Source organism: Quercus robur, chromosome 2, assembly GCF_932294415.1.
Source record: "Quercus robur chromosome 2, dhQueRobu3.1, whole genome shotgun sequence".
Lineage (NCBI taxonomy): Eukaryota > Viridiplantae > Streptophyta > Magnoliopsida > Fagales > Fagaceae > Quercus > Quercus robur.
In genome coordinates, this window is record NC_065535.1 from 91452092 (window position 1) to 91596270 (window position 144179).

Consider the following 144179-nt stretch of genomic DNA (forward strand, 5'->3'; position numbering starts at 1 on the left):
GGGAGAGAGAGGAGTCATGACACCAAATTTCGTATTCAGTTTTTCAAAGTTGGTGTTGATTTTCCCTCTCCTTTGCTCAGCCCAAACCTGACTGTTCTTCCTACTTGAGTGGAGGGAAAAGATTGACCGAATTTGGTTGAATTAAAATCGATTTAGAAGATGGAAAATGAGAGAAGAAAGTTGGCAGATAAATGCCAAATTTGGATAGAGAGTGTCATGTGGAGAGAGAAAATAGATTGAGAGAGAGAGAGACCGAATTTTGAGATTTTCATACACGAGACTTTTTGACGTGACAAGGATATAATCCTACGTAGTTTCATTATAATTAATAAATTCAAGCCAAGAGTTTTTTTTTTGGCTCAATTATCATTAAAAAAAAAATCAAATCAAATCAGATGCTAATCTCTTTTGCAATAAAAAATATGATATATGACTCGTTAGATAATTGTGGCTATATAGATGTTTAAATATACTTGTTTTATAGGCAATATTGGGATGTGAAAGTAGGTGATATATATCAAAGAATAAAAGAATTTGATTGTATAAATGGCGTCTTTCTAAAACTAAAGTAAAAGCTATGCTTTTTCTCTAGGACACGGTGCATTCTAGAGGGAAGCTTTGGGGTCTCTTTGAGTCTGCAGTAATTGTATTTCATGTAGTTCTTCTGAGTTCTGAACCCATTTCAACCTCTCTTGACTAGTTGAGTCCAACTCTTGTGAGGGCCACGCATTGCTAGTGGAGGTAGAAGAGGGAGAGTTTGAACTGCAAGATGTTGCACCAGAGGACCAAACACATTCATTGGCAGTGAAAGGAGCTTGTGTCCAATCTGTCTTGACTAGCCCACCCCTTGTGGCTCAGTCATTAGCATTCCACAGGCTAGAGTTGATCCTCTTTGGTTGAAGATTTATGCAAATAATGAAAAACAGCAAGGTTGTGTTTGGATGGCAACATTTGGATTTGAATTTGAATTTGAAATCCATTAATTTGAAATTCCTTGATTTTGAAATTCTTTGTTTGGATCTTTTTAAACAATGAAGGATTTGAATTCATCATTTGAAATTTCATTGTTTGGATACATAAATTTGTATTTGGATTTGGATTTAAGATCAATAAAATATATTTTTTAATTATTATTTTTCTTAATCATTCTACATTTTAATTTTAAATACATGAGGTAATATTGATAATCCAATTAACTGAGATAGCAAAGAAATAGGTGCAGAAAAGACAAAAGAACATGCATGCTAAACAAGAGTCATAAATTGAGTTGGCATGAAAACTTAGGACTTGTTTGGTAAAAGATTTTTAGTAACGTTTTTGTTTGTTTTGTGGAAAAATGTATAGGTGAAAAAATGTGTAGAAATACATGTAATGTTGTTTAAACACTGAAAATTGTTGTTTAAACAATAGTACCAAACACCTCCTTAAACACCATAAGAGAAAGATTACATGTGTTCTGGCTCTAATCTGACATACAAGTGAATGAATAACTCATGAAATCATTGACTAGTATGAGGTCATCTTCAATCCAATTTAATGATCACTAGAAATAAATATCACCAATACCATAATTGAGTAATTAATATAACATAATTGAGCACATATCCATTGGGGCTTAGGCCTTTTGGGTTAAAATGTGTCTCTATATGTTATATTAATTATTCAAGAAAGCTCCTCAAGGTATTTATCTCCCCAACACTCTGTTGAACAGCCTCATTGAAAAAAATTCAACAAATAGCCGACAAGAACTGTTTATGCACACACAATGAGTCTTGAAAAAACATGAACCAAAAGCTTTTGTCTCACAAACACAATGAATCTTGAAAAAAAAAAAAAAGAACCAAAAGCTTATATCTCACAAGAAACAAAGGCAATTCTATTTTAGTTAAACCATGATTTTGTCCTCAATTTAAATTATTCCAAGCTTTTTGGTTCTCAAATAATAAAGAAAAATTCTTAGTTGAACAGGCTCATTGAAAATACTGGACAACTAATCCAAAAGAAACAATGGCAATTCTATTAAAAAATAATTATAACAAGAACCACTGTGCTAATCACGTTATGATTCTGTCCTTGGTGAAAATTATTTCAAGATGATCACTGATTTATTTGGATAACATAAAATATATTGTAGTATAGTCATATAACAATTCACATGCTCTATCTACAGTTCATAGAAGCATTTAATCAAACACATAATTTGCATTACAAACCCACAAACGAAAATAGAAATAGAAAATAAAGATAAACTCAAAATAAATCATTAAAATTACTATGAAATAAAACGCACAAACAAATCAAATGAAACCCAAACAAAACCCACACACAAATTAAAAACTAGAGTTGCTCTTAATTTTGAAATTCGCTATCATTTAATATTGTTAATTACCAAATAGGTGATGAAGGTGCTATAGCAAATATATTATCGCTCTAGAAGTCGATCGAATACACATCCAATGATATATGCATGCCTAAAGAAAATAATTACGAAAAATTTTATTTAAAAAACATCCAAATTTCACTGTGCTTGACAGATCGCAAAGAGATAGAGATGTAGTCTTCAGCCTTATATATTTCCATTCCATCAATTGTTGTTAAGCATGCAAGTAGGTCAAAATTGCTTCTAGTTTATTATAAGACTGGGTGAGGAAGAGAGAGCGTGACGGAGTTGAGAGAGACAAACTTTGCTGTGAGAAAGAGAGAAAGAAGAAAAGCTTGGACAAGGAAGAGAGAGTGTGACTGAGTTTCTAGAGACGATGAAGTATTGATAAGAGAGAGCTAGAGTGAGGGCGAGGGATTTCTAAATTCTTGGGTTTGTGAGAGGATTTCAAACCCATGGATTTGGACTCCTGAAATCCAAGATGGATTTGGGCTAAATCCAAATCCATTTCTTTTAACTTACCCAAACAAAGGATTTGAATTTGGAGCCCCTTAAATCCAAATTCAAATTCAAATTCAAATCCAAATCCATGCCGTCCAAACAGACCACAAGAGAACTTACATAGTAGGCAGTGACTATGCCAGCAGAATTTCCAGGGACAAGCTCCAATTAAATATTCATTCTTGAATTGGAATCCAGAGCCAGAGGCATTGTTAAGGGAGAGAGTAAGAAGTTCACCATTGTTGAGTATCTTAGCATGGCCATCACCCCATGTAATATCAAAATCTTCATTGGTACAAGTTACTAGCAGAGGCAGAGAATCTCAAGCATGAGAGTACTGATCAACAGCATCACGGGAAATGTTGAAGGAAAGAAGCCTTGGAAATTTGATAGCGGATAATTGAAATTATAAGTAAGAAGCTTATAAAATGGATGGGTGTTCTCGAGAAATTGGGTTGGAATTTACAGTGTAGGAGGAAATGCCATATATAGGAACTAGAAGGTCCATTATTCAAGTCAATTGTGGACAGTTGTTGGGTTTAAGAAATGCAAAATATATATTAGCTGCCAAAATGAAAACCGCACTTCCCAGACCTAGCATGGCACCAACAACTGTTAAAATGATAATTAGGGAAAATACATTTGTCTATCATGTCGCTCATCATAATCTTTTTTTTTTTTTTTTTTGATGACTTATGTGTGAGATGATAGGCAATAGTTTTTCTTCCAATTTTGTTTTCTTTCACTCGAGAGTCTAGAGCAATCTGGTTATGAAAATGGATTAGGTATCATTTTCTGTATGCACGCTACATATACTTTAGTCTTATACTTTAAAAAAAAGTTATTATAAAATAAAAATCAATATGTATTGTTCGTCCTTAAAATTAGTTAATGGGTGGTTTTGGTCTATAACATTTAAAATGATAACTTTTAATTCTTTCGAGGCCAAACTAAAAACAATCACCCCTTAAAACCTTTCATTTCACAAGGACTTAAATGATCACTTTAAGTTTGTTAAAAACTAAAATCGATCATTTAAAAAATTTTTGGAACTAAAAATAGAATACAATCCTCTGTACTACATTTTGTGTTTTACCAATCACAACTTTGTATATGTTTTTTTTTTTTTTTTTTTTTTTTTTTTTTTTTCATTTTAAATTTTGACTATTTTATAAAAAAAAAAGTTAAACAAATACATGATAAGTTGTGATTGGTGGAACATAAAGTGGAATACAAATAATGGTAGATGATTTGTATTCTTAAAAAACAATCATTTTAGACTTCAATACTAAAATTCAGATGATTTGTATTCCTAAAAACAATCATTTTACACTTCAATACTAAAATTGCTTATGGGATAAGCTTTTGGTTGTGCCTGAGTGTGTATGTTTTAATCAGAAAGGGTTTGCTGCTTTGAACAAAGTCAATTAATATACAATACCATGATACGAAAATAAGTGACAACTGGCAGAGAATAAAATTTTTTTTTGGTAGAAAGAATAAAAGAATTTGATTATATAAATGGCATACAAATTAATTAATCAAATGGGAATGTCGAAAAAATAAAAGAATTGATCTACGAGACTACAAACTATATATTATGTTCATTTCTTTAGGACATGGTGCATTCTGGTGGGAGGCCTTGTGGGAATCTCTTTGAGTCTGTGCAGTAATTGTATATCATGTAGTTCTTCTGAACCCATTTCAACCTGTCTTGACTAGTTGAGTCCAATTCTTGTGATAGCCATGCATTGCTAGTGGATGGAGACGATGGGGAGCTTGAACTGCAAGATGATATTCCAGAGGACCAAACACATGCATTGGCATTGAAGTTCCTATAGGAGGCAGTGAAAGGAGCTTGTGTCCAGTCTGTTTTAACTAGGCCGCCCCTTGTGGCCCAATCATCAGCATTCCACAGGCTAGAGTAGATCCTCATTGCCTGGTTCTTTGGGAATGGTACACCAATTGACTCAAGGTTCTTGAACTCTCTTAACGGAGTGCCATCCACAGAGAAACTGAAACAGAGAACATACAATTTCATTAGTTTTTACAACCTATCAAAATTAAATAAATAAATGATGGAAGACAATTTTGAAACAAGGAGTCTATGGATACAGTAGTTTTCACAACTGTTAATATGAACTGTTGTGATTGGTGTGCTACAGAAGTAATATTCATGTCAAAGTGACATTGCTCCGATCACAAAAAATCATGTTCCATTGTGAAAAATATTGTGTCCTTAGTATTAACATTTTGGAAAGGTGGATTTGTAGGTACTTACATGATGCGCTGGGGGTTCCAAAGGATAGAATAGGTGTGGAAATCTGCAGTTGGGTCAAACCAGAGATAGAATTGCTGCTCTCTGTTGCCCTTGCCTTGGCTGAACACATTGGTGTGAATGATGTAAGGATCACCACTCAAATTGCCCAGGAACTCAAAGTCTATCTCATCCCATGTCGACCCTTTTGAGGATAACTGCACACATGAAAGGATGATATATATATATTAGCATACCTTTAAGCATGGAATTTATAAATAAAATCGTATTATAGAAGATTGAGACAAATAGTGATATGGCAAGAGAGCTCACATAGTAGGCAGTGACTGTGCCAGCAGAGTTTCCAGGGACAAGCTTGAGTTGCATATCAATCTTTCCGAATAAATATTCATTCTTGGATTGGAATCCAGAGCCAGAGGCCTTGTCAAGGGAGAGAGTAAGAAGCTCTCCACTGTTTAGTATCTTAGCACGGCCATCACCCCATGTGATATCAAAATCTTGGTTCAAGTTACTCGCAGAGGCAAGCGATATTAAAGTGCCAAGCATGAGAGTAATGATCATCAGCATCACTGGAAATGTTGAAGGAAAAGAATCCATGGAAATATGAAAGAGGGTAATTGAAACTATGAGTAAGAAGCTTATGAAATGAAGGGACCGATGAGTATGGTTGAGAACTTGGATTGGTATTTATAGTGATACGTTTCGTTAGGCCAAAGTAGGAGAGGAAGTAGCATAGGAAGGTCCATTAGTCAAGTCAGCTATGGACAGTTGTTGGGCGAGTTAAAAGATATTGGCTGTCAAATTGAACTCAAAATTCCGCCTTAATTTCCTAGTCCTAGCGAGTGATGGGACGCGGTTTTGCATTACGCGATAATTTGATACTAACGAGACGAGTTGGGTGTTGCATCACTAGCAGATATATGCTTGTTGCTTGTTGAAAAATAAAAGTCAAGAGAAGAAGATATGTGCATTCGTTTGCACCGACTGCTGCAGTCAACACCGGCTAAGACATTAAAAAACAGATGATCTTATCTCATTGCCAAAAAGTTTTTATTTTTTATTACTTTTTTCTTTTTGGTTGAGGGTTGGGGCGTTTCAAAATCAAAATTTTATTTGGTATAAAATTCAATTTTTAATCTTCTCACTTTACTTCCGTTCAAATCAATAATTTAACTTTGTTAAATACAAAACAATGTCATTTAATGGCTCTTTGACCACTCAATTTGGACATAGACTAACTGAAAGACTTAATTGAACAAAGTTAACAGTTAGATAATTGAATTGAATAAAAGTAAAGTTAAAAAACTGTATTTATGCAATTTCAAATTGTATAATTTGTAAGTAAGTTTTTTATTTAATATGATGTATACTTCGTATATATCAAAATCTAGTTTTGATCATGGTTATTTCCCATGATAAACACCAAGTTTATTTAAAGAAGAAGGATACATATAAAGCAGACTCTATCTCTAGCTAGGTCCCTAATTACATTAATAGAAGACGAAATTGAGATTGCAACTAGCCAAAAACTTGTCTCAAAAGCTTAAACTAATGAATTTAGACCCAATTATGTATCCAAAGAAGAAATAAACTAATCACACCTCTCATACATGAATTTTACAGCAATATTAATATAATATAAGCAACTTAACAGTTTCAAATAGAGATTAGTTGATTACAGAAAACATCACATCACTACCGGAATTAATTATATGCCATACATAGGTTGTCCTCTCTATTTAAATTGGTAAGATGGATATTGAATATTTAACTTGAGGTAGAGGGTCAAATACTTCATTTAACTGTTCCATTGGCACGTGCTTTGATTAATAAAATGATGTGTAAGTGGCTTTGGTGTCTACGGCTGGTTTCTAGGGTCACTAGTGGGATTGTGATAGCCATTTATTTGGGTGCAAGGATTAATATTAGCAGTCACCTTAACTTGCAAGGATAAATATTAGTAGTCACCTTTACTTGAGTGACTTTGGTAGAGTTTGGATCCACGTTTGCGTTTTTTTTTTTAGATCAGCCCCTAGTGCACTGTTCATGTCAAGGCATATGAACACCAAAAAAATTAAAAAAAAAATAATAATAATAATAGTGAACAGTAATTTTTCACACATTTAAAAATTATTTTGCTACAGTATTTTCAGTTTTCAATAAAATAAGTTGTATCCAAACGGACCCTTTTTATTAATGATTGCCCTAAAAAAAAAAAAAGTTTGGGATATTAATGTATTGGGTTATTTATACATTATACTCCATACATGTGTGTTTGAAGTTTGCTAAATTCAAATAACTTATTTGCATAGTACTTATTGAAAGAAATGGTTTTTGGCCATTTTTATGTTAAATGTGTTACAAAAGCAAAAAAACTAATTTATTTAAAAAAGCTACAAGTTACATTATTTTCAAAAAGTTGATTGTCGTTCAAATCCCAAATGCAAAATGTTCAACTTCTAAACTCTTGTACTATATGAATGTTTCATAACACATCCGCAATTATGACCAGAACCTCCGACCAACTTCAAGAACCTCACTACAAAAAAAAGGTTCTATGGCCGCGCTTTTAAAACGTGGCTATATGTCAAAAAAACGTGGCTATAGCCTATAGCCGCGTTTTTTTAGGCCACGCTTTCTAGTGTGGCCTAAAACCTGTGACTATAGGACTCACGGTCCTATGGCCACACTTTTTAACCGCGGCCCAAGACCAGGTCCTACAGCCGCGTTTAAAACGCGGCCTAAGGTTGTGGTCTTGGGCCGCATTTTAAACGCGGCCTAAGGTTGCGGTCTTGGGCTGCGTTTTAAACGCGGCCCAAGGTTTAACCTTAGGCCACGTTTTAAACGCGGCTATATACCCTTAAATTTTTTTTAAAAAAAAAAAACCTTTGATTACCAAAAATTAATTTTCGGTAATCAAAAGTTTTTTTTTTAAAATTAAAATTAAAATTTTTAAAATTAATACTTTCAAACTTTAAAATTTCAATTTTAAATAAATAAAGAAATTCAAAACAAAAATACAAACCCAGCAAATTCAAAAACAAAAACAAAAACAAAAACAAAAATACAAACCCAGCAAATTCAAATTCAAAAACAAAAACAAAAATACAAACCCAGCAAATTCAAAAACAAAAACAAAAACAAAAAAAAAAATACAAACCCAGAAAATTGAAATTCAAAAACAAAAACAAAAATACAAACCCAGCGTCGCCGATGAAGCTCAACGGCGACGCCGAGAGCGTCGCGATCGGCGACGCTTGAGCGTCGCGATCGGCGACGCTTGAGCGTCGCGATCGGCGACGCTTGAGCGTCGCGGTTCGCGACGCTTGAGCGTCGCGAACCCAGCGTCGCGGGTCGCGACGCTGGAGCGTCGCGGTTCGCGACGCTGGAGCGTCGCGGTTCGCGACGCTGGAGCGTCGCGTTCGCGACGCTGGAGCGTCGCCGTTCGCGACGCTTGAGCGTCGCCGTTCGCGACGCTCTCAGCGTCGCCGTTGAGCTTCATCGGCGACGGCTGAGCTCAACGGCGACGGTGTTTGTGGTTTGTGTTTTTTTTTTTTTTTTTTTTGACTCTGGGTTGAATGGCTCTGGGTTGTGGTTTGTGTTTGTTTGTGTTTGTTGGTGTGCTATTAGTATTGAATGGCTCCAGTTAAGGAAAAGAAAAAAAAAAAAAAAAGTTTGTCAAAAAATAAAGTACGGAGGTCCTTAGGCCGCGTTTTTAGCTCAAAAAAACGCGGCCTAAGATCCCGTCTATGGCCACGCTTCTAAAACGCGGCCACAGTTAAGGAAAAGAAAAAAAAATTTGCTAAAAAATAAAACACGGAGGTCCTTAGGCCGCGTTTTTAGCTTAAATAAACGCGGCCTAAGAGCCCGTCTATGGCCACGCTTAAAAAACGCGGCCTAAGAACCTGTCTATGGCCTCATTTTTAAAACGCGGCCACAGTTAAGGAAAAGAAAAAAAAAATTTGCCGAAAAAAAAAACAAGGAGGTCCTTAGGCCGCGTTTTTAGCTCAAATAAACGCGGCCTAAGAGCCCGTCTATGGCCACGCTTAAAAAACGCGGCCTAAGATCCTGTCTATGGCCTCATTTTTAAAACGCGGCCACAGTTAAGGAAAAGAAAAAAAAAATTTGCCGAAAAAAAAAAACAAGGAGGTCCTTAGGCCGCGTTTTTAGCTCAAATAAACGCGGCCTAAGAGCCCGTCTATGGCCACGCTTAAAAAACGCGGCCTAAGATCCGGTCTATGGCCTCATTTTTAAAACGCGGCCACAGTTAAGGAAAAGAAAAAAAAATTTGCCGAAAAAAAAACACAGAGGTCCTTAGGCCGCGTTTTTAGCTCAAGAAAACGCGGCCTAAGGTCCCGTCTATGGCCACGTTTAAAAAACGCGGCCTAACAGCCCGTCTATGGCCTCATTTTTAAAATGCGGCCACAGTTAAGGAAAAGGAAAAAAAAATTTGCTGAAAAAAAAACACGGAGGTCCTTAGGCCGCGTTTTTAGCTCAAGAAAACGCGGCCTAAGGTCCCGTCTATGGCCACGTTTAAAAAACGCGGCCTAAGAGCCCGTCTATGGCCCCGTTTTTTAGAAACGCGGCTTCAGTCCATCTTAGGCCGCGTTTTTTATGGCCACAGCTTAAAAAACGCGGCCTAAGACCCCCGCGTTTTGTAGTGCCTTTTGAAGCTTCTTTTTTCACAGCAACAGGTTTGTATAATAGCAACGTGGCTTCAACGTTGATTATTATTCACCAAGAATACCATCTTCAGGTCTACTTCTTCAATATCAGTATGATAGTGAAATAGATAAAAACACAAATAGCTCTCACTCTCTCTCTCCTGTTTTAGTCGTCCCTCGAATCTGGGCTTAACTAGATCATTTGCAAGACCTTATAGGAATCTAGTTCAACAATTTTTGATAGATCGAGCAACTGTTCAACATAATAGAAACTCCTCTTTCTTTGAGTTGAACCTGGGTCTTCTTCAATGTTTAGTGTTTACTGTGTTAGTCTCTTATATAAATATTGAAACCTTGTATGCTATTGCCAAATGTAATTAACATTTTTCATGGCTAGTGATTTGCTTAAAATACAAATTTTACTATTTAGTGAATATTCCTATCTTTCCTTACAATTTCTCATTGGTTATTTTAGCTTATATATTTAAAGAAAAAAAGTGGTTTTAATTTATTTATAGAAATACTATAAATTTCTCCGATTCTGTTTATTTAGAAAGTTCCAATTTTTATTTTAAGCATGGATCAAACAAGAGTGTAAATTTATTGAAATGAATCAAAGAGTTGAATGTAATATTTGTTTGAACTCAATGAACTGTAGTATTATGATACGTGGTCTTTGATATGGACCGAAATGAATTGGATATATTTTGGAAATTAACTGTGTATATTTAACTGTGCTTTGAATGAAAGAAAAGTATTTTAATCTTTATTACTTTTTATGCCTATTGGAGATGCTCTTATGCCTAAAATGTTAACTTTATAGACTAACAACAGGCAGATTTTTTTTTTTTTTTCTTGGTTGAGGATAAACAATAGGCAGACTTGGCAAACAGGTGTTAACTCGTGTATTTGGTTTTGACCTATCAAATATGGTTTAAAGGTCAGTTACCACACGTTAGAAACCATACTGCACCATTAGGCTTGAAGCCTTGGATCAGTCGGCTAAACTATGGTTGGTTATCCCTGGGCCAGATTAACTGTTAGACTGGCCTTAAATGTGTTTTATTTTTATTTTTTAGGTTAGAATGGGTTGGGCCTAAATATGTGTGTTTTAATCAGAATGGGTTTGCAGCTTTGAACAAAGTCAAATAATAGACAATACTGTGATATGAAAATAGGCGACAAATGAAAAGAATAAAATAATTTGATTATATCATTGGCGCATACAAATTAATTAATCAAATGGGAATGTCAAAAAATAAAAGAATTAATGTACAAGCTATATATTTTCTTTTCTGTTCCCTATGACTTGGTGCATTCTAGAGGGAGGCCTTGGGGGAATCTCTTTGTATCTGTGCAGTAATTGTATATCATGTAGTTCTTTTGAACCCATTTCAGCCTGTCTTGACTAGTTGAGTCCAACTCTTGTGAGAGCCACGCATTGCTAGTGGATGCAGAAGAGGGAGAGCTTGAGCTGCAGGATGATACTCCAGAGGACCAAACACATGCATTGGCATTGAAGTTCCTATAGGAGGCAGTGAAAGGAGCTTGTGTCCAGTCTGTCTTGACTAGCCCACCCCTTGTGGCCCAGTCATCAGCATTCCACAGGCTAGAGTAGATCCTCATTGACTGGTTCTTTGGGAATGGTACACCAATTGACTCCAGGTTCTTGAACTCTCTTATGGGAGTGCCATCCACAGAGAAACTGAAACAGAGAACATAGAATTTCATTAGCTTGTACAACTTATCAAAAATAAATAAATAAAATGGCGGAAGACTACAATTTTGAAACAGTAAGTCTATGAATACAATGGTTTTTACAGCTGCTATTATGAACTGTCGTGATTGGTGCTCAACAAAAATACTATCCAGGGAAAAGTAATGTTGCTCCAATCACAACAAATCAAATCATGTTCCACTTTTTCTTGGTATTAAACATTTTAGAAAGGTGGATTTGTAGATACTTACATGATGCGCTGGGGGTTCCAAAGGATAGAATAGGTGTGGAAATCTGCAGTTGGGTCAAACCAGAGATAGAATTGCTGCTCTCTGTTGCCCTTGCCTTGGCTGAACACATTGGTGTGAATGATGTAAGGATCACCACTCAAATTGCCAAGGAACTCAAAGTCTATCTCATCCCATGTTGACCCTTTTGAGGATAACTGTAAATTCACACGTAAAAAGATGATATATATTAGTATACCTTGAAGCATGGAATATATATATAAATAAAATTGTATTATAGAAGATTGAGGCAAATGATGATATAGCAGGAGAACTCACATAGTAGGCAGTGACTGTGCCTGCAGAGTTTCCAGGGACAAGCTTGAGTTGCATATCAATCTTTCCGAATAAGAATTCATTCTTGGATTGGAATCCAGAGCCAGAGGTTTTGTCAAGGGAGAGAGTAAGAAGCTCGCCACTGTTGAGTATCTTAGCACGGCCATCACCCCATGTAATATCAAAATCTTGGTACAAGTTACTAGCAGAGGCAGACAATATTAAAGAACCAAGCATAAGAGTACTGATCATCAGCATCACTGGAAATGTTGAAGGAAAAGAAGCCATGGAAATATGAAAGAGGGTAATTGAAAATACGAGTAAGAAGAGCTTATGAAATGAAGGGATCGATGAGTATGGTTGAGAACTTGGATTGGTATATATAGTGAGAAGTGAATAGTGATACGTTTCGTAAGGCCAAAGTCGGGAGAAATTATAATTTCTCCAAAGTCGGAGAGGAAGTAGCATAGGAAGGTCCACTAGTCAAGTCAGCTATGGACAGTTGTTGGGTTTAAGAGATAGCTGTCAAAACTCAAAAGCGTTTTTCCTAGTCCTAATAGTAATAACTCAATCACAAATTTTCTACCAAAAATAAAACTCATAGAAAAAAAAATTAAGGACAAGAATTTTTTGGTTGTCAGAATCAGACTCAACCTAACCCTTTTGTTTTTTTTGGGTTATATCATTGTGGGTGATGGGACGCGGTTTTGGTTTTGGTTTTGCATTGATACTGCACAGTACGCATCACAAAGCTGCTTCTTAGCTGGGTTAGCATTAGCCCATCATCATCATTATTATTATTATTATTATTTAGTGAAGCATGTTATATATTGTTATATGTGCCTATTTTAAATTGTTCTCTTTCTGCGACATATGTGATTGTTAAAAAAATGAAAGTCAAAAGAAGAAGATATGTGCATGCGTTAGCACCGACGGCTGGAATTATCACCGACAAGGACATAAAAAAACAAATTATCTTATCCCATTGCACAAAAGTTACTCTTTACTTTTTGATTCTGTCTTTTTGGTTGAGGGTCGGGGCGTTTCAAAAGGAAAACTCAAAATATTATTTAGGAATTAGGAGAAAGTGAGGAAAAAAAAAAAAAAAAATCATTGGAATACATTAAATCCTAGACTTTTAAAGGGAAGACTTGAGAAATTTTGTTCTCACTTCATACCTCCTAAATTTTGGGAAAGTTGCACTTACATTTTTTGAACTTTTATTTTAGTCAATTTAATATATAAATTGAGTAATATTATAATTATAAACTATTTTACAACATACTTACAAAATATTGATGTGACCAATCTCTTATTGGTTTTCATTAGTCTTGTCCAACCCACCAGCTAGATTGACCCACTCGCTCAAACTGACTAGACCTACTTGAAAATTGATGAATCTGAGGGAACCCATCCAATCCGACCCGAGTCCTTCACCAGTTGGTAGTAGGTATGGAAATTGCACACCCGATTTGGTTGGGTCAGTTCCGAGTTGGATACAAACTTGACCCAGTCTGACCCATGGACACCCCTAATTTTCATTTAGCTCACCATTAATATTACTTTTTTATTTACCAATAATCACTCACCATATCAACAATTTGTTTTTTTTTTTTTTTTATAAAATAGTTTGTATTTCTTGCATTATTCATATAAATTTGGTAATGTAGTATAAATAGATCTCTTAACTTTTTCTTTTGCCAATTTAATACATAAACTTTGATACTATAGCAATAAGACACCCTTAACTTTTTTCCTATCACCAATATAAATTTTTTTGGACCAAGTAATCAACAAAAATATAATTAAAGGGATCTTACTACAAAAACATAAAAATATAGAGGGTTTATTTGTTATAGTCCTAATGTTTATGTACTAAATTGTCTAAAATAAAAATTAAGGGGTGTAAATGAAATTACCCAAATTAAGTTCAAGAGGTGTCAAGGCATTTTATCCTAGACAATTTAAACTAGACTTTCATATGCATGCATTTTATGTGTGATGGTCAGACTTGTTTGGAGTTTATTTAGGTATTTATGAAAGTCTAGGGTTTACAATGTCATATTAAAAAGTGTATGGTTTTTTTGGTTCTTTCCCCTTTTATTTAACATGATGTGTACTCCATGCCAAAATGTGGTTATAAATACGGTTTTTTTCCCTTGATAAACAACAAGTTTATTTAAAAAAGAGGGTTACATTATAAGGCATGAGCCAAAGTTCATCTCTAGCTAGGACCCTAATCACAGTAGAAGGTTTAACTGAGATGGCGACTTTGTCCCAGACCAATTACAGTTGAAGCCCCGACTTATCAAATAGTGAGTTGGCTCATTCGTGTCATGGCTATATATCAATAAATAAATGTTTGTTGGGGGGAGAGAACACATTGGAGAAATTTTAATTTAGCAGTTAAGTATAATATATAGAAACACTACTTTGCCTAAAAACTTAAACCAATGAGTATGGTCACAATTATTTTTTATTAACTACTTATTCTTCTTATTAGTATCCAATATAGGCTTTACTACTTAATTAACCACATCACTTACATGTAAATATTACAACACTATAGGAATATAGTATTAATATAAAGTATTTATCATTAAAACTATTTTATGGTATAAACAGTTTCAAACATAAGTTGATTTTATAGAAAAATAAATAGATGAATTATGTGTTAGGAGTAATACACAAAGTAATAAAGGAAGAATAAGGATAACACAAAAGTCAAACAGAAATAAACTACTTGGAGGCATAAAATTGTTATCTTTAGACAATATTTGCCCTAACACTCTTGTTATTAAAGGATTATCGCAAACTTGTACATAGGATACAACAAAATTGTTGGGCTTTACAAATAACAATTTTGGAAAATAACCACAGGATTTCTTGTGTTTCTCTCTAACTTATTATTTTTTGAACATAAGTCTTAATTTATACCCATAGGGTTATATTCCATCAAAAGGCACGTATGAAGAGTTAAAATGTTTTATAAAACCATTCACAAGGTTTGAAACCTCTTCAAATATTCAGAACAGTTACCAAAAAATTCTGCGGAAAACTCAGTTTTACGAGTTACTATCGGTCGAGAGTTCCTTTCGATCGATCGAATGCACTTTTCGATTGATCGAATAAGAATCAAATAGCGATCGAATCATCTAGTGACTCCAGGATTATTTTCTTTATCATTTCGATCGACAAGCAAAATCTTCGACTGATCGAAAATCCTTTAGTTCGAATTTCAATTAGAAAATTCCAAAACTTGAATTTTCACTTTATGAAACAATATTTTCCAAACTCAGATATCATTATTACAACTTATCCATGTATATAGCTATATATGCAACATTACGTGCCCTACATAGATTGTCCTCTCTGATTCAATTGCTAAGACGGACATTGAAGTATTTTACATGTGGTTGAGGGTTAAATGCTTCATTTAACTATCCCATTGGCATGTGCTTTGATCAATAAAAAGATGTGGAAGTGGCTTTGGTGTTTATGGGTGCAAGGGCTAATTAATATTAGTAAGTAGTCGCCTTTAGTTGCCGTGACTAAGTATGATTGCAGAAAAAAAAAAATGGTTTGGATGTGATGTATTTGCCTATTTATACTAAATATAATGTAAGGTAAAAATGTTCACACCTATTTATATTAGATGAATGTATGAGTGTGTTCATAAAAAATAAAAAATAAAATAAAAAAAGATGAATGTATGAGTGTAATGTTCAACCTGTGAAATTAATCGCATAATAATCATGCACTTGTTGTTATGACTAATGAGTGTTATGTTCAACCTATTACTGATTGCATAATAAGCATGCACAATATCCCACAATATGCCAACAATGATAAGCATGACTTCACTGTAAAAAAAACATGCCCTGTTATAGTCCAAACAAATTAAGCAAAATCAATTCAAAGTTGAAGTGTCGATCGGCCAGCTTTTGGTATTTTATATAGTCACACAACTTGTATTTGCAGGCTAGATTTCCTAGTGGTGTGCCATGTGTGAGCGAGAGATCTTTGGATGCATTTTGGGTTTGGGTGTTGTATCGGGTGTCTTTATGTCACCTTTAATATGCTTATATTGTCAATGAAACTTTTATCTTCAATGTCACCATATATTTAGCCTTAAGCTTAAGGTAAAGTCATGTAAATTTTTGTGCTAAAACTTAAAAGTGATTGGTTGTTTTATTTTTCTATTTCTATTTTGCTCACTATAATAGTATAATACCCACATTAAGCATTTTTTTTAGGAAAACATATATTATACTATGCACAAATTAAAAGATATTATATATATATATATATATATATATATAGAGTTTAGGTTTTACACTATATAACTATAAACAATATTACACCATTCAATATTTTTTAATTAAATGCGAATTTAAACAAATCTATCGTTAAATTATCTTTATATATTCTTCATATTAACAAATTTTCAAAATGATTAAAAATTAATAACCATGTTATCAATTAATTTTTTAAATTTAATTTTTTGTGTTTAAAATAATGCACAAAAGATGAGTTTATAAATTAAATAGTAAATAACATCCAATTGATATATAGAACATATAATTCAATGATGAGATTTTCAAAATATGAATTTTATAAGTTATTTGGTAATGTAACATTACTTAGAGTTATACCAGGTATAACTTGAACCCAATTCTATACATAGATTCGTACACATATAAAGAAAATCGATATTTAATAGTTTTTTAATCAGATTAAGATATATAATATATATTATACAAGCTTACAATAATATTATCTCACAAGATAATAAGAGTGGCTAATAAGAGTGCGACAAATAATCAACCCGCTAAGTGAAAACTAAGACCAATATATAAGAAAGAAAGAAAAAAAAAAAAATCCACGGCCTAGGTACTATGTTATCTTGTAGTTTCTTCCATCTCTACTATGCATTGGTAATGGCACACTCTGGAGGAAAGCCCTGTGGGAAGCGTTTGGTGTCTGTGCAGTAGTTATAAATCATGTAATTTTTCTGCACCCACTTCAGCCTGGCTTGGCTTGTGGTATCCAAATCTTCTTTCAGCCATGTATTATTGTTGGAAGTTCTTGAAGATGGAGACTTTGAACTACAAGAAGATGACCCAGAAGACCATAAACATGCTTTGGCATTGAAGTTCCTATATGATGCAGTAAAGGGAGCTTGTGTCCAATCTGTCTTCACAAGCCCTCCTCTTGTTGCCCAATCGTCTGCGTTCCAGAGGCTAGAGTATAACCTCATGGGCTGTTTCTTTGGGAATGGAATGCCAATTGACTCAGAGTTCTTGAACTTTCTAATGGGAGTACCATCCACAGAGAAGCTGAAACGTGCAGCAAAATAGCAAGTTAATGCAAAGTTGAAAAAAAAGCCATGAAATAAAATTTCATGCTCAAAGAATTTTAATACATATTAAAAAATGATAAATTTGATTAGTTAAATTTTATTTTGTCAATCCTCTTAGTCCAGACTCTGCTTTGATATCATAATATTAATCAATTTATACTGTTAGAAAACGGTTAATTTAACAATTTAACCATTATTCTAACTGATCCAGAGTGTTCTTACATGATGACTTGTGGATTCCAAAGAACAGAGTAGGTGTGGAAATTAGACGTGGGGTCAAACCAAAGGTAGAATTGTTGCTCTCTGTTTCCTTTTCCTTGGGTGAATATGTTAGTGTGAAGAATGTAAGGATCACCACTTAGATTACCCAAGAATTCAAAGTCTATCTCATCCCATGTTGACCCTTTTGAAGATAACTGCAAGTCAAGCACAGAAATATATACTTGTATTAGTCAAAAAAGTACATAATATAAGAAAAAAAAATTTTTGAGGCAGGCAAGTCCTATAGTGCAAGGGTACATACATAGTATGCAGTTACTGTGCCTGCAGAGTTTCCAGGGACAAGTTTGAGCTGCATGTCAATCTTACCAAAGAGAAATTCATTCCGGGATTGAAAGCCAGAGCCAGAGGCCCTATCAAGTGAGAGAGTAAGAAGTCCCCCATTATTGAGTATCTTACCACGACCATCACCCCAAGTGACATCAAAGTTCTGATTAAGGCTACCTGCATAGGCAACCAAAGCATAGCTAGCCAAGAAAGTTAGTAACAGCTTCAATGTTGAAGAAGAGGGAGCCATAGAGAGATTTTCTTTTGTTATTGTTATTATTATTGATGAGGATGGGACAGAAGAGGGTTGAGATAGGAGAGAAATAATGTTGGGTTGGTGAAGATTGTGGTGCATGGAATTGGCATTTTAAAGGAGGGAAAAGGTAAGTGAGAAGTGAGAACGTTATTGGAAGGGTGCCTCCCAATGTCAAGTTGTGGGGTTTCTATTTGAGCAAGAGCTGGACACAGATGGCAAAGGGTGGTAGTACTGGGTGCTATGATTTTGAAATGCAAATAGAGACAATAAATTTTGAGTAGTGATAGCTACACAAAGTTTACGTGACACACACTATCACGTCGGGTGAAATTTTCAATTAAAATGATTGTTGTCGTTTTGCAATTATAATTGATATGAGAGTGTGCAATAAAAAATGTGTAACAAGATTTAGCCATAAATTTTAGTATATTTTTTAAATTTGATGTGATTAGTACAATATTACTTTCACAGGATCATAACTAATATTAGTTTTTTTTTTTTTTTTTTTCGAGCGATAGTTTAATAGTATAATGGAGAAAGGAGCATTTGTAGGCGGGTATTTGCGTTATAAACATTAAAAAAAAAAAAAATGTTAATTGGTCTATAAGGTTGTTGACATCACTAACACTATTTTTATTAATACAAATCATAACTTATTATTTCAATAGTTGGTAAAAAAATTTGTGAAATTTATTGTATATTCACCTGTTGTTTTGCAATGTGCATGTCGCACATGTTACAAGTGACAATCCAACCTTCACTAGATAACACACAGTCGCTACTGATGAGACCTTTTAGACCAATCTTGTTGTGCCTCGTCCACTTTAAACTTGCCTTACGCAATATGGCTTACTGGATTAGACCAGTGACCAGGATAGTTGGATTTCTTTCTAGTAGAACCTCTATCTATAATCTATTATTGATAAAGATTGATTGCAAATTAACATATATCCAGCCAAATTGAAAGCTATGATTGGGTTTTATTCTGTTTTTATTTTTTATTTTTTTATAAACAACGATTGGGTTTATTCAATTTCTACTTGCGAGGAATACTTTTTGTCGGCCCACGCTCGCCCATAGTGCTCACAAGTTGCAGCAAAACCACAAGTTTAGATCAAATTATGTGTGATACTATTAATTTAAAAAGGAACTGAGATGATAATAATTGAATTAATCTGGATAACAGTGTTCTTAAAGTATTTGTTAATTAATCATTCTAAAAAATTTATAATACTATTACTTTTATAAAAAAAATATAAAAAATTGAAATAAATTTTTTTTTTCATAAAAAATTTTTAAAAATAATTTATTAACAAACATATGTTAAACCTTTTTTTAAATTAAATTATTATTTAGTTGACTAAGTCAATTTGATTAAGATATATTTGGAATTAAATATATAACTTTAGAAGCCAGCTGTAATTGGGATGTATGGATAAGCATGGGAGGGTTGGTTAGATATTTTTGTCATTAATAATTTAATAGTAGTAAGTTCAATAGTAATATCAAGAGTATTACAAAAATAGTAATATCAAGAGGACATGGAAATGAGGTAATTGGTTGATTTTGTTTAGTTTTTGACCTTAGTTCCCGTACATTTGGTGGCAGAGTAGGTGGGATGGAACATTGGAAGGAGACAAACGCTGCTTGAGTATAGTAACATTAAAGTGACCGACAGCTCATGAGGACCAGGGATATTTTAGTTTAAGTAAGATTGAAAAACATACTTTTTATAGTGAAAAAATAGTAAAACTCCAAATATATTTGGATGGGTCCCAACTCAAAAGTTTAGTCGGTTCTCATCCAAACAAGTAAAAAGTATAGTCGACTAGCCATTTTAGCTCATAAAGTTTTTTTTTTTTTTTTTTTTTTCTTATGGGAGCTCATAAAGTTTTAGTCTCTCATATGGCATGACAGCTCATAAATTTGCACGTCACTCTATACAAGCTAAAAACGATAACTTTAAGTTTGTTCTAGGAATTAAAATCGATAATTTAAGTTTTAAGATTCAAAACATTAATTTTAAGTTTGTTATTAAGGACTAATGGGGGTTATAAATAATCATTTTAAATCTGTTAAGAACTAAGAGCAAACACTTCAAATTTCAATAACTAAAGTCACTCGTAGGCTAAAATTTAGGAACCAAAAATTTTAACCCAAAAAAAAGGGAAAAAAAGTATACCCAGGAACTGTTTAATACAGATTGAGATCATTTTTAAGTGAGATTTTTCTCTCTTTTTTTAATATTGAAATATCAATTAAATAATATTTATTTAACTTTTTTTTTTTTTTTTTTTTGTGTTGGAAAACCAATGTTCTTGCTACTTAAGATATAAAATTATTAATTAAGTTCTTGTATTTAGATTTTATTAGTCTCTTTTACAATTATAAAAGCTAGTTCACTTTAATTAACAAACTCATAACTATTTTATTTTGCTGAAATAATTTAGGGGTTCAATTAAGTTAGATTTCTATTAGCCTTATATTTTGTGGGCCTACTAGGAGTTGGGAGAAATAATGCAAAATCCTTTTACATTTTATTATTTTCAAAAAAAATTAATTATAACCTACAACTTTTGAGATTTTTGTACAACTTTGGCTCCTTTTGTTTTCAAGACCTTGAAACCATTTCATAAAATTTTGGGGCATAAGGCTAGGCCTGACTCAAAGAGCCGCCTAAGCATACCCATAAAAGAAATGGTTAGGCCATTCCAAATTTGAAAAAGTCTGGAGATACACATTTTGTCAACACATATTAATATATTATCACATCTTGTGTATATATCAAGTGATGATTAGATTTTTTTTTTTTTTCAAGTGCCAATAGTGATCTCATGTATAACTGATGTCACCCAATTACAAGTCAATAAATGCGCAAGTTGTTACAAAGTGTTTCAAAATGTGTCCTTAGAAAAATTTCTCCAAATTCCATACTTAATTCATGGTTTAAAAAAACCAAAATGGTCAAAGAATTGGAAAAATGAGCAATTCCCAATATTTCCCCGTTCTTGACTGGTTTTCACTATTTTTTGCAAGATTTTTTTGGTTTTTACTGTACTAGTTCTATGTCCAATTCCTAATTAAACCAGTTGGTTTGGTTTGATTTTTAAAACAGTGCTTAAATCCTAACATGACTTCTTGGTATGTTATAAGAGTGCCTCAGGAAAATTATTTTACTAAAATCCAGATTACAACCTCTAAATATTGGCTAATTTTTTTTTTGTCTCTAAATTTTATATTTAATTAATTTTTCTTAGAGAAGAACATTTAATTTGTGTTGGCAATTCTCAAAAAAAAAAAAAAAAAAAAAAAAAAATTGTGTTGGCATGCTTTGGTTCATGACCGATTGGGCTTCTTTAGGGTGTAATAAGATGATGGATTTCAGTGGTGGCGGCGAGCCTAATGGGTCTGTGTGGGCTAACTTGGTGGGCCGGTTTTGGGCATTGAGTGTTTAAAAATGGTTCTGGTGTATCATGCATGTGGCCGTATGGGTCCGTGGCAAGTCTTGTAGCATAGGCGGTGTTGTAAAGAGTTTGTACTTTGTTGTGGTGCTGCTTGGAGATGGAGAACACGTACTTTTGGGTGTGTATGTTTTGCAAGAATTTTTTATTTTTATTTTTGTAGTTTTAATTACAATTCATGATTTATAACATAATTTTTAGTAATTAATTATTATTGTCTATTATTTTGTTAATAATGTGTGTGTCAAGTCGGTAGTCAGTTAGCTATTTTTCATCACAAAATTGACAATAAAAACCAAAGTGACAATGACTTCAAATCTCAATGATTAAAATGACCGTACTAAAATGAAGATCAAATTGAAAATTGCTCCAAAATTTAGGGACCACAAAAGTTTTTATTTTGCCTTGTATATAACATCCATCTCATATGGAGATGGACCCCATAAACATAAGAGGAATGTTATATGTAATAGTTACAAATAAATTATATCTTCTCAAACTTCTAATATTTTTTTATCTCATACATAGTTTTTGGCACTCTGCTAGTGAATTAAATTATTGTAAAAATTTAAGTTTTTGGCACTCTGTTGGTGAATTAAATTATTGTAAAAATTTTAAGTTGATAGACTTATAAGGTGAAAAAATTGGAGTGGATAGGAAAATAATATATATAGCATCCATAAAATTAACTCACACTAGAAAAGGTCAAAGTTCATTTCTTTAAGACTACTATATTTGGTAACTATTTTTAATTTTGTTTTTAAAAACTTATTTTTAAGAAACGGTTTTATTGTGTTTCCAAAATTAAAAACACGTTTGGGTAGTTCAAAATAAGCAGGAGAAAGAGTGTGGGTTTTATTTTTGTTTAAGCTAGGATTTGAAGCTTGGACCTTATTAAGTGTACTTGGTTTTTCCCTGTTTTCAAATTTGAAAACAATTCTTAAACTATTCTCAATTTCCTTTGAAAATAGAGAAGTGTAAAATAGAAAATAGTTATTGAAAACAAAAAATTGTTAAGAAAAAAAACAGTTACCAAACACATACTACTTTTTAAGTACTTTTAAGTTTTTACAGAAAAGAAAAGATAGAGCAAGAAAAAACCATCCATATATGGAAAAAGAAAATGAACATCATAAAGGATTATACAAAATTATTACATCTAGCACTTTTTTTTTTCTTTCTAATAAACTAATTAATGAGAAGAAAAAACGTAACCCAAAGAAGAAGAAAAAATTGAATCATACCCTTTTTCAGTTTTCCTCAACAAAAAAAACCCTCAACAATAACAATTTCCATATTCAAGAAAAAGAAACAATAACAACAACGGCCTTTCTAGATATGAAATGCAACTAATTAAGTAACAAACCGCGAAGAAAACCAAATGGATGAATTTTGCGGAGCCTCTCTTTGATAACCTCCTAACACTCTGTTTCATTTCTCCAAATGGATGAATTTCCTTATAAAAATAATTTCATCCTCATGATTCATGAAGGAGACAGGCTTTTGGAGCAAGGTTGAATCTGCGATTAAAGTTACCATTACCTTGTCCCAGCTCCACTATTTTGTTAAAGGTAAATGTCAAGATTCTTTTTTATTTTCTTCTCTAAAATTTGTTTATTTATTTTTCCTGCTTTTTGGTGTTTTTCTTAAAATTTTCGGTCTACTTATGCTCAAGTCATATTAATGTTAAGCCTTTTCCAAGTGCATGCTCTTCAAGGACAAAGAATCATGTTTATAGATTGCTATTAGATTGCTATTTTTTATATATATCCAACGTATATTTTGAGAAAAGCTTAACAGTTATCAAGAGTTTTATAACTCAACTGACGAGGTTTGTTTTATCTCGCTAATGGGCTTGAATTGCATGATATATGCTTTGTTATGAACTTGTCCATATTTAGAGTAAAAATTAAGAAAATGTTCCCATTAATCTCCTCTTTCATTTTAACAGTTTGTGCATAGACAACAAGCATGGTGATTTTCAAGATGAGTCCATTAATCATCATGAGCAACATTCTTGGACTCACGCTCATCATCATAGTGGCTACATTGAAACCATGCTATGGACTTTACCTTGGCAGAAGACACTTATACATTAGGAATGACTTGGAAAACCACTTGCCGCTGAAGATTCATTGCTGGTCCAAAGACAATGACTTAGGCCTTAAGACTTTGAATTTTACCCAGGAAACCAGTTGGAGCTTCAAAGACAATAACATCTGGGGTACAAAATTTGAATGCGACATGGAGTTTCAACTGGAAGGTCAAATGAAGAGGGGACAAGTCGTGGTGTATAACAATAAGAAGAAGATTAGAACACGAGAGTGCCGCAAGAGGTGTAAATGGTCAGTTCGCAAATATGGGTTATATGCATTTGATGAGAAGGATAAAAAGTGGGACTTTGAGATTCCATGGTAATTGTGCTTCTGATATTATTCTGAATGAGACTCTGTGTGAACAAATCTATGTTACGTAGCCGCATATGAACGTACCTTATATATGTAGTAAAATTCTTCCTCTAATTGATGGACTTAAACCAATAGAAGTCTATCAATTATATGATCGGTGTGATGAACTTGTGAGTCAAATCTATGTTACATGGCTGTATATGAACACAATTATAAAATATGAAATTGTTAATCTTATTTTTGCTGAATTGGGATGAGCTGAATTTTCAACTTATCTCCACTTACAGCTTAATTTTGCTACTATTCATAGGTTTCACTGCACTTTTTGATACTATTTATGAGTCTTACTGTACTATTCAGCTTATTTTTTTAACATTTTTTTTTTTACTTTTTTAGCAAAAAGTTTTCAATTTCAGCTAAATAAATTGTTTCAAACAGACACTGATTAATGGACTTAACCCATGGGTCTCCCAATGTACCATATCCACATTGCTATAATGATATCATTTGCAGGAGTGATTTGCAACAAGGTTTTTTATTTTTATTTATAATATTTGCAACAAGTTGTTAGCGTAGAGAAATGGCAAAAGTCTAAATGCTCAACTATTGAGGACAGACATTCTTTTTCTAACCTTATTTTATAATGCTTTTTATTTTTATAATGCTTACAAACCTTAGGTTATACTGTTTTTTTTTTTTTTTTTTTTTTTTTTTTTAATTATGTTTCCTTCGAGAATTACTTTTGTAATTTGTTTTACTGTAAAATCAATATAAATAAATTAGGGTTTTAATTAATGTGGAAATAATAATTGTAAGGACTCAATTTGTAACGACCCCAAATTGGTGTATTGGGTTCGAACGTTAAAGACCCAAATAATAAAATTTGTAGAGAGTGGGATAAAAGGTTAGGCCTTGGTTATTGGACAGTAGTCAGTCATGGTGTTCATGATAATCGCATAGGGGTGAACCGTGCTTGCCCAAGAAGACTTTCTCCTCGGCATGGCCTGGGAGGCTCTGGTTCTTGGCCTTGGTCCCAGTCCCCTTTTCTGGATTGCTTCTTTCTCCTTTTATACTAGCCTTTACCCTCCCTCCAACGTCCACATGTAGGTTCAGCTTTCTAGGGTTGATACTTGTCCTATCAGCCCAGACCTAAAATGGTTGGGGTTGGTTGTAAAAACTGAAAAGTATTGCTCTGTCAGGCGCAGAGTACTTAATTGTAGTAATGGCAGCCTTTCCCTTGTCATTTGTCGCCACACTGTTCAGGGGTCCTTTCCCCATCAATGCGGAGGTGTTTAGCTTTTCCTTGAATCGCTCCTATACCGTACTCGCCCTTTCTTCTAGGAGCGCTTTGGGATGCCGAGGACAGAATCGTCCTCGGTTATATCTCTAGGCCATTTGGACTTCCGTTGCATATCCTCAGCAACGCCTCTCCTCGGCGTGGGCCTTGGGCCCTAATGTAAAGTGGGTCGGGATCACAAATTCTCTGGCCCCACAATAATAATAATAATAATAATTATTATTATTATTATTAGAGATAAGCAATAACTGTAATTTCTTTTTTGAACGTGAAAAAAAAATCCTAATTCTCTTTTTAAATTCAAAATGAATTTGTTATTTGACATTTATGACTTTATTTTTAAATGAAGTTACCATTCATTAATGAGAGTATTTTTGAACCACAAAAATCTAGTTGAAAGAGGGAAATCCTCTTATATATAGTACAGATGTATAAAAGTGTAGTGTGTTCACAAAAACCTAACTTTTATTTTAATTATGCCTTTCAAATATGTTTACATGCTGAAATTCACTTGCTCATTAATGATCTAATGTTAGAAACAACCTTTATTAAAAAATCAATGAGAAATGAGATCACTTCAAGTAAATTGTGCTTCTTTTGCCACCCATAGTGGCTCGCACTTCTTTCATTAGCAACATTGATTTTAATAACGGATTAATAATGAAAAATGAAAGGTAAATTTGAGTTTGAAGGAAATGTAGGGGGATTGGAAAATCTTTTTGATGTCATTACTGTCAAAGATCTTGTCTCTTTGAGATATTTCTTGGGGCTTGAAATTGCAAGAAATGAAAGGAGCATTACTTTGAATCGAAGAAACTATGCCTTGGAAATCAAGACATTGGTTTGATAGGTTCCAAACCTGTAAGAACTCCAATGAAACAGAACCTACACCTCTCTAACATGAAGGAAAACTAATTCCAGACTCAAGTCAATATAAGAGGCTAATTGGGAGACTCTCTTACAAGACTCTAACTAGGCTAGATATCACATATGATCTCCATAGGTTGAGTCAATTTCTTGCTGAACCAAAGGAACCACACATACTGCTCATAGGGTTCTCCAATACATAAAGGGCTCTCCTAGAAGAGGTCTTTTCTTCTCCACAAAATCAGATTTGCAAGTCAAGGTTTTTTGTGATGCTGATTGGGCTAATTGTCCAGAAACTAGAAGATCTTTAACAGATTATAGTGTATTTTTGGGATAGTTTTGGTTTTGTGGAGATCAAAGAAGTAGAGCATAGTATCAGTTGAATCAAAGTATAGAAAAATGGCAACTACAAATTGTGAAGTAGTTTGGGTACTTCAATTGATTAAAGATTTAAGAATTTATCATCCAAAAGTGCAATGTTGTAATGCGATAACCAAACTGCTTTGCACACAAAGGTGGATTGTTATCTTGTTAGGGATGAAATTGCAGAAGTAATCAAGACATTTCCTATCTCAAACAACTTTCACGCATCTAGTATCTTTACTAAATTCTTGGGACTAGTAGCTTTTTCTAGATTGGTGAATAGTTTGGGACTAATTAACATCTTTACTCCTAGCCCTTCATCTTCTTGTTTGAAAGATCAAGTCTCAAAATTTCCAGTTCAATACTTGAGAGGGAGTGTTAAGCTTTAGGAAGAAAATACACAGCAGAAAGAAACGACACAAACAACAGTAGCACATGACATCATTCGAATTCAAAGAAAGAAGAAAAAATGAAAACAGTACCGTTTAGAATTTGTGAAGTGTTGTATAATTATAATATGTGTAGATATATTATTGATACTTTAGAATTTCTGTTAGTTAGTTAGATTTGGTTTTGCTTTCACACCCTATAGGATTAGTATATAAATAGAGCATTGTAATTATCTTCTTAAACTTTCTTATTTTTCTGATTTTTCTGTTTTGATTAATAAGATTTGGTTTGGTGACTCTCTCGCTACCAATACAGACTCTACTTGTACCATGGATCCATATTAGTTCTTATTATATGCTTTAGTTTCCTCCAATATTTTTAAAAATAAAAATAAATGATAGATTGGAGAGGAAAATATTGGTTCTATTTATCAAATAAATTATTTATAGATATAATTAAGTTGGATCCCAATCTTACATATTCACCTTTATAGTAATTTTTTTAAAATGCAAAAATTATGATACCTTTACAGTAGTTTTTTTAAAATGCAAAAATTATGAAATTCTGGTTTGGTAGGTTAATCACACTTCGTTGTAAAGGTGTGAAGAGTAGTATTGGTAAGATAACTTAGGCTTAGTTAAAATAATAATAAATTTTTTATAAAAAAAATGGAAAGGAAAAAAGAAAAAAAATACAAGTTCAAGCCTCTCATCAAAAGAGCAAAATAGGAGCAAATTTAGTTTAACTCATATACCACTCTACTTAAAGTAATGAGGTATTATTTAGTTCTTCTAAAAAGAATTGTTATTTAGTTACAACTTACAAGTAGTATCACATGTGATGTACATATGGATGAATTAAAAATTCCATGTAAAAATAAAAATTCTTTATAAATATAATAGAAATTATTTTAATAATTAGTGAGTCTGACTCACCTGAAAATTTAATAGGGTTTCATTTAGAATAAATTAATTTTCGTAATTCATGATACTTGGCATAAAAATTCTATGCATTGTAATTTTGACTGTTTTTAAATATAAAATTATGATAAATGTGCACAATATTTTCACAACAAATCAAAAATGGTAAGTTGTTACTTCTTCTAATTTGAACTCAACACTAAAATTACTTTTTTGCCCACTAATAATAACAAATAACAATCTACAATTTAGGATTTATTGTGAAAATATTGTAAACATAACTGTAGAGTCCCGATTTGTGGCCCAAACCCAAAGTATATGGGATCTCGGCCCAATGAACCCAATACAATAAATTTGTAGAGAGTGGGTCAAAGAACTAGGTTCTAATGAGTTTAACAACGACTAATATGGAATTAAGTGACAATCAAGCACAAATAAGAGGTATTGATGATGTCAATAGACTTTTAGTCCAAGGAGGCCACAATTACATGTATTGATCACAGTTGGATATAGAGACAATTTAGATTGCTACAGTGTTTTTTCTCTCTTTTTCTGATCTCTTCTCCATGAAGAGTCTTTCACCTTATATATTCTCCTTTGGACCATCTTTACCCTACACTTGTTGACCATCTGAACTTTTACTTGAGTATTTGTTCCATCAGACATCCCCTCTGGATTTCTATGAATTGTGGTAGCTAAGGTAGTATTGTTCAGAGGTCTTCTCCACATAAATGTGGCCAGAAAAGTAGCTGTAGTGCATTTAATGCGGTAATGATAGCTCTCCCTTAGATATTTTTAGGTTTCTTTCCTTTTTGTATGTTCATGAAGTATGTCTCTATCATTGGAGTTTCTTGGAGGATTACACTAACAGATGGAGTACATATTATGAACTACATTCATCATTTCTGAGGAGGAATTCCTCCTCGGACAACCTCTTATTTGTTCCCCATCTTTGAGACTTTAATTGGGAACGTTTAACAACTATTTGCTCCTCCTCGGACAAGGCCCAATATACTATTTTGGGCCCTTGCCCCTACAATAACATTTTGCAATTTTTTTAAAAGCTCAAATAGGACTTTGATATATTCTATTGCTTTCAAATCAGTTTGGTAGACCAAAGTTTTGCAAGAGTTTAATATGCAGGGAACAAATTCTATGCCAAAACCCAATAAAATTGGATAAAGTAGTCGTGTATCAAATTTTACCGAAGCAAGAAAATTGGAGATAAAACTTTAATTTCTCATTTATTGATAATTATACACAAACTTTAATTTCTCATTTATTAGAAAACTAACCACCAATCACATTCACCAATAGAGTGTTCAGCCAACCCACCAATCCACCAAAATCAACCCAATCTAACCTAACTTGTTTGGTTGGGTTGTGTCGATTTTTTTGGAGTTGATGGGTTGGGTTGTCAAAAGTTTTTTTTATAGCGGGTTGGGGCGGGTGTGCGCATGTCAGTAGATTCACAAATCAATTTAACATAACCCAGCCCACCTATATTTAAAATATATATTGTGTAGGTTTATTATTTACTCTTTTGGTTTGCTGTTGTTTGTATTGGTTTGATGCACTAATCAAATAGTTTGTATTGGTTTAATACTATGCTGAAGTTTAATTAATAAATATATTCTATAAAAAAATTAATAAATATATTTTATTAGTGCATTTTAAATTAAATTACGTTAAAACTTAAATTAACTAAAAATTAATAAAGAGATGAGTTATTGTGGAATTTGTTAAAGAAAAAGTTAACATGCATGTAAGTTAAATTAAATTAATTAAGAGGAGTTATCTAAACTAATAAATAACACGTAGGTTATGAGAAGAATTGAAAGACTATATATATAGCTATGCTATGGATTAAATTTAGATCAAGAGTGAATGAAGAGAAACAGTTAAAGCAAAGAGCATTAATTGTGTGAGAATGAGTGAATTCAATAATACTCCTAATTCCTAAATACTTGAGAGATTTCGGGTCAAAGATAGGTGTTTCTTTTGGTGGAGTTTTGAACTCAACCACTTATACAAAGTTAGTCCAAGTTACACAACGAACTATTGGACTGTTGTATTCTATAGAAGACAAGTCAAAAGTGAATTTCTGTTGTATTGGTTTCTAAGCTTTACTAACAGCAAAGGGTTTAAATTTTCCTAAAGAGAGCGAGATTTCTATGCCTCAATTTGACGTTGTTTGTTTATATTTTTATTTGTGTTGTACTCATCTTTAAAAATAAAAAATAAAAAGCTGCTCAACCCGTGGGTCCAACACAAGCCCATCAGTGGCAAAGTGATCACTAACAAAACTATTCCCATTTATGCTTAACAAGTAGAAACCAATACAACAACAGTACGTTTTTTAATGAGTCACGTGAGTGTCTCATGCTTACTTAAACTAAAGCTACACGACCTGCAGCACATTTGCTGATATATATTAAAATATTAAAACTACTGTCGTTTAGATAGAAAATACAAATTGTTTGCTAGTCTCCTAGGATATGCTGCAGAGTCTTCAACCTTTTTTTTTTTTTTTTTGTTTGATGGGAGAGTCTTCAACCTTTTTCATTCAATCTCTGAGACTCCTCTTCAAGATGGAGTGTGGGAGTTTGGATATTAATCACACCGATCTCGGACAATAGCACTGAAAATTGATTGAAGCGATTAGCTTTAATAAGTAAATCCGCAAATTATTGTTTTTTTAGTTACTTTAAGATATTACAAATTTTAATATAATATTTATAAATTAATTTGTTACAATTAAAAAAAATTAATTTAGGACTGAATTACTAATCACATTCATAGACACGTTAATTTTTAGAATTGTAGTAAAAATTTTATTGTCTTTGGCAGTTTTATTTATTAAAGAAAAGTTATATATATATATATATATATATATAAATATATATATATATATATATATATATATATATATTCATTTTTATCCGGGGTTTATACAAGTGTAGATTGTAGGTATATAACAGGAAGATTACAACAAAGATGATTCGAAAGTAACGCAATTTCTAAGAAACTGATGGCAATCTTCCACCCAAATTTATGAAGAGAGATGGGAAAAAGCATAATTAGCAAAAGGAGCCCGTATTTGTTGCTATGACCATAGCATAAACTGGCCGAAGCAAATAAAAAAAGTCCCCAAATACTCATTTAAATCATCTATCAATAAACAGCCCCAAGCATTCAGACATAAACCTGGGGACTGTAAATCTTAATAAGTTAATAATAATGAACTGTTCAAAATTTTCCAAAATAATGTCCCCCAACCCCAAATATAAGAGTCCGTTTAATTCTAACAATTACAGTACACAAATGAAGCTATGAAACTACTTATGTTTATTTTGTTTTTTATAATTGATGATATCAAAATGTAGAAATTTTCTGCTGTGAAAATCTTAGCAAAATAAATTGAACACTCAAAAAAAAAAAGTATTTTATCAAACAATACGTAATAAATCTCACCGCACTTAAATAGAATACATGAAAAATGAGTTATTAATAAAAAAGAAGTTTTATTGATGCTTAAAATATGACGTACACACACTTTGCAACTCACACTATTCACTATTTCACTCATTGCTTTTTTCCTTAGACTTGCTCTCACATTACTTATTCTTGGATATCTATATCACTTCTTATTGGATGCTACGCACTTCTTAGATGCTACTCACTTATTCTCGGATATTCAACACTTCTATTAGATACCTTACACGCATAACCGAAGAAGCAATATATAGAACTTACAAAGGAGACATGACAACTAAGTTGCAATTGTTGAAATCTGATTCCTACAAAGTTGCAATTGTTGAAATCATGGAGAAGAAAAATCAAGGAAAGAATCATGTATTCTTCACATTTTCTCCACACCTTGCTTGTAGTCACACTCACACATGCAAAATAATTGATTATCACCGGCCTAGTGCTAGATTCCGTGATGACTCTCACACAAAAGAGTTATCAATTCTTAGGTGAAAGAAATTTTTCAATAAAAACAAGATAAAAGAGACCCATACTTGTGTTTTGGGAAAAATAATACCCTGGATATATATTTCTTCTCTCTCCCGATAAAGTGTACCTTTTCATGTTTAGGACCTGAGAAAAAGAAAGGGAATATATATATATATATATATATATAAGGGGAAATTGTCAATTACAAATTATGTATATTTTAATAGAGACGGGTTTAAGTTGGTACATGACAACCAAAATTGTTGTCCATGGCAGGGAGGCTAACTAACACTCATCAAGTCGGTGATCTCAACTATCAAGACACATTTACCTTCTTCCTTTGGGATAAAATCGCTAGAACCAAAAAATTGAGAGAGGGGGGGGGGGGGGGGGGGGGGTGCTTTTCTGGCTAACCAGGCGTGCAGAATTTGGACATTCCTAACACATTTCTTACAATCCACAGTTTCTAATAATGGATCACATTCTTGGAGTTTTCTGCTAGGGGAGAGGGAAAAGAAAGAAAAGGGGTGCCTCATTGTTTTGGCTACATTAAAAAAGTAGTTTCTTGAGAGCAAAAATCCAAAATAAATTTGAGTTACAAGCAAGAAGGAAATGCTTGAACAGGAAAACTTCTACTACCGAAATCTCATTACAAACAGCAAGTTAATCTACCTCCAAAAACCAGCACCTTTATCATTTTTTTTTTCTACAGAAGATTTCAAAATTATTTAATATTTAACACCAAATTTTTGTCACTAGAAGAAACACAATATTTCAATTCCATGTCATACATGGAAAAAATCTTAGATGAGACAGACGCATGCACCCATTGTCTCACAAGATAACATCTCTGTACATGATACATACCCAAGAAAACAACCACATATAGAGTGCCTCTTATACTTAAATTTATAATGAATGTTACAAGGGGTTTTTAAATTCACATTTAAAAATTCATAATAACATGTCTAAGAATGAATCTTGATGACAGAGTTATAATTTTCTCATGAAAAGAAGCAAGTTTCGTGAGGGGGTCTATACCCAAATTCAAAAGAAATCACAAATTTTTTTCATTGGGACAATTTATCAAACAAATAAAATGCAAAAAGAATGAACCTAAATTGTGAACTCAGTTTGAGCATGAAACCCCTGAACTGAAGACCCAATACAAAAGTCACTTAAATCATTCCACTTCACACGGGTATCAGAGATAAGCAAGGTCAAACTCAATATTGCTTCTTAGTTCTTCCACGACTCAACGAGTTTGATTAATGCTACACGAGATGACCCGCCCTCACACACTGTAGCCTTAGCTCCTTCTTTCAAGCAATAACTCGTTCCCTAACAGTGGAGTTATTGTTTTCTGAGTCCATTAACTCTCTTACTCGCTTCTCCACCTCTGTTGCACTCACAAACCCGTCCTTTGACTCGTTCATCCACAACGCAATTTTCACATCCTCCACCAACACCACCCTGTTAAACCTTTGCTCCGCGTAAAGGGGCCACGCCACCATTGGCACTCCAGCACACACCACTTCAAGCACTGAGTTCCATCCATAATGACTCACAAACCCACCAACCGAGTTGTGATTCAACACGGCCACCTGTGGTGCCCAGGACTTCACTACCAGTCCCCTCTCTTTCGTACGACCCAAGAAACCCTCAGGAAGTAACGAATCCAAATCTGGGTCAGGCTGAGTTGACACAGCCAAGCTATGATTTTCATCACCACTAGGTGGATTACGCACCACCCATAAGAACCTGTGCCCACTATTTTCCAACCCTGAAGCTATCTCCTTCAACTGCTCTATAGAGAATAACCCCATGCTTCCAAAGCACAAAAACACAACACTTTGACTCGGTTGCGAGTCAAGCCACGTTAAGCACTCGTGTGCCAGGGCCTCATCTTCATTGTGACCACGACTTAATGGTCCTATGTAGTACACAGGGGGTGTGGGATTGTCCGGGACGCATAGCCCATCAGCTATTGCTTGAATAGCTCGTGGCTCCAATGATTCAAAGGTGTTGACAATTATTCCTGCTGAATTAGCCAATGTGATTGAGTATTCTAGAAAGCACTTGTTATTGAGTAATATTTTTGGCAAATCAGAAGATTGAAATGGTGGTACTCCAGGAACGTTAAGGATCTGGGATTTATTGAGGTCTTTGAAATTTATGGTGCTGTTTTTTTGGATGGTAGGGAGATATAGTTTATAAGTCAGAGCAGCGGCACCGGAAGTTGAAAAATGGTAGCCGGGGATGTTGAGTTTGGCTGCAATGGAAAGAGCATTAGAGCAAAAGAAATCCACGATGAGTGCTTGGGTGTTGTAGCTTTTGGAAATGGAAAGGAGAGATTGGTGGACATTGGGATTGTTAAGGTTTATGAACTCAAAGATAAGAGATTCAATGCTTGAATTAGAGGTATTGGGAGGAAGAGTAATGGTGGGGTGATTGTGAAAAGTGATGTATGGTGTGGTAGAAGACACAGCAGCTATGTTTGGAGCTGTGGAGCTAGCTCCATACGGTACCGGAGCGATAAGAATGTGGATGGTGAGTGAAGGCTGGTGGGTGTGTATTAGTTTGCCTAGCTCTACCATGGGAATCAGGTGGCCGGCGGCTGGTGTTGTGTATAGAACTATGGCCTCCATAGCTGCCGATCGAGAAACTAGTGCGGGAGTATCGGTATCGAATTCAATGGAGAAGATAAAACTTAAAAGGAAATAGACCAAATGATTGGTGGTCTTTTTTTAAAAGAAAATTATAGTACTATAGTCTCTTCGAATTTTTTTACAATATATTTTACAAAATGAGGTGACAAATTAACATATATGATTAATTCAGCCAGATCTATAGTGGCAGTTTATGGGGTTATAGCCGCTGTCTAAAAACGCTGCTATAGCCCTACTTTTTTGTAATTAAAAAAAAAAAACCATATATAATTAAAGATAAAGTTTAGTTACAAAATTAATTGTAACCTTAGGCTACATACTCACTCAATATCTTTTTATTAGAGGTGAATTTTGATAAATCCACCATTGAATTACATATTTTTCTTATATTCTCCACGTTTGCAAAATTTCTAGGAAATTAAAGATTAATAGCCATGTGGCCCATGTCATTTATAAATTTTTAAATTGCAAGTTTTTGTAATTTAAAATGTGGCCCAAACCATGGCCAAATAAAATTTAAAAAAAAAAAAGGCCTAAAGCCAGACCGTGACCCAATCAAATTTCTTTTTATGTTTGCTCATATTCAAGCTTGAATCTGGGCAAACATAATTTTTTTTTTTTTTTTTTTTTTATACTAGCAAGAGTATACTTAGGTAGAGAAAATCAATGAATGAAATTCCCATATATAAAAATTGTTGAAAAATAATAAAGATTTGAAGTTTGGTACAGAAGATCAAAGAATGAAATTGGAAAATTGAAAAATAAAAAGACCCATCAGGAAATTATGGATGAACAATGACCAAAGATTTATGATTTCCCCTTTCAAAATCACAAATTCAAACACAAATCCTAACACAAACACAAACATAGAAATCACAAACACAAAATTTTCAAATTTATGATTTTCCCTTTCAAAATCACAAACACAAACACAAATTTCAGATTTATGATTTTCCCATTCAAAATCACAAACACAAACACAAACACAAACACAAACACAAACACAAATATCACAAACACAAACATAAACTCACTTGATTGATACGAAATGAACCTAGGAAAAACGAAAAAGAAAAAGATGGAGAACGACGGTGGAGAAACATGGAGGGAGCGAGGCGGCTGGGCTGAGCCAAGGCAAGGGACCGAATGAGGGTATGGTCGGTGGCAGTGATGCAGGGATGAGAGTGAGAGTGGGCCACTCGGTAATGGTGAGAGGGTGAGGGAGGGGGGCGGCTAGGCTGAGGAGGCTGAGAGGCATTGTATGTTGAGAGAGAGTTGAAAGAAAATGATAGGTTTAGGGTTATATATATATATATGGGTATTTTTGAAATTTTAGTTTTATTCTAAATGGGTCGGGTTCGGCTTCGGCTTCGGGGCAGGTATTGCAAAACCCGGACCCGATTTGGGTTTTATTTTAAAAACCCAGACCCGACCCTATTGTTTATTGAGTTAGGTAAAACTTGAACCATTAGGGTAGGGTTGGGTCTGGTCGGGTCAGGTCGGGTAACAATTGTCATCCCTAATATCCGATTGACACAAAATTTGACATATGTATTAAGAGCATAAAAAACATGCAATTCAACGGTTAGATTTTCAAAATATGCAGTAATATTTATTTTATTGAATCAGTTTATAGCCTTACACTACAACCAATTTTATAGCTAAACTTTGTCCTATAATTAATAAGTAGATTTTAACAACTTAATAAAAAAATATTTAAATTAATATTTTATAACAGATGACAGTTTATAAGACTTATATAGTAAAATTTATATTGTTTTTAATATAATTTTCTTTGTAAATTAACTTATGCTTTTTAGTGGCCTGTTGTCTTGATTTTTAATTTTAAGTTGTTAGTGTGCATAATTAAAATAAAAAAAAAGGAAAAAAAAAATTTAAAATATAAAAACCGGAAGTGCCATACATGCTGCCATTTAATATTTCTATGGTTGAGTTACTTTAAGGCTATATAGTTAATTAAGTTAGTAGAAGAATATATCTCTCAAAACAAAGTTAGTAGAAGAATATTGTATAACTTTGGTTACTAATGATTCCTACAATATTTTCCACGACCTTTTGTTTTAGAAATAAAATAATATTTCTTACACATCATTTTGAATTTATCTGCAGATCGATTCTTTTTCAAGCCCAATCATACCTACAGTAAAAAAAAAAAAAAAAAAAAAAGTCCAATCATACCTATTAAAAAACTTGGTATGTTTCTAATTATATATTTAGGTAATAATGGTGGCCTAATATTAAATAAAGACTAGGTTAGGTCTAAACCTCTCATAATACATACAAAAATGATAATAAATAAATAGAATACAAATATCCTACATGATCAAAAACAACCAAATCTTTGTTGTATTTAAGAAAATTAAGGATCTATTTGGTAAGAGATTTCTAGTAATATTATTGTTGTTTTATGAAAATACAAGTGGATAAAAAAGCATGTAAAAATACGTGTAACGTTGTTTAAACACTAAAAATTGTTGTTTAAATGTTCCCCAATACCTTGGTGTACCGGCTCATTTCTATCATTTCAGTAGTATCTTATTTCAGATTGGCCCAATACCAAGGTTTACCGGCCCAAAAATTGAACTTGCCATCTTTGCATAGCAGTTTCTTCTTCTTGTCCGGTGCATGCCACTGTTTCTTTTAATTTCTGTGTTTTTGCTCTACACAGAAAGTAGAAACCAATGAGTTTTACCGCCAACAAACAACAATTGCTATATCTTTCTTCTTAAATATCTTTTACAGTTTTACTTTTCTCCTTTTATTTAAAATACTTACTTAATGGGCAGACAAGTCTTCGGCCTTCTCTTCATTTTTTATTCTTCTAATTCATGGGAAATTGTTTTGTTATTGGGTAAATGGCTCGGGCTTAAGATACTTTGGACATGTTTGCATAAAAAATGGTAAGAAATTAGATTATAATTAAATATAACTATATAAGTCAACATAGTATACACACAATTTTTTTAAGGATCATTGAGCCTAATTTAATTCTTTTTTGCTAGAACGTGCTCTAGATTCCGCTTGAGTAAAATCTTCAATCTTGCTCAGTCAATAGAAGTGGTTTCTAGAATTACAAAGTAAATAACACAAAATTACCACACTTTTCGTTATAGAATTAGCCAATACTAAATTTTCTAACAAAATATACAAAAAATTTACTCAGCGTTAGCCATAAATTAGACATTGAAAAGATTTATATTGAGAATTTCTCATCACGGTTGACGAGCAAAAGTATTTTCATAACTTTAGTATACAACCATATGTTCCTCATGTTACATCAATCGTCAATAGTATTTTACATCAATTATCAATCGAGTTCGTTAATGGCACTCCATTTTATGTTCCTTATATTCTTAACATGCATATTAAATTTCGTTCAAATCAAATGTTATTTACTATTCGATTAATAAACTTATTTTTTATACACAAATTTAAATTACAAAAACTTGAAATTTTAACATTTGTTTAATGATCTTTGATTTTCTTGAAATTTTACAAACATGGATGATATAATAAGAATATTTAATTAAATGGTTAAATTTTCAAAATTTTCACTCAATATAAAGATATATGAAGAGTTTCAATGATTTTTCTTTAAACTAGTTTAGAGAGAAATTATGTTCATCAATATGAATCTTTATTAAATTAAATATTATGTTAGTGAAAACTAAATTGTTATATTTATACAAGTTTCAGAAGGAATTAAAAAGTGTCATTTCATTAAACTTTTAGAAGTACGTCGTTTTGTAAAATCTTAAGAGAGATTGGTTTAATTTACCCATTTTATAATAAATGCTAGATGAACGGGTCGACCAAGTCAAAATTTGATTGATCAGATTAAAGTGGACTGTTATTCCTATTACATATAACATATTCTTTTGTTTGATCAGTTTAGGCGGGTTAATGGTTCTTGTTCAAATTTTATTAAGTCTAATCCAGAGTGAGAGAAGGAGAATAAGATGTTGATGCATGAGTGCTGACCTGCATTTCAGTTTTTATTTTACGGTTCTCTAGTTTCTTCTAAAGATCTAAGACAACCGTGGGCCAGAAAGCAGAGAAAGCAAATAAGTATAGAGTTCTTTCTAGGTTTTTTCCAGAGCAAAATACGAGATCTTTCTAGAGTGAAGATTAGAAATTGAAAGCCCATGAGTGTAAATCCAAGCCCTATTTAGTGGTTTGACCATATGGCAAGTTGAATTTGTGTGCTGTGACTGGAAGCTACGAGAGACATAGTCTTTTTGCTGATATGGCAGCACATGGTCATGGAAGAAACCACACACTTGGGGCGAGTCATAACCTGGGGAATGGGGTAGGTGGACGCAACCTAGGAAATGACTTTGTACTTCCATGTAAAACAATGCCACCCCAGAACCAGAAACAGCATCTAAATGGACCAACCATCATTATAAAAACTTAGTCCATTCTATTATGTCTCTTATTGCTGTCCAGCTATTTAGCAACTTTAGTTCCCACTCTGACTCCACCAGCCAATTTTTATATTCAAAGAAAAAAAACATTCCTCTTAGTATGATCCCCACTTGGACCAGTATATATAGCCAACATACAAAATCCATTCCAGAAACCACTTGAAGTCATAAACTAGCATCTAAAAACAGTGTATATGGCTGCTTCTTTTTCATATTATAATTCAAATGTCTTTGTAGTGGCTGTGACCACATCTCTTTTGGTTGGCTCCTTGTTGGTGGCCTCAGCTGGTAACTTCAACCAAGATGTTGATATCACATGGGGAGATGGCCGTGCTAAGATACTCAACAATGGCAAGCTTCTTACCCTCTCTCTTGACAAAACCTCTGGCTCGGGCTTCCAATCTAAGAATGAATACTTGTTTGGAAAAATTGATATGAAACTTAAGCTTGTCCCTGGCAATTCTGCTGGCACAGTCACTGCCTACTATGTAAGTTCATGTCCAAATATTTGTTGCTTAAAATCACAATAAACTTCATAGTTTTTGTCACAACTTATTGAAGCGGTAGATTGTGATTAGTGTAACATTAATTTATTATCAGATAATTATTGACATATACTAATCAAGCTTGTCAGGTTGGTAATTGTGAAATTTGTTCAATCATTATCTAACCAATTGGTCAGAGCTCATATTTATACAAATATGTAAAAATGTTTATGTTGCAGTTACGCTCACAAGGTTCATCATGGGATGAGATAGACTTTGAGTTCTTGGGGAACCTGAGTGGTGATCCTTATATTGTCCATACTAATGTTTACACCCATGGCAAGGGCGACAGAGAGCAGCAATTCTACCTCTGGTTCGACCCCACGGCTGACTTTCACACTTATTCCATACTATGGAACCCAGGAAACATTATGTAAGTAATTAAGCATAAACGTCCATGTATATGATGAGTAGTAATTGTCTCACACTTTCAATACCCATACTTTACACATATACATCATTTAAAAAGTGTGTATATTGTATTCACAATTTTTTTCAAAATGTGTACGTAGATATTGTGAATATTGGGATTGTGATACAATAATTTTCCTAAAAATATATTCCATGATAAACTCAATTGAGAACATGACATTTTAAAATTTATTTTTACATTGAAAAAGTTAACAGATGCTTTAAGATTATTGATTTAGGAAATATTTTTAGTAACTTTTTAGGTGAAAAAAAAAAAAAAAAACTTATTTTTTTGACTTTTTTTTTAAATATTTCTAATGAAAATGGTATCAAAACATTTTTTAAATGGTCTATTAACAAATACCTTAAAACCACATATTAACTTTTATATTTTACATTTTCACGGTTTGTATTTATTTTTACATTTCACATAGTACAAATTACCATGATTAGATTTATAAATTTAATTAAAAAAAAAAAAGAGAATATCACTTTTTTTTGGGTGCATGGCTTCTCGCATTGGCTTGTGCATCACTAATTTGTTTCTTTATTCAGATTCTACGTTGATGGTAGACCAATTAGAGAGTTCAAGAACTTGGAGTCTTTTGGCATTCCTTACCCGAAGAACCAGTCAATGAGGGTGTACTCTAGCTTATGGAACGCTGATGATTGGGCCACAAGAGGAGGGCTTGTGAAGACGGACTGGACTCAAGCACCTTTCACTGCTTCCTTCCGGAGCTTCAATGCCAATGCTTGTATTTGGTCTAATGGTGTGTCTTCTTGTAGCTCATCCAACTCTACCAGTAAGGCATGGCTCTCCCAAGAGCTCGATTCTAGGAGCCAAAAGAGGCTGACATGGGTGCAGAAGAATTACATGGTCTACAATTATTGCTCGGACACAAAGCGATTCCCTCAGGGCCTCCCACTGGAATGCACTGTCACCACCAAGGCATAGGATGCAAAATTTCGTAGGAAAATTTTTTACGTGCTCAAGTTATTGTTTCTATTGCACGGAATTTGTTTTCTTTGTGCCATTTTGATTATTAAAAAGACAATAACGGACCATTTCTGTAGTGGGATGTACTATAAATTGATAAAATTAAATGCTTGATAAAGTTTTCTTTTTGCTAGAGGAACATCGAAACTATGCATGAATATTTTAGCAAGGAGTAGAATGGGACCCTAAACACACTGAAAAAGAATATAATGTTCTATTTGGACTAATAAAGTTACAAATGGGACTCTAGGTTTGTTAGCTTCGGCCTAGCCTGATTAAATTTAACGTCCCTTGCAATATTTATTTAATTTTTCATTTTTACTACACGTTTTTTTAGAGAAAAATTTCTACACGTTTGTTCAAGGCTAAAGTACAATGTCATATGTTTGCTTGTGTTTTGGCAATGAACGGATAGGACCATTCATCAAAAATAGAATGGATAGGACTTAGGAGGGTACGAAGTTTTGGTGTTTAATTTGCCTCTATAAGGTGTTGTCTTTGAATGGATGAGTGTACAAATAAGCCACGTAGTGACATTTTTTTTTTTTTTTTTTTTTTTTTTGAATACGGGAGTGGCATTGCAGTTTAGGAAAAAAAAAGTTGGATAGGTAATGCATTTGTTTGTTCAACAGGCTAAAGGACAATGTCATATGTTTGCTTGTGTTTTGGCAATGAATGGTTTGCTTGTGTTTTAATTTGGCAATGAATGGATAGGACCATTCATCAAAAAAAGAATGGATGGGACTTAGGAGGTTACGAAGTTTTGGTGTTTTATTTGCCTCTGTAAGGTGTTTTCTTTGAATGGATGAATGTACAAATAAGCCAAGTAGTGACATTTTTTTTTTAATATGGGAGTGGCATTGCAGTTTAAAAAAGAAAAAAAGTTGGATAGGTAATGCATTTGTTTTATTTTTTACATCTTTTTCAACCGGTGAAAAAGCACATGCAATGCATTTGCTTGTCTTTCCACAATTCAGTGGAAGTCTATAAATTAGTACAATTTGGCAGAAAAATTATTAGGTACATTTAGGATACAAGTATATAATATCCCCATCTCGTATAAATGTTAAATTTTATTATGAATTAAATACATGAAAAATATTATTATGTGAGATGATGAATTACCATGCTATTGTATTTTTAAGAGTACTAAATAATTATTTTGTTTTGAAATGTGATGTCATCATTTCTCATATATCCTACCTTGTAATTAATGTACTCACCTTCAAATTAGGGGCATATCCTTTTTAATTCCCAGTCAATTTCTTGAGCCATTACTTCTTATTATTTTTTCCTCCAAATCTGGTAACATGCACTTTCCCTACCCAGTTGATCCAAGAGATGAGCTATGCTAGAGTCTCCAAATTAATTTAACATATTCTTGTAGCAAGAGATGAGCTATTCTAGAGTTAATGAAACTGAACTTTCATTCAGACTTCCAAATTTTATATATTTATTGTTATATAGATGTGACTGCTTAGTGCTTACAAATACAAGGTGTGTAGAACATTTGAAGCAGTCTGTGATGGATAAAGGAGAATATAGAATGGAGAAAACAGGTGAAATTTAAGTGGTTTGATGATACAACTTACATCCACTTACAAGAGCTTAACGTTACATTTTTCTTATTCAATTTTCTTGAAAGTCTGATTAAAAAAATTTTGGGAAATCAGGGAATGGGAGCAGGGTCTAACCGGTTTGATATGTATGTTTCATTCTATTTGAATCACAATAGCATATTTATTTAAGAGGAAATAGATGAAATTATTTGACTAATTTGAATCCATGGATAAATTTAATTACATGGCCTAGACTTTTAGAGTGAACCACCAGTCCCCTATATATATATCAAGCTAGCTATAGGTGCAAAGGGAGAAAAATCTCATTTGATAACATAAGTACAATATAAATTAATTTATACAGCTGTATAACAATAGCCTAGCCTATATTTTGAGCATATTTTTTATTTTTAAGCATAGCCTATTTTTTTTAATAAAAAGAAAATTGATATATTATGATTCAAACTTTAGTTCTCTTTCAAAGAGAGACCAATTACAAGGTTTGTTGGTAATTTTTAAAATTTTTATTATAAGCATAGTCAAACAAATGGAAGCCCAACAAAATAAAAGCTGAAAAATATAATATTGTAATAATAGAAAATAAGAGAAATAGAAAATGGGAAAGTTCGTAGCATAGCCAAATGGAAGAGGTTTGAACACAGTAGATGCGACAAAAATGACAAAGTTGCAATTTCATATGTTGAGGGGCCAGTTGATTCATAAACTATGTAGACGTGTTTCCATTTAAGTAATACACGGCAATGACCGAAAGCCCATACATGCAATGCTGTGATGGCGGGGTCCTATGAAACGCACTACGCTTACATCTTTGGAATTTGGTGTTTGGTTTCTGCTCAAACCGCGTGTAATGGTTGGACATTCATCACCAATATGAGGATTGAGGCGGCACCGACCCCAATTGTCTCTATCAAATATATAGCAAAATTTGTGAAAGTTTTATGAAAAGATCAAACGCTGTAGTCAATGTCTAGCTGTTACCAACTCTCTCTAATACACCAACTCTAACTATATTCTATTCGGCAAGAATTAGGAACCTTCTAATTAGACACCTCTTCACCCCTATATAAATTGTGCAAAAATATGACTTAGTTGCACATCAAAGTCTTAGTTCAAGACAAACACTAAAGTTTCACTACTGTTTATCATAAACAACCTCTCTATCTCTTTAATATTGTTGCTTTCAAAACATCAACCAATGGCTTCTTTCTCTTTAATTCGTTCATCTTGTCCGCTAGTTGTGATAATGGCTAGCTCTCTGATGTTGGCTTTTGCGGGTAATTTCTACCAAGACTTTGACCTTACATGGGGAGATGGCCGAGCTCAGATACTCAACAATGGAGAGCTTCTTACTCTCTCCCTTGACAAAGCCTCTGGCTCTGGTTTCAACTCCAAGAATGAGTATCTGTTTGGCAAGATTGATATGCAACTCAAGCTTGTTTCTGGTAACTCTGCTGGCACCGTGACTGCCTACTATGTAAGTTCTTGTTGACAATATTGTTGCTCCTAAAAATTTATCCAATGAGATATTTCAACTTGTTAGTGATTAGATATATTAAAGATACTAATTTTTTACATAGCATATGCTAATTATGACTTAAATATTGCAGCTACGCTCAGAAGAATCATTGTGGGATGAGATAGACTTTGAATTTTTGGGCAACCTAAGCGGTGATCCATACATTGTTCACACAAATATATTCAGCCAAGGCAAAGGCAACAGAGAGCAGCAATTCTACCTATGGTTTGACCCCACCGCTGATTTCCACACCTATTCCATTCTTTGGAATCCCCAACGCATCATGTAAGCACAAAATCCATTAGATAAATATCCCAGAATTGATTTTTACTATTGTGGTTCTTCCTTTCTTAAAACTACATATACTGACACCTTTTTTGTTCTTTTCTCAGCTTATCTGTAGATGGCACTCCCATTAGAGAGTTCAAGAACTTGGAGTCAATTGGCGTTCCATTTCCAAAAAACCAGTCCATGAAGATACACTCAAGCCTCTGGAATGCTGATGATTGGGCCACAAGGGGTGGACTCGTGAAGACAGATTGGACACAAGCTCCTTTCACAGCTTCCTATAGAAACTTCAGTGCAAGTGCTTGTGTTTGGTCCTCCGGGGCATCTTCTTGTAGTTCAACTTCACCTTCCACCTCGGGTAGCAATGCTTGGCTCTCCGAACAGATGGACTCAACAAGCCAAGAGAGGCTCCAGTGGGTGCAAAAGAATTACATGATATACAACTACTGCACAGACACTAAGCGATTTCCTCAAGGCCTTCCTCCAGAATGCACTGCCGCAAACACGTCCTAAATACAACACATCTTCCTCATACTTTTCCCCATTTAGTCATATACTTGTTTCTGAAAGTTGTACAATGCAATTACTTCATTCGTTATATATGTTGTAACCACAAAACTTGATACAATATTATTGATCACTTTCACGGAGTAACATGACTAATTGATACGTACAAATATATACGTGACTTATTATTATTATTATCTATATATATATATATATATATAACCGAAGCTTTTGAAGCTTTCACAATTTTCCACGTCAGCACAGTATTAAAAAAAAAAAAAAACGTAATAAAACTTTTTTTAAACCCGACTCTGCCTTTCCCTTTCACGAAGACTTTGCCTTTCCCTTTCACGATGTTATGCCTTCTCTTCCTTGCCTTCCTCTACTAGCTCCTCCTCCATTAGACCCACGACAAACCAACAACAAAGCATCTAAAGACACCTACCCACCATACCCCATAGATTCCTCAATCAAAACCCACCATACCCACTAACCAACAGACCAACTCCATCAAACCCGTTTCCCATTTTTCAACTTTCAAGCATTTGATAGAAGAAGAAGAGAAGAAACGCAGTGGATCTTATTGTGGGCAAAAGAAAATAAAAATAAAGAGAAGATGAAAGAGATGACAGAGAGATACGGAGGGCACTGTGAAAAAAATATAAGAGACTTACAGTAAAGATTTGGGGCATTCAAACGAAGAAGACGAAGACTATAAGAAGAGAAGAGTCAAAAGACAAACCAACAGTCTAGACTCTGACTCCTTCTTATAGAAGAGATGAATCTTAAAAAAAAAAAAAAAATCATAAGCTCACCAAACGTGTTTCTAAGCCTAAATAGTTTCAAGTTTCAATGTATTGGTTTCCAGCTTTTTCTAGAGTAGAAAGCTAAAGGCTGTTTTTTTATTACTTAAAAATAAATAAAAATAGTGAGTGGTTGATAAGGTGCTGGTAACTTAACAATACTTATCCAAGAGTAATATTTCTACTGTTTCTAGAATTTATATATATATATATATATATATATATATATATGAAGTAAATGATTCTTTTTGTACATACAAGACGTGCTTTGACTTTCATATTTATTGTCCATTTGTACTGTTTACAACTATCCAAAATGTGAATTTTGTTTATAGAAAAATTATAAATGAATATTTTAATAACATTGCTATAACTATAGGAGAAGTTACAGTGAAGAAAAGAAAAAAGGAGAAAAAAGAAGAAGAAAGAGATGAAAAAGAGTTATAGTGAGAGGAGATAATCATGTAGGGAGGGGTAGATTTTAGCTTCATAGAAGGTGCGTCTATATTTACTAAATTACAAAAAGACCAATTTGGTTTTTTTTTTTTTTTTTTTTTTCCTTTAAAACTTCCAATTTACATCGCTTTTAAGATTTTCTTTTACTGTGCATTAGATTATTATTATTATTATTATTATCATAATAGAAATAATTTATATATATTAGCAATAATCCAAAATAATTCAGTGCTGAAATATTCTATTATTATTATTATTATTCTAGAATTTTGCAAAAATAAATAAATTTTTGCAAAATCCTAAATTAAATTATATCTTGCAGTTCAATTTTAGAATTTTGCATGTGTTGCAAATCTATATTTAAAGTGAGAAAATTTTACATAGAAAGATTTTTAGAATGATGATTAATTTTCTATGGTTAAAATGAATCTTTGTATGTAGAAGTTTGATAAATTTTTTTTTTTTTAATGGTTGCTTAAAATGGTTTAATTGATCTATTACTTCGTTGACCATTGCTACAAAGTACAAACATATACAAAATAAACAGTTTTAGATCTAAAATTATTTGCTAACCAATAATGTTGGCCTGCTATAGCTTATTGTTTGCATATGTGTAGAATTTAAATATAATAATTGCCATTGTATATTTAAAACTTTTATGATTGACCTCTTACAGTATGGTTTTCATGTTAAATTATGTATGATCCCGGTACAAACAATCATAATGTTCATCCACATGTCTCTTATATTTTAACTTCTTTGTGCTCATGTAGAATATGAGTATCATCTAATATTCTAGATTACAGAGTATAAGAAATATATTTATTAAATATAAAATGATATATTTGCCTATCATGATTTGTATAGAGGAAGCATTCATTTATTACATCTTTTTTTCATCTACATATTTTGCAATAATTGTATACAATTGTTTAGTTTTCCTTTAATGTTTGATTATATTTCAAATATAATTATACTTTTGTGGCATGCTTAAAGTAAATATATATCATTTTTGAAAAACTATCCCGTGCATCGCACGGGTTAGCGACTAGTTATTATTACTACGCACATCGTTAAGAGATAAGCTGAGATGTGTTGATAGGTGCTCGTAGAGACACAGCCACGATTTCAAGTGAGTGGGTGCCAATATTTTATATTTGTGTGTGTATATATTGCTTAAAGTGTTCTTAAAACTTAAAGCCCAAAGGTCTAAGCGCTTCACTTAATTTAAATAAATAAAAAAATAAAAAAATAAAAAAAGAAAAGAAAAGTTTATTTAATAAAATTAAACGCACCTCATATGAGCCCTTTTGGCGCTTTTGAAGATGCACAAAGTAAACCTAGGTGTGCATTGAAATTTTTTGTTGAAAAATATATAAATCATTAAAATTAATTCTTTAATTTTAAAAGAAATGACATGAATCATTGATTTATTATGAAAACACTATACTTAAAGTACAATATTACATGCACAAAAATTGTTTAAATATCAAAAGTCAAGAACCAAAAGGATGATAAATGTTTGACTGAGTGCTGAATATTTACAAGATTGGAAATGTGACCCAACTGTTTGATCAAAATCGATTGGCCTCAAAGGAATCGATGGTCGGCAATGGGTTATCGCCCTAAAACCCAACCCCTAGAGCATCAGCAATAAAAGTGTTAAAAATTTATAAAGCTATTTTTAATTCCTCAAAACTCTAAAAAATGGCCAACATCAATGGTGCCAAAGCCAAAATTTTTTGGCAATTGCTATAGTGAACTACCAAGACTAGTAGTTCACTGTAGCAAGAAGGGATAAAAAAAAAAATACTTTATTAAATTTGTGCCTTTTGTTGGGTTTTTGTGGTAGAAAGGAAGAGGGAAGAAGTGAGAAAGAAATTAATTAAAAACGAATAGTGTCTACCTAATGAAAAAAGAAAAAGAAAAAAAAAAATTGATGCATGGTGTGCTGTGAAATTGTGTGTTAAAATAGATAAAGTAACATTTTGAAATGTTAAATACTAAAAATTTTAGCTCCACCGATGTGAATGCTCTTATTGGTCAATCCATAGGTGTGGGTGTTTGTCACTCATCTAACTTGACCCCCTGGCCTATATCTCCCACCCCTCCTTCATTAGGTCATCTCTTTCATTTCAAGTCTCCAATCTCACTTGCCTTCCTCTTGCACCGAAGACCTCATATCTAACACCAACATTCAGTCCAATCGAGTTGTCTGATTAAGTTAAATGGTGACAAGATTTGTTTCTTCTGAACACTTTGTTAATTTGGATATGGGAGAAGAGGAGGGAAGAGAAGGGATTAGAAAGGAAGTGACCTAAATTTCAAATGTTAATTTGGTTACAATTATGGAAGGGAAGAAGTGAGAAAAATGACGGATTGTATTTCTCCTAGGCCTAAAAATTTGTGCCTACCCAAAATGGATGGATAAGGAGGGAATGATGAAATTATAGTAGGCTAGTTTTAAATGAATTTACTGAAATGCCCTTTGGTTTTAAAGGTGGTAAAAAATGTCAAAGATAAATAAGGGCATAAAGGTAAAAATACACAAAATACCTTTCCTTCCCCTTTTGAAACCAAACAAAGGAAAGAATTGAAATTCTTTCATTTCTTTCCTATATCCAAACACATTTAAGGAAGCTAACTTTCCATACTTTCTTTTCTCTTTCCCTTCCCTTTCTCTTTTCTCTCTCTTCCCTCCCCCTAACTACAACCAAACAAAGTGTAAAGGAAATGGTTAGATCGAGTGGCAAGTTTACTCTCCACTGGAGCTTGAGTGACTAGTGAACAGTTGTAGTGGTTTATGCTACTTAGTGCTTATGAATGTATTTTGTTTAGATTTTTTTTTTCTATTATCATATGGAGACAAGGTTATGCATGAGATTCTTGGTTTTGTCTTTGTTCACTAAATACATAATAGGTTCACTTTCCAGCTATGGTTTTTTTTTTTTTTTTTTGAGAAACTCTAGCAATGTTTATAGAAAGTGTATATAAATTAAATGTTAATTGAAGAGTCTATAATTGTAGTCAATAATTGAATCATCTTATAACTTTTTTTTTTTTTGAGAAAGTGATAAAACATTATTGTGATTTAATTATTGTGATAATTCAAATTAAATCATCCTATAACTAATTGGATAATTTAAGGAATGCTTTATCCAACAAAAAAATATCCTAGCCAGCCTAGTATTAAAAAAGCATTATTTATTTTTATTTTTTTGTCTTTGTTGGTAAATGATTGTATCTTAATGTATTTATAAACAACAATTTTGAGTATTTATAATTTTTTAATAGTATATGGATGCCTATTTGAAGTTTTTTTTTTTTTTTTTTTCTTTATACTCCGGCCTCCACTAGCTTAAAATCTTGGATCCGTTCCTGCTTGAAAGTAAATAGTAGAGTGGAGGTGACCATCTTGACTTTGGTATAGAGTATCATGAATAGGTCAATTGGCAAAAAAATTAAGAAATAATTAGTCAGTAACATTTGCAATGCAAGAAATTTTTTTATTGTATTTTTTAAAAATATAAAATTTGATAATTATAGTAGTTATTAATAGGTCTTTGTTATGATTATGTTTGAATCTAATATATAATTTATATTTATTCTATCATTTAAACATCATGTGTCAATATTCTAATTAAAGGGAAATGCAAATATAGAAGGATTTATAAGAAATCTTTATATAATTTAAAATTCAATTAAAATAATTAGATGTATAATTGTAAAACTTTAACAATTTATGTGATGCTATATTAAGAGGCCAATCAAAAGTCAAACTTTTTTTATTATTTATATATTACTAGTTGGTAACTCGTGTAATGTACGAAAAGGAACATAATATGATTTTTTTTTTTTTTGCCTAAATAGGAAATGTGTAATAATTATGGTAATAATTATTAGGTAACCTTATGATTGTGTTTGTATATGAAACTGTACGGTATATGGCTAGAAACCATTCTTCCAGGCCCAAGGTCCATGAAAAATATTACACTTGGGCCTACCCCACAAGTTCGGCCCATAGGAGGGCCAGAAGTACCAGCCCACTAGCCCTTGTCTTGGTTTCCAAGCGTACCTTGGTGACTGAATAACTAGCACTAACACCGATATTGTTCGATAATCTTCAATGCCCCAGGAAACTACGCTGCCGCAAGTTCCAACGAGATAACTTCCATTCCCAACAACATTTATCCCCTGTCAGGAATAATTAGTTTGGGCCCCACCCGCACGAGTGGAGTCAGAACCTAATCATGGTTCCACCACTAATCTCAATCTATATATAGTGAAAAGAACGATGGAAAAAGGGCTGGAAAATTGTATGTAAGATTGTGAGAGTAATCGAGCACACCCCCAGAGAGTGTCCCTGTTGATGTCTAGTTCCAGAGCCCAAGTAGGGATTGCCCATAGTAGGATACCCAACACCCACTATACAAGTAAATTGTAAGCCCAAAACCTAGGACTAGAAGAGTTAGGGACTTCGGGCATGCACAAAAACTATATATATATAACTTTAATTTGGATTCTAATTGTGTCTTGACTTTGATATAATACCAGTTGGTAAGTGGTGCAAATGCAATGCATGAGAAATTTTAATATGATATGATTTTTATTCTCTCTTTTATTTTTTATTTTTTTTATTTTAAATATGAAATTTGACAATTATGGCACTTATTAAGAGACATTATTTTGAATCTGTTTTTATATAAAACTATATATTCTAACATTAGGTATTTATTATAATTGTGTTTTGGTATATGAAAAAATTACATTATATATTCTAATATTTAAATATTAAATAAAATACAACATATGTACCAAGATTTTAATGGAGTGTTTAATTATAGAATAAATTTTAAATTTAATTGAAAAACACACACACAGAGATATATATATATATATATATATATATTAAAATAATAAGATGTAAAATTGAGAAGTCTTAAAAACAAAAACTTATGTGACACAATATTATACCAACCAAAAGTTACACGACTTCAATCTTATGATATAATATAGATATTAGGTATATTGAACTCAATAGTTTCCATTTAATATACAAACTACTCATTGTCCCACATTGCTTAAGATAACGTGTTGTGTGTAGTATAACTTACAACATCTTTCCTAAAAAGTTACCATGACTTTTGAGTAGGTTATGGTGTATCTTTGTGTTAGAACATTTTTCCCCCTCCCTTGTGTGTGTGTTGTTTCTCAAAAAATAAAAATAAATATACAACCTGAATCACTTACTAGTTTCAAACGGAATTTAAAACATTTGTTATGACTAAATTCAAATTTAATCAGAGAAAATTCAATTAATGATTCAATATCTTACCAAACATTGCTAAATTCTCAACATAACTTCTTACAAAAAGTAACATTTTTATTCTGCTGTGAGTATAATTAATCAATAATCAAACTGCTAAATGATTTTTAGTTTTTTACCTGGAAAAAATTGCTAAAGGATTCAAATTGGATCAAATTAATTCTAATAAAAAAAAATAACCTCAACTCTCAAGGTTCATTTTCCAATATTTACAAAAGGCTTAAGAAAATTATTAATTTTTATCGAAATTTATTTAAATACAAGACTTATTATACAATACTAAATCTTAATCCTTAATTTCCCTTTAGATCAACTTTTTGCTAATTTGTTAAAAGTGGATAAAAGTATAAAAGGGTAACTAAACTAAAGCCAGTCTACACATTAAAAAAAAAAAAAAAAAAAAAAAAAAAAAAAAAAAAAAAAATTTGAAATCTAAAAGCTAAACTGCGGCCAGTTAATCTCATCGTTTAGTTTATAAGAGAACCTTCAAATAAGACCTTAAGAATTTTATAAACGTTTTACAACAAAGTCAATCAACTAGTCTGCCATAGCATATAAGTATACCAATAATATTTTTCTTCTTTTCTCACAACAACAGATGTCCAAAAAATAAATTGATTGAACCAGTCCATTTTTCTGAGATTCTTCCAAAAATCATAAACGTGTTGACAACCCAATTGGAAATGAGAGAGCAATACACGCCATAGGGCCTAACCAAGTAGCCACCGCCACAAACAAAAGTATCATATATCATTATCAAACCCAGGAAAAAAAAAGTACCAAAATTATTTGTATTTTTCGAAATATTGCTATTTTCCGTGACATACGCTCCCAGAGACAAACCTAGTATATGATAATTAATAATATGTATATATGTGAGGACCCTATCTAGCTGGATCATGGAGCCCCACTAACCCATTGTAGTTGATTACAACTATCAATTTTACAACTCACTCTTTTCTAATCAATGACAATGAACCTTCCAAGTCTTTGTAGTATATAAAATGCTACGCATTGAATCAAAATCAAATCAAATATCAAGATAGATTCCAATATCATTGTCTCTACCAATTACATTTCCAACCAGAAAACATCAAATATGGCTTTTAGTCCTTCAAATGCTTCGGCGGGGCTGCAAATATCTCTGCTGCTTAGCTTTTTCATGGCTGCATTTGCTGGTCCATTCCTCGATTCCTTTGACTATAATTGGGGACAGAGTAATTCTCAGATACTCAACAACGGAGACCTCCTTACGCTCTCCCTTACCAAGGAAAGTGGGTCAGGCTTCGTGTCCAAGAATCAGTATGTTTATGCAAAGATTGACATGAATATCAAGCTTGTTGCTGGCAATTCTGCTGGAACTGTCACTGCCTACTATGTAAGTATCATGCATATTGCCATAGAGAAATAACTCTAGCACGTATGTTAACACACAAAAACGTACACACATAAGATTTAATCTGAAGTCATGACTTCATTGGAAATCATGGCTTCATAGGTGTGTGTACATTTGTGTGCGTTTGTGTAATAAACACCCCCTTGCCAATAACTTTTAGATCAATTGATACTTTTTTTAGTCCTTCAACAAAGTCCAAATTTGAATGTATGTATGTCTATATATCATGTATATATATTGCATTTTGTGTTTTCCCCTAAACTTTCTTCGTGTATTTTCCCTTGACTTACAAGATTTCTGTGTGCTCCAGCTGTCCTCACAAGGGCAATACCATGATGAGATAGACTTTGAATTCCTGGGAAACCTAAGTGGTGATCCTTACATCCTTCACACAAATGTCTACTGCCATGGCCAGGGCGATAAAGAACAGCAATTCTACCTTTGGTTCGATCCCACTGCTGATTTCCACACCTACACCATCCTATGGAATACCCAAGCAATTTTGTAAGAACACATGCATATCTTGCACAATTGCATTATATGTTAGACTTATGATTAAATAATTAAATTTATTATTTTCTAATAATTTAAAATATTGAGATAATCTGTACATAATTTATAAAAGTATGTCATAATTTCATAAGTTAGCTTCAAAGTTTTGAAAGAATTAGTAATTTATCATTATACTTGTGAGTTTCTTGATTCCATGCATATTAACCCTATATACATTTTTTTTTCGATATTTTAGCTTCTATGTAGATGGCATCCCCATTAGAGAGTTCAAGAACCTTGAGTCAAGTGGTATTCCTTTCCCAAGTTACCAGCCAATGAAACTATACTCTAGTATTTGGGATGCTGATAACTGGGCAACAAGAGGTGGACTTGTCAAGATAGATTGGACCCAAGCACCCTTCACTGCATCCTATACGAATTTCAATGACAAAAATGCTTGTGTTTCATATTATGGTACCATAACTTCTTGCAATACTCCAAATTCTAACCTCAACAACAATGGTTGGCTCTGGCAGACGCTTGATTACAGTGACCAGGGGAAGCTGAAATGGGTTCAGGACAATTACATGATCTACAATTACTGTACAGATTCAAAGCGCTTTCCTCAAGGGTTTCCTCCAGAATGTTACGTCAACAACAAGTACTAGATGGGATGCACTCATAGTTTCTCCCTCTCTTCCATTTGATTTCCATAATTCCTTTTTGGCTTTAACTTTTCTTTTTTAAATTATATATTACATTTGTTTGTTGTCCCAAATAAACATTGAATATTTTTACTGTGTGTCATAGGTCGTGTACGATGAAAGAGCTAATGTTATCCCTATGTTATTTGGAATACAAAAATAATTTTGGTGTAATCTCATAGTGAAAGCTATTGTATTTATACATGTAATTGCATGATAAGTTAATGCATTCTTGATCTATACAACAACATAATAAATCAAATATTCAGAAGAAAAAAAATGTAATACCGATTGTGTGATATTGATTGTATGAATTCAATTTGGTTGAATTATTTAAGCGTGTACGTGTTGCATATCTGGGCATGCTAAGTCTTACATTAGATGTTTACTAGGTTGAGCTTGAGTTTATAAATATTTATACGAAGTCTCAATTGTACCTTGACTAGTCTTTTTAAGGTATAAGAGCAAATGCACTTTCTTTGAATTATTGCACAAAATTTAAAATCCTAGCTTTATTTAATATGCAAGCCCCATCAAGTTCAAATAACCCCACATTATCACACCACAGTGCCCCTACAATTTTGACGATAGAATGACGCATCATCAAGAGACTTCCTATTAAGTTTTGGAAAATTTTGTGGAAGCTAAGGAATACCAGATTTTTCGAGCAAATGAGCAAGTCAGAAATATCACCTTTGAGAGAGATGAAGTTTTTCTGATATGGAATTTAATTGAAAGTAGTCTCAATGCCAAGAAAATAATGAATAAAACCGAGATCCTTTAGTACTACGACTAATTGCTATTTACAAAAATATCGGCCACACACGCACAAGAACATATGTTCAACTGTTCAAGTATCAGTGTTTCAAAAGCGAAGCATCATATTTTGTAGCAAAAAAACCTTGGGCCATTAAGAAGGTAGACAACCAAGTGAACCATGCACATGGAGCTTTTTTGAACCTATAGAGAAAATGATATAGCTTGTAGACAAAATGAGGCCAAGAGAATCAACATGTATGAATCTTGGGGGCTGAGTCATTTTAATTTCATCTTGTTGATGAAATCCTTTGGCTATGAGACTGCCTTCGATTTGTCAATGGTGCCATCAACCTTCTGTTTGATCCAAAAAAAAAAAAAAAACCATTTAGATCCAACTACGTACACATTCAGTAAGAGAATGTGGTAGGAGAACCAAAGTGCCATTTTTAAGTAATGCATTGATCTCATCACTCATTTCTTGACACTACTGTGAATATTTTGAGGCAACTGAAAAACTCATGAGTTCATGGCACCCATTAAGGAGAAGAAAAAGTAAGAAGGGCTTAGTGTTGACAGGAACGCATGGCCCATAGCACAATGTGGTGTGTACGTTGAGGAGGTAATGTGGATTGAGTAGGATAATTAATTTGAGGAGGGTATATCGTATGAGATCAACAATAAGATGGATTCGTTTTGAATTTTGATGGCTCATAGAAGTGAGAGTGAAATTTAATTTGGAGGAGACATAAGCACCTGTAAGGCGGTAAGATATGAGAGAAATTAGGAATTTTTGAAAAGGAATGCCAAGAGTTCGAATTTTTATACACAACTTGACTCGAGAACATTGCCCCTATATATAGTAGTATCAACTATCAAATGATTGAAAAATATTGACAAGTTGACATTCCTATATTTACAGTCCTCAAAGTGTGATTGAGCTTAAATTTCAAGAAATTATACAGTCTTCTGGTGGATCATGTTACTTGTTCACCATTCTACTAAAAGATTTCCACTTGTTTAAAATTATTGAGTCAGTAATCAATTTTTGTTTTAAATTTTTTTTAACTTAGACATTTTAAACAGATGAGAGTTTTTAAGTAGAATGGTGAACTATGTCACTTATCCACCATAAAGACCTTATAATTTCTCCTAAACCCTGTTGTTGAGCTTGGATATATAGATATAAGATATGGGTGGGAAATGATGTTAATAAAATGTTCAAATATAAATTATTATTGTTAGAAAGAAATTAAAAATATGTTTATTAATTAGATAATAATAAACAACTAGTCTCTTTACACATCTTTACTCGCGCTTTGTGAGAGACTTTACTATTTTTAATAAAAATTGAACATTTTTAAATTATACCGGCAAGAATGGGAGGAATAAATTGAATAATCCTACAATTTAGAAGACTAGATTGAATTTTAGGGAAAGTTAAGTTAGATGGTGAAATTTTTAATTTATCCTAAAACTTATCATAAATTTTTTAGATTGGTTGATAGTGGAGAAGGGAAAGAGAGGGTTCCAATTACAAACATCTTTTATTTTAGTCATATATATGATATATTAAGGTGGCACTACAGGAAAATTGGTTTTTTTCAAGTGTCAAAACCCATATGTATATATAGCTAGAAATTGAGAGAAAATTTAATTAAATTCTTAATTTGACTCTAAATTTTGCTCCACATGTCCATCTAACCTTTTTTTTTTTTTTTTTTTTAAGTCAAGTGAGTTATTGGGTTCAAAATCCAAAAGATCATCCATAACTTTGCTCCACAATCCCTCGAACCGTTCAAATTCTCTCTCTCTCTCTCTCTCTCTCTCTCTCTCTCTCATACCCATTGATCTCTAAAGTAATTTTCTTTTTTTCACCTTCCTCATGGTTATCTACAAAGATTGTACCCATCTTCCCATCAAACACAAACACCTAATATTTCTCTCTCTTATCTCTTTCAAGTGCTAAAGGTTTCTAAAATACTAAATTTCTACTCCATTTAATTTAAATCATAACATGTTACTATTGCTAATAGAATAAGAAATAGTCCCCCAAAACCAAAAACTCAACTAAAATCTTTTTACAAAAAAAAAAAAAAAAAGACACAAACTAAAATAATTCAATTCAACGCACTTCATCTTTCTTTTCTTTTTTTTAGAAAAATAATATTAATGACATTTAAAAATCTCATGCATTTTTTTTTGTAGTGTGAAAGCCCAATCAATAATCCAATTGGATTCTAATTGAGCCCTAATTTTATGCCACGTGTACTTAATTTCCTTTATACTTTAGAGTTTATTTTTAAATGACATACAATCATGCATCATCTTTTTTTTTTCTTTTTTTTTCTTTTTTTTTTAGAAAAAAATTCATGAATCTAAACACAGAAACTATAAGAACACTAAGTTTGAATTTATGTAATACCATGAACATAAACAACTTGTTACTCAATCATCTATGAAATACCATGAATGAATAATCATTTTTCTACATATACGTGGTTATTCTTAATTAGCTTTAATGAGGGTGGGATTCTATTATTAAAAAAAAATAGGTTTAAATGAAGGTAGAACTTGGACAATTTTAAATTATTCAATTTATTTTTATATCCTAAATATGATACTTTTTAAAGGTATAATTTCTTTTTTTAGAAACAAACACATGCATGCACACATAGGAGAAAAGGAATGATGTTCTAACACAAAGACATATCACGAACTTCACTCACATTTTTAAGGGATATTTTGTCTTTGTTAAATTTGATTACTTTGGAAGTATAGAAAAGTGGAGAACAAGAAGTTTTATTTCTTATATATATGGGTATAGATATATATGACGTGAATTTTTTTTTATGTCAGTATAATGTGAATTCTCTTTTTTTTTTTTTTGAGAAAAAAGACTAAGTATTATTAAGAAAATGCAAAATTAAGATAATGCAGAAAGAATACTGAAGGTATTATTAAGAAAATGCAGCCAAATCTCTTAAAGTTAAATTAAGGAGAAGTAGAAAAATTTCTTGATGCTATTTGTTTTACTTATCCTTTGTGCTTTTTTTTTTCTTTTTTCTTTTTTAGTAATGTTGCAATTTGTATAATTTTAAAATTATTGAACCGATATTAATTTGTTTAGCTGAGCTCATTCTTGATGTGAGTGGAGAATTCAATATAATGCATTTTACATCAAGTAATTTGTTGCATGATTTTCTAAATGGAAAATGCATTTTTTTTTCTTATTTATAAATAATAATAAAAAAATTAAAAAAAAAAAAAAAAAAAAGACGAAAGCCCTATTTTGGTCCCCACATTTTGAGGTCACAATCAATTCGGTCCCTACATTTTAAGAATAATCAATTTGATCTCTATTATTTTCAACTTACAATCAATTTGATCCTTACTATTAAATCACTAAAGAAAAATGTCTACGTGACCATTAAAAATTTAATTGAGATACTGATGTGTCTTAATTTCAACAGCCAACTCAACACGTAGTTTAGTAGTTGGCAAACAAAAGCCACGTAAATGTCACATTCCATCTAAGCTTATCTTGTTTTTCCTTCATCTCATCTCTAAGCTTATCTCTCTCTCTCATTAATCTTTTGTTCTCTCTTATTCATGGCTGAAGAAGCCAAATCCCATGTTCACACAAAAATAACAAAACCCAAAATCCAGAACCACTAAACCCAAATTCACTGCAGATCGACCACGACTTCTCCGGCATCTCCAATCAACAATCTCGATATGGGTTTTGGAGCTTCACGCCATACAAAGGCTATTGGTTGGTGAACCATGCCGTGGTCGGATTTAAATATAGGGACCAAAATTAAAAAACATTTGCATCTCATTTAATTTTTTAAGAGAAATGATATATCTACACCATTTTTACAACAAATCCTAAGTGACAGGTTGTTACTGGTTAATATTGTTGGGACAAAAAAGTAATCTTAGTGTTAGTTTCAAATTTGAACCAATAACAACTAACCACCTATGATTTGTTGTAAAAATATTGTAGACGTAACACCTCTCATTTTTTAATATTAGGCATGCTAACTGTGCAAACCATTTACCACGTAGGCATTTTTTATTAGTGATTTAACGACAAAGACCAAATTAATTGTAAGTTGAAAATAACAAGAACCAGATTAATTGTTCTTAAAATGTAAGGACCAAATTGATTGTAACCCAAAATATAAGAACCAAAATAAAGTTTTTGCAAATATATATATATATATATATATTCGCGTACAAATTCGGTCAACCCAACCCCGACCCAATTATAACCCGCATAAACCTGATCCGCACGTTTCCTCTTCTAAGAATACACGCCACAGGACCTAACCAAGTCGCCACCGCCACAAACGAAAGTATTATATAGCATTATCAAAACTAGGTAAAATAAGTTGCAAAATTATTTTGTATTTTGCATTTTTATTTTTAAGATGGGTAAAGTCAAAGGATATATTTCTATTTTTCGTGACCTACGCTCCCAGAGACTAACCTCGTATGATAATTAATAATAAGAAAAGGGAAGGCTTTGTATATGTGAGGACCCCAGCTAGCTAGATTATGGAGCCCCACTAACCCATTGTAGTTGATTACAACTATCAATTTTACAACTCACTATTTTCAAATCAAAGACTATGAACCTTCCAAGTCTTTGTAGTATATAAAATGCTACCTATTGTACCAAAATCAAATCAAAAATCAAGGTAGACTACTCCAACATCATTGTCTCTACCAATTACATTTCCAACCAGAAAACATCAAATATGGCTTTTAGTCCTTCAAATGCTTCGGTGGGGCTGCAAATATCTCTGCTGCTTAGCTTTTTCACGGCTGCATTTGCTGGTCCATTCCTCGATTCCTTTGACTATAATTGGGGACAGAGTAATTCTCAGATACTCAACAAAGGAGACCTCCTTACGCTCTCCCTTACCAAGGAATGTGGGTCAGGCTTCGTGTCCAAGAATCAGTATGTTTATGCAAAGATTGACATGAATATCAAGCTTGTTGCTGGCAATTCTGCTGGAACTGTCACTGCCTACTATGTAAGTATCATGCATATTGCCATAGAGAAATTACTCTTACACGTATGTTAACACACAAAAACGTACACACACACAAGATTTAATCAGAAATCATGACTTCATTGGAAATCATGCCATAGTTTATATCGCGTGTGTGTGTACATTTGTGTGTTTGTGTGTAATAAACACCCCTTGCCAATAACCTTTAGGTCAACTGACACTTTTTTTAGTCCTTCAACAAAGTCCAAATTTGAATGTATGTATGTCTATACATTATTGCATTTTGTGTTTTCCCCTGAACTTTATTCGTGTATTTTCCCTTGACTTACAAGATTTCTATGTGCTCCAGCTGTCCTCACAAGGGCAATACCATGATGAGATAGACTTTGAATTCCTGGGAAACCTAAGTGGTGATCCTTACATCCTTCACACAAATGTCTTCTGCCATGGCCAGGGCAATAGAGAACAGCAATTCTACCTTTGGTTCGATCCCACTGCTGATTTCCACACCTACACCATCCTGTGGAATACCCAAGCAATTTTGTAAGAACACATGCATATCTTGCGCAATTGCATTATATGTTATGATTAAATAATTAAATTTATTATTTTCTAAAAATTTAAAATTTTGAGATAATTTGTACATAATTTATAAAAGTATGTCATAATTCCATAAGTTAGCTTCAAAGTTTTGAAAGAATTAGTAATTTATCATTATACTTGTGAGTTTCTTGATTCCATGCATATTAACCCTATATACATTTTTTTTTCGATATTTTAGCTTCTATGTAGATGGCATCCCCATTAGAGAGTTCAAGAACCTTGAGTCAAGTGGTATTCCTTTCCCAAGTTACCAGCCAATGAAACTATACTCTAGTATTTGGGATGCTGATAACTGGGCAACAAGAGGTGGACTTGTCAAGATAGATTGGACCCAAGCACCCTTCACTGCATCCTATACGAATTTCAATGACAAGAATGCTTGTGTTTCATATTATGGTACCATAACTTCTTGCAATACTCCAAATTCTAACCTCAACAACAATGGTTGGCTCTGGCAGACGCTTGATTACAGTGACCAGGGGAAGCTGAAATGGGTTCAGGACAATTACATGATCTACAATTACTGTACAGATTCAAAGCGCTTTCCTCAAGGGTTTCCTCCAGAATGTTATGTCAACAAGTACTAGATGGGATGCACTCATAGTTTCTCCCTCTCTTCCATTTGATTTCCATAATTCCTTTTTGGCTTTAACTTTTCTTTTTTAAATTATATATTACATTTGTTTGTTGTCCCAAATAAAGATTGAATATTTTTACTGTGTGTCATAGGACGTGTACAATGAAAGAGCTAATGTTATCCCTATGTGATTTGGAATAAAAAACAATTTTGGAGTAATCTCATAGTGAAAGCTATTGTATTTATACATGTAATTGCATGATAAGTTAATGCATTCTTGATCTGTACAACGACATAATAAATCAAATATTCATAATGTGATACCCTAAATTGTGAATTTAATTGGATTGGATTATTTAAGTGTGTTGAATACATGGGCATGTGCTGAGTCTTATATTAGATTTTTATTAGGTGGAGCTTGGGTTTATAAATATTTATGAAGTCTCCCAATTGTACCTTGACTAGTCTATTTAGGGTATAAAGGCAAATCTTGCTAGCACTTCCCTCGAATTGTTGCACAAAATTTAAAATCCTAGCATTATTTAATATGCAAGCACCATCAAGTTCAAATAACCCCACATTATCACACCATAGTGCCCCTACAATTTTGACAATAGAATGATGCATCATCAAGAGACTTCCCATTAAGTTTTGGAAAGTTTTGTGGAAGTTCATGTGTAGGGAATAAGCATAACTTGGTAAATTTTTCCATACCAGATTTTTCTAGCAACTAAGCAAGTCAGAAATATATCACCATTGAGAGAGATGAAGTTTAGCTGATATCAAATTTAATTGAAAGTAGCCTCAATGCCAAGAACGTAATGAATGGAACCGAGATCCGTTAGTTCTACAACTAATTGCTATTGACAATAATATCATCCACATACACAAGAACATATGTTCAACCGTTCAAATATCACAATGACAGCATGTGAAAAGCGAAGTATCATGTATTTGGTAGCAAAAAACCTTGGGCCATTAAGAAGGTAGACAACCAATAAGGTTGGGGAGGTAATGTGGATTGCCTAGGATAATTAATTTGAGGAGGGTATCGTATGAGATCAACAATAAGATTGACTTGTTCTGAATTTTGATGGCTCATAGAAATGGAATTGAAATTTGGAGGAGACCTAAGCATCGGTAAGACTTGAGAGAAATTAGGAATTTTTGAAAAAGAATGCTAAGAGTTTGAATTTTTATACACAACTTGACTCGAGATTGCCCCTATATTAGTATCACCTATCAAATGATTCAAATCATGTAAAATATTGACCAATTGACATTCCTATATTTACAGTCCTCCTAGTGTGATTGAACCTAGAAAGCACGGACGCAGCTAGGAGGGTGCCGCACCCACGTCCGACGCGGCCAGACGCGGGGCGTGGCGTCCGACGCGGTTGCCGCGCGTCGGTGCCGCGTCCGAGTTTTTTTTTTTTTTTTTTTTTTCTCAGATTCGGGCCAACTCGGCTCGATTCGCGCCAACGCCGCTCGATTCGCGCCGAATCGGCTTCGATTCGCTCCAAATCGGGCTGATTCGGCCAGAATCGGGCCGTATCGGCCATATCGATTCGTATCGGCCGGTGGCCGATACGGCCGATACATGCCGGAAAAGGCCGAAATCTGCCTTGAATCTGGCCGGAAAATCCAAAATTCTCACCTCAGAGGCATATTAATGTGTTTCTTGCCTTCTTCTTTCTTTGTTTTGTGAATCAAAGTATAGTAATGTGTTTTTAAAAAATATTTTAATAGTAAAAATATATAGAAAATATAAATAAAAATATTTTTAATAATTTTTTAATCGCCGAGTCCCACCGCACCCGCACCCGCACCCTACTTTTTCAAAAATTGCCGAGTCCCACACCCGCACCCGCACCCGAGTCCCGAAACGCACCCGTGCTACATAGGATTGAACCTAAACCCCGTTGTAGAGTTTGAACATATAGATATAAGATACATGTGGGAAATGATGTGCATAACATGTTCAAATAAAAATTATTATTGTTAGAAAGAAATTAAAAAAATATTTATTAATTTGATAATAATAAACAACTAGTCTCTTTACATGTGCTTGGTGAGAGACTTTACTATTTTTAATAAAAATAGAACATTTTTAAATTATACCCGCAATAATGGGAGGAATGAATTGAATAATCCTAAAACAGGACTGAATTGAACTTTAGAATTTAGACAAATTAGAGGGTGCAATTTGTAATATAGCTTAAAAATTATCTTAAATTTTTTAGATAGGTTTTTTTTTTATGAAACTTTTTTTTTAGATAGGTTGATGGTGAGGAAGGGAGGAGACAGGGTTCCAACTACAAACATCTTTTATTTTAGTCATATATAATATATTAAGGTGGCACTACATGGAAATTGGTTTTTTTTTTTTCAAAGGGTTAAACTGTTAAACCCTCAAAAAGGGTGAATTGAAACAAGTCCAATTTTTTTGTATTGTGGATGCTCAATCAATAATGCAATTGGATTCTAATCAGTTATACCTTATGGCCTGTTTGGATGGAGGGGAGGGAGAGTGAAGGGGAGTAGAGTATAGTTGGCTAAAAAATAAGCTAATTTTGTGTTAAATCTACTCTACTCCCCCTCCCTCCCCCTTAATCTAAACAGACCATTAGAGTTTATATTTAAATGACATACAAATTCATGCATCTAAACATAGAAACTATAACAAAAGTAAGTTTGAATTTACGTAATACCATGAATCAGGGACCGAGCTATTTTTGGACATGGGGGCAGTGCCCCCCCACCCCCCCCCCCCCCCCCCCCAAAAAAAAAAAAAAAAAAAAGATTTAGCAATTGGGTTCAATAAAATTACACTTACCCCTCGTTAATAATATCATTGATCTTTAAAATAAAATTAACAAGCCCAAATAAATTACCCCAAAAAAAAAATTACCAATAGCAAACTTAAGCCCAACTAGCAACCCAAAACAAACCCATGCAAGACTAAAAAAAAACAAAAAAGGAAAAATATAAATAAGATTCTAGCTAGGAAAGGAGAACAACCACACGGCCACACATGGACACCAAAAAAAAAAACCTAACTAAAACTAAAGACTAAAGCGAAGAGAAAAGAACACCCGACAACACGCGTAAGACCCAAAAAAAAAGGGGGAAATAGAGAGAGAAAACCTAAGCGGCTAAAGAGAAGAGAAGAGAGACTTCGGTATATTTCACATAAGCAGGGAGGAGCAGCGGCAGCACAGCACCGCCCCAGCCACCCAGATTTGGTATATTTCTCTCTCTCTCTCTCTCTCTCTCTCTCTCTCTCACACACATATTTGATGTCTAGTGCAGTGCAAAATATTGTTAACGCTTTGTTAGTTGATTTGATAATCGTTTCTCAAAAAAAAAAAAAAAGTTGATTTGATAATCTGGGTTGTAATTTCTATTTAAAACTAAACATAAATATCAAAGATTCAAAAAAAAGGGGGGGGGGGGGGGGGTGGCGCAAAGAACTCTCTAGTGTAGTCACCAAAAATAGGAGAGAGAGGGGCAGTGAGAGAGAGCATCTAAACACAAAATACTAAACCTCAAATTTAATACAAAACAGAAAACAATTGAATTTCTTCTAATAAAAGATTCCAGCAACTTAATATTATATTAATTGTTTCCATCTCTTTCTTCTTTGATTTCTTTGTTTCATTTTTTTTTATTGTTTTTTTGTTTTTTGTTTTTTCATCTCTAACCAAAGACAAATAATCAAAACACAAAACTAGTTCTCATAAAAGTAATCAAATTGTAACACCAAACTTGAATCAGAACAAGAGAAGAAGAAGATGAAGAAAAAAATAGACAGAAGCAGATCTGACCCAACCTGGTAAGCATCATGCACTTGAAGGAGGGGAGAAGGACGAGCGGCGGTGAGTGGATGATCTCCACCGGCCTTTGCAGCGGCGGCCATCTCTCCCGCTTTCACTCAGCGAGTTCCGTCTCCGCTTTCTCTATCTCTCCGAGTCTGCGAATTCTGTGTGTCTCTCTCTCTCTTCGTATGTGTGTGTGTGTGTGTGTGTGTGTGGAGATGCGAATAAAAGTGACTAGATAAAGTTGAGGTTTTGAGTAACCACTAAACAGTTGAGTCAATCCTTGGTTTTTTTGTTTTTTTTAAGAGTAACTGTGTGGACTGTGGAGTGTGGTCTTTAAAATTAGATAGGCTTTTTAAATAAAATAAAAAATTAGAAAGTTAGTAAATAATAATAATATAGAAAATAGGAAATAGGCAACAATTAATTATTTTTTATAAAAAAATTTAATGAATAAATTCATTCCAAATTACATAAATTTCATAAATGAAAACTATGATTATTGAAAAAAATGACTCTTGAAATATTTTAAAACATTAAATATATAGTAGTTGAGAAGGGATAAAGTATGAATAAAGAAATATTAAAGATATAATATTAAAATGGGATAAAGAAATAACAACCCATTATTTGAAAAAGTAAGTAAAAAGACAAATATAACTACTCATTCTCCAAACAATATAAAAATTAAGAGACCGTGGAAAATGCTCTAATGCCCATTTTTTTCACTTGTGACTAACCTCCAAGTGTTGTACATTTGATATTTTGTCTGCATTGTGCTTGCTTGTTTGGTAGTGTCTTTTTTAAAATTAAAATTGAGATTATTTGCAACTTTAAAACTAGTACAAATTCAATCAAAGATGATTTCGAAGATTTAAAAAAACATCTTGTTCTATTTTCATAAATGATTATATTATAATGTATTGAAAAATATTGATTTTATATCTTTGTTTTTGTTGACGATTTATTAATACTAGATGAATGCTTTTTGGAGTTTTAAAATGTTTTTTTTTTTTTTTTATACTCCTACCCCTCAAGCTCCAAGTCCTACTATGAATATATACAACTTGTTACTCAATCATCTATGTAATACCATGAATGAATAATAATTTTTTCTATATATACGTGGTTATTTTTAATCAGGTTTAATGAGGGTGGGATTTTTTTATTAAAAAAAAAATTTAAGAGGGTAGAACTTGGACAATTTTAAATTATTCAATGGACAAAGTTTAGCCACAAAATTGATTGTAGCTTAAGGCTACAACCTTACTCAATAAAATAAACATTACTTCATATTTTGAAAATTTAACTGTTAAATTGCATATTCTTTACGCTTTTAATACACATGTCAAATTTTGTGTCAATCAAATATTATTTACTATATAATCTATAAGCTTATATTTTATGTATAATTTTAAACTATAAAAACTTACAATTTAAACAATTTATTGATAATATAGCTATTGATATTTAATTTTTTAGAAATTTTACAAACATGGAGGATATAAAAAGAAAATGTAACCTAATGGTGGGTTTGTTGAAATTCACCTCCAATAAAAAAAATATATATTGAGTAAGGTTATGGCCTTAAGTTTCAACTAATTTTGTAACTAAATTTTGTCCTTATTCAATTTAATTTTTTATCCTAAATATGACACTTTTTAAAAGGATGATTTCTTTTTTGAGAAACAAACACATACATACACACAAGAAAGAGGGAATGAGATTCTAACACAAAATCACGACGTGAACTACACTCAAATTTTTAAGGGATATTTTTTCTTTGTTAAATTGGATTAATTTGGAAGTATAGAAAAGTGGACAGAAAAAGCTTTTTATTTTTTATATATATGGATATAGGTAATGTGATTTTTTTTTTTTAATATATCGATATAATGTGAACTTAAATGCAAATAACACCGTAAGAAATTAAAATAATAATAAAAAAGTAAGGGAAAATTACAACTTATCCATCTGTAGTTTGGTTAAAATTTAAGTTGTCTACCTGTGATTTGAAATCTGACACTTTACTCACTTAAGGTTTAACTAAAATTTAAATTGCTTATCTGCAAATGCTCCGTTGGATTCTTTTTTATCTTGTTAGATCTTATATTTTTATGTTTTTTGTGTTTTTGAAGGAGAGAAACATAAAAGTTGAGTAAAATTACATATTTAGCCATTTTTTTAACAGAGGTGAGTTATAATAATCTGATTGAGCTAACCTTAAGTGGATAAAGTTTCAATTTTCAAACACTTGATAGTTTACGGTTAGTGATATTCTTTGATCAAAATAGTATAAATAAGACACTTGACATTTAACTGTTAGTGATACTCCTTAATAGAAAGAGTATAAATGATAAAGTAACATTAAATTGAAGGTATCCGTAGTATAGTCTTTGAAAAATACATTTGTTTTTCCATTAAAGGGTTTTTTAAGATATAGGGATCATATACTAAAGAATTATTTCATAATTCACTATTGTATGGTATACTATGTGTGTTCAAAGGCTTTATATATATATTTTTTTTTTGGTTAGTTTCAATTCTTTTCATTCATCCTAGTTTAAGTTTAATGTGTTTGTTTAGTGATGTTATGCATTTGTCAATCACTGATATAGCCAAATTATGATGATATATATAACCAACAAATAAAAAAGGAACACAATCACTCATAAACATATGAGTTCAATAATATTTTTGTGTTAAATAGTAGAATGGATCCAGCCTTTGTGTACGTTAAAAGGCACTTTTATTTTTGCTAATGTCAAAAGTTTTTATTCATTTCAATTTGAGGTTAATGTGTTTTCCAATCATCGAATATTACCATGGATATCACTACATAAACACATAAATTTAAAATTAAAATGAATGTCAAATTTTGACATTAAAAGGCAAACAATAAAGATGTTATTACCTATATAAAAAATATAAAATAAATAAAATAAAACATTAAAAAGCAAACAATATTTAAAGAGAATGATAAAACCATGTAAGTGTATTTTTAGTTGCATGGTGAGTTACATGACTTGTTTAAATAACATATGTTGATGGATTTATGACTAGGTTGATGAATAAGATTCTTTCAAATTAATTTAGAAGAAAATTTTGGCATAACATTCAAGTTAATTAACTAATACTTCATTTTTTTAAAAATAAAAAACATTTGACACTTTTAGTGTTTCTAACTCATACTAGGGTTATTTTTAGAAAACCTACTTGGTGGCTAAGATAGTAATATAGATGTTTCATACCTAGTAAGATTATTCTACCTGTGTACAGATTTTAAGGAAGCGCTTATAATTGTTAAAAGTCTCGTGAAAATATTAATTGAAAAATCTTCCTCCCTTTCAATACATGATTCTTTAATTAATACTTTGAAAAAGAATATTATTGCGATCTTCTAAGATTAATGCAATCTAGGGTTTACTATACACAACACTGAGATGCTGCTCAAGGAAAACAGTCATGGAGATCAGTTTCCGGTGGGCATGCGAGTCCTTGCAATCGATGCTAACTTTGTCTGTCTCAAATATCTCGTTACAGTACTTCAACAATGTCGATATAAAGGTTTTTCTTTTTTCCTTTTTCTTTTAGTATATATATATATATATATATATATATATATATATGTGTGTATATATATTTGCATCATGTTTATTGTTTTGCCTAAGACACTACATCAAAAAAAGTCTATTACATCAAGTTTTAATACAGCAAAATATATATAATAGTATTAGACAAAATATTGCATCTAGAAGATAAAATTGTTGCAATAGTAAATTAAAAGTGTTAAATTATTGTATTAATAATAATAAGTTACAAAAACTTATAATTTTCAGTTGCAATAGAAGTTTTAATATATTAGTAAAAATTGTTGCAATAACTTAAAATGAAGAAATTGTTGCAATAAATTGATATTAATTATTTTTGCAATCTATTGCAATTAAAATATCAAACTAACAGCTTATTACAACAAATTTATTATTGCAATAATTTAATATAATTTTTTTTACAATCTATTGCAATGACAAATACAAGACTGCAATTGAGATATCATTGCAATAACCTAATATCAACTATTTATAACCTATTGGTCTATTGAATGACAACAAATGATATCTTTACAATAGTTTGATCCAAATTATTTTATTCAATTATTTGCAATCTATTATAATAAGATTCGTGAAATAATAGCTTATTACTACAAAATATTCAAAGCAGTAAATTGTTTATTGCAACTATATATACCTATCAAAAAAAAAAAAAAAAGTTTATTGCAACTATATATATATATATAACATTGAATCAAAGTTTTCATTAGAATATTTGAAGTTTATTGCAACAATTTTTTTTTTTTACCCAAATCTATTACCTCAAATTTTATTACTACACTCTACATCAACCATTGCAATGACTCTAAAGCCATTGCAACGATTTTTTTTTTTTATTTCAATAAACATTTTTTTTTCTTGTAGTGAGAACAACTTCTTCATTGATGTATATGAACTAATATTTAATCTTCATCATCATCTTCATAGGGTGTGTTTGTTCAAAAAATAATAATAATATAAAATTTTGAGAGAGGTGATTAGTAAAAAATCTTACTTTTATTCTTATACTCAAACCTTTAAAATAGTTCTTTGTCTGTCAATATCTAATTTTTCTCAGTAAAAAAATATGTTTTAAAAAATTTACACCCATGAAAAAAGAATTGACATTGCATGTTATGGTAAAAAAAGTTAAACCTAGTGCAGCAAAGAAAGGTGAAGTTCATAATTAACGCTAACCTATCTTTATTACTTACAAAATATGTGCGATTGTTCATGCCAATTGATATTTGTTTTTGATATAGTTTAATCCCTTTTTTTTTTTGGCAAATTCTTATTGTCATGATTAATTTATTAGATTGATACGTAAAACTTTAAGAACTCCATAATGCATTCATGCATGAAGAACATTTACTAATTCATGTATTAGCCGGTAAAAAATTAGGGAAAAAAAATTGTGAGTGATGTAGTAATTGTGTAGAGAACATTATATATTGAAAAAGAGATTGATCGGAGACTTGAGCATATATGAGTTAGTTATGTAAACTGTTAGTTATGGATTACAAAATGAGGACAATAGGCATGGACTTCACATTTAATCTGTCTACTATACGATCTTCATGTTCATATTGTTTCCTCAGGTTCTCTTTTTTTTTCTTTTTCTTTTTTTAATTGAGAGGTTTCAATATCATTAGAGGAACCTTGAGTCTCATATTGCCTCGATCGTGAAACTCAACTAACCTGAAAAATTAAATGAAGCACTATTTACATTTGTTCATCGATGGTACATGATATGATAATAACATAAAAGTAAATAGTGTTTTTTCTAAGAATAATTTAAGGCCATAAGATTTTTCATAATCTTTTTTGTATTATTGATAATCTACGTTTTAATTTAAACTAGCGTTATTTTCACCTTAATTCACCACAAACACTAGTTCATTATGTACCAATCATACCATGGGAGAAGTTGCTTAAAAAATTCATATCCTTTAACTTATTTCATTTTCTAGTAAAAAAATAAAGAACGTAAAAATAGTGAAGAAAGGAGTAGTGGGGGAAAAAAAATATTTTGGTTGGTCAATGAAATTTGCTTTACGGTGAAAGTTTTTTTTTTTTTTTTTTTTAGTAACAGAACTCCTATGTAATCATTGGCTTACAATTTGTTAACTCTTCTACATTTGGTATGCAGTCACTGCAACAACCGATGCAGAAGAAGCTCTTCAAATTTTAAGGAACAAAAATGAGGAATTCGATATTGTGATTACCGATGTCGTAAGGGAGGACATAGATGGCTTCAAGCTTCTGCAAATCATAAGCCTGGAAATGGATATACCAGTTGTTAGTAAGCTCTAAAACTAAAAGTCATTCTGCATATTCCTTGATTTGCTACACAAATATCCATGCACACACATTGTAGGGGTGAGTTAATCATGTGCAGGTATTGTAGGGGTAGGTTAACTATTAGGCCATTTAGGCAATGACATAAGACCCCCTAAAATATAATATATTACATCTATTTGTTTTATAGTATTGCCCAAAACTAAGTAAAGCCTCTCTTCAGCAAAAATAAATAAAAATAAAAAGTAAAGCCTCTCACTTAGAATTTTTTTAAAAAAAAAAAACATTTACTATTGTCCAGTAGATATTGCTCCTAAAATTTTTTAATTAAGTTCAAAATTTTAATAAATAAAAATTATTTTCAAAATATTACACTCTTTTCGAGTGTTATCATTTTATTAATATGTTTTATTATGTTAATTTGCGACAGTTTAAGAATGTAAAAAATTTTAATTTTTCCTCTCTATCAAAATTATAATTAGAATTAATAGTTTTCAAACTCTCAAAAAAAAAAAAAAAATAATTTATAGTTTTCAAGACAGACCAACATTACCAAGAGATATAATGAGCATAAAATGCATTTAGAATTAGAAGGTTTTTTAATACATTTTATAAACATATGAAAATAGTCCACAGGATATGTTGAGCCAACATAACCAATTGAGATTGGAATAACTTTACTCGTACCTGCATTCTCTATAACACCAATTTTTTATGGACCAATCACAAAAATTCAGTATACAAAGTCCTGAAAAATGTAGCATCCAATGACTTATTGAATTTGAAATTGTTGCAGTGGTGTCTGCTAATGATGATGTATCCAACATAATGAGAAGTATAAAGCATGGGGCTCGAGACTACTTGCTGAAACCAGTTCGACTACAGGAGATGATGAATATTTGGCAACACGTTATCAGAAAAAATCTTGATAACCCAGAGAAATCTAGCATTACCAAAGAAATAATAGATCAAAAAACATCAACTCTGAAAAGAACTAGAAACCAATCAACAAAGGAAGAGGATGAATCGACAAAGGAAGAGGGTGAGACCAACACTCACCCTGATATTGCTTCCTCTTCCCGGAAGAAGTTGAGGATGACATGGACCCAAGAACTACATGAAAGATTTCTTGATGCTATTCAGGAACTAGGCAATGAAGGTAAATCCTAGATCAGAAGAAACACACACATGAATTTCTTAATTCTTTTTCCACAACTATGCATAAGGTACAATTCCTTATAGGTGGTTCCTCGATTAAATTCATACACATTGTTACATTAAATTTAACTGTTATTAGAAAAGATACTATTATTTGTACTATATTAATTAATGCTGTTTGATCGAATTTTATTGAGTAACATAAAATACACCACCAAAGAAATTATATCTAATTTTTTCATAGTAAATACAACATATTGTACTTTGCTAATGTATGTGAAACCTATTATTAATAAATACCTAACATTTACAGAGGCAGTTCCAAATACTATACTCAAAATCATGAACGTTCCTGGACTCACACGGGAGAATGTTGCTAGCCATCTTCAGGTGCGTTAATTTTAAGTCGTATTATGTCAAAATTTGTGTAAAGATCAATGGCTTGTAGTGTGGCAATTGTATATTTTATCCAGTGAGAATCACTAATTGCCAAGGTCATGATAGTAAAACTAATTCCAGCTTGTTTCTTACTATGCGTCTTGTACTATATAGAAGTATAGAAATATCTTGAAGAAGCAAAAAGCTACAATGAATCAACAGAAAAATGGTGAGCCCAATTTGAATAGAAATTCAACGAACATGCATGGTTGTTACACTGCCTATCAAAGTACAAGTGCAGTGCCTAGTAACATTCATCCTGTAAATCTTGTTCCAAGTTCTGAAGAATTAGCTAGCTCAAAGCAGCTGTACCAGTACTACATGCAATCTCGACAGGACCCAATGGAGCAAGGGATGAATAATCATGTGTATGGAAATCCCCCTTCAACTCCATTGCCAACCGAAAACTACCTTCCTGTGCCGGACTTCAAATTGTTGAAGTTTCCAAGTGTCTTTCCAGGAATCAAGGTGGTTGATGGATGCTTGGGAATTTCTTCAGGTCCAAGTAATACACCACCTTTTAGTCCTTCCATCCCTGATGTTTGCTACATTCCATCCACTCAAATGCTTGAAGATGATGCTTCGACTCAAATAGATGCAATTCCCCAGCATGGTTTAGTTGCGTGGCCTCCTCAAGATTTTGGACCTGGTATTTCTCTCTATATTCTATCACTTGAACATTGTATCATTTCATTTTTTTTTTTTACATTATTATTATTATTGATAAGTTACATAGGCACCTAATCATGACTTCACCTCCTGCTAATTATTAGTATGAGTTGAGTGTAGCTTATTGATGTAGTTTATTGGTGTCATTTCATTTATTGTGTCAAAAACTGAATTGAACAAAACAGATGAAGAAATAAATGCCAGCTTTTTAATGGTTTGGATTTATTTGTGTCAAAAGTTGATTGTAACCTATAATATATCTTTAATTTTCCATGCTTGTCATATATTCAAAATTGTAAGAGGTATTACTTACCAAATGTAAGTATAACATATGGCTGAGAATTTAGCCATTGAGTTGAAAGGCAATTTCAATTCATTTATCTTTCATGATCGTTCTTTTGCAACAGCAATAACCTTGTTCATTTTGAAACCATTCCTTTCCAAGAGTCAGTTTTTCTTTTCTTTTTTTTCTCTGTGAAGGATAGTTTTTGGCCCAAACTATTAAGCATATTTTCTTTTATTAAAAGCTATAGTTGCATTTTGTGAGTCTTATATGCAATGTTACTCTCCATTCCAGTGTCAATTGGACTAAAACTCATTTGAACTAATATGAATCTCATCTATACAAAATTCAAGATGCTCACTATAGATGGTTCTCTGCCATCATTTTCTACTTACGCTCAATTTGTTTCATTGAATTTTTTTTTCACAGAAATCATACAAAATACTTTCCATTTAAACTTATATTTCTTTCTTGGTAATAAATTGCAATAGATACAGACAACATTTGATATCTCTTTACTTTTTTTACCAACTAATAATCCTAGAAACCTTTTCATTCTCCACCAAAAAAAGTATTTGTCAAAAAATTAAGATTAATATCATAGTAAAAGGCTTTTTTTCCTCTTTTTTTTTTTGGTTTTAAAAGACTAATTGATGAAACCAACAAAAACTAATTGAGAATGACACACAAATTATTACGATGCCCTTGACTACGATAGATCATTCCTTCATTAAATTTCGGTTTATCTTATAGATGGCATGTATAATTTTTCTTCTTGCTTTTATTTTAGGGCAACAGGCGGTGAAAAATTTTGTCAATGAACCTGGAGATACCAATTGTGAAAGAAAAAATATTGACTTGCCAGACAACATGCAAGATCCGAATTTGACAGACCTAAAAGGAAAAGGCAAGGCCAAAGCTGTGCAATATTTTCCAGAGCATCCACACATGGAAAGTGGTTTCCATCAGTACAGAAACAGTTTCACGGATGATGAACTCACCATGATGGTCAAAGAGGTAATATTATAACAATAAGGCAAAGTCTAGCTCATCATGTGTTTTTTTTTTTTTTGATAAGTTCTAGCTCATCATGTTATTGCCATGTTCAGTCTTCATGTTTAGGAAGTCATTTAGTCTTGAACTTTGAACTCATCATTTGGGAAAGAAAAAAAAAATACTAAACTAATGGAATGATTGATTTGTAATCATATTAAAGTTTTTTTTAGAAAGTAATCATATTAAAGTTAAAAGGACTAATAGGAAAAAGAATACAAAATAAAACTTAAAACACTGAATTGAAAACATGTAAAAATTAATAGGTGTAATTTGCAATTTAGTCCACCCAACGTCATATTTCTTTTTATTGCCTATTTATAATATCGATTAATTTTTTTTAGAATTTACTGTGCTCTTAATTTTGTTTCATAATGATATCCTCTTTGGACTAACTAATATATTGGCTCCACTACGAGAGAGAGAGAGAGAGAGAGAGAGAGAGAGAGAGAGAGAGAGAGAGAGAGAGAGAGAGAGAGAGAGAGAGAGAGAGAGAGAGAGAGAGAGAGAGAGAGAGAGAGAGAGAGAGAGAGAGAGAGAGAGAGAGAGATAACTTATGGCATTTGCTCATGATAATTATTATTTATTATCAAACTAAGACACCAATTAGTTTTTTTTATAAAAGCAAAGATCAAACTCCACCAATATATTGTGTGTGCTTTTATAATGACTATATTATAAATATTAATTGTCATCAAACAGTGACATCAGGGCCTTTTTTTTTAATAATTTATTGGCGCATATATAATAGTGATAATGACTATATTAATATGACAAGATTTTTTATAATTTTTATCATCGATAATTTTGCTTTGGATTAAAAGAAGCTTTAGTTACAATATATTTTACATAAAAAAATAGTTACTTTCTTTGAATTTGTTCCTTCTTTTCTGTATTGCAGTTTAACGATGAGGATCCTCCAAAATTGTGATCATGATCACGTTCTAACCGAAGCTGGTGCTCGCAATAATGATTTTTTTTGGTGATTCTTATAGCTAGGTAGGATAAGTATTTTTGTGTAAAGCTGTTAGCTGTCCACATCTCGTGGGTATTTAATTCTTATAGCTGTTAGCTAGAATATTTTCTGATTAGTTATATCCATTTTTTGGCCATTAGATGCTTTGCACAACAATTCTACACACAATTTCACATCCAATCTTACAATATATTGATGTGATGGTGTCCATAATGTAGACATGAGTGAGCAAAAAGTTTCCAACACTCATAATCTAACATGTCAACATATTATGAAATTAGTTGTGTTCCTTAAATTATTGTATTTTAAATATCCTAGAGAATTAGTTGAGAATTAATGACAGATACTTTTATGCCTTGTGTTTTTATTTTGCTTTTCATGGATTCTATATGAAATTTTTAGAGATTTTTAGCACTCTAGAATTTATGTAGAAATGGTTTTATATTGTGAGGATTCCATAATTGATATCATTTCATCTAGAGTATCGCTTGCCTCTTGCAACATAACCAAAACGTGAATTGTATAAGCCATATATATATATATATATATATATATATATATATATGTAATAATACAAGTGCTGAGTTATATACTAAATAATTTGAGTGCTGGTAATTCTTAATATTTTTAAATAGAGATATCTAAAGTTCAAATCTCACCTTCCTCGTTGTAACCATTAAATTATTAATAAATAAATGAAATCACTTCCATGTAGATCAACTAAATTTGGAAAAGGTCTGAAGCAAATTTAGCAATGAGAGGAGAAACTACCATAAGCATATTTTCTGAGATCCTTTATAGAGCTATGCATTCAAACCACTAATCCAACAAATCTTAATTGACCTAACTCAATGTTTCAGGTTGGTTTTTGATAGGATGATGAGTTGAGCTGAATTCTAAATATTTATTAAGCTTGAGACATGTAAGATTTTGATTGGCAAAATTTTCATTCTAGGACTTAGTTTAAATTTGTTAAGATAGTTTATTTTGGCATTTTGACCCTTATTTTTAATGAAATTGCAAAATAATATCCAACTGTGTAATTGAAATATTTATTAGATATATAAATTTAGATATAATTATTTAAGTGTAATACCTTAAGTTCTCCAATTAAATTTAAATACATATTCTTCTCCAAATTTTTGTCCTATCAGATAATGTATTTAAATAATTGAATGAAAACCCAATTTCTATTATTATTCCCAATTCCCATAGGTTAGGTTGGATTGGGTTGCGTTAGGTTGAAGATTTTCCTTTTTCTTTTTCTTTTTTAAATAGTGTTGTAGATTCTCAATCCAAAAATCAAGATACCACAAACTCAACCCAACCCCACTAATGCACACCTCTAATCCTTATGAACAACCTTGTCGAAAATAAAAATGTAAAACCAAGTTAGATGCTCGTTCCAAAGCCCCAAAAATATCGCACCACGCAAAATTAATGGTAGATGGAGTCAACAGTGAAGTGTGTGCAATTCTTGGAGAAGCGCTCGTAGGCAATACAGTTCAGCGGTGACCATAGTAATGGCACTATTGGGCTTTATTGTGACCATCGGATTTTTGGCCCGATAGTTCTTAGCTTTGTAAGCTATTCAGTTTTTTATTTTATTTTTAATTTTAAAAAATTAGGCTAAAATCCAAAAGTCACCTTCTATATTTCACAAAAGTTCATTTTAGTCTTCTCTCTAATTTTCAATTTATTCAATCAAGGCTTTTCCATCAACATTTGTTATATGTTATGGTTAATTTTCCAATTTTTTAAATTTATTTCAAATTTTTAAAATTAAAAAAAAAATCAACTAATGATTGAAAAGTATTTTTCAGAATTTTTTTTTAATTTTAACCGAAGTTCACAAAAAGGTCTTAATTAAATAAATATGAAATTTAGGAGAGTGAAATGAACAAAAACAAAGTTAGAGGACTGAAATAAATTCTAAAGAAACTTTTTTTTTTTTTTTTTTTTGAGGAAGAAAATTCTAAAGAAACTTAAAAGGTAAGTTTTGCATTTTAACCAAAAAAATTAATATAAACTAAGTTTGTGGCTTACTTAACATACCACCAGACCAATCTAGCCCTTCGCTACTTCTTTCACACACTGATTGAAAACAAAGTTCATTACTATATGCTAATCCTCAGAGTTGTTAGGCCGAATAACCATTTCGCATTGAGATTTTTTTCAGGGTGACATGCACAAATTAATTTTTAAGAATAACACATTCAATTGATTATATAGCTTGGTGAGATGTTCCTAGATTTTTTTTAGCCTATGTTCTTGTCGTTGATTTTTCAAATTAAACTTGTGCACTTTTTTCTAAACATATTTCCAACATACATTTTTTTTTTTTAACACACAAACTTAATTATTTTTATCATACACAAGGACATAACATACAATTGGATATATGATCATGTGATTGATTAAAATTTAATAATGGAGGCAGTTGAGCTACATGGTGACCAAACTCGGAACCAAAATATTTAATTCACTTAATGAAGCACTCCACTTGGATTTGACGGTTAAATTAAGTCACGTGTTCAGTCCCTGCAAGAAATTGATTCTAGCTGGTTAGCGGTTACGGTGGAGCTAGTATTGACTCTTGGAGACCTCACAATGAGGGTAGATAACTTTTCTTTGCATCTTTTTCGTAATAACTATAAAGTGATCATTAATTCGCTGTCAGTACTAATCTTATATTATAATTGATTTTATTACTAATAGACAAAGTCATTATATATCATTACTCTTTAGGGGTAATTACTATTTGGTCCCCAACTTTGTTCTATTTGTCCGGATAATCTCTAAGGTAGTAACATTTCAAATGTGTCCGTTTAATATATCCTTAATAGTATTGTGTCAAATTAATCCATAATATTTTCTATTATTAGCAAGCAATCTACTTAACAGTAAAAGATTAATTTGACACAATACTAGACCAAATTGATAGATTTAAAAAGTTATAAACTATTTTAATATATAAGACAAACATTAGCGATCGATTAAGGCAATAATTAATTATTCATTTTTTTTGTATTATGTTATAGAGCATGTTAACAGATACTCTTAAAACAATTGATAAATCATTTTAAGATAATTTTAACACCACTTTCATGAAAAATATAAAATACTATCAAAAAATTAATTTTCAAAAATCATTTTTTCATATACTGTTTTCAAAAATAGTTCCTAAACCAATGTGCTTAGGCCTTAGGGCATCCATTAAAATTTTACTTATATTATATACACTTTTATATAAAAGGATGGGAGAAAGTTAAAAAAAAAATATATATATATATATATATATATATATTGAAATTGTTGTCAAGAAAGTTAATAACTTTTTTATTTTTCCTATAAAAAAATTTTAAAATGGTTTACTATTGTATGTGATAAGGGCATATATTAGTAAAAGCGCACATATATATATATATATATATATATATGTATGTATGTATGTATGTATTTATGTATGTATGTATCCAGAGGTGGCAGGTACTTGTTGAATGTTCTCATATGATGATTGATGATTTTCCTTCTATTGGGGTCACTCGAGTAATATAAGAGAGTTCATCAAAAGAGTAATATAAGAGAGGGACGTGACACGACATATTTTTACCAACTAATTGAGCATTAGAGATGAGTTATTAAGGAGGGAGAGACAGTGACACCACGAAATGATAGGGAGACTCCAAATACCTGGTAAGCCGTGGACGTTTCTGCACCAATAGTTTTTTTCTTCCTCTGTGTAGTAAATTGCACTAATCCCCGACAATAAATGTACACGATGTAGTTGAAGTAGTACTTATTACAGCGAAGAGGAAACAATTGGATATTGGATTATTCAGTTTCAGAGAGAAATGGTCGGAATAGCCCAAGTTAACGTTTATCTTCGAGTTTCTGCAGTTCTATTCTATGTCTTAACAGCTTGTTTAGTAGGCTTAGATTCTCAAACCAAGATTATCTTCTTCGTTGCGAGGAAAGCTACTTACAGAGATTTGGAGGCGTTCGGGTAAGATCTCACTCTCTCACTCTCTCACTTGTGTTTGTGTATCGCGTGCAACCACTTATCTCGATATGAAATAGATCAATTTCATAGTTCATATATTAATATTACAAAGTTAAAGATATATATATATATATATATATATGTTACATTATTTAAAATTTTTAATAACATTATATTACTATTTTACATGTTAAATTCAAGAAATAACATCTAAACTATGAAATGAACTCTTTCTGATTTAAGCAAATAGATATATATATTTATATATCTTGTTTTCGTTCCAGCTTTAAACTAAACTAGATCAACATTTGTGTGGTGTGCATGTGTGTGTGTCTACTCATTGACCATGTAATTTAATTTGTTCCAGTTAAGTTGAACAAAGTTTTGGTGTTCATTTTGATAGGATTTTGGTGTATGTGGATTCTGCGGCTGTTGTTTATAATCTGCTTCAGCTATGCAAAGGTTTAATCTCAGCTAGGTTTGAAGGAAACTTGAAAGGGGCATATATATACATATCCTGGATTGGTTTCCTGTTAGATCAGGTAATTTCCTCGAATATCTCTCTGCGTTATCGTTGTTTCAGAGCCTCATGGAAGGTAAAATTTATTCAGACATCTATGTTAGAGTATGTTTGAATATTGTTTATTTTGCTGAAATTGAAAAATTATTGCTGAAAATATGGTAGATAAATATAAAAGTTAGTTGAAATAGTACAGTTGAGCCTATAAATAGTAACAAAAATAAGTTGAATAGTGAAATAATTTTCATTTTTCATCTTAACCCACACACACTTAGGGTCCGTTTGGATTGAGCTTATTGTTGCTGAAACTGAAAACTGAAAACACTGTAATAAAATAATTTTTAAATGTGTGAATAGTATCGTGAAATCCATTTTTAATATTTTTTAACCTGTGAACAGTGTTCAACAGTGTATGAATAGTGTTCTTATCCCCCAAAATCAGAAACGGTGCAGGAAAAAAAAAAAAAAAAAGTAAAACGCAAAACGCAAAACGCAGACTTGAGTTTCAGCAGGATCCAAACGCCCTCTTACTCTGCCAATTTCATGTGAAATTAGTGTGTTCAAGTAACACTTGGAAAAGCAGCTTTTGTAAACCAGTCTTTTTTGAAATTTTTTTTATAAAAATAAAATAGACAGTATATTTGGCATGATTATGTGCAAAACGTAGATAACTTGAAAATTCCTATTAAAACCATGTTGCAAGCTCCATAAAATATTTTTGTTAAAAAATATTTTCAGGAAAAGCTGCTTGTTTTTTTTTTTTTTTTTTAATTATTATAAATTCTAAGGAAGATAAATCATGGTGTTTTTAAATGTTTAATGGTGATCCCTGAAGTTTTGAGATATCACTGTGCCTTTTCTCAGTTCAGGAACAATGCACTGAATTTTAACATTAATTAATGCTTTTTTTTTTCTTTTGATAAAACATTTTTTTTTTAAATCATAAATTTTTTTTTTAGAGAGTTTCAATTTATGGTGTCCACTCTTGATGATAGATATTTATCATTAGACCAAGACACTAATAAGTTTTTAATGTAAGCAGAGATTAAATTCCAAATCTTATATAACCATCAAACTTTACTAGGTGAGTTCACTAGAAAAAAAATAATAAATAAATAAATAAATCATAGACCTAAATCACTATTTATTACCTGAAATAGCTGGCAGTGGTCCGTAGGCCCTTAAGTTATTGCCGCATTCATGATTAGGGTGACTCTTTGTAAGTGTTTTTTTTTTTTTTTTGGTTGCTACTTGCTTCTTTGTAAGGTTTCATTGAAGGCAACCAGAAGTTTATTTATTTCTTTATTATGATTTGGATTTGGATAGAGCCAGCTCTTCTAGTAGGCCAATTAGGTCATTGTCTAAGGCCTCCGAGTAGAAGGGGCCTCAAAATTTTGAAAAAGAAGGAGTAGTAGGAAAAAAAAAATTAATTTCAGAAGAAACTCCAAAAAATCTGATATATCCTTATGACCAAAGAACAAAAAATCTGGAACATTCTTGTAAACATTGGTAACCCAAAAAATTCTTTGGTCTAAAAAAAATCTAATATCCCAAAAATATCATCCTTAACCTTTAGACAAATCAAAATTCAAAGGGATAAAATGCAAATCCGGTCTAAAAAATTACCCACAAAACAATCTCAAATCCATAAAATTTACTCATACCTTTTCTCTCTCTCACTTTTGCTCTCCACCTCTCTCTCTCTCTCTCTCTCTCAGCTCTTGCTCTCTACCTCTCTCTCTCTCAACTCTTGCTCTCTGCCTCTCTCATTTTTTTCTCTCAACTAGTTATACTCTTAATTCCTTTTGTTGGTGGCTCATGCTTCCTCTGATTTGAGGAGTGATTCGTCTAAACTCTATGCTCACGATAGTTTGCAAAAATACTGTTTCAAACTTAAATCTTTTCTCAAACTTGATATTTACTATAATATTGATGGTTTAGATTTATTTTCAGAGTTAAAAGTTTTAAAGGAAATCTTACAAATAAAACGATATACTCCAACTGACATACTAAATTATATATATATATAAAAAAAAAAGGTTAGATTTATTTCCAAATACATGCATTGCTTATAGAATTTTACTAACAAAACCTGATATAGTTGCTTTTGCAGAAAAAAATTTTCAAAATTAAAATTAATTAAAAAATATCTAAGATCGAAAATGTCCAAGAAAGATTAAATGGATTAGCTATATTATCGGTTGAAAATGAGATGTTAAAAGAAATTAAATACAAAAATTTGATTAGTCAATTTGTATCTTAAAGAGCAAGAAAATAACATTTAAAATGAAATATATTATAATATAACAATATTAAATAAATATTAATTTAATTAATACATAAATATAAAAAATGCTCAATTTTAATTCTCACATGAGGCCCAAATGTCTATAGCGGGCCCTAGATTTGGATAATGAAACAACAAGATGGCAATTTCTTGGAAGCTAGCACATCACAGGAAACTTTTGTAACAGAAGTGTCAAGTCTCAGTCATACTAGTATTAGGACTATTCTTGCGTAAACCAATTGAGCAATGATAGGACCACATAATTCTTTATAATTTTGTGTCACAACTCGTCATATGACGAGTTGTAATTGACACAGGTGTGATGGTAGACTATATAAAGACACATTTTTATTAATCACAATTCGTCATATGACAAATTATGACACAAAATTATGAAAAATTATATATCTTGAGCATTACTCAAACCAATTTGGTCTCACATCTTGCCTGTCATGTATATGTCAAGTCAATGAATCAGAAAAGGATTATTAATTACTCGCGAGCTGTCAAGACTCAAGAGGCAAAAATGAATCAATATCATGGAAAATCTTTTTTTTTTCTTTCTGGTTTATGGAAAATCAAATTGAATGCGTGAGATTTTGCATTAGAATTTTTGAACTCTTTGACGGTGCATCTAATTTATCTGTCCATTTGCCAATGCCTTATAGTTGAAAGTGTTTGGAGGTATAGAAAAAAAATTTTAAATTGTAAAATTAGTAGTATATTATAATTATCTCTAAATATATATATATATATATATATATATAAATTTATATATTTGTCTGTGTGTTTTTATTTCTATCTTTTAGGGTTAAAATTATCACACTAATTATATTTTGGTGAATATTACTTAAACTATAAAAAGTCGCGTTTGGCCTTCCTTTAATTGCTACAATATTATGAAATGTCTTTTTTTTTTTATTATTATAATTTTACAAATTTATGGTAAATATGTTTGTCAAGTTATGTGTGAAAGGATGGATAACTCAAAATTTCAAGTGCGAACATGTTGATTCACTAAAGAAGTTAACACCAACAAGCCTTTTTGAGTTTTCAATGATCTAATAGGCATGCACATATCACTTTACAATAACATTCTTTTCTTCTTCTTCTCTCTCTCATTTATTTATTTATTTATTTTTTTGGTTCAAAGTCTTACAAGTTGCAACTCAACTAACATATTATAGTATTTTTAACAATAATATTCATGATTCAAATCAATCAAATCTCCCTTCTCTCATTTTTGTAACTATCAAATTAAAAAAATATTTTTATTTTTTATTTTTAGTAATCATAAAAAAAACGATTTTTTTAACAAAAGTCTCAGGAGTACAAGTTATGAATTGTTTAATATTCCATTATCTTTTTTCCCCTTTTCTTTGTACTACATAATGAATAGTATACATAGTCTTTGTGTACACAACTATTAATCATTAACAAGTATAATTTTTCTTTTAAAAAAAAATTATATTAGAGTTAATAATTTCTTAATACGTGTCATTAAATCATATCATTAAACCTTAATTCTTCCTCGAGTGATGGTGCAGGTTGTAAAGTTATTTTCCATTAATGATTAGGTAGCACCACCTTTTGGGTTAAAATATTCTTCTCATCTCAAAAATATTGAACATTTTTAAACCTAAAATGATTTATATCTGTCTCTAAAAATTTAAAATGTTTTACATTTTGTCTATCCATCCACTCTTTTCATTTTTTTTTTTTTTCTTGATGTGTTTGATAGAAGGGACAAAATAAAACCCGCATAATACTTTATAGTAAAAAATGTGGCTTATATGATTATTTCGTCCTTAAAAAATAATTTGGATTCTACTTCCATCCCTAAAAAATGGATGGAAGGATGAAACAAAAGATTTTATAATTTTTAAAGGTATAATTTTTTTTTTTGGTAAATTTAGGGACGAAAATATGCATGACATATTGACATTGGGGAAGCAAGCATATGACTAAACTATTGTGTTGTTTCCAATATTGCTAAACAGTTAGCAGCTTACATTACATTTGCTGCAAACTCAGCTGCTTTTGAGGCCTCAGTTCTTGCAGTAACGGGTGCAGAAGAATTTCAATGGATGAAGCTGTGCAATAGGTTTACCAGATTTTGCTTCCAAATGGGTGGAGCATTGCTCTGTGGCTATGTGGCATCTATCCTAATGGCACTGATATCATTCATCTCCGCCTATAATTTGTTTAGCAACTACTCATCAAAACGATTCCTGCGCTTAAAGAAAACATAATGATCCATTCTTAGGCCAACGTTTCCATTATATTTGCCTAATAGTGTGGAATTTCAAAACAGGGCTTTTTGTTTTTTTTGTTAGTCAATCATGTCATATAAATGCATAGAAGCTATTGTATAAGCAGGTAAACGGTACGGTTTAGGCCTTCCTTTCAAATAGTGGCCATATGGGATTAAACTAGGGAAAAAAAAAGTTTGGGATTAGTACTTTTGAGAATGTATAAAATAATTAAGATTGTAATGTTTGAAGGTGTTATGAAAAATTAAAATCAAGTAATGTTATGGTGTTCCAAAATGGTTTAAGAGAAAGAATCTCAAGTCATACTCATTTAATTTACTTTGAATTTATTTTTTATGGGAATATACTTATTGCTATATAAAGTTTTTGTTAGTAATCACAAGTGATTGGTTTGGTGGTTTTTAAAGCTTTATGAAATCCATGAGGAGTAGGTTCAAAACTCTTGGCCAATATCTTGGGTTACTTCCAAAGAATTATCTCTTAGTAATTGTCTAGTGTGTAGAATGGGGAGGACTATACATACTCGAGAGGATGGTCAAGAACTCAAAGAGCTCTAACTATATATGCTAGTAAAAATTGATATATAATTTTGTAATACATTTTGGGATTTTCTCTCTCCTAGTAAGGTTTTACTCTTTTGCTCTGTTTCCAACTTCGAATTGAAAAACTACAACTCTAATTTCAAATTTTATTCTCATTCTTTTCTGTTTCTTTGTTTGAAATTGAGGAATTTATTTATTTATTTTTTTTTTTTTTTTGTCATTTAGATGCTAAGATGGCATTTTTTAAATGTTTTTTATAAAATTATTTTAGTAGCTATATAAATTTCAAATATGTTAGCGGTGCACATCATGTGCCACATAAGTGTTTTCTGTAAGTGAATTAACTATAAGGATTAACTTGATGGCAAGTTAAAAATGACAATTTCACCTATTTTCAAATCATCTTGAACTAATGTGTGTTTTATTGTAAGTTTCAGTTAACTTAACTGATAAAGTTTTTTATGGTTGAATAAGAGATTTGAGATTCAATCTTTGCCTACACCAAAAACTTGTTGGTATCTTAGTCTGATGATAAAAAACTATCATAAAAAATAGACGCTATAGATTGAAACTCTCTTTAAAAAAAAAAAAAAAAAAAGTGTGCTTTATTAAATGGGATGGGCTGAATATTGCTACACACTGGCATCTACTTTAGATGAGAGCTCTATACCTTGGCCCAATGTTGGGCTTAGCTTGAGTGGACTTTTATCCTCAGGCCCGCTAATTCTAACTGAACTGTCCTTATGGCCACTTCTATTTACTCTGTTGCTTCCATGGGCCAGCTTCTTCCACCTAACTTAGGCTTATGGAAGCGTGACAGCCTGTACGGCTGAACCTTGACGAGGTGCTCGGCATGGCTTGCCTTGACATGATACCATTCTGCCTAGTTTATTTCTTCTTCTGTATGATGTACACCAATCGATCTCGTATTATAGATACAATAGAATTCAATTTATGGTGTCTACTATTGTTCTTTATCATTGGACCAAAATGTCAATTGATTTTGGGTGTAAGTAAAATTCGAACCCTAAATATCTTACTAGACGGCAAAAATTTTTACTAATTGAATTAATTGAAACCCACATAAATTATTTGTTTTCCTCTAAATATTACTCAAAGAAGGAAATTATGGTGCAATTTTAATATATTTTCATTTGGAAAATACAACAATAAAGTCTTAGTCCTAAATTTTTTAGAGTAAGCTATAGATCATAAGCAAATTTATATATAATGGGCTTTATAATTATCATCTTGTCAACATGACAAGGTACAATATAGAGATCAAATATGTACATAGTTTTTCTCCAAACCAAATTGGAAGAATCTCTTCTAACCTATTACATAATGATTTATAAAACCATTCACATGTAATAAGTATTTTTTTTAATGCAATAATTATGAAAGATGATCTATTACAAGCGAAATTCTTAAAATCCTAACTATTCATGCTTAAATGAAAATTTGATAATGTTATCAATATCTTAAATGTATCTCAAAATGGTAGTAGTTAATATGAAAAAATTTGGGGTAATTAACTAATTATGGAATACAATAAATACATACTTTTTCCTCTCATATAATAGTGGATTTCAATAGTTAAATTCATTGTATGACCCATTATTTATGTAAAAAGGGGAAGTATGCGTTTATTGTATTATAATTATATTTTATAATTTTATCAAAATTTGAACCATTTATCTAACCATGAAAATTTAGAATTTTAAGAATCCATCAGTGACTTTATATCAAGGATTTTAAGAACTTAATATAGTAGAGTTATAAAACCCCTCGAGTTCCTTAATCCAACGACTCCATTACTACAGACAGAAGGCAAAGAAAAAAAAGGTGAGAAACTCAAGCTTTCATATCATAGATCATTATGATGGGGTTGAAGACAAGTTAATTTGTAATGACTTTGATGTGCCGTGATTATGGATAACATGATGCTTTCTAGATAGTTGAAAGGATGTTGATTCATTACGTGTGAAATTGCCTAATCTTTGTGTCATTGAACTGGCTTGAGTTCTCTCAACTTTAATTTATGACATCAATTCAGGTGAAACCCATGGTATGTTTGAGAGCGAGCGCTGGGAAAGTGCAACATTATCACATGGAAGTTATGATAATGACTTGCCCAAAATTGGCAATAAAACTTTTGATTTAGTACATGATAGATTCTCATTATCTTACAAGATTTAACCCCACTACAGGTGTGTCTATTTTTATTTCTTTTCATTCACCACATGGTAGATACTACTAGATATTTCTTCCATGTTCCTCTCTCTCTCTCTCTCTCTCTCTCTCTCTCTCTCTCTCTCTCTAAGGTCGAGAGATGATGCATCTAAATTCTAATTAAAACAATTGCACAATGACACAATGTAGAATTCATTTCATCAGTAAAAAGGTATCTAAATATTGCGAAGACTTCTCAAAATGAAAAGCAAAAAGCAAGTCTTGTATGTACAAACTCAAAACTTATTTGTTATAACTTAAGTTTCACTTTGGGCATTTCAATTTTCAAGTCTTCAACTACACACTAATATGATTTATGGACTATTGTTTCCCACTGCCTAAAACCACTAGTGTTTTAAGTAGGCCCGGTCAACTCGCCTGAGAGAGCAGGCGTCTTCTCAACCCCAATAAGGCCCTTCAAACATTGGTTCCACAATGATAATAAAAAAAACAAAAAACAAAAACCTATCATAATCACGACATTGGACGCACTCCTTACCCTTTTTTATTTAGTAAAAAAAGAATCACACTATCATGCTTGGCAGTAATATATACATATAATCAAGGTGATCTATGTGGCACCTACCAAAGAATTCATTTTTTTTTTTTCAATAAGGGGACTGAGGAACAGATGTAGCTGCCAATCAGACTAAAAAGCCCGTTGGCTGAAGAGTTCAATGTTATTAATTCTATTTGTCTCCTTCAAGCATATGTAAACCCAATTCAAGGTCGTCCAATTGATAAAGAATTGCACCATGTTAATTGAACAACCAACAAAATTGCACCTTCAGAATGATTGCAACAGATCCTATGACGTGCACAACTCAATATGAGTGATCTATGATAAAATTGGGAAGCAAGAGTTTCACAAGTGATTTTATGATCTAGGTATTACTTAGTTGTACACGATTTGCATTTCTATCCAATAAAGATTTGCCATTCACAGAAGTCAAGTAATATCACTGAATTACAAGACACAAATACTCAATTTAAATAAGTTTCTTACAAATATTATTGGCCTAATTTTTTGTAAGGTTGATTTGAGCTATTATTATTTTTATTTAAAAGAAAAAAAAAATGCAAAGTTATTCCATTTTTTTCTCATTTTGTTATGTAAATTGAATTCATTTTTCCCTTCTATTCTTTTGTGGTGTGCTTGCAAGCGGCACATGTGCACATTTTTAAAGAAAAAAAAAATACAATGTTGGTCTTGTTCATGGGTGTCTAACTCCAGTGATTAAAGAAAACAAAATTAAGTCTCCTTTGTGTTGGCATAAAATTCCTACAAAAATTATTTTTAATAAAAAAATGATTTCAAGAGAAATGGTTTTTTTTTTTGGTTGCAACCCAAAAAATGATGTGCCAGTAACAATGGTAGTGGCAATGGGTGAGCCGGGTGGTGGCCACCGATATGTGGTTCCTTAAAAAAATTAAAAATACTTTTAATTGACTAGTGTGGGGCCCAATAATTTATGGCCCTGGCCCATTCATTCGTTGAGGCCCAAAGCCCGAGCCGAGGAAGGTTATAGCCCAGGCTCGGTAGAATAAGTATAAAATAGTCTTGGGACACAGCCGAGGACGATTCAGTCCTTGGCATGTCCGAGGTCTCGCTGGAAGGAATGGCAAAAATGGTACAGGAGCAGCTTGGAAAAAATCTAAAATATCTAGGTCAATAAAGAAGGATACGCTGGAAAGTGTAACGACCATGGAAAGCTACCCTTACTGCCATTCAATACTCTGCACCTAACAGAGCCATACTCCTCAGCTTTTACAACCACCCCCAACCACTCTGGGTATGGGCTGATGGGACAAATATCTGTCCAAGAAGGACGAGCCTACACATGGACGAAGGATAAGGAATACATGCTAGTATAAAAGGAAAAATAAGCGATCCAGAAGGAAGGCTGGGAAAAATGGCCAAAAACCAGAGCCTCCCAGCCCGCCTCCAGGAGAAAGACTCCTAGGGCGAACACGATTTAACTATGTATGAACACCATGGAAAACCACCTGTCTTGTGACCAAGGCCTAGCCTTTCAAATCCATGCTCTACAAATGATATTGTTTGGGCCTTTTTACGTGCGAACCCAACACTGTTACGGGTCGTTATAAATCGTGTCCTCACAACTAGCAATTTTTTTTTTTTTTTTTTGGGAGAAAAAATTGACTAGCAATTTTTAATTGTGTTAAACAGCCTAAACACTTAAATATATATATATAGAGAGAGAAAATATTTTACATGAAAATAAATGAGAAGTGAAAGATAAAAGACCTATTCAGTACTGTTGTTTTAGTAACGTTGTTTAAGTGTTGTGAAAATATGTATGAATAAAAAAATATTATGAAAATATGTTTTGTGTTATTTAGAGGGTGTTTGGTCATTGATTTCAAAACATATTTTTTAGTGTTTAAACACTGAACAATATTGTTCAAAAACAAAAAAAATACGTTTGGTAGACCATTCCGGAAAGGGGTGTTTGAAAAATATTGCTCAAAACATATGTTTAAAACAATAGTTTTTGAAATCACCTTTGGACTGATTTTGAACAACAAAATCTATTGCTGAGTGGCACTTTTGTAATTAAGTTGAACAGTATTAAGGCCCACCGGTCAGCTTTTTGAAAGAATGGTCTCACCCACACAGACACAACCCGGCAGCATTTAAAAAATATTTTATATTTATTTTGTACTTTGCTGATTTAAAAAATATTTATTTTGTACTTTGTTCAGCTTTTTTTTACCATCTAACACACACATACCAAACACATATTTTATGTTTTTGAATACTGAAACATGTTATTTAAACCATGATACCAATGCGGATCATATGGGAATTAGGCAGTTGGAAGTGGAACTAGATGCTAAGGTGATTGTGGGGCTGCTCAATTCAAACAAAAATCCTAACTCTGCCTATGCTCCTCTGCTTTCTGACTGCAGGTATTTGCTGGCCAAGCTTCCTCAAGTAAGGGTGTCCCACGTGTTTAGAGAAGCCAACAAGTGTGCGGATTGGTTGGCAAAATGGGGTAGTGTTATGAAGGAAGATTTTGTTGTTTTTGAGTTTCCTTTTACTACTGAACTGGAAACTTTAGTTGCCAAAGACATCAATGGCTTGTATTATGCTAGACTAGTTGCTGCTAGTATGGCAGCCGTTTTTGTGTAGTTGTTTTGTTGGTTTTTATATGAATAGCCTTTCAACCAAAAAAAAAAAAAAAACCATGATACCAAACACATTTTTTTGTTTTATAAACACTAAAAACATGTATTTCAATAACACTTTTTAAACTACAATTTTCACATCTTTTTAAACAATAATTTTTGAACTCTATAACCAAACGGGCCCTTAAACATCGAAAATTGTTATTTAAACAGCACCAACGAACAGACCCAAAATTGGCTCACAAAGCCGAACCGGGTCTCTAGAAGTCTTTCAAACAAGGTCACAGAAGAAAGTTGTACTATTACGTGGACCACAAACCCAATGATGGACTACAATCAAAACGTATAAATCCTGTTGCACAAAAGCATGAGATACCAGAAACCAAAAGAATTTTCAAATCGTCTTTCCAAAAGATGAGAAAATGTCTTATTACAAGGGGGCACACATCTCAAGAACCGTTCAATTTTAATTCAGTTTTGTATTTACTTTAAGGAGTTAGCATGTTTGGTCGGCTGTCCTTAATCTATCTAAATCTTACTCATAAATAATGTAAGATAATCTAAGGTAATAGTGGGAATTGTCACTTTTTAGACTCGCATAGTGATAGATCACGAGAGTTTTTTACCCACAACCTTGCTTAATTCTTAGCTCTCACTTTTTGCAATATGATCATCTATATATCCTATATTCCTATGTACAAGGATGAAAAACTTGAAACATTTTCCCTCACCAAAAAAAATGAAATAAAATTTTTTTTTTTTAAATAAGTAAATAAACTATGACGTTTGGAATGGGCCATCTTGGAGTCCCGTCAAAGAAATAAGTGATTGACAAAAGAAAGTTAATTCATGTGAATGGTTGGCCACAAAAGCAATGTCAATGGACCACAGTGTGACAACTGCCTGTTTTACATAAAAGGTTGAGATACAGCAATTGAGCTTTGTGGAGCCTAATTGTGTTTGATCCAGATGATGATCTGACTAGAAATGATGTTGTGTGGTTGTTAATAGGAGATTTTCTGAGACTTAGTCTATGGAGTGGAGGCTTGGGCTAATATGCCCAAATTTTGGCCCATTTTGTAGCCCATTGTGAATTCTGTGCATAGGATATAGAAATCATTGTTTTGGTGATTAGGGTTTCTTGATGTAGTTTTTGAGAGAGAGAAAAACTGTACTACCGCATTTTATATTTTTCCCTAATAATAATGAAATCCTTGCAACTCTATGAACGTAGGCAAATTGCCGAACCACGTAAATACTGTCTTATGCGTGTGATTATTTTTTCTTTGACGTGCGTTTTCTCTATTTTGTTTCTCATAGGTTTGAGAATTTCATGTTAATTCCCTACAACAACAATTGAAAGAACATTTCAAACTGTAACAAATATTATTCTAGTTAAAGCTCCAGATAAGGAAGGGTGGTCAGCATTAGCTAAAATGACAACACCAATTTTCACTTATTAAGGTCTCCTTTGGTGTTAATGGATGAAAGATACATGCATGAAACATCGCATTTAAGAAGTGGTACCACTCTCTACACATCTATATCAACGACTATTCAGTCTTTGTGATTATCTGAAGTTTTCAAGTCATTATTTTTTGTCAATATTTATGATATATGACATGGAAATTAGACTCCATATTCCTTGTGACAATCGAGCCTTGATATTATGCTAACACTTATATACTTGTTTATCCTTGTAATTCCTCATAAGTGTTAAATTTAGCCTTCATTATAGCTGTTTGGTTATTTTAATGCAAGTAAGTTCCCTTCTAATGCTTAATTTTTCACGCACTAAGTACTATTTAGGTCATCATAGCATCAAATTTACTTCATTTGCAATTAAATTCTTGTCAATTTTAGGGACAAAAATCAAACCTTTTGTAACAAAAACAATAATTTAGTTTTTATTTTATGCATGAGTTTGGGGCATAGATAAGATAAGATGAAGGTGATATAGTATATACACATGCTGAGCCGGGAGGTTCTGTTCTAATATCATCATACCAATTTGAAAAATTTTAAGTGATATATAGAAAATTTAATAATTGATATATCATATATTGTTCTAATAGTTTTTCCTTTGGTATCATAGATGAAGTCCACCCAAATATGTTCACTTTAGTTTGAGAAATGCTTTGGTCATGATCTCCTGCAAACTCGTAGTAAGAAAACATAATGAGATCCCCCCACCCTTTTTTTTTTCTTTCTTAAATTTACTACTCTATATGCTTTACAATTTTATTAAAAATTGTACCCATTTCAAATCAAAACCTATAAATTGGAAGGGGCTCCTTATATTAATATTTATTAATTTATGCTAGGCCATTACTCCAATAAGCATGGAAGGATATCTCAAAGACTATAGAGTATAGACCCATTCCACTGGACATTTGGTCCAAGTGGTACCTACATTGGGGTTGAAAGCAGAGAGGAGTTCATTTTTAACCGGCATTTATAGATTATAAAAAAAGTATAGACCCATGAGTAAAGAAACTCTATATACACGAAAATATGACATCAAATTTATTTTCAAGATCTTTTTTTTTTTTTTGGTCATGATAACGAGTGCTCTTAGGGTACTAGTTAAAAATTCAGTTAAAGAAAATTTTGACATCACTTTTATGGGAAATAAAAAAAGCTGTCAAAATATTAATTGCTTTTTTTTCTTTTCCCATAAAAACTTTCTTTAATTAGATTCTTAATCAGTGTCCTAAGAGCTCGTTAGCATTTCTCTTTTTTTTTTTTTTTTTTTTGGGGTAAATTTTTATTTCCAAGATCCGGCCGTATCAGAAGGGGGGGCAAAATTTAATAGATGCATGGGAGGTTGTTGGTTTGTATGTTAGATCGGTGAAGCTGACATAAATGTAGAATTAAATGAGGCCAAAAATTAAATTCTGGAGTTTATTATTGCATTTGATCTAGGTCACTAAGAGCACCAACGATAAAAGCAGTTATGACAAGATAGTGGGCCTATTTTAATTTTTATGAAATAAAAAATAAAAAATAAAAAACAACAACAACAACATACTACACAAAAAGAATTTCACAATTTTTTTCAAAGTTATTGAAGAGGAATATTGTGATTACTTTAACATCACTTTTATATGAGATAACTAGGGTTGTCCACCACCTGCCCAAACCCGAAGAACTACCCGAACCTGAAGCTCTCCACCTGAAAACCACTAGATCAAAGCACTGTTTTGGTCGGACGCGGATTGTCGACGCCTAGATTGGAGATTGTCAATTCAAGTTGCAGGTTGGCTGTTTGAGAAATCGACGAACCCGACCCACCCAATGAGTTGTTCTCTCCCCATCAAAAATCACAAGTTTCGACAAAAAACCGGTAAGTCCAAACTCTTAGTCTAACAATATAGGGAGATTTCAGCCAGATCTCGATAGATTCATCAAGATCTCGACCTGATCTCTATAGATTCGAAGGAAATATCAGCCAAATCTTGTTAGATCTAACCAAATCTAATGAGATTCGAAAAGTTTTTGACCAAAATCGGCCAAATTTCGATCCACAATAGCAATCTCGAAATCGACCGATATGCACCCAAAATCGATAAGACCCGAATCAGTCGATTCAAAACTTCATTCGAGTCGATTGCGGGTTAAGATTTTCCCCACCTGATGCATTCGGGTCAAGTCCGGGTTAGGCGTAAACCCAACCCGGACAAACTTATGGATAGCCCTAGAGATAACTATTAAGATCATTTTTATTACACGTTAACTATAAACTGTCTCTTCAATAATTATGAAATTTATGGTAAAATTTATTATGTACTTATCATTTATATTTGTTAGTTTCACTAATTAAATGGAAGAAGCATGCACGTCAAGAACCTTATAAATCAACTAACACTTCATAATAATTCCATCAAAAACGTTTAGGGTTTAAAACATTAAATCCCTCTGCCCTAACTTTCGAAATTTTAAAGAAAAGAAAATAGAAGAAACATGGATTTAAAGTGTTTAGCAAAAAGTAGGGATTTAAAGTCTTGGAATATATACTGGCACACGTCAGACTATGTCATCCAACTGATCCAAGGATGCAATTCCTTCGCTTTCTAAACTAAAAAATGTCCGTATATGTCCCACATTTGTTGGCAAGATAAAATACAAAAATAACAATCAAGCAACACAGCAATCATTCTAATTACTATTTGTCATTGAATGTTTGTCAGCTTTGCTAGCTATTATTATCATTCATTATTAATTTATTATCCACAATTGTGTTGGTGAAGTCCTAGCTAATACCCAATTATTTATAATACGTGTGATATGTCTACTCCAAAACTGAAAAAAGTAGAACAGCATCTGGACTTAAGGTCATTTTAGACATGGATCAAGGATAATATTGTTAGAATAATGCTTTAAGGATAAAGGGGGACTGTTTTAATTAGATTCATAAATTATATATTCCTTCAAAAATTATATGATACTTTTTACTTTTTAGATTCCTCTTTTAAGCGCACTTGATGTAGAGAAAAATACAAGTATAAATCCTATTGGGTTGGCTAATTAATTAGCTTGCATTGAGTGTTCCCATGAACTAGAAAAGACTAAAACCTTATCCAACAACAATGATATTAAGGATGTTAAAATTATTATATAAGGAGGTATCACAATTAAATATTAGAGTACGTATTGTCTCAAAAAAAATATTAGAGTACGTAACACTAATTACGTTCATTACTGTGTTATTGATGATAAACTTTTTGTAGTAAAATAGGTAAACCTAAAAAAATTAACTTACCACATTCATTACTTGATGGCTCATATAGATCACAAATGATGACAATACAGTAAATTTAGCCGATACCTCCCTGGGACACAAGAAAATCAGCAACTCCTACTGTGACAGAGTTCTTCTCTGCTTAAGAGCATTCTTAATTACTATGACCCTTTAGTTCTACCACTCTCCTTTCTGTGAATATTTGCAATACATCATAGTGAACCATATATAAATATATAATAATGAAAATGAGAAAGAGTACAATATTCATAGCCTCAAAGACAAATCAAGCTGGTTGAACTCTTCTTGAACATTCTCTGTAGGCCTATATCCCTTATGCCAAGAAGAACCAGCTCCTTCTCTTGAACCATACTCCATCTCTCTCATTCCATAACAAGTATGATCAGAAGCAAACCTAGCAGCATTTCCATGATGTTCAATAGGTGGTTGAATGTGATGAAACTGACTTGGACCACTAATATTATTGGGTCCTGACCGATTATGATAGGTTGGTCCTCCATGAGGTCGAATAGTTGAACTTAGCTCCCTACTTTTTTTGGCCAAAGTTCTTTCTAGCTTGTGAGCATTTTGGTGGCCCCCAAGTGCTTGTGAACTATAGAATTTCCTTTGGCAATAGTTGCAAGAGAATATTCGAGGCTCTGAATGGCTAAGATGTGATGATGATGATGAGGACAAAGAAGGTGGTGTTGGCTCTAGGACAAGATCTAGATTGGGCTGATTGTTGGATTGAAGGCTGAGATGAAGAGAAGTATTGGGTTGGAAATCCATGAGAGAGAGGTTTCTATTAGCTAATGAAAGCAGTCTATATGGGAAATGAAAGTGGGGATGAGAGTAGCATATATTAAGTAGTAGGGTGAGAGGGTTTGTCATGTGTTGCATTATATGGGCTTTTGAAAGGTAAGATTCACTGTTCCTGCAACTACAAATGGTATAAAGAGTGGAAAGATGGTGGCCTTTGAGTGAGTGTATGTAAGAGAGAGAGAGAGAGAGAGAGAGAGAGAGAGAGAGGGACAGATAGCTGCAAAATCAGTGGGGGAATCGAAGGTTTGTCTGCTCCATTCATGGCAGCATTCGAATCCTTTGTCGGACCATGAATTAATTCCATGGTATTTCATTTGCCTACTTACACAAGGAAAATATAAAGAATATATATATAGGCTTATTATATGTTATATATTATTTTTTATCTTGTTTATTTACATTATTGTGTGGACAAATGATGTAGATTTACGCATCTAATCATGCGTCCAATCATACTTTGTTTTGATCTCACTTTGCCTCTAATCAAGGAGCTAGAGATCGTGCAGTGATGTATCAAATTTCTAGTATTAGTATTGGATGTGAAACAAGATAAGCCCTATCTTGACAAGACAAAACATGCAATAAGATAAGAGAACAACTGTGTTTGCCACAAATCATACTATGGTACACTAAACCACACCTATCTTATTCTTATATTAAGATAGATTCATACATTGATATGGTTTATATTGGTAGAACTATATGACTTCTAAACAAGTTACGTACAGCACATTAGACAGACAGACCAAAGACATCCAATCTCGTAAACTGTATACAGTCATATATGTTGCTTGAGTACCTGTACTTCACTCCTACTTGATTTTAAGTTCATTCAGGTATGCACAAAAACAAGTTTGAAATACTAGTCAAAATATATAATTATAACCATCGTCTAGGATCAAACTAGTTAATGGTAGGAAATTCTTATAACTCGTCACAATTATGAGTTTGAGAGTTATAGGTTCAAGTAATAACAAAGTTCATTAATGTTTAGGTAATCTCATTCCATAACGCAATGCAAGAGTTTAATTTAAATAATACAAGGGAAATAACTACACCTGTGAACCTGGCCCTTTTATTTCATTCACCAAAATTATCAAAATAATTATAACTAGTTCTAGATGTGCAGTATTTCTTCAAAAACATAATTGCCACAAAACAAAACGGCTTGGAAGAAGGTCAGATAATAGTATCACTGGACCTCAGTGCACCTTACTATATTTTTTTGGATAAGTAGTGCACCTTACTATATACCTCATTTATCAGACTCAAGTCATGCAGGGTTCTTATATTGCCGATGTACTTTCTCTTAAACATTCCAACAATCATAGTGACATGCATAGTACTACTACAGTGAAAACAAGGAACTAGTCCTATGATCAATTGATCATGACTATCGGTCTATCACCTAGATAGTAGAGCTTTAAGGATGAAAAATCAAGAAAAATTAATGTTTGGGAAATTGTAAACAACATATGTTATTATCAAAGATAATGTGTGTAATGATTGGAGTTACATAAGAAATACACTAAATAAAATTTTTAATTACTCGCTGAATGATACGAAAAATAATAATAAATTTTATTACATATATAAGAGTTTATAAACTAATGTGTTTAACTTTTAAACACAAATAAATAAATTATAAAATGTATCTTATTGCATTGTTTATTGTTTATGTGACACCAATCATACAAATCACTATGTCAATTTATAAGGTTTTTGTAATAAAATTATATATATATAAATTAACATAGTATATATATATTATTAACATATTCATCTCAAAAAACAAATTGCCAATGTGTTATCAATTTGGGAAAAACTAAATTTTATTACATAACTTTTACAAACTGATATAGCAATGACTACAATTAGTAGATGTAAACAACATAATAAATAAATGTGATAATTATTTTTTTGTAGTTGGTTATTTTTTTTTAGATGAATATGTTAGTAATATATATATATATGTGTGTATGCGCGTGTGTGTGGCCAACTACAAAAAAATAATTATCTCATTTATTTATAATGTTGTTTACATCCACCAATCGTAGTCATTGCTATATTAGTTTGTAAAAGTTATGTAGTAAAATTTAACATTTCCCAAATTGATAGCACATTGGCAATTTGTTTTTTATTTAAGTGCTAACACATCAATTTATAAGGTTTGTAATAATTATTTTTTATAAAAAAAAAAAAATACCAGGCCTACTGTAAATTTTATTACAAAATGTTTACAAATAAATGAGACAATGAACGTTATTGAACCTCAAATACATAGTACATAAATGAATATTCAAGTTATTTTTATAATTGATGACACATAAATTTATAAGTTTATGCAGTTCGAAAATGGCCCACTACCACTATTTAGCCAAAAAAAATTAGCAATCTACTACTGTTTTGAAAATATGTAGGGATCTATCACCTTTTTGAAATTCGAGTTTGTCATGAAACTCGAGTTCCATAAAATCGAGTTCTTTGGAAAAAATATACTTCAAATTTTCCGAAATTTTTTTTATAGTACTCGGGTTCATGAAACTCGAGTACCATGAAAAATTTTCAAAATTTTTCCAAGGAACTCGAGTACTATGGAAAATTCGATTTTGCCAAACTCAAATATTCAAAAAGTGGTAAACTCGACTACTATAGAAAACTCGATTTCGCCAGACTCGAGTACCCAAAAAGTAGTACATCAATCCCTATATATTTTCAAAACATTGATAAATTACAACATAATTTACAAAAAGATGCTATGAGACTATTTCCACCGTCTATGCAGTACTTTATACTTTATGGCCCAGCAAAAGTCACAACTCAATTTGTGTTATTCATTGTATCGTTGATGGTTCATGCCTAGCTAGGACTAAGACCTACCTGCCTATCCATGTATGCCACTAGTGTCTTCTGTCATCTCTCTCTCTCTCTCTCTCTCTCGTACATATATAACATTGGTTAACTGAGCCAAGCACATGGCCACGAGATATAGAACTGTAGAATAGCAGACAAAGTAAAATCAATATGCGCCCCCAAAAGGACATCCATATCAAAGTATAAGCTTCATTAACATAATAAAAAATTGTGTTACAACTTACAACATGATTGTGAGATCATAATCTTGCAGGTCGGCTATGATTGCGCTGAGTCCTGTCTTTCATTCACAAACACTACACTAACCAGGAAACTGCCTGCTGTTGCACTTTTTGCTAGTCAATTAGTCATAATGTTCCAAGTTAGCATAAATTCTATGTATAACACACTACACCATATCAGTCAAATTAATAAATAAATTCAAATATCAGTATAATGTTATTGTATTGTTATTTTTTTTCATTCTAGCTTTTATTTTGTTTAGAGGTATATATATATATATATATATATATATATATATACCCCTTGAGAAAACAAATATTTAGAAATTCTTTGAGAAGTAATATATATGTTTTTTGAATAAGGCTTTGAGAAGTAATACTTGAATTGTATTCCAATTAACGTAGCCCCAAAAGCTTATCCCATATCACAAAATTAACAAAGAGCTCTAAGAGTATTCCTACTCCTAGTACCAATAACAATTTGAACATAACTTAATTTCACTCCTTCAATATTTAAGGTTGTCTTTGGATGAATTTTTTTTTTTTTAGTTAGCTTATTTTGTTTTAAAAATTAATTGTGTAAAATTATTACTGTGAAACTTTAAAAAATTGTACATATATAATTTAGCTGCAAAATAAATTAATATTTTCAGATACAATAAACAGATCCTAAAGATCTTTGGAGTAAATTCCACCAACCGCGGGTTTGGTTTATAGAGTTGGCTTCAATCTTTTCTACAGTTCTACTGAGTTAAGAGGATACATCCTCATCTGGACACATTCTATAAAGCATAGCAAGTGAGGTCGGCCCGCATTGCATATGCATTAGCCCAAACAAAAGTCATCTCTGTTTGCCTTATCTTTTATGTTTGATTTGAAAGGATACAATTGTTAAAGCAATAAAATAGTGATCCCTTAAAAGATCATTTACTATGTCTTGTGTTCAAACGTAAAAGATATTGGTAGATACTTTAAACTCGACAATCATAAACAAACAGATAAATATACATACATTATAACTAGTACTATGATTTGTAGTACATGTACGGTACTGAAATTTATTTTATGGAACTTTGTATGTGGTCTCTCTATTATTGGATGATAGTACGAATTGTTAAGAAGAGACAGTATAGGAGGTTTATAGGTAACAGCACTGTAAGATCTTATTCAACTACCATGTTAGCAGAATTAGGGTTTCTTAAGTATTGTACAAAGCGTCATCATATATAGCAGTTTAAAGGGTCATCAAAAACAATATATATAGCACCTTAAAGACACCCTCAAATCTTTCAATTTTAAAGTAGATTTTTTTGTAATATTTAGAGAGTTTCCTATTTTTTGATAATTCGATAGTTAGAAAAAACGGATTTCAACCTTGAACATTTACATTAAAAACACTAAGAAATTCCAATTCCTAATTGTGAATCTAAAGACTTTTTAAGGCATATGAGGATTTTGTAACTAAATGTGATTACAAACCCTTTCTCCTTCCTAATTGCATCAACTACAATAAATTTATAAGATGATCATTTTCTACCCTAAACTCCCAACCCTTAAGATCCTAAAAACAAGACAATTGTGCAAGGATTAAGAGATGCTTTTTCCCTTTTTGTTATTTTTATTAGCTACATGGAAAACACAAATGTATAGGAAAATATATAAATGAAATCCCTTTTGATAAAGATCAAGAATGGATGAGAGTTTATTTTATGATTAAGATTTTATTTATTAGATCTAACATTATATATATAAACTATCATGTCCTTTAAAATTTTAAATGATTTGCAACTGCATGCTTTTAGAGAGAGAGAGAGAAAGAGAGGAAATGCATGGTCCAATTGAGGGCAGTGATGAGATGGGGTGCCTGCTGTTTTGCGTTTAGATATGGAATATCCTAAGAAGCATGAGATAGGAATGGTAGTGGACATGTCTGTGATTTGTCGGGTTTTATAAACCAAAAACAAAGGGGTTATGCAGGGACTTCAGTTTTATATGATGACTCATGTACACTTCTCTCATTTCTTACATTTACGTGGACAGTGACTTCTCCCATGCCTTCGTTATTCACATGGTTCAATTCATCAACCACGCATGAATTGATGATCCATCTCTCTCTCTCAGTGCTTTTCTACTGGACTATTTTTAAGTTCTGCTTGTGTTTTATCATTTATGGTTGTAGTAACATGTATAATCAAGTGCTTAAATGGTTGTATCTCCACGTGTGGCCAACACTTTGATATTGAAGCTTATAGCTTTGTTTCTCTGTTTCTTTCATCTACTGTTTCATTGTCATGTGCTTTCTAGTGATGTTCCACTGCACTGAGTTTGAGATTAAATTAACTGGGATCCTGCTATACCCACTTTTCGAACCATTAACAAAGATAGTGGTATCTTTGGCTGATAGATGCTACAAGGACCTTGGAGTCGAATCGATTCCTTCTCATTACTTGCCGTAAAGAAATTTTTATTGTCTATGATACGTACATAATAGCTTGACCTAGCATAGCATGATTTATTTTCTCTATTCGGAATCAAGTCAAAGCCTATTCTACTCGATCGGCATCTAGCTTGGACTCAAGCGTATGCATAGTAGGACTCAAAATCACATGAGAATTCAAATGTGTAGACCATTAGTCACGTGGATAATGACCTAATAGATAATAATTGGTACACACACAATATTATTGCACACAAAGTACACTCTTGGAAATCGTTACTTCAATATAAGGCATACATTTATATTACACGTCAATAATTACAAATCATTAACAACTCTCATCACCGCATAAAGAATTAAACAGTCTAGATGAAGGAATGATCCTATTTTGAAAAAGAATTCAACTCAAAATAAGATAATCAATTCTTTGAGTAACATATTACTCCACTAAAAAGAGAGAAATGAACAATGTTCTACACTCGCACCCAATTATCTTCTTAAGATTTAATTTCCCAAGGGTTTGAACTTACAATCAACTGAATCATAAGTTTTCACTTCTTTAGTCTGTATGGTCGATGCAAGATTAATTATCCAATGATGTAATAGAGCCTGTATAAGATTTAGGTACAAACAATTTGCAGTTTATTTCCTTGATTCACCCTCTTATGGTGACAAGAATCTCATAGTAATAACTAATTACTCATCTAAGTCATCATGTAAAAGTAAAACTCGTCATGGTTTGAGATTATACAGTATATCATAAGCATCGTTAAACATAGCATGTAATAAAGACATTATCTAGCTTTATGCATAGATTTGTATTGTGACAGTGTTATACGTAAGCTTGTGCTTAATTCCACATCAAATTTTTGACAGATCAATTTAGATTATTAAAACTCTAATTCTAATTTGATTAGTCCTATAGGTATAAGTCAGCTGTGTCTTACCACGCTTTTCTTTTCTTTTTCTTCTTAGGTCAAAATAACAGACTTTATTTTTTTTTTTTTTTTTTTTTTTTTTTTTGCATGGACTTTAATATATAACATTCAAATTTTGCGTAAGAGTGGTGCTCTTCTCCGCTATTTCTTTATGCTCACTTAAGTGTCAAGAAAAAAAATTATCAAGGTTAACGTAAGGTTATGAAAAAGAATTATAGACCTCTTGTTCTTCCAAAATTCTACTAGTATACATCTCTATATAATTGGAATGAACATTTTAGTCTATATTGTATACTTTTTGAAAATTAAAACTTCCCAAAATGTCTAATAAACTGTTAAAGGGAAATTACATAAGAGTACCATAAAAATATAATAAAAAAGAGAGTAAATTATGATTTATGAGAGCTAAAGTAGTCAAAACAAAATTAAATTTGAAGTATTTTTTTGTTTGGAAGTTGGGGGGGGGGGGGGGGATTTAAACCTTGCCCATCCGTTGAAAACACTAAAAAGTACTTAGTTGAGTTATAAGACTCTTGCCAATTTGAATTTAAACTCTTAACCTTAAGCTTTTTTAAATAAAACAAAATTAAAAAACTTTAGGTATCATCATCCTTTTCTCATTTTAAAATTTAACTGCAGTTTCTTTTATCAAACTATAACAACTTACAAATATTTATAATTACTTTTAAAAATCTAAAGCCTTTGAACACACAGGTGATCTTCTCACAATCATCGACAATTTTATAAACAATGACTATAATCAACGACATTATTACCCCCGGCCATGCATATAAGGAAAAACATTAATCTGATTAATAATATCTATCAATTGAAACCTCTCTCTCTCTCTCTCTCTCTCAATCTAATCCAACCAGTCTCTCTAGTCAATTGCGTAGTTCTCAAAGTAATGATCGATTATCTTACGTCTTTCTAGCATATCTACTACAACTTAGAACGTTAATCAAGCCCATGTCTCTCTCTAATCTCTATTGGGTGCTTATCAGAACTCTTTTCAACAATTATCCAATCTTTTTCTAGCATTAGGTCCTGTCATCAAATATCCCTATCTAATGTCAATTGAGTAATTCCCAATTCTCTCTCTCTCCCCCTCATACCACAAATTTTGTGTTCAAACAAACTAGCTAGTGTTCATGCATTTTGAATAAGGGAACAGAAAAAAGATAAGTGAACAAAAAGTATATTACAATGTGTGGACCTTGTTTTTCTTTTACGTTATGGACATGTTAATTATGAGCGGACTGTGTGGAAGTCACTTTTTCTATGAACTAAGCAGGAGAAAAGAGAAGGGGCATAGACATTGTGGAAAAGGTCTTTTGTGTTTCATGAGAATGGAAAGCTGTTTATCGATGATATAGGTGGCAGACAAAAGGGCAACACAAGTTGACCCTAGAAATTGACACGTCGGCTATTGGAAGCTGAAGTGTCACCACTCAGGTCCTTAAAGTGGAGGTAGCTAGAGAGATAAACTTACAAAAAATTTTAGGACCGCAAATTTAGCATCAACCTTTGCAACAACTATCTCACATTCCTGACTGTAAATAATGAAAAAAAAAAAAAAAAAAAAAAAAAAAAAAAAAAGAGAGTAGTAATTCATGTAAAAGTAATAGTTAATTGTCTGTTATATAGGAAATGGTGTGGCTAAATTTGTGGACTCAAAATAACCTGTGTATTTATCTTTCTTCACTTTATAATTTTTCATTTATCTTAATTTCCATGAAATGCGAGAATCTGTCATATCTTTTGTATTTGTGAGAATTACTCATGTGAGTTAATTAAATTTTTCATTTTTCATTTTTCATTTTTTAAAATAATTACTAATAGTTAATTTTAGAACAAAAATATTTATTTTTCATGAAAATAAAATCCTTATTAATTTTTAAAATTATTTTTTCCATTTAAAAAATTATCCATAATGATCAAAACATTAATTAATTTCTTAGTTAGTAAAAAAAATATTGTGATTATTTTAAAATCAAAATGCATATTTTTGAATATGATGTTTTATATGATATCAATTCTATATATATATATATATATATATATATATATATATATATATATAATTATATAGTTGAGGGAAGGAAATTTGAACCCTCGAAAGTGTCAGCTGCCAACTACTTAAATTATAAAACTTTTGGCAAACTCTTAAAATATCGTAACAATATAAATGTCAACTCTCAAAAATTTTAAATCTCATTAACTTAAACTCATAGGAACTTATATGTGAATTCTTACATGTGAGTGGCTCTTAGTTTTCTTCTTCCTCTTTCTTTGAAAGAGAGGAAAAGGAGAGAGAGGAAGAAATAGCTTCTTTCTATTTATTAATAGAGATTCTTTCTATTTATTAAAAATATAAAAACTTATAAAAACAAATCTTTATTTCTTTTGGGAAGCCACCTCAAAGTAACAATATATTAAAAGTAACTTTACAGTCTTCATTTTTTTTGGGAAGCCACCTCAAAAAATGATTTTCTTCCTAAAAAGATTCTTGTTGAATTGTGAATTAATGCTTTTCAAAAAAAAAAATTAAGTTCTTATTTAAAATTTTATAGCACAGGCCATTTTTTTTTTCATTCAAATACTTTAATGGGTTTATATTTATTCTCTATCAAAGTAATTGGATATGGGTAAAAAAACGTTTTAGGTCAGTAGCATATCCTATTTTATTTTATTAGAACTAAGATTCAAATCTCTTTCTTCCATTATTGTAACAACCAAATTATTAGAAGAAAAAAAAAAAAGCAATTGTATGGCTTGTACATGCACGCCCAAATTAATTTATGAGAGAGAGAGAGAGAGATTAGGTCGATATGGGCTTGTAATGGGGCAACCTACACAAAATTACCTTTTGAGGAGACAAGGCCCAAGATTACACCCTTAGGCTCTTGCTCTGCAGGATCGATATGTGCTTGGAGAGCTTAGGTCAATATGAGCTTGTAATGGAGCAACCTAAACAAAATTACCTTTTGTCGAAACAAGGCCCACGATTACACCCGTTGGTTCTTGCGGTGTAGGATCCATATGGGCTTGTAATGAGAAATCTCGATAAAATTACTTTTAGTGGGAACAAGGCCCACGATCACACAGACTTTAAATGAATTAGGCCCAAAAAAATTCATTTAATAAACCGACTATTTCCCCTAGTAAACAAACCCATGAGTTGTTTAAGTATATATTCCACAACCAAGACAGCCATGCATAGATAATCTGATTATAAATATATTGAAAAATTTTCACCAAGTAATAATAAATACAAAAGTTGCGGTCAATAAAGTAGGGAGCATTAAGACGCCAAACCAGTTGGTGCAAAGTATAATTTATATTCTATATATAATATAAAAATTTAAGCCTTTAACTTTTTGTTGACCTTTTAAAATTTTGACACATAAGTCTTGCAAACCTCACAAATTTACATCTTATTATAATTTATTTTTTAATTATAAAAATTTGACAAAGTCCTATAAGGACTCAAGATCCTTGCCAACTTAAATTATCAGAGACTCCATTTTATACTTGGGATTCAATTGTGTCTACATCACGGCAATTGTTAATGTTTAAGACAAAGACATTTTTATATTTGCTTAGAGAATTAGACACACACTAAAATTGGTATGGATGTTGCTAACATACTCATAAGCTCAAAAGATCATCCAACATGACTCCAACCACATCTTACCTATGGTATTATTTTCTTTTTGTTTACTTTGTTGTTTTAGATGCTTCACGGTATTGAATAACTGCTTTGGTTTCATTTGCAACATAGATTTATAGTAAATTTTTATTTAGATTCAAATATGAAGTAGCAAATATATTGGTTTATGATCTATTGAGGTTAGGGGTTATGATTTCAGGTTGGACCAATAATTCGCAGCTAGAGGTAATAGATGCCACCAAGTATCTTGATATTTTTTTTCTTGTTGTTTGACCTTTTAATATTTTACCACATTACTTTCGAGATCTCACAAATTTCCACATCACCAATCCTTTTCATTTTTTAATTATAAAAAAATAAGTCTTATTAGGATTAGAGATCCTTGGCATGCTTGGAATTCCAAATAGAAGAGTTTTGCATTTTTAGGATTTCCCTTGTCTGTCACATTATTAATTATTGTATTAACATTTTAATTGTTAGGCCTATTTGAAATTAACTATAACTGTTGTTTCCATAAAAAAAATATAAATAAATATATAAATCTCACGATTGTAAGTCTTTTCTTTTTTAATTATTAAAAAAAAATATTAAAAGTCCTATTAGGACTAATAAAGATTCTTGGAATTCCAAATAGAAGAGTTTTGTATTTTTATGATTTCCTCTATAATCAAATTGTTATTGTATTAACATTTTAATTTTGGCGAAAAGCCCATTTTCGTCCCTACATTTTCACGCGATTCCTACTTTGGTCCCTAAGTTTTTTTTTTTACCGCTTTTAGTCCCTATTTAGAAAAACGCCTTCAGTTTTAGTCCTTTCCGTCAATGCCGTTAGGGCAAAATCCTAGGTGGCAGACGGAACACCCTATTAACTGACGTGGCGCCGATGTGGCGTTGATGTGGCGATTAAGTGGCATTTTTATATGCCACATCAACATTTTAAAATAAAATAAAATTTTAGTTATTATTTAATTATTTCAATAATAATTAATAATTAACATAAAATTTTCTTTTCTTTTCATTATTTTGTTGGAAGATCATCTTTGTGTTCTTCGTTTTCTTACCGTTCATATTCTTCATGTTTTTAGTAAATTAATTCCTAGTTTCTTGTCTTTTCTTTTCTTTGCCTTTCCAGTATGTTCTTTGTATCCAAACAAATCAAAATTCAGAACTTAGATCAAACAATAATCAACATACACCAACCAAAATCTAGAAATCAACATACACCCACCAAAATTGAAAACCCAGAAATCAACATACACCAACAATCAAACCTAGAAACAGATTTGCATATTCAAAAATTTTAACCCAACATACACCAATTAAAATCAAAAGACCTGTATCCTCTTTATTCACAAAATCAACACCAATCTCCAAGTTGGAAACCCACCAATCCATCGAAACACAAAATCAAATCCAACTTGAAAACCCACCGATCTCCACCATCCTCCAAATCCCACCATTCTCTCAAACCCAGCCTTTGAATCATAACCCACAAATTCGCCACAGATCAATGTACCAATCCGCCAAAAACCCACAAACCCAGATCAACAAATCTCACAAACCCACGAACCCACAAATCCGCCACAGATCAGTGCACCAATCCACCACAAATCCACAAACCCATATCAGCAAAACTCACAAACCCACAACCTACAAACCCAGATCCACACCACTGAGCTGAGAGAGACTTGAGCGACCCAATCTCCATCCTCCCGTACTCCTGCTTCTCTCCGACCCTGACCTCGACGCCGAGCCTCTGAACAATGAGCTGCAGCCCATAACAAATCCCCAAAACCACGACGTCGTTGGCCTCGGCCCATTCGGGGAATTCAGGCCGAAACAAAGGGGAATCGGGGGTGTGGACGGAGTGGGGTCCGCCAGAGAGGATGACGACGCGTGGGTTGAGAGATTCGATGGTGGAGAGCGGGGAAGTGCCGGAAATGCAGAGGGAGAAGATGGAGAGGGATCGTTGGGAAGGCTGGTTTTATTTTAATTTTTTGGGTTTGTGCTGGTTTTATTTTAATTTTTTGGGTTTGTGTTTTGTGTTTGTTTTCATGTTTAATTCCTTGTTCAGGTTTAATTTGATGTTCTTATTTATTGGGTTTGTGATTTTTGGATTTTAATTTTGTGTTCTTAGATCTGAGTTTGTATTCTTGTTGTTTTTGCTCAAGACATACTTCAATCTCAATTAATGTGATTTTTTATTTTTATTTCTGTTTTTTATTTTTTTATTTAATTAAAATTAATAAATTATTTTTTAAAATTTAAATGCTGACTTGGCATTTTTTAATGACAAAATAAAAATTTTTATTATTATTTTAATAATTCCGTTTGCCACGTAAGTCAGTGCCCTAACGGCACTGACGGAAAGGACTAAAACAGAAGGCGTTTTTCTAAATAGGGACTAAAAGCGGTAAAAAAAAAACTTAGGGACCAAAGTGGGAATCGCGTGAAAATGTAGGGATGAAAATGTGCTTTTTGCCTTTAATTTTCAGAGTTATTTGAAACCAATTAGAACTGTTGTTGTCATATATAAAATAAAATAAAATCTCACGCTACACCTATTATTTGTTTTTTTTTTTAATAGGTTCAACGTAAGAGTTCTTTTTTCTAATCTTTTACTTCAAAATAAAATAAAATAAAAACGTAGGAGTTCTTCTTTGTTCTACTTGGAGACCTTTTTTAATTTGGTTTATTATTTGGTTTTTTTTTTTATAGGTTTAACGTAGGAGTTCTTTTTTCTAATATTTTACTAAAAAATAAAAATAAAATAAAAACGTAGGAGTTCTTTTGGTGTACTATTTGAACCAATAGGATTATTATGCATCTATGATAAAGAAGAATAGAGAAAGAGGCAGAGGATTGGAGGTAGCTCCAAACTTTCTCAGTTATGTATTCATTCCATTTATAATGTCCTATATTTTTTTTGTTTGAATAATGACCTTGAAAGCCAATAATTAGTAATAATTTAGATTTGTGAAATACTTCATATTCTTTTAAACATTTATTAACTATCAAGCTAATACTAAAAATTCTAGAAATATGTTTTAGTTCTGAAGTTTTTTTTTTTTTTTTTTTTAAATAAAATATTTCTGGAGCTGAATGTCTTTTATTTGGTTAACTTGAAATAGTTAATAAAGGTTCATAGCAATTCACATTTATATTAAGAGGTTATTTTATCATAATATTCGTTTTTTTTTTAGTTAGGTTTTTAGTGTTGGTCCATTTCATGTTGTTTACTGGAAATCAAATTCATGATTTGTTTTAGTTGATATAAAAGTTGGTTAATGAGCCTCATCCTAGAAGGATTCCAAAACTTGTTAATTGGAGAGGCTCGCTCAAGCGGAGACCAAAGCTCACTCAAGCATTTAAGAAAGGAGGGTTCAAGCAACTCATCAAAGCACGCGCAAGTGAGGACCATTGCTCGAGACTTGTTCGAGCAAGACTCAGGAGATAAAAACCTTGCTCTGTTTTAACTTTGTTAATTTCAATCACCACTTTAACCTTGGATTAAACACCTATATAAAGCACTTTAAACAATATTTTATTAGAGCAAGAAAGGTTGGAAACCCGAAGCTATGGAGAGAGAAATCTTTGCCTACATCCCTTGCGCTTTAATGAGAAATCCATGCTAATTATCAACTATACTTGTCATCCAAGGGTTTTAACCACAAAGTTATTCTTTTGGTGAGTTATCAATAGAACAAATCTTCAAGGAGGTGTCTTGGAGTGGACTAGAGGTTTTGGCTCATTGAAATAGACATGTCATTCATGAAGGGATCCATATAAGAAGAAGTTAAGAATTCTAAAGTTGTTGGGGTGACACTAGTGAGTTATCTATTTTTTTATAGAATCTCGGTGCAAAGATTTTATGTTAACTCTACGAAACTCCTTTTATAGTGGATTGCCTTAACTAAGGTACGTGACCCCGTAATGATTTTATTTTCAAGAAACATTCTCCATCGAATTCTCACTTTTGTCACTGAATCCTATGTTTACTATACACTACTTATTATCTTACTTCATAATTTGCAGACTTGCTGATTTATGGTCAATAATTATAATCATGGTTGCCAGGCTTATTGGGATAAGATCGTACTGTCGTATTGAGAATTGTATGATTCTTTACTTTTATAAAAAACAAAATGAGAAGTCACAATAATGATGATATATATAAAATGAAGGGTTGCTTAACCCAAAAAATATTATATAGAAATTTCATAGTTTATCAATGTTGTTGGGCATCGTAGGCAGGCCGCCAAACAGCATGAAGGGGTAGTGCTGATGCACATTCAACCACCTCCACATAGTTTATCAATAAAAAGAGAGACCCTTTGAATATCTCGCCCAAGGGCAAGTCGTGCATTCATTGCGAGAGTAGCTTTTATATCTAATAGAATAAACCTATGGTCTTGACTCTTGAAGTTGTCTTCTTTGCAATTGTCTGTTTTTCTTATTGTACTAAAAAGAAAATTAGAAATTGCTACCGACCAATTTGGTATGAGTTTGTTAGAGCATTCACAATAATAGTGGTATTATAGCTAAATTGCTATTATACCACCCAAATCGCTAAAAAGTAGACCACATTAATTATGGTATGGTTAAAAAAATTTGCAAATAAGTTACAGTGAATTGTCATCTTTAACAGCTCACAATAGCTACCAAATTATTAAAAAAAAAAAAAAAAATAGTAGGTTGGATGTGAAATGCAAAAATGTTAATTTTGTAATATTCCATGCAAATCAAACACCAAACACTAGAAAAACAATTAAACAGTTCTTCCCATAAAATGTTTCCAATTGAAAATATTTTTTGTGAAAAAGTTTTATGTTGAAATAAGCACAACGTAGATTGGGTTTGGCATGAACCCATTAACCAAAGTCCACTCTAGGTTTTTATCCACCAAAAAAAAAAAAAAAAAAAAAAAAAAAAAAAAAAAAAAAGGAGGAAGTCCACTCTAGGTAAGATGATGGTGAAGTTGGGCTGGATTGGGCTAATCAAGATGAGCCCAACCCATTTCTGAAAATCAAAAGCCGAACTATTGAACAACAATAATTTAAATGACTCAAAAAAATAAAAAAAGTTATAGAACTTACATAAAAACAAACCATTTTTGAGTTTAAGTTATCCGGTTGTTCATAAACATCATCTACATAAATAAATTCTTACAAAAGGGTGTCACTTATATCTCTCTGTGTTAGACACTTAGTGGTTTCCACAGAGCAATGCATATAATACAAACGCATGAAAAAATCACCACTGTAAAACAATTTATTTTCCCCCCATCACAGTTGACCATTTCGAAAAAAAAATAAATCATTTCATTTCTCTTAGGCCTTCAAGCTGATTCTGTAAATCGATTCCTTCAAGTTTAATTTGCTAGACCTGCTGCAAGCCTCGCTTTTAGGTCTTTCCTTAAGATTTTGCCTGATGGGGCCTTAGGAATTGTATCTGTGAAGAATACCCGGTTGATTCTCTTGTAAAACACAACCTACACAAAAAGCAACCGCCCCCATTATATCAAAATTTTACATAAACTATGAAAATAGTAATGGTAAATAATTCATGGTACATGTTGATTAGTCAACGGGTGCCTTTTAAGCATCAATTAATCATTCATTTTAGGAAATGTTTTATAGGAAATTAAAAAATTATTGAAAATTTTATTTATTTTCTTATAAAAAAAGTTTCTAAAAATGATTTATTAATAAATGTCCTAAGGGCATCCATAAGTGAAATCATTATTTAATTAATTGGTGACATAACATTGGAGTAACCTTAAGAATTCAATAGAAATAAAATGTTTTCCGATTCAAATATGTTCGTTTAAAAAAAAACGCACCTGTCTTGAGATATATTGCTTGATGTCTTCCTCGCTAATTTTGGAACCATTTGATTTTACTACAAATGCAACAGGAACCTCTCCTGCAGCCTCATCTTTCAAGCTGAAACAAATCAAGGGAAGGTATTAGCACCTAAACATTTTAATCAATTTTTTTTTTCTTTTTCTTTTCTTAGATGAATAAGAAAAATACATCAAAAAAAGAAAAATGACGTGCACAATTGGTCATTTAAGTTTTAATTGAGTGCTATTAATCCCTCAAGTTTCAAAACTAAACACTGTTAATCCTTTGTTAGCTTCCGTTAGTATTATTGCTTATGTGACCAATGGAATAGTGACGTGGCATTGTTTTAATTGATATTTGCTATTTATTTTTATTTAAAAACTATACATGTCATAAACTCATAAAAGCAAATAATAATTGACCCAGTTCAAATGGATTAATACCCCAATCAAACAAAAATTATCAATCTAAAACTAACATAAGAGAGTTATAGCCCAAGACCATCGTCCTTCTCCACGTGACAGCAGCGCCGTCATCCTTGACAATCACTTTGATTCATGGTTGTGCTCGCATCTTCGCACAGCCATTGCTTTGCACCTCCCCTCTCATCTTTGGCCAACCCATCTAGTTTGTGTTGTCACTAGGCAGTTGGGACATGATAGGAAACACTCTTTTGGTGATATGAGTGTTAATGAGGAAATTTCTAGAGCATCATGATTCTAATATTGGTTGTGCAACATATGATTTTTTTGTGCACCAACTCAATCTGTTGTTGCATTTTTCGATTGATGATTTCTGGACATGGGTTTTGTAGATTATTCAGTTGGGTTTGTTCCGTTTTGATTGTACTTGCTATGTACATATGTGCTTTTGATTTCTTGTGGCACCAACTATAATTGGAGGTGAATTTTGTAGAGAAGACTTTCATTGTATTGGATAAGGCAGTAGTTGATGGAGGGTTTATTCATGGAGATTCCCTTGTTGAAGGTCAATTAAATTTATAGCCTTTTGACCAATTGCCCTTAGTTCTTTTGCTGTGTGAGCTCAACCATGAATCAAAATGGATGTTGCTAAGGCTCGGGGGAGGACATGTTGTCGCCAGCAGAGGAAGGTAGCATTGCATGGAGGAGGACGACGGTGTTGGGGTCTCGTTAATTTTATTCGGACTTTTGATCTGATTTGGCCCACTTGAACTGGGTTAGATATTTTCTTTTATGGGTTTATGGTATGTCTAATTTTTTTAAAAATAAAAATATATACCACATCAGTTTAAAAAAAATCACATCACTATTCTGTTAACTGCATAGACAAAAATATTAATGGTAGTTAATAAAGGATTAATAGCGCTTAGTTTTGAAACTTGAGGGATTAATAGCACTCGGTTGAAACTTAAGGGATCAATTGTGCACATCAAGTAAACTTCAAGGACCAATGGTGTAATTTCGCCTAAAAATAAACTAGATAGTAAAATAATTTTAAATTTTTATTGGTATCCTAACACACACTATTGGTATCCTAACACACACTAAGATATAATTAAATGTGAGGGAAAACTTACGGTACAACAGCAGCATCAGAAATGTTAGGGTGGGCAATCAACATTGCTTCCAGCTCTGCGGGGGCCACTTGGAACCCTTTGTATTTGATCAACTCTTTCAATCGATCAACAATGAAGAGCTCATCATCATCGTCAATGTACCCAATATCACCAGAGTGCAACCATCCCTCGTTGTCTATGGTTCTTTTTGTAGCCTCTGGGTCATTAACATAACCTGACCAAAAACCATGGCTAAATTAAATATTACATGGATCAAAATAAATATATTTGACTAATTTTTTCTTATTAAAAAAAAAATGTAACACTTATTTTGCTCAAAAACTATAGGAAAATTAATGATTTGTATATTATTGGAATTTATAAATTGTTAGCGACAAATAAATTATTCCCTCCTATTATGAAATTGGCTAGTTCCAGCATTGGATGAAGAAGGTCCAGTTCTTTTCCCCATTTTTTGAAAGGATAATTTTTTTTTTTTTTTTTTTTTTGCATATAAATCATTTAAAAAAATTTTAATACTTTTTTCATGAGAAATATAAAATATTATTAAAAAAAATTAATTGTTTTTTTTTCATAAAAAGTTTTTAAAAATATTTTTTAAACTAGTGTTTTTAAATTATCTGTTAGCTTGTCACAACTATAATATACATAATATTATTTGTAATTTTTATTCTTTTGTTAAAAAAAAAAAAAAAAAATCCTATGATTCTCCCCCTCGTTCAATCCCTGATTTTTACAACCTAAATTAGCAGCCTTGATTGATATTGTTGTGTCAACTGTCAATAACATCCATAACTCCGTGTGTACTATGATGAAACATTGTTGGACAAAGTTGTTAGATCTCATTTAATGATCTAGCATAGTATTATTGCACAAGCCTCATTCACAGTTTTCAGTGCTCATGGATCAATGGCTCAATATGTTAAGAGTATTGATAATATTATAACTTGAACAAAGAAAAATTATAGTATAATTAAGCCTTTATTGGTTCATGATATATTGAATTTCTCTTCTTTTTAATGAAAGTTACATATTTCTTATTAAAAATAAACATTGTTTGACATGACATGGTAACTCATCAGGTCAGTTTTGATCCTAGCAATATGATTGAGCATATTTACGACAAGCTGCTTTAAGGAATGCATACCAATTTCGATTTTGCTTACAAAGAGATTCTAAAATTTAGCTCTAGAAGTGTACTAATTATTAATTAACTTTCATCTTCATGAGAGACACAAATTTGTGTTATAAGAACCTTCTAAAAACTTTTAAGCATCCTGTTAATGGGTGTTATTAAAAAAAACTATTAATGAATTATTTTAGAAAAAAATTTTATCTTACTTTAATGAAAAATATTTAAAATTTGTGAAAAATTTAGTTATTTTTTTCTTTTTTTGATAAAAAAATCAAAATTAATACTTTTAGGACATCCATTAATTTTTTTTTTTTTTCAACTTCTAATACTTATCAACAAAATAAGTTATATTAATTCCAAAAGACACATGTTTTGTGTGATATATTATATGGAAGTTCTAGTATCTGGGCCCAAAATAAGTGCTGAGATCTGGACAGGACGTCTATGTTGAATGAATTACTAACAAGGAGTGAAGGAGATAAGGATAATTCAGAAAAAAAAAAAAAAAAAAAAAAAAAAAAAAAAAAAAAAAAGGAGAGAGAGAGAGAGAGATAAGGATATGGTGTCAAATAATTATAACTAGCCACACGGTTAGAAATACTATTAGCCAGAAGAGAGAGAGATAAGGATATGGTGTCAAATAATTATAACTAGCCACACGGTTAGAAATACTATTAGCCACAAGATTCACCCTATATATTCAATCCCACCAAACAAAATTCCTAGGAATTGGTCCAACCTATCGATCTAAGTTGTACCTCACGGTCATACGCAAAATAAAAAACAATTACATGTTCTTAATTGTTAAATTAGTAGACTTAGACATATATAGTATTTTATTTCATTTGCCTCTTTGATGATTTGGTAAGCAACCATCTTATAAAATTTTAAATTATGACCCACTTAAATCTGAGTTGACATTCGAATTTTAATAATTTTAACCTTACAATTAATCATCATCTAATATTAACTTAGTCAGTGCTAGAGTAAATTAGTAATTACCTTATCTTTTTTCTCAAATTCCAGTCCCATTTTTTTTTTATGTACACGTTCTCAAATAAAATAAAGGTAATAATAGAAAGGTTCAACTATGCCATACTAGATCTTCTTCTTTTTCTTCTTCTTTTTCAATATTATGAGGGCAATTAACCCTTCTCACATGCATTGTGCTAGCAAATAGCAAGCATTTAAAACCTATATATTTGGAATTTCATTTTTCTTTGCTTAATGATGTGACATTGTATATCACATCATTAAGCAAAGAAAATTGTATATTGAGAAGAAAAAAATTATATATTAATGTGGATGGGAAAGCATGTATGTACCTTTCATGATCTGGCTACCTCTGATGCAAATCTCACCAGCTTGGTTTCGTGGAAGTGAAGCTCCAGTTTCTGGGTCAACGATTTTCATCTCTGCGTTTCTCACGACTGTTCCACATGCTCCTGATTTGACTTCGAAGGGTTCTTTTGCAAATGCCAAACACATTGATAACAATGGCCCAGCCTCAGTCATGCCATAACCCTATCCACCATTGTTCGTAAGAAAGTAAGAACAACCATTATTACTTCTTAGTGGGGGCATTGCCCTCATTCACTACGGCAATTGTGGTGTGGATAGGGTGTAATAATTTCACGATATTTCATGCACTACAGGCCGATTTTATTGGTGCGTAAAAGTTTTCATATTAATGGGAGATGAGGATTATTTTTATGATACTCTGGAAGTACACAATAATTTTCTTTTTTGTATTATCTTTATTTTTTTTTTTCTTTTTTTATCTATCTTTAAATTATTTGAAGCAAATAAATGAATTGGGATTAAATTATTTTTTTTATAAATATAATAGAATTTGAACTTATTGAATCAATTTTATGAAAATTACTTGTTACCATATTCAATTGTTTTATCTTTTAATCTTTTTCTTCTATGTAGACCAAATTCCATCACAAGGCAAACAAAAAACTTTATCATTTAAAGTACTAAATGGAACCTATGTATTTGGGTTAAACTATTGAGCTATGAACCTATGGTTTCTTCCTAATATAAACTTCATTTGCTATTAAATTTGTTTGGGTTTGTAGGGGTTGGGTGGGTGGGGAGTACTATTCTAATTCCTAGATCTCTCTTTTCTTTGACTTTTTTGCTGAGATTGGATTGACTTATTTGAATTTCAATTTATAGCACTTTTTATCACTCGTATCATAATATGTTTATTAAGTATTGTAATTGGACCAAAGTTATTATTAGTTAGACTATCTTTTTTCCTTTTCCTTATTCAACAAAGGTAAAAATTAAAAATTAAAAGGGTTTAGAGCAATTATTAACGGACTATTTTAAAAAAGTTTTAACGTCACTTTCATGAAAAATATAAAAAACAGTAAAAAAAAATCAGTTTTTTTTTTCTCTTTTCATAAAAAATTTCTAAACCAATATGATTAGAGTATTGGTTAACTTTTTCCAAAAATAAAAGAGTCCATCAAAAATCAGTATGCCAATGGCCACTTGCAAAATATTGGGTTTTTTTTTTGGGGGGGGGGGGGGTTGGGGGAAATAGTTGTATGACAAAAATAAAATGTTAATGATTTTTTTTTTTTTTTGGGTTAAAATGAAACAACTTTTCCACTGCTGGATCACTATATATTAATATACATATATTTTGTAATTTTTGGTCTAAGTCCATACTCCAAAATAGGCAAGTTAGTCTCGAATTATTTGTCACAATTACTGTAACAATGTTATAAACACAAAATTCTTAGTACTTTTTTCTTTTTACGTTGAGTTATTACAAGTACAACATCACTTCCAAGCACAACCTATTATCGGTACCATTTTTATCATATATCAATCATAACATGTCAATACCCAAAAAATAAAAATGCATCCCTAACTTTATTAATATGACAAAGGAATCAAAAGAAGTTTACCTGTCCAAGTTTGGCATTAGGAAGTTTAGCTCTAACAGCATCCTCAAGCTCCTTCCCCATGGGTGCTGCCCCAGACATCACCGTCCGAATCGACGACAAGTCGTACTTATTAACCTCAGGGCTCTTAGCGATCGCCAAAACAATCGGAGGAACAAAAGGCGCAATTGAAACCTTAAATTTCTCAACCAATTCCAACAACTTAACAATCTCAAACTTCTGCATAATCAAAATTGCTGCCCCAACTCTCAACCCACAAAGGAAAACAGAGTTCAATGAATAAATATGAAACAAGGGCAACACACAGAGTATCACATCGTCTTTGTGAAAATACAGGTTTGGATTTTCACCGTCCACTTGTTGTGCCACGCTGGTGACTAATCCTCTGTGTGTTAACATAACCCCTTTTGGGAGACCTGTTGTTCCCGACGAATAAGGGAGTGCCACGACATCATCTGGGTTGATTTTCACGGCCGGGATTTCATTCTCGTCGGCCTGAGTCAACTCGGCGAAATGCAAGTAACCTTCCACTGGCGACTCGTCAATGCACATGACCTTTATGTCGTTCTCTTTTGCAAAGTCTTTCACTTTCTCTACGTATAAGCCTTGAGTGATGATGAGTTTAGTGTTTGCTGCTTTGGCTTGCTTTGCAACCTCGGCTGGAGTGTAAAACGGGTTCGCAGTCGTGATTATCGCTCCGATGTGGGACGCGCCTAGGAAAGCGAACATGAATTCTGGACAGTTTTGGAGCAAAAGCATGATCACCTCGCCTTGTTTGATGTCCAACTTGTCCAAACCCGAGGCCACTTTACGTGATATGAGCTCGACCTCGGCGTATGTATAGGTGGCACCGCTGGAGCCATTGATGAGACAAGGCCGATCTTTGAATTGGGAAAGGTTTTCGAAGCAATAAGTGTGGAGTGGGAGATGGTTTGGAATGTAAATGTCAGGGAGTTTCGACCGGAAAATGAATTCCTGGAGGTCTTTTTGGGACTCCATGGGGGGTGTGTTTGGTTGCTGGAATAGGGAGGAAAAGAGAGAAAAGAGGAAACAGGAAAAGAAGGTGGAGGTTTGGTTTGAGTTTGGGTTTTTGGGTTTCTTTTTCCTGGATTGGTTTTAGTTTTGGTTTGGGGTAATATAGAAATGAGAATCAAGAAGTAGGTGATGGTAGGAAGAGCTGGTGAGTTGGGAATTGATTGAAATTTCAGAATTTGTCAAGGGTAGGAGAGGAATAATGTAATCATGATTAGGACATGGGTACAAGTAGGCTTTTTGTCTTTTTGTGTTTTCTCATATTTTCCCTGGCTCATTTTATGGCCACTTGATGGCCATGCAATAATGGGTCAAGAAGTATGATTGGCTATTCTAGCAAAAAAAAAGGAAGAAGTATGATTGGCTATCTAACAAGCATTTACAACCGCATTTGTTATTTGGGTGCTATAAAATTTCACTCTTTTGCATTCTTGTGGTTGGTGAGGGTTACTTTGGTCATGAAAAGTATTTGGATTCGATAAAGCTCCGTCCGTATCCCCTTTTTTTAAGGGTCCGGCCTTATTTTTTTTATTAAAAAGAGTTTTAATGTATAATGTTCATTTTTTATAAGTCATTGACTTTTTGACGAAATCAAATTTTAATTTGACGCGTACTTATGCTTTTGTCTTTTCTAATATATACCCATATGCTCATTTGATGGCATGCAATAAAGGATCTAGTATGATTATCTAACAAGCATTTACAAACGCATTTGTGATTTGGGTGCTATCTAATTTTCAATCTTTTGTATACTTGTGGTTAGAGAGGGTTAATTTGGGTGATGAAAAGTATTTGGATTCGATAAAGCTACATATCCAATTTTGTTAAGGATTTGGTTTTTGGTGTAATCAATAATTATTTTTTTAAAAGTTTGATTTTTGATGTAATCGAGAATTGAACTTCATATAATTATTTATCTTTTTATCATCAAACCAAACCATTACACCAATTGATTTTTGGTGTAGGTGGTAATTGAATTTCAAATCTCCTATTTAACTATTAAAGACTTTACCAGTTAAACTACCCTAAGAAGATACATTAGTAAAATATTTTTTTATTAATGTTAACAAAAAATAAACTTTAAAATTTTAAAATGATCAATTGTGAGTATTAAAAAAAAAGAAAATGCATTAACTAAAGTCAATTATTATTAAATTTATCGTAAAAATAGTTGTTTTAATAACGTACACCACAATCAATCGTTTTAATAACTATAAAATTTATCGTGAAAAAAGTTATACTCGTAGCGTTCTTAGATATAAATTTGGTTTGAGGAAGTCAGGTTTGACTGGAAGCCCACCAAATGGCTTTGACACGTAAGACGTTTCACCTAACACAAAGGGATATACCTGTACTCGTGTGGTGATTCTAGTACACGACACCCATTCACCTACTACAAGCTGCTAATCATTTCCTGCATATTTTTATTTTTTTCATTGGGTCCTGGACTGACGTGCTGGTCTCGTCAATTCTGGCTTACTTCTTTGTTTTTGGCTGCCAGCTTCGCTCAAATTTGACTCACCAAATGTCTTTAAATAAATGGCTCTAGTAACGCACACTACGCTTTATTATAATTGTTCTTCAAGATAAATTGAAAATAATGAAATAAAAATGACGGGTTCTTGTGATAGTAACAAAACAAACAATCACAATTAATTATATAAGACAGTTCTAGCAAACTCTTTGTGAAAGTGTGTGGTGCTAAAATTATAAGCTTTAATTTTCTAGTAAATGAAATCTTTTAAACATAATCTTTTTCTGCTTTAAATTGAATAAATTGTGTTTCTCATGGTCTGAGAATCATATATTTATATAAAATGAAACATTCCTAATTAATTGGTCCACCTTTTAGACTTTTGGATACCAACCGGCCAGAAAAGAGGTGGGATTAACAGCAACTTCTTGTTGTTGATGTTGGTTTTTCATTATTTTTTATTGTTATTGGTATCCTGGATGTTGGGTTTACCAACTTCCATCTTGAATCTCGATGATATTATTACAATATTACTAAAGAATGGGCACAACCTATCCATCTAAGAATACCAGAAGTCTAGAAATTTGTTTTGCTTGATTAATTATTTTTCCTCTTCTTTTGTTTCTTTTTTTCCCCCTATTTTTGTCGTAATAAAAACAATTTTTTCTTTATTTATTTTTTACATTTGTTGTAGTGAAAACAAATTTTTTTTCCTGGTTAGAAAAATTGGAATAATCAACTTATATGCACATTTGACCTTAGAAGTGATCGAGTTCAATGATGAGAAGTTTTGAGGAGGACAGCTTAACTCAGAGTACGTGTACCACCATCATTATGAGGGGTAATTAGTTATGAGATTAGATAATAATTGAGAGGATGCATGGCCACTTAGCAAAGGGGAAGAGATCGGGGATGCCTGATGCTCAAAAGGAGCAAGTGACTAAATTCGACCTTAATTTGGAATAGGAAGAGAAGACAAGGACCTCTAGGAGTGTGGTATTTACTATTGATTACTGTCAAATAAATTATCAATATGCAAAACTAGAGGTAAAAATTGCATGTGGGCTTTAAAAAGAAGAGGACCAAAACAATCAAACCTTCAAAGTTTAAAAGGATAAATATCATTCGATATACACTCTTTTAAGTTTGAATCAACAGGCTAAAGTTTTGTAATTTAATGAAATTGTTTAATCTATTTTATGAGTAGAAGTAGGGTTCAAAGTCTCTCTCCACTACATATTGTAATAATTGAATTATTAGATAAATTAAGTTTGTATCAACTATTAATTTCGTTTTAACATTTTAGTTTCATTAGGCAAGTTTGCAATCATTATCAAAGTGGCTATTCTGTCTAATTTTGTTAAATGTTTCTTTTTACATATATACCCTATTGAAATGACATAGATTTTGTTATTCACCTTGAAAAAATTTTATTTTCAATGACACTAAAAAAATGACAAATTTTTATTTTCAATTTTTTTCCATAATTGTTTTTCTCTCCTTTAAAAAATTGTAAAGTTTTTTTTTTTTTTTAAAGCCCCTTTGAATATGTAATAATATCTCAAATTTGTACTAGTCTTCTGTTACATTTTTAACGCAATTCAACAAAGAGGAAGAATAAGTTCACCATAGATTATAGAAGCCTCTGGGCTCCCAACGCCTCCAAATGTGAATGAGGTATGGATTTGACCTAATTTTAATTGTGTGTAACTATAGATTGAGATCCTTTAATAATACTCTTTTAAAGGGTGAGATTGAAGCTTAAAAGATTTACTTTTAGTTTTAGCTCTTTCATTTTTTACCTTTTTACTTCTTTCTCACACGTTAAGGATAATTATACGGTGCAATAATCCTAACTATTGCACTAGATCCCAATCGAAGCATATCACTAAGACGAGGATGATGCTGACTGAGGTAGCCTCCTAGTGTTTTTCTTGTGCAGTGGCTCTTGATAATACCCATGGCAACAATAGTATCGTTTGGGTGGAGATTTGTGTGGATGTTGATATAGGTGGAGATTTTATGTGGGTACAAAAGGCAGTGGTGTTATGGTCAGTGACAAAGAGAGGTGGCCAACAGTGGATTCGATTTGTGTCAAAATTAATGTCACCAATGTTGGAAGTAATTAAGATCTGTTTAATTTAGGTGACACTTACTGGTTACTATGAGATTCATCGCAGATTCTTGAATTTATGATGATGTTTTTGTTGGAAAAATATATGTTTGTATCGCATACAAAATATACACAGCAGAAAATTAACGGATTTACTTCATTCGTAATTGATAACATGTACTATGTAAGTTTCAGAATTTAAGAATAAGAAAGTGTACTTTGGTGCAATGAAATTCAAAACAAAATATTAGAAGTACTTAGGAACACTCTTAATCTTCACTCTAATTCCACTTAATGCCCAAGAAGTGTGGTCTCTCAATCAGTTTCCAAGGGAAAAATAAGAGAGTGGCTTACACTCACATACACACCATTTCATTCCTTATGAAAACTCTTACTAAAATTCTTTTATTAAATTATGTAGGTTTCTCTTCTTATATTTACTGATTATCTAATTGGGCTAGCCTTTTGGCCCATTCCAATTAAGCTTTAGTGTGTGGCTTGGAGTGGGACTAAAAGGTAACAAATAAAACTCTAGCTCCAATGGGCCTTGAGCTTTTCTGTCAACTCTTGACAAGTCCAAAGTTACCATTAATTATATTCAATATCACTATATTAATATAATTGCACTCTAAGCCTTATTAATAAATTATATCCCAAGACTTTATTATACATGCAACCCCTTCATTAAAATATTCGTAGTAATACAAAATCATGAATGTTGACTGCCACTTTAAAGATTACTACATCTTAATCCTTGAGTACCTGGTTTAATCCCTTAAGTTATTCATCGTATATACTGTAGGAACTCCTTACTAAAGTGGTTGGACCCAACACTCTGAATAACCAAACTCATTAAATTTATCTCAAGAGAATATTTTATATATCCGTTAAGAGATTATGAATTCTATCTTGAAAATATATGTTTCATCAACATTATATGCGGCTGCCCAACATACTGAAATTTTGATCGTGACTTTAGATCTCACTCTTAATATATCAAAATAACTTACACATCATGATCAAGTTCATTATTTTCTTAGGATTTAGAGTTTATGTAAATAGAAGTCGTGAGATTTATTATTCATTTGAAAGTCGTTAGGAGAATAATAAATCTCACAGTGGTCTAGTTCAATATGTCTTAACTCTTAAAACATATTAACATATCAACTAGAAGTTTCCACTTCCATGATTAAGACAAATCATCATAGTTGATATGTTATAGTCTTTACAGATAAAATGCCCTATTTTATCACCGACTACGAACTAAAATACTAAGTTTACAAAGAACTTGTGATTTATATCTTCTATGACTAAATCACATAAATCATATACTATGCATCTCATAGACTAAAGTAATGTCTCATTAGTTCATTTATAGATAGTCTCATATAATTAAATAATCTAATTATTTATAACATGCCAATGAATTGGATTTTAGGACATAAACCCCAACAATTTCATTTCAAATTAATTGACATTCTATTATTTATTTAGCTGAACACATTGCTAAGAATTTTACATTCACAATTGCAAGTGATGTGCTACCCTACCATGTAACCTTTTGCATTAATATTTCGGTTTGCATTTTTTTTGTATTTCCACATGATCACACATTTCATGCATTATAAGTTTATAACTATATTCATGCCTTTTTGGTTTAGACGACTTGTCCACTTAGAGTACGTTTGAATTGGGCTGATTTTTCTGCGTCTGCGTTTTTCCCTTCTTTTTTTTTTTTTTTTTTTTTTTTTTTTTTTTTTTTTTCTTTTCTTTTCTTTTCTTTTCACTTCACACGTTTTTTAGTCTTGCGGCTACTATTCATGCACTGTTCAATGAACAGTAGCCACATAGTTGGACTTTTCTAACTTTTTTTAGCCAATTAGTGCGCATCGTGTACTGTTCACGGACCCATAAATTTCACTTTTCAGCAACTTTTTTATTAAAAATGGGTCTCACGGTACTATTTACACATTTAAAAATTATTTTGCTACAGTGTTTTCAGTTTTCAGTTTCAGTTTTCAGCTGTATCCAAACGAACCCTTAACTTACTTAAGTCATGGTTTGCTTTAGGAATTTCATTTTGTTTACAATATTTAACTTTAATGTTGCTTCTACGTTAAATTAATGGTGAATATGAATTTTATCAGGTGCTTTGTATTTCTCATCTATGGATGCTTGTGAACTAAATATCCGAACTAAATATCCGATGTGAGAAGTGGAAAAGTCCTCATCTTGCCTGAAGCCCAAATACCTAATAGACCCCATGGAATGGAATGGGCCAAACCCATATACTCACAAGAAGGCCCAATAGCTTACAAGATCTGATGGAGTGGAGTAAGGTTATCCCGAGCATCTAGGAAGTAAAGGGAATACATGTAGAATGTTCTCGTGAGATAGGAAGCAAGCTACATGGAGCGAGGTTCTATCCAAGGAGATGTACACGGGTGATCCACATCTAACTTACAACTGGCATCTAGAACCTCGGGAAATCTTCCAGAATATGTAAGAATGTTAGAGATCTTTGCCTCCGCATTAATGAGGGGATTTCCACCTAACCACTGCTGCATTAAATGCATATGAGATAACTTGAACAGTACAAACACTCCAAAAAGTTATGTTCCAAGATAAGGAATGGGAGAAAACCTTTAAAAGAGGGGAAAATATCCCCGAAAATTCGGCTGGAGACAGGACAGCTATAGGGATAAGAGCAAATGTATCTATATAAGGAGGCGAACAGGCAAGTAAAGGTTGGTTAAAAAATAATGACTAGAGTCAAAACAAAGAGAAATCTATCTATCTGATGTAGTGTAACACCACATGAAAGAGAAATTTTCCTATTGTAATACATTAGTCTCATCTGAAAATATATGGGTGTTCTTGAAATCAATTGTTTGAGTTTCCCATTGTGAAGTGTTTTACCCTATTTTTCTTTTGTATAAATAAATTATGTCTATCAACTGAACCATATCCCGTGGATACGTTCTGTACCCCACGGTGGATCGTTTTTGGCCCCCACAACCGATAAATAAGTAAATTTGTTTATATTGTTCATTATATTCTAGGAGATCAGTTTTTGGATCAAGTGAGGTGGGTACATTCTCACCCCATAACTAAGCCTTTTAACTTAAATTAGAAAGCGTAGATTAGATAAACTTGTCCTATTTGCATAAATTGTAACTAGCTAGATCATCGCAATGTTAATTTTATCTCGTTAGAATGTAACTAGGATTCAATGTTTTGAACATTATTATTATTATTATTCGATTGTAACAAGAATTGAGGAGGGTGGATTCAAACTCCGTTAGAGAAGGCCAGACAATGCTACTAAGTTACAAGGTAATTCATTTTAAATTTAATAAAGTTGAGTTTTTTTTTTTCTTATAATAAATTATTTGATGACTCAATCGTAAAGTCCATTAACTTAGGAGGATATGTTAAGTTTAAAATCTTCACCATAAGTGAGGAGATCTAAATAATCTCAGTTCTCTTGGATCAAAATTCTAACTACTACTTTTGTTTCATATTTATTAATAACCTTTCAACTTAGTTATATTCATCTTAATAATATTTTTTCAAGGACGGGGAATGAAATAGCTTAACCAAAAGCTAGGATACCACTTTAATAATTAAAATAATAATAATAATAATTTTTTTTAACCTTTATCTCCAAAAATATTTCTAGATAATTTAGTATATATGTAAAATATCTCCAACAATAGTATCGTTTGGGTGGAGATATTTTATGAATAATAATAATTATTATTATTATAGTACTATCACATGATAATCATAATTTAAAATTACAAAATATATCACATCATTTTAATCTTGTCACCTTTCTAAACAATGTAATGTTATATTTTTGTGTTGAGATTACATTAATGTAAGATTACAACAACGTAATATTACAGTGTAATGTAACATCACAACGAACCAAACGCCTTTTAAGGGTTTAGGGAATGGGATGGGATTCAGGTAGTAGCTTAGGAAATTTATAACTATTTCCTAAAAAAAAAAAAAAGGTCCTAAGTGTCTCATATTCCACTTTGTGTTTATTCTAAACTGAGCTCTTGTGTATGTAGACTACAAGCTAAAAATGTAATTAAAGTGGAACCTCAATAAAACCTTAAGTAAATCTACTTTAATTTTAGGGGAAAGTTAACATATACCATAAGGGCATTGGTTTAAAAAAAAATTAGAATTTTTTTATGGGAAAAGAAAAAACTAATTAACTTTTTTGACAGTTTTTTATATTTCTCATAAAAGTGGTATTAAAAATTTCATAAAATGACCCATTAACAAATACCCTAAAGGCATTAATTAACAAAACCCTTAATTTTATGCCAAGTACCTTAAATTAGATTTCATTTTGGCTCCAATTTTGTACCTAGTATTCCTCCAATTTGAAATTACTTATGGCCTATCTATATATATAAGTAAAGCACAAACCTTTGATGAGGTTTTTCCATTTAGCATGTTTAGAGCATCTAGTGCTTAATTTTACAACATAAGAATTTAGCACTAGAAGTTCTAAAATAATTTAAATAAACCCCAAAATCTCTTAAGTAACCATAATACTCCTCAAACCTCTAATTTACTTTTGGTCATTTTGGATGTTCTTTTTTTTTTTTTTGGGGGGGGGGGGGGGGGGTGTGTATTTTGAACACTTGAAGGGTTTGTGGGTAGATATTTGGTCATTTTGAAAATTTCAAGGTTGTTTAGTCATTTTGGATGTTATGGGGTATTTAAGTTAATTTAGAGGTTTTATGAATATTTTGGTCATTTTAGAGGTTTTGGGTGTATTTCTATGATTTTAAGATCTTTCAAAAGTATTTTAATCATTTTTGGAAGTATTGTGATCATGTTAGTGGATTGAAGTGTACTTTATTTATTTGAGAGATTATGGATGTATTTCGATTACTTTAATGGCTTTAGGGGTATTTTTGTCAATTTCAGAAGTATTTGGGTATTATTGTTGATGTCAAAGTATTTTGCTCATTTTGGAAGCTTTGGGGAGTGTGTTAATTGTTTTGATAGCTTCAAGAGTGTTTTTGTTATTTTGGATATTTCAAAGGTTTTTTTTTTTTTTTGGCCATTTAAGAGAGTTTGGATTATTGACTATTGGGAGAAGTTAATGATCTTAAGAGTTATCCAATAGGTTAATACTTAATACTCACTTTAATAATAAGTAATAAATGGATTAAATGGGCATATTAATACATATGTATGTATAATAGGTGGATTTAAATGGATTAGTGGGTTTAGGTAAGGTGACTCAAAAAAATGTATTTCTTCAAAATTACTTTTAAACTCTTTTTAAAATTTTAAAAAGTCAAACTGGGTAACTCTATCAACAAGTTATTAAAATCATATCCATCCATCTTAGAAATGAGTTGATTAGATTTTATTACTTCATCATCATTCAAATAAATTCTAATTAAATTATTGAGGACACGCGTGACCAATTTGAGCTACTCACTTCAAAATGGATTGATAAAATTTTAGACACTTAATGGTCAATTCATTCTAAGAACCTTGAGGATTTTATAACTCTAGTTCCCCTCTCACCCCTTTTAAACAAAGGATGAAAAGATTGGTAGGTGTTAGAGGGGTGTTCCATTAGAAAAATCTATTATGTGTGGGTCTTTGAGTGTGCATGCCATTTCAGACATTCAGAATAAGAAGGGAACTGCTAATTGCTAATTGCTGATTGCTATGCCTCAATTGTCTAGGCGCACATGAAGCAAGAGAAGAAAAAAAAAATATATCCTCATTCTGCACGCACTAGGTTATTACCTAAAGGAATTTCATGGAGGTGGTCCCAAGATGTTAGCGAGAAGTTTCGAACCCAGAATCTCATAGATTTCATAAAGTCTTAAAAACTACTAAATCAACCCTTTCAAGTTATAAAAAATAATTATTAATAACACAAGCTAAGGTTTTGAATTCTGAAATCACATAGGTTACTTAAAAGTCTCAAATGTCTTTATTTAGTGAGCAGTGAGTCTAGTGACTTCCGTAGAAGTCTCAACCAAGAGATGATTAAGAATTCCACACCTCAAACCTGTTTGCAACAGCATTAATCAACCTTCTTCCACCATTTAGATTACCAATTCTTTGAACTTTGAAGTTGACATTGTAGAAAATTGGCTAACAAGTTAGCCATAGCCATAGCCATATCCAGCAAAAAACAGGTAGCAGCATCACTTTCAACTGCCCCATATTGTTGGACTTGAAAAAGCGAACGTAGTATTCTCACCAACCCCTCGGTTGCGTTTTCGTGAGCAGATGTGGCCGCTACTTTTTTTTTTTTTTTATAGATTCTCACCTATTTGTTGCAAAAAAATTGGTACCACATTTTTAATCTGGTAGTTGTCAGCACTCAGCAACTTGTCAATTGTACTTTAGGCAAAAGAGATTGCAACTCAAAGATATAAATATATATATATATATATATATATATATATATATATATATATATATATATAAGAGGGTTGATTAATTAGGTCGTGTATTAGTTTATTTTCCCCTTCTCCTTTTCAGTTTTTCTTCTCTCCAACCCAGCACCAAACACCGGCCCATTTGTTTGTATTGTCTTAGATACAATCCGCTTTGCAATATATGGCATAGTTGATCATGTACAAAAAGTTTTGTATCGTAAATGCTCATGAATTATAAGATACAGTGTTTTAAAATGTTGATAGTGTACAAAAAGTTCTGAATCATATAATACATAAAAATAAATAAATAAAAGTTTTAAAATGATTTTGTTTTATAAGGTTAAAATTTGTACTTTTATTTGAATCTAATAAGTTGTTAAACTTGTTTTTAACACAAATTATTAGGTTATTTAGCTAATAAAAGAACTTGTTCATAAGTTTTTTTTCCCTCTTTCTCCTACAAAATTTGAATTACACACTTACACTTTACTTTAATATTTATAAATTTATTTTTTATACTATGAATTAGGTATTAACTAACAATATAATTTTTTTTTTTATATATAATTCTAGGAAACTAGAACCCCAAGAAGAAATCTTTTTTAAAATAAAATTATTAAAATAAAGAACAAGAAGAGATAGTAAATGTTTATGATGATGAAGAAAATTTCAATGAAGAAATAAGTTTGCTAATTGATGAACATGATGATAACATTTACTTAGATGGAGTTGATTAGGCAATATGATGAGAAAAATTATTATTTTGGATCATTTGTAATGTATTATCACTTTTGAGTTCAATCAATTTGAATGTGTATGTTATAAACACATCCTAGTTTGATTTATTTAATTGGTTTGTTAAATATTATTACATAAGTGATAAATAAATTAGCCATTAGTTGAATATATTCAACATTTATAATGAATATACACTTTATATAGGTATACCTATAATTTTTTTTTTTATAAATTTTAATAAATATCTGTGCATCTTACGATACATAATATAATATGATACACAATACAGAAAAATATTGATTCATGATAAGATTCACGGTTTGACAACTACGATATATGGTAACGTGAGAGGTGATATCTTTTGTAATAGTCATGTACAAAGCCCTCTCATATGAAGGTGGATTTTACGTTTATGGAATCCACACCTATTTAAAATGGGTGTTGTATATAACCATTATATATGATAATAATTCATAATATAATGCATCTACGAATATCTTGAATGTTCACCTAATGTGTCTTTAGCATTGGGTCATAATTGGGCAAAAAATAGTTCACAAAGTAAGTTTGGTGGCATGACATAGCCTATAAAAGTTATGCCAAGTTGCCAAACCTCTATGTATCTAATTATAATGAGAGGGGAGAGTTCAAAATACAAAGTTCTTTCATGGGACTGCTACACAAAGGAAGAGGAGGAATTTCATTAAGGGTTTGCGTGATGGGAATGGGGATTGGCAGGAGGATGAGGGAGTTTTCTCGGCTCTCCTTACTGATTTTTATACTCATCTCTTCACTTCTTCAAATCCACGTGATTTTGACAGGGTTTTGGATGGGGTTGAAGCTGTGGTAACTGAGACTATGAGTGAAGATCTTATGAGACCTTTTACCAGTGAGGAGGTGGGAGTGGCAATCAAGGAAATGGCTCCGCTCAAAGCTCCTGGTCCAGATGGTATGCCGCCCTTGTTTTATCAAACTTATTGGACTGATATAGGCATGGATGTTACTCAGGCTGTTTTATCTTGTCTAAATTCGAGGTCCATTCTCAGGTCTATAAACCATACCTTTATCACTTTGATTCCTAAAGTTCACAATCCTGAAAGAGTTTCGGATTTTAGACCCATAAGTTTGTGCAATGTGATTTATAAGATCATCAGTAAGGTGATTGCCAATCGCCTCAAGCCTTTGCTTAATACCATTATTTCTGAGACCCAGAGTGCCTTCATTGCTGATAGATTGATTACAGATAATATTTTAATTGCTTTTGAATCTTTGCATCATATGAAGAATAGCTGCACAGGGAAGAAAGGTTTTATGGCTATGAAGTTAGATATGAGCAAGGCTTATGATCGGGTAGAATGGGTGTTTCTTGAAAAAATTCTCCTCAAGATGGGATTTCCGCCTGCTTGGGTGGCTTTGATTATGGAATGCGTAACCACTGTATCATACTCTATTCTTGTGAACGGTGAACCAAAGGATTTGATTGTTCCTTCTAGAGGTCTAAGACAGGGTGATCCTCTTTCTCCTTATTTGTTCCTCTTTTGTGCTGAGGGTTTGAACGCACTCTTAAGGAATGCTGCATCAAAAGGAGACATACAAGGTTTCTCACTTTGTAGAAATGGGCCTAAACTAACTCATCTTTTCTTTGCAGATGACTGCTTAATTTTTTGCAGGTCTACTTTAGAAGAATGCAATAAAGTTCAAGAGCTATTGGCCTACTATGAGGTAGCTTCGGGGCAAGTGATCAATAAAGAGAAAACCACTCTTTGCTTTAGTAGAAACACAGATGAGGCGACTCAGGAAGCTCTAAAAGTGGCCCTTAATGTCCCTGCTATTAGACATTATGAGAAATATTTAGGCTTACCTTCTTTTGTTGGAAGGAACAGGACGGCATGTTTCACTCAAATCAAAGAAAGGATATGGGGCCGTATGCAAGGATGGAAGGAAAAGTTGTTATCTCAAGCAGGGAGGGAGGTTATGATTAAGGCAGTGGTTCAATCTATCCCAATCTATTCAATGAATGTGTTCAAGCTCCCGATGGGCCTCTGTAAAGATATTGAAGCCATGATTCGCAAGTTTTGGTGGGGAAGTGGTGATGCGAAGAAAATTCAGTGGGTTAAGTGGAGTTCTTTATGCTCTTCAAAATCAATTGGAGGTATGGGGTTTCGGGATTTCCAAAAGTTTAATAATGCGTTGTTGGCTAAACAAGTGTGGCGCTTTCTTCATCATCGAGAATCCCTTCTTTTCAAAGTGTTTAGTGCTAAATATTTTCCGAATGGGAATATTCTTGAGGCCTCAGTTCATCCTAAATGTTCTTATGCTTGGCGGAGTATTTTACAAGCTCGTGGGGTTATTGAGAAAGGGGCAATATGGAGGGTTGGCAATGGCCAATTGATTGATGTGTGGCATCATAGGTGGCTTCCTGATTTGAACCACAGCAAGATCATTTCTCCAAGAGCTAGTTCATCAGTTCAGTGGGTCTGTGACTTATTCCTCCCTGACACTAGAATTTGGGACCCGGGTCGCCTAGCGAGTTGCTTTCTTCCGTGGGAGGCAGATATGGTGCGTAGGATTCAGGTTTGTGAGGATGGGGCTGAAGATACTATGATTTGGCCTCTAACCAATGACGGTGAGTATAGTGTCAGGAGTGCTTACCGGATGTTGGTTTCTGCTGAAGTTTCTCTTATGCCGAGCTCATCAACTTCAGACGAAAATGGTCTGGTTTGGAAGAAGATTTGGAAGATCCGGACACCAAATAAGATAAGGCATTTCATTTGGCGCGCTGCAAGGGATTCTTTACCAACAAAACAAAACCTGCTGGCTCGGCACCTCCCAATCAGTCCGATGTGTGCTGGCTGTGATGACCACACGGAAACAACCTTACACTGTTTATGGCTGTGCGATCAATCTCGCTCGGTCTGGACGTCAATCCCAGAGTTCCGCTCGCTGGTTCTGAAGAAGTGTCGGACTTTCTTTGAATTATTAAGGGAGCTTTTCAGTGGTGGATCAAGTTTCAGGATTGCTTTCTTTGCCACGGTGGCTTGGTGTTTATGGCAACGTCGAAATCGGTTACGAGAACGACAACCTGTCTGGCCGCTGCATGAGCTGGGTGATCAGGCCAAGGCGTTGGTGATGGAATATGAGGAGGTGAATTGGCGGGAGCAGAGTGTGTCTATTCCACGGCCTAGAGTGCGTTGGTCTCCACCACCTGCAGATTGGTACAAAGCAAACTTTGATGCTGCTTTTTCCAAAGAATCGGGGTCAGCTGCGATTGGTGTTGTGTTTAGAGATCAGGCTGGGCAAGTCATTGCTGCTCTATGCCAGAATTTGGGCCAGGTTCAATCGGTGGATATGGCTGAAGCTTTGGCAGCTCGGAGGGCAGTGATTTTTGCAAGGGAGCTGAGTTTGTTTAATATTATAGTTGAAGGTGATTGTCTCCACGTTATTCAGGCTTTGCAGCGTCCAGATCCTTGTATTCTTTTATTTGGGCATATCATTGATGAGACTAAGAGGATGGGCCAACTGTTGAGAGGCTGTAGGTTTCAGCATGTTAGGCGGGAAGGGAATAGCTTAGCGCATAGCCTAGCTAAAAAAGCAGTTTTAACTGCAGATGCAGAGGTTTGGGTAGAAGCTCTACCTGAGGAGGTGGTTGATGTATTTCAATCTGATTGCTCCTGAGTTTGTTTGGTTGTTTTTTTTCTGTAGTTTGTTTTTTTAATAAAATTTCGCTTACCTTTTTCTCAAAAAAAAAGGTTGAAAACACCTTGAAATATCACTTGAATAAAAGAGAAAAGTTAACAAATACTCTAAAAGTATTAGTTTAAGAACTATTTTTTTTTTTTTTTTTAATAATGGAGAAGAAAAAAAAAAACTAAATTTTTTGACAACTTTTTTTATTTTTCATAAAAATAGAATAAAAAATTTCCCTAAAATAACCTATTAACAAATGCCTGGAAAACTACTGCAATACGAGGGATCATTGTATTCTGATCATTGTCTTAAATAAGTACGTTAGACCTTCGAAGCAGACCAAGCCCAGCCTTGTCTAATAAAGTAGGCCTTATGGGTAATATGCTTGAGCTTATATTCAGCCCAATATTTTATTTTGGGCTATGCTTTTGTCCACTAGTATTTACCAGCTCTCCCAAGGCTATAGTACAATTAAATGAAACCTTTATAGGCTTTATCCCATGTTTAGCCCAGCTTAGAAGCCATTTAAATTTTTTTTAAGAAACAAACGGTTAAACACACACTTAATTACTCTTTCAACAAACTCAAACGCATTACTTAATATAAAGTACCATTACAAAATGACCTAACTCTTGTAGTAGTAGAGTGGAGCTTTAACCAATGAGAAAAAGTTACACTCAAACAATATGAGACAAGATTACCTTATATATAGGATTTATAAAAACCTTTTTTTTTTTATGTATGATTTAATTTTATCCAACTTATTTTTTTCTTCAAAAAGTAAATGAAATACAATTACTGCCCACTCTTAGATTCTTCTAGAGGCACCACTATGGTCTCTTTTCTGATGTTTTCTCTTAATTCAATGACACGAGTATTATATATACTAGATTGTAACCCGTATTTATATATATAAACATTCAACAATAATGATGATGATATGGTGTTACCTAGGTGAATGAAGTGGTCATCTTAGTTTTTATGCAAAGAATTATGAATTGATAACTTGACACCAAAATTAAGTAAATAAATTGCACACACATGAGGCAAAATTATAAAATAATTAGAAACTATTTTAGCTCTAATCTAGATTCTAAGTGTACTTTAAATTTAATATAATATATATCACTCGGTGGTAGCTGGAGCTACAAAACAAGTTATATAGATTCATAATCAATCTAAAGTCCTTCACTGCCAAATGGGATTTTCAGCATTAGTTTTCAAGTCTTTTGTTGCTTACTAGTCACCTAGATCAAGCCTTCTAGCTTTCCTAGCTAACTCTGAGAACTCTAGTCTCTTTGTTTTGATTAGTTGTTCTCTGCTCAGTTTCTTTTTCTTCTAGCCCATAGTCCTAAATCATAAATATGCTTAATACCATAAGGTTTATAGTACATATATAGATACACTTAGGCCCTGTTAGTGAAATGGATCTAATGCTAAACCCCGTTTAGTTAATAGTATATACGTGTTTTATATTTTTTTATTTTTTATTTAAAAAAAAAAAACGTGTTCTATACTTTTGATTATTAAAAAAAGTGTATTTTTAAGATGATTTTGCGGAAGTTTAAAGAAATCACACACAATACTCTCTTGATAGAACAAAAAACTAAAATGCTAACTCCTGGTAGTAAATCTCGAGTCCACAAGGGGGTTTCCCTAAATCCACAAGGAGAAGAAAACTAGAATCCACCAGAGAAATAATTTGATAATAGTCTGATTTGTCTCAACGGCTACAAAACATATAAATACTGAGAAAAATGTCTAAAAACCTTAATTCGCATTAATTATGCGATTAGGTGACAAAATACCGAAATTTACCAAAAATGGCAAAATTGAGTTAAATGCAGAATCATAAACTGCTGACCTTAAAGATTGTCTCAAAACAAACGGGACTTTATTCTGACTTTTAAACTAAAAGTTATTAAAGAAAAATGAATATTACTATAAATAGCAAAAACACTGTTTTCAGGGCCTTAGTGAAGGAATTCGCCTAAATTTTGACCTTTTCCTTTTAACCTACCAAATTTCATGCAATTCCATCATTGTCACCTCGATGGCCTCTACTGGCACCCTCATTTGATCTTGCGTTGTGACTTCTTACACCCCTGCTACTCCAGGAAAGCATATAATATATGTTCTACATCATAAGAATATTTTAGTTCTCATATGGTAAACAAATTTTTTTTCTTTCTAAATAACTGTATATGTATACTATACAAAATAGTACATGTACCATTAACAATGAAACTCGTAAAATTAATTAGTACCAGTGAGTTGTGAGTTCTAGTTAGTTAACTGGTAAAATCTCTATTATCAAATAAAAAATCTAGAATTTAAACCCTGCATATTTCAAAAATAATTAGTGTCTTGACCTAATAATAAAAAATAATCATTATTAAGTGGACGTCATAAGTTGAAATTATATCAATTTTATATAAAAAAAAAAATAGATAAATTAATGTACTTGCCACTTGGCATGAAGAAGCACTGTGATTATGGTGGCCTAATTTTTATTGCTACGTTTATCATGCCGCTTGCTAGTAGCTGAATAGCGATGTCCACGATTGAACTAATTACCTAAAATTTCCCAAATTTAAGGAGGTCCCATAGCATATGCATATGCATATGAATATGATAAACGTGTGTATTTGTAATGCCTTCTTTGCATATATGAGCGAGAATTCTCAACATGTCACTTCATTCACCTATGACTCATAAATTCTAGCTCTCAATTGTATTTTTCTCTCCAAAAAAAAAAATTCTCAATTATATTTCCTTTTCGTATCAAACTATCTTCTTTTTTTTTTTTTTTTTTGTCTTAGTAGTTATATTTCCTTTTCGTATTGAACTATCTTTTTTGGTCTTAGTTAAAAATGGTCCCCATTTCATTTTGTTCAACTAGTTTTTCATATTTATCATTCAAATTTTACTCCAAAAAAAAATAATAATAATAATAAAAATCATTACAAAACAGATTAACAGCTACATTTTTACTATACTAACGGTTTGTTTGATTGGGCATTTTTGGAGATTAAAATGTCGTTTTCAAAACTCAAAACTCTGTTTTGTAATCACAAGTCTTCATAAGTTTTTACAAGCGCTCATTTAAAACTTAAAACATAGTTTTTAAACAGTTTATACAAAAAAAAACGGTAAATTGTATATTACAATGAACTTAATGTCAAATATTCATACAAAGCTAACTAAATCTTAAACTAACCATATATGTTAAACTATGGTTAATATACTTGCAATACAAGTCGTATATTTTACTTAATTGCATACTAAATTTTGAGCTTGGACCTTAAATTAGGATTGGGTTTGATATCTTTTTAACATTTTTTTTATCGTTTGGTCAATTGGGTATTGTCTCTATCTTAAAAGTCACCACCCATTCACCCTTTTAAAATACTAATGGAGACAAACACGACAGCGACTAAGCCAAATCGATATGTTGCTGGGCAATTCTCAGAAAGTTAGTAAGAAATTAACACCTTGTAGATTTTCGTCAGTGTCCTGACTCAATTGCTTCCTGGCTTCTTAGAAGAGAAGGCTGCGAATCTTCCATAGTTTATACTTTTTCCAACAAAAAGCAATGTTCCAATGCATGCACCTTCTGCCTCAGCTGAAACTTGGTTGCCAAGCAGTACTAAGCTACTAAGAAATTGACGACGAGGCATGCGTACATTTACTAAGTCAAACTCATAATTTTTTCTCTCATTATATAATATATATATATATATATATATATATATATATATTACTAAGTCAAACTTAACAATTTTCTCAAAAAAAAAAAAGTCAAACTTAACAAATTCCTCAAAAAAAAAAAAAAAAAAAAAGTCAAACTTAACAAATTCCAGCAAAGAGGATGTGCTGGCAATGCAAATTGGTCTAAGGCAATTGGCCAAAATTTTGGTGTGCCGAAACCATTCTCAACTGGTCATATCATCACATCTAGTAGTGGGTCAAGTTGGCCAATGGCTAAGTTTGAAGACTCAAATGTGAAATAACGAACCTTCTTAAAAAAACGCGGCTTAAAAAACGCGGCCCAAGGCCCCCGCGTTTTGTAGTGAGAAAATCACTATCATATCGATTTTGTGCAAAAGTTTTGAAAAGCAAATTTGAAAATATTTTAATGAATTCAGCTTCAAATTAATGCACGCTGCAAGCAACTTATTTCTCAATCTTTTTGTCATAACTCAAGAGCAATAAATTAATTAAATTAAGTAATTTAAGAGCAATAATTACTTTTTCTTTTTTAGTTTGTTTTAAAATATATTTCAAGTCCTTGACCACTTTTTCTAGATACTTAGTGAGCACTCAATTATGTGGCAACAGCTTCACAATAATCTTTATTTATTTATTTTTAATAAGTAGGATGAGTTTATTAAAATAATATGCAGGTTCAAACCTCAAAGTGGACGAAGACAACAAAGGGAAGTCGTTTCATCATCATCCTTATAAAAGAGATAGATTGTGATCCCCAAGTTAATGAAAATGAGCCTAACGGGTTACACAATGAGCAAACTTATTAAAAGATTGGGAAATTAAATTCGGATGTCTAACTTCACATTAATCTTTACATAGCCCAACAAAATATATATATATATATATATAAACAAATTAATTAATTAAACAGATTTTAACAGATTTTAAGGAGACAACAACTCCATAATTTATATGGCAACAGTTTCACATGCAACCTTATTATACTTTTTATATATTTTATTATTAATATTTGTATCCAATATGGGACGTGGTAATATCTCACCTATAAATCTATAATATTATTGAACAGAATCGTAAGCTATATTTAACTTATTTTAAAACTAATATTCTTTTTAGACTCAAAACCTAAAAAAAAAAAAAAAAAAAACATTAAACTAATACTGTAGTATTTGATAGAGAACCAATCTACTTTTTGACCAAGCCTACAAACATAAAAATCAAACTTGTTGACAAGGCACTCCATTTTTATACAAGTATCATCATTCCTGACAACTGACCCATTACCTTGCAATTTCACGTAACCTTGTGATAAACACAAGCCTCCTCTCTTTCGCAGTATATAAATATAATCGACCCCTCTTATATATCCTATACCTAATCATTCAAACTCTGCAACACATCCACATATATCCTTACCAAAAACAGAAAGCTTTGCAATTAATACAAACCTTTTCAACTACTCACATCCTTAATTAGAGCGTGTTTCATGCAATTCTCTAACATGGGCAAAGACAGCAAGTTATCCTTGTTAACACGCTTGAAGAGAGCAGTGAAGAACGTAAGGTTTCTGTTAGATTTTAACATGAGCCGGTGGCGTCTAGCATCGGTGCTTGGCCACGCTTCTTCTTCGAGCAAACGAATAAGCTTCAATGATCGACCGGGCTTGAGGGCAGTTTGTGATGATGATACAATAGATTTTGAAGACTCTGTAGGGTGTTCAGTAGCCTCTTCAAGATCAGGGATTCAGAGGACTATAAGCTGTCCATCCGAAGATGATGTTGATAAGAGAGCAGATATGTTTATTGCTAATTTCTATCATCAACTTCAGATAGAGAGACAAATTTCACTAGAGCTTCAATATTGCCGGGGAAATAGCTTCAAGTTAATCTCTCCATGATTGATAATTTTTTGGTTGTTTTGGGGTGTTTTATATTTATTTATTGATTCATTCATTTTTTTGGGACTTTGATTATTGTTTGTTTGATGAAGCCTTTGATTTTTAGAAAAAGGGGCCTCTAGAGTGAATTTGCTACAGTGTTTTTTATTTTGTAGTGCCTGTTGTAAAATTCCAAGAGCGTTCTTTCCTTCGTTCTTTCATGACTTTTATGTAATATAATGAGAAACGCATCAATTCTTTGTAAATTTTCCTTCTTCTATATTGAGAATAATACAAATTTTCTAATTTATTTATTTTTTATTTTTCCTTCCGGCTCTTTAGTCTGATTCAACTTCTTTATGAATCTTTCTCAAAAAAAAGAAAAAAAAAAAATTTCTTTATGAATAGTAGTTACTAGAAGAAGCGAAAAACTGACCTTAAAGTTTGTTGGTTATAACATTCAGTGTATCCAATGTAGAGGCTAGCTAGTGATTGCGATTGGGTTTACTTTCTTGGTTTTTTTTTTTTTTTTTTTTTTTCCCTAATGGAACATTATTACATCGAATAACAAAAGCTAAGCACAAGCTTTATCCTTAATGCAACCTAATACAGTACATTTGACACATAATTTCTCCGCCAACAATATTAGAGAGAGAGAGAGAGAGAGAGAGAGAGAGAGAGATGAAACCACGAAAGAGAAAGGGAGATAGGACGAGTGTAAGAATCATAACAAACATATATATATATATATATATATATATCATGTATTTTTTAGGTTAGAAAATACTAAAACTAGTACCAATTTTATTAATTTTTAAAAATTTTCCTAACCAATATAGCAATAAATGTTATTGGCTTTGTGCCACTTTAATTACTAATAAATGATGTCGCAAAAACCTGAAAAAAGAACACATGATGCTCTCTTAATAGAACAAAAACTAAACTATTAGTTTAAAAAAGGATTTCTCTAAATTCACAAGGAAACGAAAATTGGAGTCCACCAGAAAAATAATTTGACAATAAGTCTTTTTTTATTGATAATAGTCTAATCTGCCTTTGACGACTACAAAACATATAAATAATGAGAAAAAAACATCTAAAACTCTAATTCGCACTAATTACGCAATTATGTGACAAAATACCGAAATTTACCAAAAATTGCAAAATTGAGTTAAATGGGGAATTATAAACTACTGACCTTAAGGGTCGTCCCAAAACAAGCGGGACTTTATTCTAACTTTTGAGTAAAAAGTTATAAAGAAAACAAAAATTACTATAAACAGCAAAATTTCAGTTTTCGAGATAAAGGAATTAGCCATTTTTAGGAAGTACCTCGTGGTAAAGCGAAGACTATTGTTCAGAAGGCCTTTTCACTTCAACCTGTCAAATTTCATGCAATTCTGACTCTGTAATCCATGATTTCTACTAGTGCCTTTTTGCCTTGTGTGTTGATTTCAAGCACGCATGAGATTCCAAGAAGGTCATGACGGTCTATTCTACATTAGTAAATAAATATTAAGATTACATTTTTTATGATTAGTGATATATTAGTTTGTAAGATTTATTTTGTAAAATTTGTAATATCACTTGGATAACACTTTTAGGTTTCTAGTTATGACATTATTTTCGTGATTATTGGCATGTAACCTTTGGTTTTCATAATGGGGAAGTAGTTGTCACTCAAATATGGTGCTCAGCCGTTGGTACTCAAACTTGATGCTCAGGATGCTACTTTGAGCTTGGATTGTTCTCTAGTTGAGATTTTTCCTATGCGACCTCTTTAGATGGTCTTTCTTTTTAGTAAACAATAATACTTATTAGAATACACACGAAAACAGTAATACTAGTATTTTAAACCAGATTTATAATACATTACATAACTAGAGTACAACTACAAAAGGGCCTAACATTTGTAGTTGTAGATAAGGTCATATTGTTCTGAGTGATGACGTGGCATCAATATATGGTCTTTTTCTTATTATGTATACTTTTGTTTTCCATATCACCATACATTACACAAAAATAGAAAATTGATTATAGAAATGATTTGCATTTTAAAAACTATGTTTTGTGGAAATTTTAGATCTTATTTCCATTTTAGTTATAGTTTGTTAAAGTTATTTGACTTGAATGGTTGTAATAAGTTGTATATTAATCCTATGATAGACCATCCATTAATAGGGATATTTGATGTTTCATCTATTTTTGCTAATTGGTCAATTAAATTATTTTGAATGTTTAAGGTAAAAAAACAGAGGACTAGTGGCTTACTTGAACCTGTCACGAGTTATGCAGAAACCATTCTCAATTGATCATCACAGCTGGTAGTGGGTCAGGTTTGGAAGGGTTGGAAGCCTTTGAATGGTTAAGTTTGGAGCCTCAAATATGAATAATTTATACCCAACCTGCTTTAAACAGCAGATCACTGTTGAACCACTAAATTGTTTTGAAAAGCAAATTCGAAAAAGAATATTCTAAATGAGTTAGCTTCAAGGCAACTTGCCTTTGATACTTTTTGAGTCACTAATTGAATAAACAAAAAAAAAACAAAAAAAACTATTGATGAGTCTTTGGCTCTTTTTATATAGTTAATAGATATACCAACTTACATAAATATTTAAAAGAAAAAAGAAAAAAAAAAAAAACACAAACCGATAATTGAAAAAAAAAAAAAAAAAAACTTTAGGCACTGTAGAAATTAACGTTAAAATGTTGTGGATTTAGCATTTTTTTTATTTGATCTATAAGAAACTGAGATCTTAACAACTGTGAAAATATTGTGATAACAATAAATATTGTAACATTTTCTCAAAACATTTATTTTTAGTTGTGGTTGGTCACAGTCTCATATTTTATGTTTTATTTCGACTTGTAAAAAATTGACAAGTCAATAATTATGAAAATATTGTGAAATTTGTTGTGTCGGTATAAAAATATATACACAAACTTACATAAATATTTAAAAGGAAAAAAAAAAAACACAAACCGATTATTGAAAAAAAAAAATGTAGCTACTGTAGCTACAGTGCCACTTGGCACTATAGTTACTGTTCAAAAGTACTTGGGAAAAAAATGACTCACAAAACCAAAGCACTGTAACTACAGTATTTTAGCGCATTCGCGCACATCAATAATTGTGAAAATATTGTGAATATATATACCAGCTTACATAAATATTTAAAAGGAAAAAAAAAAAAAAAAAAAAAAACCAAAAATGTAGCTATTGTAGCTATAGTGCCACTTGGCACTGTAGTTACTGTTCAAAACTTGGGAAAAAAAAGTGGCTCACAAACCAAAGCATTGTCACTACAGTGATTTAGCACGAATACCGTGCCAGTTGAATAAACCAAAAATACTACACAATAAGTATTGTAACATTTTCTCAAAAGATTTATTTTTAGTTGTGGTTGGTCACAATCTCATATTTTATTATTTTATTATTTTATTTTGGCTTGTAAAAAATTGACACGTCAATAATTGTGAAATTTGTTGTGTCAGTATAACAATATATATACCAACTTACATAAATATTAAAAAAAAAAAAAAAACTTTAGGCACTGTGGCTACTATGCTAGTTGAATAAACCAAAAGCACTATACAATAAGTGTTGTAACATTTTCTCAAAACATTTATTTTTAGTTGTGGTTGGTCACAATCTCATATTTTATTTCGACTTGTAAGAAATTGACACGTCAATAATTGTGAAAATATTGTGAAATTTGTTGTGTCAGTATAACAATATATATACCCGCTTACATAAATATTTAAAAGAAAAAAAAAACACAAACTGATTACTAAAAAAAAAAAAAAACTTTAGGCGTTGTTGCTATTATGCCAGTTGAATAAACCAAAAGCACTGCACAATAAGTGTTGTAACATTTTCTCAAAACATTTATTTTTAGTTGTGATTGATCGTAGTCTCATATTTTATTATTTTATTTCGACTTGTAAGAAATTGACATGTCAATAATTGTGAAAATATTGTGAAATTTGTTGTGTCAGTATAACAATATATATATCAGCTTACATAAATATTTAAAAGGAAAAAAAAAAAAAAAAAAAAAAAAAAAACAAACCAATTACTGGAAAAAAAAAATTGTAGCTACAGTGCCACTTGACACTATAGTTACTATTCAAAACTTGGGGAAAAAAAGTGGCTCACGAAACCAAAGCACTGTACAGTACTTTGGTGCATTCGCACATGTCAATAATTGTGAAAATATCATATCAGTATAACAATATATATACTAGCTTACATAAATATTTAAAAGGAAAAGAAAACACAAACCGATTATGAAGGGAAAAAAAATTGTAGCTATTGTAACTACAGTGCCACTTGGCACTATAGTTACTATTCAAAACTTGGGAAAAAAAATTGGCTCATGAAACCAAAGCACTGTAGCTACAGTGATTTAGCGCATTCGCACTTTTATATATATAGATAAAGCAAGTCAATTGAATTAATAAGTTATTATGCATTCTTTGTACTTACCCAAAATGCACATTAACCATGTTTCTTCTTTACATTGTTTTAAACCTGATTTCTAGTCATTGACCACTTAGTGTGTGTTTGACATTGATTATTTTTACCAATTTATTTTACTATTTAATTTATTTTTGCTATTATTTATGGGTCTTATTGCACTTTTTGATACTATTCATAGATCTCATTGTACTATTTCAGCTAACTTTTACCTTTATCTATAATACTTTTGACAAAAAGTTTTCAGTTTCAATAAAATAAGTAGATCCAAAATAGACCCTTAGACTAACAATACTTGAGCAACCGTGACATGGGTGAAAATTCAAAAATGGGTTGTGTTTGCTTTAAACTTTTTTTTTTTTTTAGTTATAATACAACGTAAGTAAAAACATGGTGTATAACATGATTTTCTCTTAAATAATTTTTTTTTTTAACAAATTTTAGGGAGACAACCACTCCATTATGTGGCAACTACTTGGCAATGTAACATGATTGTACTTTTTAAAAATTTATTTATATTTATTACTATTTTATTAACCATGGGACGTGGGAATATTAATTCACCTATAAACTATAATATTGTTTAGCAGTATCGTAAGCAGTATGCTGGAAGTTACATATATTTAACTTATTTTTGAAGTATAGGTATTAATAAACCAATAACAAAACTAGTACAATTAATTTGATAGAGATTTCTCAAAAAAATTTGATAGAGAATAATCAACTTTTTGACTCTTCTAAAGTTCTAACTTCTAACTCAATCTTCCGACTTTGTAAATGTCATCATCACACACGGTATACCATTTTCATACGCATCATCTCCTTTGACCAATGACACAGCACTCCCTATGGAGTATGGATATATCATATATGTAAGCTCTTTCGTAGTATATAAATTCCACATACCCCACTTATCGTATACCTTAAAACATTCCAATACATTTACCAAAAAAGTAAGAAAACTTTGCAACACATTACCATCCACAAACCTGACCTATATATATATATATATATATATATATATATATATATATATATATTATACAACTTTTTCCAACACAAGCTTATATAACTCTTGGTGTTTCATCTTTCATGCAATTCCACGACATGG

The 144179-nt window shown here is 32.0% G+C and overlaps 13 protein-coding genes, 3 long non-coding RNA genes and 1 pseudogene across 17 annotated transcripts in view; 9 read left to right on the forward strand and 8 right to left on the reverse strand.

Moving 5' to 3' along the window:
- Positions 1 to 4381: 4381 nt before the first annotated feature.
- On the reverse strand, positions 4382 to 5829 carry LOC126715790 (xyloglucan endotransglucosylase/hydrolase protein 22-like). Its single transcript, XM_050416587.1, has 3 exons — positions 5472 to 5829; positions 5163 to 5356; positions 4382 to 4896 (listed from the first exon to the last, which is right to left on the reverse strand). Exons 1-3 carry the CDS (start codon positions 5754 to 5756, stop codon positions 4494 to 4496), a joined length of 882 nt encoding a protein of 293 aa, XP_050272544.1. The 5' UTR covers positions 5757 to 5829; the 3' UTR covers positions 4382 to 4493.
- On the forward strand, positions 4946 to 11992 carry LOC126715791 (uncharacterized). Its single transcript, XR_007651928.1, has 2 exons — positions 4946 to 5142; positions 11772 to 11992. It is a non-coding gene; the product is annotated as an uncharacterized LOC126715791 (long non-coding RNA).
- Positions 11010 to 12499, reverse strand: LOC126715789 (xyloglucan endotransglucosylase/hydrolase protein 22-like). The gene is made up of 3 exons (XM_050416586.1): positions 12107 to 12499; positions 11792 to 11985; positions 11010 to 11528 (listed from the first exon to the last, which is right to left on the reverse strand). The coding sequence occupies exons 1-3, from the start codon at positions 12389 to 12391 to the stop codon at positions 11126 to 11128; spliced, it is 882 nt and encodes a 293-aa protein (XP_050272543.1). The 5' UTR covers positions 12392 to 12499; the 3' UTR covers positions 11010 to 11125.
- A 4304-nt stretch (positions 12500 to 16803) lies between these two features.
- On the reverse strand, positions 16804 to 18451 carry LOC126715793 (probable xyloglucan endotransglucosylase/hydrolase protein 23). The gene is made up of 3 exons (XM_050416588.1): positions 17989 to 18451; positions 17688 to 17881; positions 16804 to 17442 (listed from the first exon to the last, which is right to left on the reverse strand). The coding sequence occupies exons 1-3, from the start codon at positions 18364 to 18366 to the stop codon at positions 17031 to 17033; spliced, it is 984 nt and encodes a 327-aa protein (XP_050272545.1). The 5' UTR covers positions 18367 to 18451; the 3' UTR covers positions 16804 to 17030.
- A 5248-nt stretch (positions 18452 to 23699) lies between these two features.
- On the forward strand, positions 23700 to 24146 carry LOC126705373 (self-incompatibility protein S1-like). The gene has a single exon (XM_050404347.1). It carries the CDS (start codon positions 23700 to 23702, stop codon positions 24144 to 24146), a length of 447 nt encoding a protein of 148 aa, XP_050260304.1.
- An 8658-nt stretch (positions 24147 to 32804) lies between these two features.
- LOC126715794 (UDP-glycosyltransferase 88B1-like) lies at positions 32805 to 34654 on the reverse strand (annotated as a pseudogene).
- A 4543-nt stretch (positions 34655 to 39197) lies between these two features.
- Positions 39198 to 41136, forward strand: LOC126715795 (xyloglucan endotransglucosylase/hydrolase protein 22-like). Its single transcript, XM_050416589.1, has 3 exons — positions 39198 to 39538; positions 39775 to 39968; positions 40562 to 41136. Exons 1-3 carry the CDS (start codon positions 39245 to 39247, stop codon positions 40959 to 40961), a joined length of 888 nt encoding a protein of 295 aa, XP_050272546.1. The 5' UTR covers positions 39198 to 39244; the 3' UTR covers positions 40962 to 41136.
- A 2529-nt stretch (positions 41137 to 43665) lies between these two features.
- LOC126715797 (probable xyloglucan endotransglucosylase/hydrolase protein 23) lies at positions 43666 to 45041 on the forward strand. The gene is made up of 3 exons (XM_050416592.1): positions 43666 to 44057; positions 44191 to 44384; positions 44492 to 45041. The coding sequence occupies exons 1-3, from the start codon at positions 43779 to 43781 to the stop codon at positions 44898 to 44900; spliced, it is 882 nt and encodes a 293-aa protein (XP_050272549.1). The 5' UTR covers positions 43666 to 43778; the 3' UTR covers positions 44901 to 45041.
- Positions 45042 to 52379: 7338 nt separating this feature from the next.
- LOC126715799 (uncharacterized) lies at positions 52380 to 65155 on the reverse strand. Of its 2 annotated transcripts, XR_007651930.1 has the most exons (3): positions 64864 to 65083; positions 59741 to 60371; positions 52380 to 52725 (listed from the first exon to the last, which is right to left on the reverse strand). It is a non-coding gene; the product is annotated as an uncharacterized LOC126715799 (long non-coding RNA). The 2 variants fall into 2 exon arrangements; XR_007651929.1 differs by lacking the exon at positions 52380 to 52725 and having other exon boundaries at positions 59342 to 60371; positions 64864 to 65155.
- LOC126715796 (probable xyloglucan endotransglucosylase/hydrolase protein 23) lies at positions 52579 to 54245 on the forward strand. Its single transcript, XM_050416591.1, has 3 exons — positions 52579 to 52857; positions 53186 to 53379; positions 53624 to 54245. Exons 1-3 carry the CDS (start codon positions 52579 to 52581, stop codon positions 54033 to 54035), a joined length of 885 nt encoding a protein of 294 aa, XP_050272548.1. The 3' UTR covers positions 54036 to 54245.
- On the forward strand, positions 59594 to 61250 carry LOC126715798 (putative xyloglucan endotransglucosylase/hydrolase protein 13). The gene is made up of 3 exons (XM_050416593.1): positions 59594 to 59872; positions 60201 to 60394; positions 60633 to 61250. The coding sequence occupies exons 1-3, from the start codon at positions 59594 to 59596 to the stop codon at positions 61039 to 61041; spliced, it is 882 nt and encodes a 293-aa protein (XP_050272550.1). The 3' UTR covers positions 61042 to 61250.
- Positions 60624 to 63817, reverse strand: LOC126715800 (uncharacterized). Its single transcript, XR_007651931.1, has 2 exons — positions 62944 to 63817; positions 60624 to 62348 (listed from the first exon to the last, which is right to left on the reverse strand). It is a non-coding gene; the product is annotated as an uncharacterized LOC126715800 (long non-coding RNA).
- Positions 65156 to 68292: 3137 nt separating the features above from the next.
- On the forward strand, positions 68293 to 73605 carry LOC126705377 (two-component response regulator ARR10-like). Its single transcript, XM_050404360.1, has 6 exons — positions 68293 to 68416; positions 70589 to 70741; positions 71534 to 71896; positions 72209 to 72285; positions 72448 to 72982; positions 73580 to 73605. The coding sequence occupies exons 1-6, from the start codon at positions 68293 to 68295 to the stop codon at positions 73603 to 73605; spliced, it is 1278 nt and encodes a 425-aa protein (XP_050260317.1).
- Positions 73606 to 79068: 5463 nt separating this feature from the next.
- LOC126715801 (CASP-like protein 2C1) lies at positions 79069 to 84655 on the forward strand. The gene is made up of 3 exons (XM_050416594.1): positions 79069 to 79320; positions 79721 to 79859; positions 84125 to 84655. The coding sequence occupies exons 1-3, from the start codon at positions 79169 to 79171 to the stop codon at positions 84374 to 84376; spliced, it is 543 nt and encodes a 180-aa protein (XP_050272551.1). The 5' UTR covers positions 79069 to 79168; the 3' UTR covers positions 84377 to 84655.
- Positions 84656 to 95063: 10408 nt separating this feature from the next.
- On the reverse strand, positions 95064 to 96189 carry LOC126707506 (zinc finger protein 6). Its single transcript, XM_050407196.1, has one exon. It carries the CDS (start codon positions 95963 to 95965, stop codon positions 95333 to 95335), a length of 633 nt encoding a protein of 210 aa, XP_050263153.1. The 5' UTR covers positions 95966 to 96189; the 3' UTR covers positions 95064 to 95332.
- A 14915-nt stretch (positions 96190 to 111104) lies between these two features.
- LOC126715802 (4-coumarate--CoA ligase CCL1-like) lies at positions 111105 to 118636 on the reverse strand. Its single transcript, XM_050416595.1, has 5 exons — positions 117497 to 118636; positions 115895 to 116093; positions 113435 to 113648; positions 111873 to 111975; positions 111105 to 111521 (listed from the first exon to the last, which is right to left on the reverse strand). The coding sequence occupies exons 1-5, from the start codon at positions 118490 to 118492 to the stop codon at positions 111402 to 111404; spliced, it is 1632 nt and encodes a 543-aa protein (XP_050272552.1). The 5' UTR covers positions 118493 to 118636; the 3' UTR covers positions 111105 to 111401.
- Positions 118637 to 144000: 25364 nt separating this feature from the next.
- Positions 144001 to 144179, forward strand: part of LOC126715803 (uncharacterized) — an 855-nt gene continuing 676 nt past the window's right edge. The window contains exon 1 of the mRNA XM_050416597.1: positions 144001 to 144179. This exon is cut by the window's right edge and continues 676 nt beyond it. Within this exon, the coding sequence (XP_050272554.1) occupies positions 144161 to 144179 (19 nt within the window). The 5' untranslated portion in view covers positions 144001 to 144160.

Excerpts from the sequence above, each read along its gene's own strand:
- LOC126715790 (XM_050416587.1), bottom strand. The coding sequence starts at position 5,756 with ATGGATTCTTTTCCTTCAACATTTCCAGTGATGCTGATGATCATTACT. Across the intron at positions 5,357-5,471 it reads GCACAGTCACTGCCTACTAT|TTATCCTCAAAAGGGTCGAC; the intron begins GTGAGCTCTCTT and ends TCATGTGTGCAG. Across the intron at positions 4,897-5,162 it reads TGGAACCCCCAGCGCATCAT|TTTCTCTGTGGATGGCACTC; the intron begins GTAAGTACCTAC and ends TCTCTGTTTCAG.
- LOC126715789 (XM_050416586.1), bottom strand. The coding sequence starts at position 12,391 with ATGGCTTCTTTTCCTTCAACATTTCCAGTGATGCTGATGATCAGTACT. Across the intron at positions 11,986-12,106 it reads GCACAGTCACTGCCTACTAT|TTATCCTCAAAAGGGTCAAC; the intron begins GTGAGTTCTCCT and ends GTGAATTTACAG. Across the intron at positions 11,529-11,791 it reads TGGAACCCCCAGCGCATCAT|TTTCTCTGTGGATGGCACTC; the intron begins GTAAGTATCTAC and ends TCTCTGTTTCAG.
- LOC126715793 (XM_050416588.1), bottom strand. The coding sequence starts at position 18,366 with ATGCACCACAATCTTCACCAACCCAACATTATTTCTCTCCTATCTCAA. Across the intron at positions 17,882-17,988 it reads GCACAGTAACTGCATACTAT|TTATCTTCAAAAGGGTCAAC; the intron begins GTATGTACCCTT and ends CTTGACTTGCAG. Across the intron at positions 17,443-17,687 it reads TGGAATCCACAAGTCATCAT|CTTCTCTGTGGATGGTACTC; the intron begins GTAAGAACACTC and ends TGCACGTTTCAG.
- LOC126705373 (XM_050404347.1), top strand. The coding sequence starts at position 23,700 with ATGGTGATTTTCAAGATGAGTCCATTAATCATCATGAGCAACATTCTT.
- LOC126715795 (XM_050416589.1), top strand. The coding sequence starts at position 39,245 with ATGGCTGCTTCTTTTTCATATTATAATTCAAATGTCTTTGTAGTGGCT. Across the intron at positions 39,539-39,774 it reads GCACAGTCACTGCCTACTAT|TTACGCTCACAAGGTTCATC; the intron begins GTAAGTTCATGT and ends TTTATGTTGCAG. Across the intron at positions 39,969-40,561 it reads TGGAACCCAGGAAACATTAT|ATTCTACGTTGATGGTAGAC; the intron begins GTAAGTAATTAA and ends TTCTTTATTCAG.
- LOC126715797 (XM_050416592.1), top strand. The coding sequence starts at position 43,779 with ATGGCTTCTTTCTCTTTAATTCGTTCATCTTGTCCGCTAGTTGTGATA. Across the intron at positions 44,058-44,190 it reads GCACCGTGACTGCCTACTAT|CTACGCTCAGAAGAATCATT; the intron begins GTAAGTTCTTGT and ends TAAATATTGCAG. Across the intron at positions 44,385-44,491 it reads TGGAATCCCCAACGCATCAT|CTTATCTGTAGATGGCACTC; the intron begins GTAAGCACAAAA and ends TTCTTTTCTCAG.
- LOC126715796 (XM_050416591.1), top strand. The coding sequence starts at position 52,579 with ATGGCTTTTAGTCCTTCAAATGCTTCGGCGGGGCTGCAAATATCTCTG. Across the intron at positions 52,858-53,185 it reads GAACTGTCACTGCCTACTAT|CTGTCCTCACAAGGGCAATA; the intron begins GTAAGTATCATG and ends TGTGTGCTCCAG. Across the intron at positions 53,380-53,623 it reads TGGAATACCCAAGCAATTTT|CTTCTATGTAGATGGCATCC; the intron begins GTAAGAACACAT and ends TCGATATTTTAG.
- LOC126715798 (XM_050416593.1), top strand. The coding sequence starts at position 59,594 with ATGGCTTTTAGTCCTTCAAATGCTTCGGTGGGGCTGCAAATATCTCTG. Across the intron at positions 59,873-60,200 it reads GAACTGTCACTGCCTACTAT|CTGTCCTCACAAGGGCAATA; the intron begins GTAAGTATCATG and ends TATGTGCTCCAG. Across the intron at positions 60,395-60,632 it reads TGGAATACCCAAGCAATTTT|CTTCTATGTAGATGGCATCC; the intron begins GTAAGAACACAT and ends TCGATATTTTAG.
- LOC126705377 (XM_050404360.1), top strand. The coding sequence starts at position 68,293 with ATGCTGCTCAAGGAAAACAGTCATGGAGATCAGTTTCCGGTGGGCATG. Across the intron at positions 68,417-70,588 it reads TCAACAATGTCGATATAAAG|TCACTGCAACAACCGATGCA; the intron begins GTTTTTCTTTTT and ends TTTGGTATGCAG. Across the intron at positions 72,983-73,579 it reads TCCTCAAGATTTTGGACCTG|TGTCAATTGGACTAAAACTC; the intron begins GTATTTCTCTCT and ends TCTCCATTCCAG.
- LOC126715801 (XM_050416594.1), top strand. The coding sequence starts at position 79,169 with ATGGTCGGAATAGCCCAAGTTAACGTTTATCTTCGAGTTTCTGCAGTT. Across the intron at positions 79,321-79,720 it reads AGAGATTTGGAGGCGTTCGG|GATTTTGGTGTATGTGGATT; the intron begins GTAAGATCTCAC and ends TCATTTTGATAG. Across the intron at positions 79,860-84,124 it reads TTGGTTTCCTGTTAGATCAG|TTAGCAGCTTACATTACATT; the intron begins GTAATTTCCTCG and ends ATTGCTAAACAG.
- LOC126707506 (XM_050407196.1), bottom strand. The coding sequence starts at position 95,965 with ATGCAACACATGACAAACCCTCTCACCCTACTACTTAATATATGCTAC.
- LOC126715802 (XM_050416595.1), bottom strand. The coding sequence starts at position 118,492 with ATGGAGTCCCAAAAAGACCTCCAGGAATTCATTTTCCGGTCGAAACTC. Across the intron at positions 116,094-117,496 it reads CTAATGCCAAACTTGGACAG|GGTTATGGCATGACTGAGGC; the intron begins GTAAACTTCTTT and ends AATGGTGGATAG. Across the intron at positions 111,976-113,434 it reads TCTGATGCTGCTGTTGTACC|CTTGAAAGATGAGGCTGCAG; the intron begins GTAAGTTTTCCC and ends GATTTGTTTCAG.